Source organism: Brachypodium distachyon, chromosome 4, assembly GCF_000005505.3.
Source record: "Brachypodium distachyon strain Bd21 chromosome 4, Brachypodium_distachyon_v3.0, whole genome shotgun sequence".
NCBI lineage: Eukaryota > Viridiplantae > Streptophyta > Magnoliopsida > Poales > Poaceae > Brachypodium > Brachypodium distachyon.
The window spans coordinates 33,344,765-33,482,298 of NC_016134.3; the positions used below are offsets into that span (position 1 = coordinate 33,344,765).

At 46.6% G+C, this 137,534-nt stretch overlaps 18 protein-coding genes and 1 long non-coding RNA gene across 26 annotated transcripts; 7 read left to right on the top strand and 12 right to left on the bottom strand.

The window, feature by feature from the left end:
• Positions 1-5,970: 5,970 nt before the first annotated feature.
• Positions 5,971-9,264, bottom strand: LOC100835757 (receptor-like protein kinase HSL1). The gene is made up of 2 exons (XM_003576371.4): positions 6,742-9,264; positions 5,971-6,496 (listed from the first exon to the last, which is right to left on the bottom strand). The coding sequence occupies exons 1-2, from the start codon at positions 9,239-9,241 to the stop codon at positions 6,144-6,146; spliced, it is 2,853 nt and encodes a 950-aa protein (XP_003576419.1). The 5' UTR covers positions 9,242-9,264; the 3' UTR covers positions 5,971-6,143.
• A 7,570-nt stretch (positions 9,265-16,834) lies between these two features.
• Positions 16,835-18,133, top strand: LOC100836062. Its single transcript, XM_003576372.3, has one exon. The coding sequence runs from the start codon at positions 16,883-16,885 to the stop codon at positions 17,615-17,617; it is 735 nt and encodes a 244-aa protein (XP_003576420.1). The 5' UTR covers positions 16,835-16,882; the 3' UTR covers positions 17,618-18,133.
• A 1,692-nt stretch (positions 18,134-19,825) lies between these two features.
• On the bottom strand, positions 19,826-22,144 carry LOC100823622 (ras-related protein RABA1f). The gene is made up of 2 exons (XM_003577944.4): positions 21,722-22,144; positions 19,826-20,763 (listed from the first exon to the last, which is right to left on the bottom strand). The coding sequence occupies exons 1-2, from the start codon at positions 21,937-21,939 to the stop codon at positions 20,331-20,333; spliced, it is 651 nt and encodes a 216-aa protein (XP_003577992.1). The 5' UTR covers positions 21,940-22,144; the 3' UTR covers positions 19,826-20,330.
• Positions 22,145-23,654: 1,510 nt separating this feature from the next.
• Positions 23,655-27,688, bottom strand: LOC104585084 (pentatricopeptide repeat-containing protein At4g02750). 2 transcript variants are annotated; one of them, XR_001407797.2, is made up of 3 exons: positions 26,212-27,688; positions 24,784-25,923; positions 23,655-24,699 (listed from the first exon to the last, which is right to left on the bottom strand). XR_001407797.2 is itself a non-coding variant. In XM_010241035.3 (2 exons), the coding sequence occupies exons 1-2, from the start codon at positions 27,655-27,657 to the stop codon at positions 25,117-25,119; spliced, it is 2,253 nt and encodes a 750-aa protein (XP_010239337.1). In that variant the 5' UTR covers positions 27,658-27,688; the 3' UTR covers positions 23,655-25,116. The 2 variants fall into 2 exon arrangements, 1 of the variants encoding a protein (XP_010239337.1); XM_010241035.3 differs by having other exon boundaries at positions 23,655-25,923.
• A 2,597-nt stretch (positions 27,689-30,285) lies between these two features.
• LOC100823925 (bifunctional protein FolD 1, mitochondrial) lies at positions 30,286-35,158 on the top strand. The gene is made up of 5 exons (XM_003577945.4): positions 30,286-30,612; positions 31,269-31,588; positions 31,883-32,119; positions 32,208-32,375; positions 34,627-35,158. Exons 1-5 carry the CDS (start codon positions 30,369-30,371, stop codon positions 34,798-34,800), a joined length of 1,143 nt encoding a protein of 380 aa, XP_003577993.1. The 5' UTR covers positions 30,286-30,368; the 3' UTR covers positions 34,801-35,158.
• A 772-nt stretch (positions 35,159-35,930) lies between these two features.
• LOC100824234 (putative glucose-6-phosphate 1-epimerase) lies at positions 35,931-39,274 on the bottom strand. Its single transcript, XM_003577946.4, has 10 exons — positions 39,113-39,274; positions 38,882-38,998; positions 38,329-38,442; positions 38,194-38,245; positions 37,532-37,669; positions 37,305-37,403; positions 37,109-37,206; positions 36,632-36,739; positions 36,462-36,543; positions 35,931-36,192 (listed from the first exon to the last, which is right to left on the bottom strand). Exons 1-10 carry the CDS (start codon positions 39,190-39,192, stop codon positions 36,127-36,129), a joined length of 954 nt encoding a protein of 317 aa, XP_003577994.1. The 5' UTR covers positions 39,193-39,274; the 3' UTR covers positions 35,931-36,126.
• Positions 39,275-45,858: 6,584 nt separating this feature from the next.
• Positions 45,859-47,391, bottom strand: LOC100836373 (CASP-like protein 4U1). The gene has a single exon (XM_014902963.2). It carries the CDS (start codon positions 47,080-47,082, stop codon positions 46,033-46,035), a length of 1,050 nt encoding a protein of 349 aa, XP_014758449.1. The 5' UTR covers positions 47,083-47,391; the 3' UTR covers positions 45,859-46,032.
• A 196-nt stretch (positions 47,392-47,587) lies between these two features.
• LOC100824540 lies at positions 47,588-50,412 on the bottom strand. Of its 3 annotated transcripts, none has more exons than XM_024463196.1 (5): positions 50,045-50,412; positions 49,766-49,918; positions 49,417-49,539; positions 48,304-48,543; positions 47,588-48,205 (listed from the first exon to the last, which is right to left on the bottom strand). In XM_024463196.1, exons 1-5 carry the CDS (start codon positions 50,153-50,155, stop codon positions 47,753-47,755), a joined length of 1,080 nt encoding a protein of 359 aa, XP_024318964.1. In that variant the 5' UTR covers positions 50,156-50,412; the 3' UTR covers positions 47,588-47,752. The 3 variants fall into 3 exon arrangements, with proteins under 3 accessions (XP_024318964.1, XP_024318963.1, XP_003577995.1); XM_024463195.1 differs by having other exon boundaries at positions 49,766-49,942; positions 50,045-50,409; XM_003577947.3 differs by having other exon boundaries at positions 47,590-48,205; positions 48,304-48,447; positions 49,766-49,942; positions 50,045-50,402.
• A 3,928-nt stretch (positions 50,413-54,340) lies between these two features.
• Positions 54,341-62,525, bottom strand: LOC100836679 (putative disease resistance protein RGA1). 3 transcript variants are annotated; one of them, XM_024463192.1, is made up of 5 exons: positions 62,130-62,525; positions 60,209-61,354; positions 58,166-59,380; positions 57,583-57,748; positions 54,341-55,009 (listed from the first exon to the last, which is right to left on the bottom strand). In XM_024463192.1, the coding sequence occupies exons 1-5, from the start codon at positions 62,445-62,447 to the stop codon at positions 54,828-54,830; spliced, it is 3,027 nt and encodes a 1,008-aa protein (XP_024318960.1). In that variant the 5' UTR covers positions 62,448-62,525; the 3' UTR covers positions 54,341-54,827. The 3 variants fall into 3 exon arrangements, with proteins under 3 accessions (XP_024318960.1, XP_024318962.1, XP_024318961.1); XM_024463194.1 differs by having other exon boundaries at positions 54,341-54,936; positions 62,130-62,524; XM_024463193.1 differs by lacking the exon at positions 54,341-55,009 and adding an exon at positions 55,975-56,289 and having other exon boundaries at positions 62,130-62,524.
• Positions 62,526-63,448: 923 nt separating this feature from the next.
• On the top strand, positions 63,449-76,920 carry LOC100836991 (probable LRR receptor-like serine/threonine-protein kinase At1g34110). The gene is made up of 9 exons (XM_003576375.4): positions 63,449-63,826; positions 64,341-65,498; positions 67,115-69,436; positions 69,522-69,606; positions 71,476-71,774; positions 75,507-75,642; positions 75,774-75,910; positions 75,988-76,111; positions 76,210-76,920. Exons 1-9 carry the CDS (start codon positions 63,539-63,541, stop codon positions 76,614-76,616), a joined length of 4,956 nt encoding a protein of 1,651 aa, XP_003576423.1. The 5' UTR covers positions 63,449-63,538; the 3' UTR covers positions 76,617-76,920.
• Positions 76,921-77,412: 492 nt separating this feature from the next.
• Positions 77,413-79,994, top strand: LOC100837296 (BURP domain-containing protein 14). Its single transcript, XM_024454630.1, has one exon. The coding sequence runs from the start codon at positions 77,413-77,415 to the stop codon at positions 79,915-79,917; it is 2,505 nt and encodes an 834-aa protein (XP_024310398.1). The 3' UTR covers positions 79,918-79,994.
• Positions 79,995-81,357: 1,363 nt separating this feature from the next.
• LOC100824849 (UDP-glycosyltransferase 90A1) lies at positions 81,358-83,056 on the bottom strand. The gene has a single exon (XM_014902384.2). It carries the CDS (start codon positions 83,008-83,010, stop codon positions 81,529-81,531), a length of 1,482 nt encoding a protein of 493 aa, XP_014757870.2. The 5' UTR covers positions 83,011-83,056; the 3' UTR covers positions 81,358-81,528.
• A 6,031-nt stretch (positions 83,057-89,087) lies between these two features.
• On the top strand, positions 89,088-91,046 carry LOC100837597 (12S seed storage globulin 1). Its single transcript, XM_010239769.3, has 4 exons — positions 89,088-89,432; positions 89,556-89,809; positions 89,911-90,351; positions 90,445-91,046. Exons 1-4 carry the CDS (start codon positions 89,105-89,107, stop codon positions 90,871-90,873), a joined length of 1,452 nt encoding a protein of 483 aa, XP_010238071.1. The 5' UTR covers positions 89,088-89,104; the 3' UTR covers positions 90,874-91,046.
• Positions 91,047-93,994: 2,948 nt separating this feature from the next.
• On the bottom strand, positions 93,995-99,651 carry LOC106866890. Its single transcript, XR_001408057.1, has 2 exons — positions 99,575-99,651; positions 93,995-94,299 (listed from the first exon to the last, which is right to left on the bottom strand). It is a non-coding gene; the product is annotated as an uncharacterized LOC106866890 (long non-coding RNA).
• Positions 99,652-99,675: 24 nt separating this feature from the next.
• Positions 99,676-102,423, bottom strand: LOC106866891 (proline-rich receptor-like protein kinase PERK10). The gene is made up of 4 exons (XM_024454631.1): positions 102,410-102,423; positions 101,281-101,899; positions 100,545-100,597; positions 99,676-99,914 (listed from the first exon to the last, which is right to left on the bottom strand). The coding sequence occupies exons 1-4, from the start codon at positions 102,421-102,423 to the stop codon at positions 99,902-99,904; spliced, it is 699 nt and encodes a 232-aa protein (XP_024310399.1). The 3' UTR covers positions 99,676-99,901.
• A 3,379-nt stretch (positions 102,424-105,802) lies between these two features.
• On the top strand, positions 105,803-107,475 carry LOC100837909 (GDSL esterase/lipase At5g03610). Its single transcript, XM_024455123.1, has 5 exons — positions 105,803-105,890; positions 105,992-106,249; positions 106,363-106,649; positions 106,742-106,916; positions 107,058-107,475. Exons 1-5 carry the CDS (start codon positions 105,839-105,841, stop codon positions 107,300-107,302), a joined length of 1,017 nt encoding a protein of 338 aa, XP_024310891.1. The 5' UTR covers positions 105,803-105,838; the 3' UTR covers positions 107,303-107,475.
• A 2,245-nt stretch (positions 107,476-109,720) lies between these two features.
• On the bottom strand, positions 109,721-112,064 carry LOC100838210 (ankyrin repeat-containing protein NPR4). Its single transcript, XM_024454632.1, has 4 exons — positions 111,266-112,064; positions 110,925-110,990; positions 110,446-110,789; positions 109,721-110,359 (listed from the first exon to the last, which is right to left on the bottom strand). The coding sequence occupies exons 1-4, from the start codon at positions 112,062-112,064 to the stop codon at positions 109,721-109,723; spliced, it is 1,848 nt and encodes a 615-aa protein (XP_024310400.1).
• Positions 112,065-127,147: 15,083 nt separating this feature from the next.
• On the bottom strand, positions 127,148-128,870 carry LOC100838820 (clavaminate synthase-like protein At3g21360). Its single transcript, XM_003576379.2, has 3 exons — positions 128,241-128,870; positions 127,916-128,169; positions 127,148-127,727 (listed from the first exon to the last, which is right to left on the bottom strand). Exons 1-3 carry the CDS (start codon positions 128,781-128,783, stop codon positions 127,382-127,384), a joined length of 1,143 nt encoding a protein of 380 aa, XP_003576427.1. The 5' UTR covers positions 128,784-128,870; the 3' UTR covers positions 127,148-127,381.
• A 2,105-nt stretch (positions 128,871-130,975) lies between these two features.
• Positions 130,976-133,184, top strand: LOC100839127 (heat shock 70 kDa protein BIP4). 3 transcript variants are annotated; one of them, XM_024454876.1, is made up of 3 exons: positions 130,976-131,366; positions 131,465-132,677; positions 132,846-133,184. In XM_024454876.1, the coding sequence occupies exons 1-3, from the start codon at positions 131,023-131,025 to the stop codon at positions 133,119-133,121; spliced, it is 1,833 nt and encodes a 610-aa protein (XP_024310644.1). In that variant the 5' UTR covers positions 130,976-131,022; the 3' UTR covers positions 133,122-133,184. The 3 variants fall into 3 exon arrangements, with proteins under 3 accessions (XP_024310644.1, XP_024310645.1, XP_014757988.1); XM_024454877.1 differs by having other exon boundaries at positions 131,465-132,398; positions 132,783-133,184; XM_014902502.2 differs by having other exon boundaries at positions 131,465-133,184.
• Positions 133,185-137,534: the final 4,350 nt, after the last annotated feature.

Below are 137,534 nucleotides of genomic sequence, written 5' to 3' on the forward strand. Positions count from 1 at the left end.
TGCAATCTAGAATATTCTTTGTTTTACGAAAAACTTTTTGCAGACTATTCCTGGGCGAAGGAACTAGCTCAATCAACGAGAGCCTGACAGTAGCAATGATCACATGACTTTGTAAATATGCATGCACCATTTGGAGTTGGACATGTGCATATCCAAGTATGCGCAAAAGAGGAAAAGCTAGAAAGGAGAATTGCTTCCCTGATGAGCAAGTCGTCATACAAGCATGAAGTATCCCCACTGAACGAGTCCTCAAATCATTTGCTGATTTGCTTTTCTTTTGTTTACTTTCTCTTGTTGTTACGTGCTGTGTCATGGGTTAGCGATGGCAGTGCTGGCGCCGGCATTGGCATCTCATTGGCTGCCGAGGAGACCAAAATGGCAGCCTAAAGTGGTGTAGTAGAAGCGCCTTTTGTTGAGAGGAGATTCATGGAGTCCATGGGCATGAAGCTCTACCTATCTCAGATCATGAGTGTCATCTTGATGGGTCATGGGTCAATAGATGGTGATGCATGAACAGTCCTAGTGTTCACTAAAGTTTAAGATTCACATCTCTTGCCACGGCTGCTCGAAAACGTTCCAGGCAATACAATTTACATGCCAACGGCAAGAGATATTACAGGGGCGAGGGGAGAATATGCAAAGTGTAAAAGAAGAAAGGGAGAGAAACAGAAAACAAGCTAGTCAAGCCAATCTTCTAACCATTTTTGAGCAACCAACTTTTCTTTAGATTTCAAACTATGGCACCAAAGCTTCAAGGTTTCGGAACATTGTCTCACAACCATCGGCACTGAGATCATTTGACCATCAGAGACTTTGCGGTTTCTTGCGAGCCAAATATTCCAAAGAATAGCAACAACAACCACTTCCCGAGTGGCTACCTTGTTCTGAGCAACAAGAGTTTTTCCGTGAATTCTGAGCCAAATATTGTCATTTATTTTTTCACTGTCAATTGATGCATTGAGTTGAGCTGTAAATTTTTTGGGTTAATCTGATGTATGCCATTGCAATTTTGGAGAATTAAAAAATTTCATTGCAGTTCTCACCTTTCAAAAAATGTCATTGCAGATTATTCGAAAAGTACCACTACAATGGGTCAAAAGATGCTAGTGCAGTGACATTTTTTGAATTCGCCAAACTTGCAGTGGCATACTGGCATATATAAAATTAACCCACAATTATTTGTATAGTGTGAAGAAAAATATCAGTTCCAACTGCATACTTCATTTGCATGAATCATATTCTATTTGATCAGGAAGTATATTATTGGTTGAGAGCATAGATACACTCTCCGAATTTGGAAAAATGCAAATTTTAGCACTCATTCATGATAGTTTAGAATTGAAGTGATGTGCGCTGTATATGTATATGCTTTGCTTGCATGCATGTATAATCAATCATATAACATTAGACAAACTGAAGTTGCTTCATGTGAAGATCAAAAGTATTCAGCATAGGAGCTATTCTGTCATGTAGCATATCTTGAAAATAAAGTAGAGAATTTACCTGGGAGCTTAGAGCTGTTGTGTTTGTTTTGCCATGTATATGAAAGACTGCAATTTTTTTGCGAGGAAAAATAAAGTGACTGTACACATGACCATAAGTATACACATGTCTGAGAGCTAAACTAAAATTGTTGTCTTTCTGAGAACAGTAATAAACGTCTAGTTGGTCATCAGTTGCCAAGTAGAAGCTGAGCTTTTGTCTTTCAGTTTAGCAATGGCCATTTGCCCAACCCTTTGTTTGTATGCCAGCCTCTTACCCCCTTCCCCTCGACCCTCCATCGTTCTGGTTTGGTCATATGCTTCGTATTTCCGTTATGGTTTGTAATGTAAATGAGCGAGGCCCAGTTTGAAAAAAATAATGTTTGTATGCCTACAGGTTCCAGAAATCAATTAGCATCTTTAGTTTATAATAAGCACAATTCTTCACTTACCTCCCAGCCTTTTAGTTAAACTTTGTGGACCATGTAAACTAAACACTTAAGATTTAATCTAAATTGTGACAAAGTATCACAACCATTTATATTAGTATACTCTCTTTTTTTCGAAAAGGGGAAGACCCTGGCAGATTAGATTAGCATACTCATAAATCATAGTCAGATTATAGTTCTTGACCTCACAAATCAGGACCCTAACAATTTTTACTACCCCTGCCATGGAATAAATAGTTTTAGGATCCAAGGTAGCACCCTGTTTTCAGTGGGCAATGTATAAGATGGACATTTTTTGATCAATAGGTTAGCTATGTCTGGGCGTGTAGCAAGTGACGTTTAAACCAATATGAGATCTAGCCATCCAGATTAAGGCAGTACAGGAGGTAAAAGGAGCTGGTTTAGCTGAAACTCAGTTTATGAAAAAAAAAACACTGAATCAAATCAGCTAGATCTGTTCTGAATCTGAGAAGAACCTATAAAAAAGAAGATCATCAGTATGTTTTTTTTAAGGAGGGGAAACCCCCCGGCCTCTGCATCAATCGACGCACGCAGCCGTCGTCTTATTTATATTCAGCATAGTATCAATATTCAGACAGTATGTAAATTGGTTAAACCCATCTAAATGCTTGAGAGTCAATTGTGCTTTGTTAATTGATCATGTCTGGTCACAAATCATGCAAAATGCATTTCTTCTTACACACGCAATGCTATGGGCATGCCACATGCCATGGTCATTCTCAGCATCATTTGCATACATATTGGGTTTTACTCTGGAGTTTGTTATTATCAGACTCATCGAAATTTTCACCGAAGTTCGTCGGGATCCTCTATCTCCTTTCAATTATTTGAACTGCACTTCTTATCCATGTCCTTTGATTATTTATATCAAATGTAAACTAAACACTTAAGATTTAACTCATTTGGAGAGCGTGACATTCCTTGCCTGGGGACATAAATCCCTAAAATGGTAGAGGTATGACAAATAGGAAGTGCGAAAATGACTTGAAACCTTAGATCTGGCCACTTATCCACATTGTGAAATGTGAAGGGTTTATCACTTGTGGGTAAAGTAGCGCAGCTCTATTGAGTGTAAATAAGTGTGTCATTGTCACTCCCTGTTTTGGGTAAGAACCATGAGTGCAGAGGGAAAGGAACGCCAGAGGTTCTAACGTCCTGTGAGGCCTGGTAATGTTAGAAGTTCATGAGATTAAACAAATCCTTTTTCAAGAAATGATTTTGAAAATCATGGATCCTTGAGTATTATGAGTCCTACTAGATGATAGCACATACAAACACCCTTTGCTACCCTGAGCTTGTTGAGTACCTTTTGTACTCATTCCCTATGTAAAACCTCCTTTGTTAGATTGTGAGTCATTAGAACCTGAAGTGGAGTATATTGAAGTGCAAGAGGGGTATGAAGAACTGACTTCCATCGAAGGAGACGAAGGCAATGACTAGTACATGGACTTCAACAAGCAGAACCACTTCGAGTAGTTGGTGGGTTAGAGTAGTAGCAACAAAAATCAGAGAACAATAGTAATCTTTTGTTGTAGTTTGTACTCGCTTTAAATTTCCTGGGCTTTTGTTGTAACATATCTTACATTTGGATGTGTTGTTGTTAGTTTGCAATGCTTTGGTTGTACTACTCTGATCGGCATATTTCCTGGGCTTTTGTTGTAACATATCTTTCATTTCGCTTACAATGTGTCAAAGGCCTGCAAAACTATCAGCTTGGTGGTATGTTGGGTCGTTTTGGAGAGGCTTGTAGGAAGAGCTGGTTAGAAGTTTTGCCCTTTTGAGCTTCAGCTGCATGGGACCTAGAATCCTAAAAGAAGGGGGCCTCAATCACCGGAGGCTTACACCGAGTTTGCCTTATTAAATTCAGTTTTCCAAAGTTCCCAAGAATTTTGCAATTGAAAATTTCGGTTAATTCAGCTTCAGTCCCAGTTTTTCGATTGGTGATTCGGTTTTTGGTTTATAACTTTATATGTCCAGCACTAGCGTGGCAAGAAAGCACCACCCCGAATAACTCCATGGCCGCTGCCCCGCCACTGTTTGGAAACGATGCCCACCGGCACCATGGTCAAGGCCAATAAAGATAAATATTATTCTATTAAGTATTAGCGGACACAATAATAAATCAAATAAAGGCCCTTATGAAAAAAGAACTAATTTCCATATTTCGTAAAAATGTCCTACCATCCTAAGAAGCCCTAAAGATGATAAGCTGAACTTATTTTCCTAGGTGATAGTAACAAATATTTTAAAAGTTGATGACTATAAACATTCTCGCGCAATCCCATGCTAGTTTGATAAGGAGAACAACATATTGCCAATATGCAAAGAGGCAAAAAGAGGGAAGAGGTGTAATCAATAACGATTATAGGACATTTAGTAAAACTTACACCTAGGGAGGCCAAAGAATACAGAAACAAACAAGAAATGTTGTGTGCTTGTCAAAGATCTTTTTCTCCAGTTCGGGGAGTTTCAGGTGGAGAATGGTGAATCAATTTGCTTTTGGAAAGAACGTGGTATGGGGACTTGCTGCTTTGTGATAAGTACCCTTGACTGTTTCACATTGTCCGGAATAAACATGTCACTGGAGTTTCTGTTTTTGGAGTCTCTCAACCAAATGTTGAGTTCCGCCGAACATTTCTAGGCCACCACCTTGAGGCTGGAACCAAATTATTGATTTGGTTGCTTCGGTTCATTTATCGACCGAGCAAGACTCCTTCCGATGGAGCTTCTTCCCTCAGGAATCTTTTCCGTTAAATCGATGTATTCAAGACTTATGGACACTCGGGTCCGCTTTAGATCGAAATTGCTGTGGCGTCTAAAGCTTCCGCTAAAAATTAAGGTGTTTCTTTGGTTTCTTTATTGAGGGGTTATACTAACAAATGACAACTTGATTAAGCGTAGATGGCAAGGGGACACCCCTTGTGTTTTCTGCCATGAACATGAGACTATCCAACACCTCTTTTTTGATTGCGCGATGGCAAAGGTTGCTTGGAGAGCAGTCCATTTGGCTTTTAATATTGTACCTCCGAACAATATGGCTCAGATTTTTGGTCCCTGGGTGAGGGGGGTGGACAAGAACTTGCGTCCCCTAATTTTAGTTGGGGCCGCAGCTGTTTTTTAGTCTATTTGGTTATGCCGTAATGACATTATTTTTGATAGAAAGAAGTTGCATTCTTTTATGCAGGTGTTACTCTTATGTACTGCGATTATGGGCGTTGTTACAGAAGATGCAACACAAAGAACCGACGGAATTTGACGTCAAGCGACTAAAGTGGATCACCAGGGAGTTTATATACTGGTTTGGGTTGCGTGCTAGCTTTAGGTTACTTACTATATAGGACGGTTTCATGTGTGGCCTGTCACACAGTGTCATGTGTTTCAAATTGTCATGAATAATGTAACACATTAGGCTGTATGAGATGCATAGGCAGAGGCCGGGGTAATAAAGCTTCATTTTCTAGAAAAAAAATGCTGTGTGCGGCCTCTGTTTCTACTACAGCAGGTCAGCAGCCATCGAAATTGGAGACTGAATGTCTGCTTACCAGGACAAAAGGGGGCAAGCAAAAGACAGCAGCCTAAAGAAGAAATTTGGACAATAGGACCACTGAAGTCCAAATGATATCAGTGTCCATGTTGTCCTTTTCTTAACTAGGTCTGCATTCTGTAAAACATTTCACATTTGTACTACGCACTGATGCTGATGAAAATCAAATCATTATTTGGTAACTGAGCTATCATGTCACAATTGAACTCCACAATTTATGATAGGACTTCTAGTCCTATTTAGGTTCATGAGTGCTTCAGCTACACTAAGCATAGTAGCATTTCCATAAGATGTTCCAAAGCATCTTGACGTGGAAAGGTTGGGAAAAAAACATAACGAAAGCACTTTTAGGATCAGAAATGGACACAAAAGGATGCAACTAGTCCCCACAAAAGCACTAACCAGTCAAGAATGTCAGATCTTTGTCAAAGACAGGTTGATAGCAACTGCACATTTCATTGAGTCAGAGAAAAAATATTAGCTTCCAGGTTTTTGATTTCACCAAAGTATTACAGGTTGAAAGCTAGCTAGCTGCTATCATGAATGCACTTCTTAGGATCGATATGATTCCCCAATGGAATTTAAGTACAAGATCCAAGAAGAGCACAAATTAGCATTATTATTAACAGGTTATGGACTGTTCTTAGATCAGATGGAAGGGAGTGATGCCTCGATCCTGGCCTTGCGCTTGTTCTCTTCCTCGACATCGAGCAGCATCTTCACCACAGACCTCATTGGTGGGCGGTTATTTGGGACGATGTTGACACACATCAAGCCGATGTGCAGAACCTTATGCATCTCATCCTTGAACAGGCTGTCGAGCTTCTGATCGAGAACAGATTCTACACCATTCTGCTCAACGGTGTCACGCACCCACGCCACCAGGTCCTTTTCACCGATCTCTGATGCCATGGGCCACTTGCCAGTGACAAGCTCCAGAATGACCACACCAAAACTGTAGACATCACTCTTTTCGGTTACATGGATTGTGTAGGCATACTCTGCAATACACAAATGATACATCATACACATGAAACAACACATATAAATGATATGAACATTTCAGCTGCAGCTGCAGTGCACAAGTACAAAGCTACAAGATTCTGCAGAAATGTATCTCTCGACAAGTACAAGGGGAAAAACTGAAGCTACAAACTGTTCAGCATAGCAGTTATAAAGCATGTACAATTTTGCAGGAAATTTTCGAAACTTGCTAGAAACATATCAGGCATCAGTAGGAACTCACCAGGAGCAATGTAACCACAAGAGCCAGCAACGACTGACATGGTGGCCGTCCCATCTACAATAGCCTTTGCAACACCGAAATCTGCAACCTTGGCGCCAAAATCCGCATCAAGCAAGATGTTGTTTGACTTGACATCTCGATGGAGAATGGAGGGCACACAGTCATGGTGCAGGTAGGAGAGGCCCTCGGCAGCATGGACTGCAATCTTGAACCTGGTTGGCCAATCCAAGATGCCAGCTTTGGCGCTATGGAGAAAATCCCCCAGGCTGCCATTGGGCATGTACTCATAGATGAGTAACCGGCAGGTGCTGTTGGCCATGGAGCAGAAGAGCTTGACGATGTTCCTGTGCCTGACTTTGCTCAACGTTGCCACCTCGGCCTCGAAAGTGTCCATCTTGGTGCTCACCGTGTTGCTTGGCCAGAGCTTTTTGACAGCCAAAGCTAATTCACTCCTACGCCCGACAACAGCCTTGTATACCTTCCCTGCTGCACCCTCGCCAATCACATTCTTCTCATCGAGGCTGTTCACTATGTCCTTCTCATCGAATTCCACCTTGTGGAAGGACGTGAACACCCATCTTGAGTTCTCTCTGTCGATCTCGGCGGCACGCCTCTTGTAGCTGCTATACTTGTAACCGAACCATGTGAAACCGATGAGTAGGATGACTGCAGATACAGCAAGGATGGAGGCAACCGACTGGATACGGGCACGCCGGGCAGCATCGGAACTGCCATTGCTTGGACATGTCCGATTGCACAGGCCAGGGTTACCCAAGAAGCTGTTGTTGTACCATGCCCCATTGGTGAAGAGATCAGGCAGAGGTCCAGTGAGCTTGTTATACGACAGGTTGAGATTACCGATCCTGAGCTTCTGCAGTTGCCCGGGCACCCCACCGGAAAGCTCATTGTGCGACAGATCCAGCACACTGATCCCATCGATTTCCCCAAGCTCCGGAGGGATAACCCCAGTGAGGTGGTTATGCGAGAGCCGCACCTGTACCAGCTTCTTGAGCCGTCCAATGTCCCGTGGGATCTCTCCAGAAAGGGAGTTGTTGCTCAAATCAATCGTATAAAGTTCAGAGAGCTCAACAAGCGACGCAGGGAGCGGACCTGACAAGTTGTTACCTGAAACAAAAAGCTCTTTCAGTATGGCCAAATTCCCCAGCTCTGCAGGCAGAGCACCAGTGAATCGGTTGTCCTGTAGCAGCAGCTTGGACAGGTTCCGGGCACCACCAATGGCAGGATCAATCGTGCCGGACAGTGCGTTCAAGCGGAGCTCGAGCATGCGCACATTAGGCAATGCCCAGAATTCCGGCGGCACGGTTCCAGACAGGCTGTTGTTCAAAAGCCGGATCCTGGTGAGGGACCAGCATTGCCCCAATTCCACCGGAATGGACCCCTCTAACTTGTTGTTAAGCAGCATGATCTCCGCCAGCCTCCCGGAAGCGCACAGCGTCGGTGGGATCGGGCCCGACAGCCGGTTGTCCGACATGTCCAAGAATTGCAGCGGGGTATTCTTCCCAAACTCCGGCGGGAACGGGCCTTCAATCTGGTTCCCGAACAACCTTAGGTCGTTCAGACGCGGCGCCGACGCAAGCGATGCCGGCAAGCGTCCGCTCAGGTTGTTCTGGTAGATGTGCACGCTCTCCAGGCGTGGCCCGGCGAACGCGTCCTCCGGCATGGCCCCGGAGAGCAAGTTCATGGACAAGTCCAAAAACTGAAGCTTCTTGAGACGCCCCAGCCCCTCCGGTATACGTCCGGAGAGCTGGTTGGAGTAGAACTCAATCTGGACCGCGGAACCCAAATTCCCAATGCTTCCCGGAATCTCGCCGGAGAGACCGTTCACCGACATGTCCAGATTGACGAGATTTCTCAGGTTCCCAAGGGAAGAAGGGATCCTGCCCTTCAGGTAGCACCTGGAGAGATACAGCAATCGGAGGCCCGCGAGGTCGCCCAAGTTCTCCGGCAACGGAGACGGCGTGAAGTCGTTGTAACCGAGCATGAGCTCCTGGAGAGATGTTAGGTTGGCCAGGAACGCCGGGAACGCGCCGGAGAGGGCGTTCTCGACCAGGTTGAGCGTGGCGAGCGAGCGGAAGCCGGCGCCGTAGGCGGCCGGGACATGGCCGGAGAAGTTGTTGCCCGAGAGGTCGAGGTACGCGAGCGCCGGGAGCGCGGCGAGGCAGACGGGCAGAGGGCCACCAATGTCGTTCTGGGAGAGATCGAGGTGCCGCAGGGAGCGCAGAGAGCAGAGCGAGGCCGGGAAGACGCCCGAGAGGGAGACGTTTTTGAGGTAGAGCCCGGCGACGTCGGTGGTGGAATTCACGGCGCAGGCCACGTGCGGCCACGCACAGGGGGAGTGGCCGCCGGAACGGGCTTTCCAGCCGGAGAGCGCGCCCGCGGGGTCGGAGAGCTTGCGCTTGGCGGCGAGGAGGGAGCCGGCGTCGTAGGGAGCGGCGGTGCGGAGCGAGAGCAGGAGGAGAGCGAGGAAGAGAGCAGCCATGGCGGCGGTGGTGTGTTGTGCTGTGTGGTCTGGTGGGTGGAGAGAGTGGGGAGTGTGGGCAAAGGGGTTTTAAGCAGGGGAGTTGGATTGTGTACGGTGCCAGAATTGGAAGGCTCCCTGGTTTTGTCTCCTGGAAATGAGATCGCCCAGGGGATCCTTGGCTAGGGGAACCAAACAATGTCTACGCGGCCATGCGCTGCCGACTGTTGGTGAGGAAGACGGAGTTTACACACGGAGTACCGATTATGTGAGATGTTCGTCTCCGATCATGTGACATATCGTGAGTACAATGAATGTGGCAATGGTATTCATTAGCTTCCTTCCAGGTCAGCGCATCAAGTTTGTCGATGGTGGTACGGAGAATTTATTGTCAACCTAATGTCTTTGAATATTTTAGCACAAAGAAAGGAGACTAAACGACAAAATGGTGTCGTGGAAAGTTCGATTTACATACTTGTCAAAATGGCAACAGTTGACAACTTTTTGTCTGTCCATTTCTTCAACGGAGACTCGATGCAATTTTATTGTTCAAAAGATTATTACGAATATATCCATTGATTTGCTTGTACATTACCACTCCACATCTTCAAAGAAGGCCATGTAAATAGTTAGTTTTTCTCTCTCTACTCAATGCCTTTAATTAGCTATCCAAGGAAAGGGATTTTATTTTTAGATATCATTAAGTACAAGATAATGTCATCAACTAAGTGGTTAATTTTCTCAAAAAAAATCAACTAAGTGGTTAATGGTATAGTAATATTTATTGGCAATGGTGATTTGGCTCTTTTTCTTCCAATAACCAAACAGGTTATGACCAAAACTTGTCGAAGGAACGAAAATGCCGGCAATGCACAATTATATAAACAATGCAACCCTACGATATAAAACAGAGTATTGCAAAACACCATCAAAGAAAAAGTGTATGCCATCTTGGTTTCCAGGAAATTGAGACTTCTTTTCTAATATATTGTTTTTTTGTAAAAGACTTGTTTTCAAATAAAAAGAGAGCTTTAGTTTTATCATTAGGAATTTGTTGTACGGGAGGCCTTAGTTTGGGGTTCACAATTTTGGGTGGCCGTAGCAACTGGCGTCGCCGAAATCAGTTTGGAGCTAGAATTGAGAAATGCGGGAAGCGTTGGCCCGCCAGTTGCCAGTGCCTCGTTTTTTCAACTGTTGCAGACCTGCAGTAGTACGTACTAGAGTACCACTTTCAACTCTGCGGTTACTTCTTCCTCATCATCCGTATCCGTTCCAGCCGCGCACGGAAACCGAAGGATCATCACGAGGCTCCTTCCGGCACCCGGCCGGCACAGGTGTAAACAGTAAAAACGTCCCCCGAAAAAACAGAACAAAACGAGTTTTACGTAGCAGCACGCGCTTTTTCACGTTCCGAATTTGTCTTGGCCCCGGCCGGTGACGGAAACGCTCCCCTTCTGCGGCTCGAAAAGTGTTGTAGTGAAGCGACGATGGATGCCAGAGCAGCAGCAGCAAGGTGTAAAGTGAAGCGTTTTCTTAGCTTCAAGAAAGAAAGAAAAAGTGAAGCGTTTTCTTGTTCTCTTCTGGCCGGATTTTGGACGTACGTTGTGGGCAGCTCACTCCGGCCGAGCGGACGGGTTTGCGTTAGCAGCACGTGGCCATCCGTTTCCGTCGGTTTCCGTAATTTACGAAGCCGTTGCCCGTTGCTACTGCCTGGCCTGGCCTGGGTACCCCGCTCCGGTCCGGCGCAGGGGGCGCGCGCCGCGCGTGGACATCGTGCCGCCCATTGGAGATTTTGCATCTGGTTTTCGGTTCGACGCGTACTTGAACAAACACAGGAGAAGAAAAGCGCGGTGATTGCTAAATAGGAGAGGTTACGGTGGACTGTGTGTTGGATCCCGGCCCAAAATCCAAGCCATGATTGGGCTCCAGGTTTCCGCTTATAAAACCAAAGTGCTCAAAATATATTGTTTATTTAAGAATAGTTTAGTTTTTTCTGAAAAAGAAATGGCTTCGGCCTCTGCGTCAGTCGATGTACACAGTCAGCTTTATTGCAAAGTCATAACCAGAAGTTACGAATCATACAGCAACGAAAAAAGATACAGTGTTTCTCAGGAAATTTAAAATATAAGAACAATAAAATGGGCCTCCAATAAAGAAGATTGAGTTTGGGTCTACTTTTTGTTTTAGAAAAGGAGGAACCACCCTCGGTCTCGGTTAGGATCTAGCTACTCCACAATTACCCTGAAACAAAAAATTCCCCCGCAGCGATACATGAGATGAAGAAAGAAACACCGCCCACTTGAGCAAAGGAAACTACCATCTAATGTATTATACGCGACAGCCAAGGACACAAAGGTGGGTAAAGGAGAAAAGGAACTTCTCGCAAATAAAAGAGGAGAAAAGGAACTAGGAGAAGGACACTAGATCAAAGAAAGAGAGATTCATGTACTCATTTCCCATCCATCACCATGATATATAGTAAGAAAACAAAGAAGGAAGACTTTCCAAACCTTCAAGATATGGAAGCCCATAGGCTTATTGTAGATCGGAGCTTCCACCTTTTGTCCAACTGCGAACACCGACCTCCTTTGCTACAACAATCGAGGAAGCCATCACGGAGGATGGAGCCATCAGAAAGTTGTGGAATGCAGCCTAATATCATCAATGTTGAGATCCAGGGTATCAGAAAAGACGACATATGCCCGGTCTGTCTATAATAAATACCTACCATAATATATAGATAGGGGCCGAGCTCCCTCTCCCCTTTCCACTTCGACCGATAACGCTTGTGGAAGAGAAGGGGGTCGAGATGGGGTATAGGAGATGGAAGCGCTTCAAGAGTTGGGAAGGGGAAGAGGAAAGGGAGAAAGAAAGAAACGGACCGCGCGTTCTCATCTTGATTTGATAAAATAGACACTACTTTCCAAAAAAAATCCTAAGAGATTTGTCTCTCCTCCAGTCTGAAAGATTACGTGCATCTGGCGACACATGAGAAATCCACTATATTATAATAATGATTATTACTCCCTCTGATCCTAAATTTTTGACTTAAACTTGTCCAAATATAGATATATCTATTCTTAAAAAGCGTCTAGATACATGTAATATTTTGACAACAATTTACGATCGGAGGGAGTATTTTTCGTATCTCACTCCTGATACTTTGAGATTAGTTTTAAAAGCTAATATGTCCACGTGTATATGATGCACATGGTCTCTTAGGATTATTTTTCTCACTTTCCTTGGAACTAAAATTGTCTTCTCTCTTTCTCTCTCACCCTTACCCGCCACCCCGCTCAAAAAGAAATGGAGGTGTTAACTCAAAACAAAACTACTTCTAGAGATTAAAAACATTTGTGTGGCACTCTCTTCATCCAAAATACAGAGCGTACACACTTTCAAGATTTAACTCTGGCCAGTGAAAGTCCAATTACATTTGGATTACTCGGTACAAAGTTTGTGCTGTTGAAAGATGGGTTTTTTATAATATATATCCAATGATATTAATATTATATCACAGAAACCACATAGCATTGAGTAAATTCTCGGTCAAAGATAAAACTTGGGAAGCCCCGCAACTTGCATTTCTTGGCGGATAATTGCTTAAGTAAAAATTGCGGTGCTAATTAAATTCAATTTTACTGCGAGGATTATAGGAAACCTAAAATGTACTCCCTCTGATCTTAAATTCTTGACTCAAATTTGCCCAAATATGAATGTGTCTATTTTTAAAAAGCGTCTAGATACATGTAATATTTCGACAACAATTTAGGATCGGAGGGAGTAGTCTTAACATGCCTATGGAACAATCGCCGCATAGAGTTTCAATGTAAATGATTATCTTTAATGCCTCAACTATTGTTGATAGTTCAATTTGGTCTCCAAATTAGAGAATATGCAAGTTTGAAATCTATCTTTCAAAAACCGAAATAGTTTAGTCCCCGATACTAGTCGAAGTGTTGTGATTGATCACTCAAGAGTACCACACATAAGCCTAAAATTTAAAATCAGGGAAAACATAAGCAAGAAGAAAAATATCAAGAATTTTAGGGGAAAATGAATTCATATATTTTTTTATAAAAAATCAATGGAATATTGGAATTTTGAAATGCAAAAAAAAAGTTGTTCCAACAAAACAAACATGCCCACTCGCCCTAGTGACAAGTCTTTCAACTTAGTGCTCCAACGCCTACTTGGGCACACCTCGTGGGCCAAGTCAAGATTTGGGATGACTCGGCACGAGGTTCAGAAAAACATCATTTCTAACATCATCTGTTTTTGTTATAAAATGATTTTTACACAAAGTTTCTCTAAATATTCCCTTTTTGCCATTTTGTTTTCACCGGCTTTGGACGGATAACTAGAGTTCGACCCCGGCCTGGGGTGTCTTTTTCGGATCAGGCCCCTCTTCTTTTTTTTCTATCAAAGGGAATTTCCCCGGCTTCATTAAGGAAACCGGTCTCCGGCGGTACGTAGCCTCAGTACTCCAGTTAGGAGTAGACTCCGGAGACGCCGGCAAACATATATGCGGAGACGTACGCAACATATACATACGTACGCATATGTTTGTATGCTAGCAACATATACATACGTATGCGGAGACATACGCCGGAGAAGTACCGGGGCCTGATACAAACATACATATGTCTCTTGGACGCCGGAGACGTATACAAACATATGTTTGTATGCTGCAGGTCTAGAGCATCTCTCCTAGCTAGGAGTAGACTCCTACAGTGAATGCCATGCAGGTGCAGTACTCGCCGGGTCTCACGGTCTCACGCTAGCTCACTGCAGGTACTTTACCTGGACGCAGGTACTCATATGGTGCTACGTCGCCTCAGGTCAGCTCAACCACGTGAACCGTATATATACGCCCGTACTTGTTTGCTTGTGTTCGTGGTGCTCGCAGGCTTTGCAGCTGCACTCCACGTCCACCGTACCCTATCTTTTACATGAAAAACGAGATGCACATATAGATTTGCAGGGGCCATCGGCCATGCACAAGAAAGAAGATCTAGTAACTACCGGGTTTGACTAAGCAGCTAAATTTACAAATTAGTGACCAGACAGAGTACCAGTCCTTCTGCATTTTAACCTGTTTTTTTTCTCTCGCAAAAAAGACGAGCGGAAGATATTGGAAGAGGACAACAAGAGGCACTGAGGCAGCCAGGCAGGCATGGAAAGAAGGTAATTAAAACAAAAGGTCATCTGTCGCTCTGCTTCTCTCCGGTTTAATACTCACGTCTCTTCAAGCTTCTGCTGCTTTCTGGACTGCATTTTGCAGATCGATGTGAGAGATGGATGGACCTGGGTTTGGCTTTTTAGCCGCGCATGACTGTGCCTGACCTTCACGTGGGTCGTGGGCTGGGTCATCACTTCCACGGAACTTGTTTTTACCGTAGAACTGCGTGACACGGGCACGATGTTAAGATGAGCTAGCTTTCCATTCGGTTCGTACAATTTATATTTATATTTACATGCACCAAATTAACAGCTGTCCAGAATTGTCGAATGCACGATGTTGACAGGTATGAGAGCACGAGATAATGTGCTTGGGATCGAGCATTTGTATATGCTGATCTCAAACTCCAATAAGCTAATTTTTTTTTCTCAAACTCCAATCCGATCTCCACCAAAAATCCATTTTTCGTTGTTTTTTAAAAACAATTTTCATTTTGTGTGGGGTACTGTACAACACAAAAGGACAGGAGGAGGAAGTGCCAGCTACTCCTGCTCATGTAGCTTCTATACAACAGTGAAGTAGGATGTGACTGTACAATCAGACGTGCATAACGAGATGGATTGGGAGGTTCCCTCCCTTGGATTTTTCTCGCGTAGGCAAGAGCAGCACACACCCAACGAACTGGTTATTGGCATGCACGTGATGTGCCTGCCTACTGACTCGCTATTGTGCCCGGGGGTCCAAAAAGCCAGGAGAAGGGAGAAGGCCTTGCAAAAAGGAGAGCATGTCTTCGAGCTGTGATTCCCTCTAACCCATTCTGAGATTCTCGACCAATGCGGAAAATATATCCAGCCATCCAGGACAGGAAGCACCGAAAAGAGATTCCGGGGTTCTGTCCATTGGTTGGATCTTGCATGCACGAGACAATCGAGAAACCGAAAAATGTACTGTAAAAAGAGCGGTGATATGCGTAGGACACTCCCTCTCGACTCTTGTACGATGCATCGAGCCATCCAACGCGTTGGATTACATCAGTTTTTTCATCCGCGTGGCTTAAAATATACTTCATCCCATCCATCCAACCGTACAACAAGGACTCGTGTGCGCGGTTGTTTCGATACAAATCCACGTCATTCAATTCGGGACGGTCGGACTGAGAGAGTATAAGTTTGATCAATACAAGGCTACAAAAATCAATCTCGCATATATAATTCGTGCTAAACTTTTTTTTTCTCAGCTAGCATTAGTAACATTCCGAACATTCAAGGTTGCTCTCTCCGTCTATAGCCCGTTCAATGCTAGTGGCGGTGCCGGCGCAGACACAAGTCCACAGGCCCGCTTAAGCCAGGCCGCGTAAATCTTCTCTGCAGAAGCAGGCTGGGGCACAGCCTGCATAGTCTAGTAGGCCCACAAAGCCCGTTACTAACTTGCACTCGGAGGTTGTGCTCGTGACCTGTTTTGTGAACTTATGGAGTCATGGAGCAGAGGAGGTAGGTTGCAGACGTCCCCTAAAAACAAGCAGGTTGCAGACACGATCGATCTTTTTCTACTGACGAAGCTGGTTGTTGAAAACCTGAGCACTCGTATATTTCCAACGTTATTTCTGCAGTATTGATTGGTTTATTGCTTCTTTTGGATGCTGCTGATGTAGACACGCCGCATCCCGTATACGAGGATTACAAGGCCACTTGCGTATACAAAATTTCTGTAATTGAGCGATCCATTCCGTCGGATTTCTGCAATCCGAAGTGATTCTACGGAGTATAAAAAAAACGGTAGTAGTACATACTTTTTCCGTTCCTAAATAACTTGCACTCAAAAAGGAACAAGTATTTAGTAACGGAACGGAGAGAGTACGTAACTGTAAATTGTATAAAGTTCATGTGAAAACCTTGCAGTCCTAATAAAATACTAGTACAGCATGCACTAAGCAGCCTGAACTGATACATACGGGAAAAATACCCACGCAACGATGACGTTCGTCGTGAATTAGAATAAAGCACGTAAGCAGCATAAACCCACATCTGCACATGACATCTTCATTGTGAACTTATTGCTTCGTCTAATTAATCTTTTCGTTCTTGAGTGCAAGCAAACGCCTCACGTACTTGAGTACAAGCCGTGCTGATTGTTCAACGGATTCAGCTTTAGGAATAACCAAGGAGATGAATAACCCGGTAACGAATTAATTTCCAGGTAGTACGTGTTTTCTTCGAAGCAACCTAGTGCTACATTTCTTCTGAAGAAAACAAATAAAGATGGAGATCCGCAAGCAACTGGAGTGTTGAAAATGAGTGCCCATTATTATTACATTACTACTTGGGCAAGTCACATCACACGCACACACACAAATCTAAGCAAATGGAAATCCGGTACGAACAATTGTACAAATTTCCCTGTCGTACAAAGATCATGTATAAGAGAAACTACTTGGATACGTAGGAGAGAATAAACTGAAGACCAAGAAGAATAGTTACTTGATGAGGATGGTGCTGGAGAAGGGCTCCATGGACCTGTTGCTGGTCCCTTGTGGGCTGGCGGTCATTGCCGGCTACCACCTCTTCCTCCTCTACCGGATCCTTCGCCACCCGCACACCACCGCCATCGGTTACGAGAACCACAACAAGCTCGCCTGGGTCCAGCGTATGGTGCTGCAGAAGCCAGCGCCGGAGGAGACGGCCCTGGCGCTGAGCGTGATCTCCGACAGCATCTCGGCGTCCACGACGCTGGCGTCGCTGTGCATCGCGCTGGGCTCGCTGATCGGCGCCTGGGTGAGCAGCGGCGGCAGCAGCACGCACGAGGCGCCGGCGCTCACGGCCAGCCAGCCGACGACGCTCAAGCTGACGTCGCTCCTGGCGTGCTTCCTCGCCTCCTTCGCCTGCTTCATCCAGTCCGCGGGGCACTACGTGCACGCCAGCTTCCTGGTGAGCGCTCTGGGCCTCGGGTCGGGCGCGCCGGCGGGCCACGCGCAGCGCGCCGTGATCCGGGGCGGCAACTTCTGGGCGCTGGGGCTCCGGGCGCTCTACTTCGCCACGGCCTTGCTCATGTGGCTCTTCGGCCCGGTGCCCATGCTCGCCTGCTCCGTGCTCACCGTCGTCGTGCTCCACCTGCTAGACTCCAGCTCCATGCCGATACATCACCACCGGTTCCACGCCCGGGTCGAGACCGACCGGCGCTCAGTAACGCCGGCTGTCGCAGGTGACGCAGAACATTAATTTCTCCTGCATGATCTGCTCTCTGAGTTGATGGAGATCAACAAGAGTCCACGTCAAGATTGCCTGGACTTCAGAAAAATGCTGACAGTATTAGCTTCTCCGGTTCAAATGTTACTTAAGTCAGACAAAAACCCAAAGAATGTAACTAAGCTAGTGACAACCTCAGTAAGATCATGGTGCAAAGCATTCCCTGCACCAGCCTGTTCTGTTAGATTGGGGCATGCTGTCTCCTCGTCAACCGTATTCCACTGTCAGCAACCCTGGCGATATGGACCAGGAGGAAGCAGAGGCCCAGGAGGCAAGCAGGCTGAGGCCCAGGAGTAAGAGGAACAAGAAGATTCCAGCTTGGCTCGCCAGCGATGAGTGGGCCCATTGAGGCCTTGTAACCATTTTCTATTTAGCTAGGAAACTTCGGCTCTGTAACTTGGCTTTGGAATTGTAGAACAGATGGAACCGCTGTGTGGGTGGTTGGGAGGAACGGCTGACCCAAGCCAAAACAATTCGCTTGATTTCCTAGTTCTTCGTCTAGATCTGTGAGTTGCTAGGGATTCTTAGTTAGGGTTCTTGCATCCACCCAACCCAATTACAGACTTAAACAACGCTGCTAGCCTCTTGATTATATTAGCAGTATGCAACACAGGTAAACATTGAACAGCAGCAACCACTATTAGTCCAAGGAAAATTTGCTGCAACCAAACTACTCATGACCATCAAATTCCAGCATCCAATACCAAGTGTGACTAGAATATCCTTATACTTATGTAACAATGCTGAAACTATCAGATTAAGGTAATTGACCCAAAAGGAAACAAGTCTCAATTTATAGCAACTTCAGAAAATTGAGACTTGTAGTTCCAAAGTTGCCAACAAGATCAAATTCTAGCTAGGTTTGAGAACCTTCTGTCTATAGGTAGTTTGCATAGAAACCATTAGGAGTTTTCAAAACGGTTTTCAAATGAAACTGTGCTTTTTATTCCAGTACAAAATTTGTCAAGGTGATTGGAGCTTATAAAGGAAGATGAACTAAGCCACCCCTGAGCGGTTTCCACGGTTTCAACTGAAACCGAATTTGAACACCCCTAGAAACCATCGCATATGATGCTAGGTTAGAAACATTTACAAAATGCCTGGGGTGAAAGCAAAATAATACTCCCTCCGATACATAATAAGTGCCCGGAATTTAGTACAACTTATTATGGATCGGAGGGAGTAAATGAAAGGTGAACACATATAGGCTTAAAATGGTAGCATGTGAGATGGGTGGGCGCCGTACGTCCGTCGTCCCAACTCCCACGCGACCCTTGCACGCCCGCCCTCTCCTCCCCACACAGCCCGATCCGCCTCCTCCTCACAAATCCCGTTCCAAATCCTCCTCACAAATCCGAGACGATCTGCCTCCTCCTCCGAGACGATCCAAGCAGCGGCAGGATCCCAAGTTCCTCCACGATCCTCGCAAGATCCGTCTCCTCATGGATTCGAAACGAACTCGAGCAATGATACAAGCAGCGGCAGGACCCGTCTCCTCCACAATCCGTCTCCTCCTCCCACGAATTCCAAATCCGAGACGAACTCGAGCAATGGGATGCCATGGAATCCTCCTCAACGATGACAACGAATATGCCTGGCGGTCGGCGACCCCCGGCCTGCACGGCAGCAGCCAGGGCGGCACGAGGCGAGGCTCGAGGAGGACGTGGCCGCCAGATCCGTTCGGGGGTGGCCGGTGGCGGCCCAGATCCGATCGAAGGGGAGGCGGGCGGCGACGCGAGCGGAGCGCGCAACGGCGGCCGCGCGGGCACGAGGGGAGCAGGTGGATGGCGGCACGCAGGGCAGAGGGGAGGAGGCAGCAGCTCGAGGGGAGCAGGTGGGTGGCGGCGCGCCGGTCAGAGGGGAGGAGGCCCGAGGCGAGAGGCGGCGTGCGGGCGACACAGAGAGGGAGGGGATCGAGCGGGGTGGGTCGGGGAAGGAGATAGTACGGGTTGAGATTTTGGACTGGATCACCTATGTAACGGGTAATTCGATAATCAACGCACCGAATTAATTCCCGCGGGAGTACTCAGAAGTATTGAGAAGTACTCAGCCATCACCATAAAAGAGCTCTAAAAGAATTTGAAAGAAATAAATGTGTTTATATGGCATTTTATGGTTCCATAGCAACGCACGGGTACATCTGCTAGTAGGCTTAAAATGGTAGCATGTGAAAACATAGGGTGATAAGAAACATGGTTCTTCAATTCAAGTTCTGTACATCTGGGGGAAGTACATAATATAACAGAATAACCGTGTAAAACTCATATTGGCTACCAGTTACGTATGACATTTGCCGAGTAGAACATAACCTATCACACAATATAGATACATTACCATCTTTGAGGGCTATAGTACTGATCCATCCAACAACAGAAGTAATGAATGATAACTCCCATTACAAAACTACGCTGTGCATTAAAATGTGGAGAGGATCCTCATGTCAATTGAGGTGGGACAATACAGCAGTTAAGAAACCATAAAAGGCAACCATGAAATTCACCAACATTCCAAGGCTAGCGCTTTTTTCTTTCCCAACCTGAGGTTAAATCTTGATATCTAATGAATTTCTTGGTGTACCGATATAATATCGCAAATAACCAGGTTAGGTGGCAAAACGAAGTCATATTTGCAGTTACCCATCACATAATCAGGTGAGCATATGGTTCCTCTTCACAGCAAAATGAATTTAGGAAGAACAGCACCCAGCCTTCTTCACAGCAGAAACATCATCCTTGCCACCAACGTTGATGGTTTGTCCTCTCGGTGGAGCAGCAGGATCATCCCCTATGTCAAGGGCCTTCTTGCTGACCACACGATATATCTGAGTTAGAACCTCAGTGAAGGCACTCTCAACGTTCATGGCCTCCAGTGCAGATGTTTCCATAAAGAAGGTGCTTTCCCTCTCAGCGAATGCCTTAGCATCCTCCACTGATACAGCTCTAAGGTGGCGTAGATCAGCCTTGTTGCCGACAAGCATGATGACAATGTTTGCATCTGTGTGGTCCCGGAGCTCCTTCAACCACCTCTCCACATTCTCGAAGGTCACATGGCGTGTCACATCATACACGACAAGCGCACCAACAGCCCCTCGGTAGTAAGCACTTGTAATTGCCCGATACCTATAAAGGAAGAAAATAACTAAGTCCATGCCACAGCAATGAAATATCGAGAATTGATGTAGGAACTTTGCTGGTAAAACTAGCGATAAGTGAGAGCTGATCAAATAAGCCATGTTAGGTCAGGTTATACAGAGCATTCTCAGAAAAATGCCAACATCAGAAGGCAAATACTTCTCAAAACATGTGGCCCTCCGTAATATACCATGTGCAACTATTTGTCTCAGAATGATACAAGAATAATGCTATAAACGTCAACTGATTAATCTATGCATGAACAAAAAAAATTCTTAGCATTACTGTTTGGACAGCCATTAGGGGAACTTAATTTAATACTTGAACAATAGCTGGTCAACATTGCAAACACAAGGTGCCTGCATGTCTCTTACAGGTTGCAGCTTCCAATAGACCAGTTTTTTAATACAGTGCCAGGAGGACGATATGATTTAAGTATCATCAGCTCACATATCCATACATCGTTATCAAATATGACAAAACAAACATCCCTTACTCCAACAATGCTTTCACATAGAATTTGCTGACAGCGATGGTTGGAATTAAATTAGAATATTGATCAGGTCATATACAAGATTTCATTCTTCAAAAGAAACAAAGTAATCCACCTGATTAACATGAGATCAATGATATTTGTACAGAACAACATGCATAATAACGAAGGTCACCGTTTCCCTGTTTTTTACCCAATGTGATGAAAACAAGGACAATGCTGCATGACGGCAAAAGATGAAATACTAATCATGATTATGGCTGAAACCAGCCAGCCTAGATTTCTCCCGTCGTATTTTCTATCAAACAGAATCCACCGCCACAGTCCTACCGAAACCGATCGAGTTTCCTGAATAAACGGCACATGATGGAATCTAGGTTTTCTTGACGGGGCACGAACACGATCGCGGTAAAAAAAAAAGCAGAAACGCGCGGGAGGGTGAACTGAACAGACCTCTCCTGGCCGGCGGTGTCCCAGATCTGGGCCTTGACGACCTTGTCGTCGACCCTGATGCTCCTGGTGGCGAACTCGACCCCGATGGTGGACTTGGACTCGAGGCTGAACTCGTTGCGGGTGAAGCGCGAGAGCAGGTTGGATTTGCCGACCCCGGAGTCGCCGATGAGCACGACCTTGAAGAGGTAGTCGTAGTCGTCCTCCGCCCTGTACGCCATGGGTCCACCGACGACCCCCTTCCTTCCTTCCTGGCGGAGGCGGGACGGGGAGGGAGGGCCGCAGCGCTTCGCGGGGCTGGCTGCGGCGGTGGGGGGAAGGGAAGAGGAGAAGGGGACGGGCAGGCGCGCGGCGCGGTGGTGTATATGAGAAGGGAGAGGAGGAAGAGAGGTGGGGAGAACGTCGAGGGGGAGGAGGGCACGGGAAATAGAAAAGAGAAAAAACGGGCGCCGTGCGGTGACAGGTTGGTTCGCTGTTGCTGCCTCGCTGGCTTCACCGGCGTTTTGCTCCTGTTTTTTTTTGCCTGCTTCTTCTAACAAACACATGCGCACATGAATGAAACGTCGAGGCGGGGAGATGCCACAGCTTTTGTCAGATCACGAGGAATGGTGGTGGTCTTCAGGGTTCTGGTACCAGCCGGGATTTTCCGGTGGCCGGCTGGTACACGTACCAGCAATTATCGCTACCCTGAGAAAGGTACGCACCAGACGAAGACTTCTATTTTGGACAATTTTTGTGCAAATTTGAGTAAATTTTACCTTGGGACCGTCGGTATCGTTCCGGTATTCTTAAGCTAGGCTTTGTCTTTCACATACCGGTTGAATTTAAATAAAGGTAATGTATTTTTAATCTATAAACTAGTGCCTTTCAACACTCAGACAAAAAAAAAATGATACTGAAATCTTGGAACCGCTCCTTAGATTACTGCAAGGTGATCCTGGATGGCGTCGTAGTGGTTTCCTCATATGTGACAATACAGTAAGCAGTAAGTGTATCCAACAAAACTCTACAAAAAGTTGACAAAACGAAGAAAATGCAATAACTAGAGTCTAGAGGTGCACCTGCTTCCAGGTGATTTTTGTTTTCCTGATGTTGAAAAATTGAAAACACAAAGCATGTCAATATTCTAATCTTCTATGTGCATGTAAAATATCATGCAAAATAGAACAGCTGTGATCAAACCAAATTTCCTAACAAACCAGCAGAAACATGGAGCGCACCCCTTTGCGGTGACGCCTGTCTGTGGAGTCGTTGACAGCGTTCCAGGCTGAGGTGAGGCCATAACCTTTTGTCCTGAGTGAACAAACTGATCGATCTGGTTCCAGGAGCACGGGCTGAGGTTTTGATTGTTGAAATCTTCACAAAGACGTCGAGTGTACAAAGTGCACCCAAATCCGCAATCAGGTGAAATATCGTTTGGCTTGGCACTATTATCAGAAGAGAGGGTTTTCTGTAAAACACTGCAATCCTTTTAAATTCTGATAGAGGATACCCATGGCACATTGGTGCCATCATTTCTGAGGGAATTGACTTCTTGTTTCTTCATTTTTCTGTACTGCCCTGGAGCTTGTAACGAACTTGCACCTGAACTTTCCAACTGCAATGCTACTCTCATACTCTGATTGATGGGTTCCACATGAAAACAAAGCGAGGATTTCGCCATGTTTATCTGTAATCTGGTGGTCAGCAACTTGGCTGTTTAATCCCAGAGAAGAAATTGCACTTTTGGAAAACAAGGAAAAAAGGACAGGAGATGGCATACCTTTTATCAGATAATTCGATGCCTGGCTCATGGTTGTATTTGCATCATTGCATGTGACTTGTTTCCTCATGTGAGCATGAGTACATTGTTACTGTTATATATTAGGGTGAGTGGTACCCACAGAAACAGAAAACAGTCAAAAGACAAATACAAACATAAAAGAGATGTGTTCCAAACTCTCAAGCCTTTATGTATTATCAATATCAGAAGTAAACCAAATAGCTCGCTCTTGTCCTCTATTAAACTGGATAAGTTGCATCTACATGGGACTTTTAGCAATAGTATAGTACAGCCGGTACAAGAATAAACTCTAGTAAATGTACCAGTTTAGGCAAGTGCCTACAGAACATAGTAGTATTATTCCAGGCCCTATTATTCTAATGGCATCCACAAGCCTTCTTCCCTGCTTGTATTTTGCCAAGTTTTGATGTTCACAACGCATACATTTGGCGTGATAACACTTGTACATAGGGCAGAATATGAAGGAAAAAAACTATTCCCTCCGTTCCATAATTCTTGTCTCAAATTTGCTCAAAATTGGATGTATCTATTCTTAAAAAGCGTCTAGATACATGTAATATTTTGACAAGAATTATGGAACAGAGAAAGTAACCTTTTCTTTTCTGTGTGGACCAAGAAACATTAGTCGATTTAATCAACCGTTTCTTGCAGCTCATCTATCAAAATACAACATTAACTGTTGTAACATCTAATACATCGGTAACTCTTTCCATCCTTTGGTAGTTTGTTTTTCCATGTGAACCTTTTGATTTGACAGAATATATTGGAAAACTTGAAATTATGTTAGCATAAATTTGCACATAGGTTCCACAGATCCATCCAAGCACACACTGAACCGAACAAAATCTCCGGCTTGAGAACACAAACAGAGCCGACCTGCTCCTCGCTACTTGCATCGCTGATAGCAGCTCGGTCAGTTACCATGATACATTTCAGATAATATCTTCTTGTAACTCGATAGCACTGAATAATTGATCATGCACCATGCAGATCAATCAGAAATTCATCCTCAATCAGCAATGCAACAACTCTTCATGTAATGTAGGCCCATGAAATGTACCATTCTTTTGGCAGGGTTATTCTGACTGCCATGGCAAAATGTCTCCACAATTGCTTTTCACATCAGGTATACTGGAGCTCAACAGAGAAAATCTAACCTTGAATCATCCTCTTGAGTCTTGAGTATTCGAAAGCCATACTAGGTAACAGTAAAACAAAGTGGTTAGACACTTGTATCCTAAACTGACATGTTCTGCTGTTGACAAATTATCGGGAGTTATACCTTGCTGTACAAATTTCTTGCAACTGGCATGCGCCTCACAAACTTGTCCACAGATACTTGCTCAATCTCAAGGTTTCCATAATATGAGATAGGAAATGTACTATATGTAGATTCTCCCACCCTCCCATCACATCACTCACGCGTGAAATGCGAGCTCAAATGCAGGAAGTCGCTAACAAGCATATTTTTAGCAGTGCTTGGCCTAGAAGCTGGGCTGGATGGCCAGATCCAATCGTCACAATGCTTACTTTGTTTGCATCCTGCATTCCATGATTGTTTTGTTGCCACTGCAGTTTCTTTCAGGAATATTTCCCACTACACTCTACTCCACAATCACCAGTAATCACCACATGAACAAGAACCATCTCTAAAGTGATGAAAGCGGTTAGAATCCCGGAGTATAATTAACCTGCCCTCAATTGCAGAGATATACTTGAAAGCATTGTGACAATCTCCACATACTCTGAGGTTTTTTATTACTCGAATAGGTCTCCCGAGAGGAATATTTAGAATACCATAAGCAACAGCAAGTTTCTCGCTATGATACTTTAGCATGTGCTCCTTCTCTTCCTCCTCCACATCATGCAAAACCATTCCTGTAGCTGATACGTACCCAGCTTTCTTCATCCTCATGTCAAGGTCCTCCAGGAAAGCATATATCTTTTCCTTCTCAGGGTGCACACAGTCACCAACTGAGAAAGTGTGGACTTTGTTTTGTACTTCAATCCAACTGAATCCAGGCACTTTTTTCACACCGCGTTCCTCCATCATAATTCTCATCTCCCCCACGTCACGCCATTTACCAGAAGATGCATATATATTTGAAAGCAAGACATACATGCCAGCATTTTCAGGCTCCAACTCAAATATTTTCTCAGCTGCCCTCCTGCCTAGTTCAGAATTGCGGTGGATCCTACTTGCACCAAGCAATGCACCCCACATGGTAGCGTCTGGCTCAAATGGCATGTCCTTCATAAGATTCTGTGCTTCATCCAATCGTCCAGCTCGCCCAAGCAGGTCTATCATACAAGTGTAATGTTCAGGCTTTGCTGTCACACCAAAATCTCGGTGCATCGAATGAAAGTATGAAATGCCTTTCTCGACCAAACCAGAATGACTACATGCTGCAAGTACGCCAACCTACAAGTCGAAATCAAACAGAAGAGTATAAGCTGGCATGGAATAAGTGTCTGTTCATTGCTCTTACTAAACTAGGCCAACTCACTGATGAGTACTCCTGTAAATGATTTATCAAAAGCAAGTGAATTTGATATTGATCTAACAAAGATTAACTAGTAAGAAGAATCTACAGGGTATAAGCTGAAGTGTCATTATCGAAGCATTGATTTATTAGCAGCACTATTTGCACATAAAGCAACTTTGACAACAAAGTCTTCAAATACAAAGTTCAAGGAAGGATATCCTTACAAGAGTAATATTATCCGGTTTGGTGGATGTTGTCCTCATTGTATCAAACACCTCAAGTGCATCTTTGCCAAAACCGTGACGTGCATAACCTGCAATCACAGTGTTCCATGAAACTGCATCCCTCTCTTCCATCTCCTCAAATGCATTGCGAGCATCCTCCGTGTTCCCGCATTTGAAGTACATAGCTAATAGCGCATTACCAACAAACCAGCCCAACCCATACCCAGCTTTAATCAGTTTCCCGTGTAGCTGCATTCCACACTCAAGTGCAGCAATGTCAGCACATGTGCTCAGCACACACGCGAATGCTGACCTATTCACCCACTCACCACACCGCCCCATTTTGATGAACAGTTGTAGGGTTTCCTCACTCAAACCACCCTGTGAGTATGCAGCCAACATTGCAGCCCATGAGACTGCATCTTTCTGTGGCATCCCATCAAAAACTGCCCTTGCCTCATCCAACATCCCTGCCTGGGCATACCCTGTCAACATTGTGTTCCATGATGCCACATTCCTGCAGGGCATCATGTCAAACAGCTCCTTTGCTTTCTCCATCATCCTTCTCTGGACATATGCTGCCACCATTGCGTTCCACGACACTGGGTTCCTCTCAGGCATGGCATCAAACACCATCCGGGCATCCTCCAGCATTCCATTTTGTGCATACCCTGACACGACTGCAGTCCATGTGAATACATCTCGCACAGGTGCCACATCGAACAGACGTCTAGCCTCCACCATATATCCTCCCCTCGCATAACCTGACACCATAGTATTCCAAGAAACGACATCCCTTTGTGGCATCCTATCAAAAAGCTCTCGTGCTTCTACCATCCTACCTAACTGCACATACCCAGCCATCAAGGCGTTCCAAGAGATGGCATCCCACTCTGTCCTTGAATTAAACAACTCCCTGGCTTCTTGAATCCGTCCATTCCGGACATATGCAGCAAGCATGCCGTTCCATGAAACAGCATCCTTGTCAGGGGCAAGATCAAAGTATTTCCGTGCAAGAGATACAAGTCCACGGTTGGCATGAGACGAGATCATGACGTTGTACGACACTGAGTCCTTCACGGGCATTTCGTCGAACAGGCTACGCGCGTCAGTGAGGGACGACGAGATCGCCAAGGCATGGAGGAGAGTGTTGTATGAGAAGGTGTCCGGGCGTGGTATGGAGCGGAATAGGGATAGAGCGACCGGGAGGCGTCCGTTGGAGGCGTAGCCGGCGAGCATGGCGTTGTAGGTGGATGTGGAGCGGCGGGACATGGCGTCAAATAGGTGCTCGGCCTCGCCGACGCGGCCGGCGCGCATGTGGGCCGTGATGGCCTTGTTGCGCCGGATCACATCCGCGTCGAGCTTTCCGGAGCAGCCCTCTACGGCGGCTGGGAGCCGGTGGCTTTTCTGCCGCGCGGCGGCTAGGAGAGGGCGGGAAGGGAGCATCTGTTTGTTTTCTAAAGTGCAATTGTGCGTCTCGCGGAGCAATGTATATAGATCGCGTCACAGATGCATTCCATATTTCCATGTCCCTCTTTTTCGAGCTTTCGAAATGGCATGCTTCCTTGTAAATTTTCGGCAGATTAAATTTAGAAAGAGCATTATTTTAGAAAAATACAAAAGAGTTTATATTAGGGATGCTACTTTCAAACTAGCCGAATAATAAAGGAGCCATTCTCTTTTATCGACATAAATGTTTGTTTTTTTACCCATACCATGCTAACATGCGTCAACTTAAAATCGGTTTGGCATTACTCTAACTCCCAACTTGAAAATTGAAGTGTGAGGAACGGTGTCGAACACTTCAAATCTTGATATGTGAAAAAGTAGAGAGGAGCGGGCTGTCGGCCTTTTTTTTCTTTCTGCGGAGCAGCATTTTATGAACTTCAAACGCGCAGCCTCCTCGCTCCAACTTCACAAACTACCCCGATGCCACCCAACCATCTCAGATATGTTTGCACTTTCCTTTCTCTCCTCTGCCGTCTTCCTCCATCGTCTCTTTGTCGAAATCACATCGAAGGCGCAACTCTCCGTCCGAATGCCCCTCTCCATCGCCGGAATTGCCCATCGCCATAGCTCATCGTCATTGGAATCGCCTTCTTTTAGCAGCTCACCCCAGTGAACTTAGAACTGAAGTGGGCTAACGAACCGTTCAAGAAATCCTGATTTTATAGCTCGGAGCTAGATTTGGTTACCACCTGAATGATTTTATCAAAGTATCTGAGGTGTAAATTTTGGGCACAATTCTAGCAAGATTTTAGGAAAACATGCTAAAATATTAAATAAAGTTTCAACAATATTAAACAAATTTCGTACATGAAAAATATATTAAAATGGGGGAAATATCCAGTGAAAACGCACGTCTGATGAAAACCTGAAAACTATGGACGTTAGCCATCGGATTGACAATGTACGCCCCAGATCGATCGTGGGAATCGAACCAAGAATTTAAACGTAATTTTACGGAACACCCCTTGCAGTTTCTGCCCCTTATAGCGACTAGGATGTGGAAAAAATAATTCATCCATACTCTTCTAAAAAAAGTTATCTTCTTATTGTCCATGTTCCTATATGTCTTTCTTCATGTGAGATACGAAGGCTAAACATCATTGGTGTTTGCCCATTATCAGTGGAAGCTTCTTTGCCTTCCTTTCAGTTTGTCTTTCAACCATAATATTTTGTTCTTTAAATGCCGAAAATGCTCCCACTTTCAACCACGTTCAATCAATCAAAGCAAAAAAAAAAAGATCCATGTGCCTACTATAGATTATTTAAGATCCGAAGGATAGTTTCTGGGAGGAGGGGCTAGCATAGAGGACGGTGGCGATAGATCTCAGGTGGACAAGCTCATGTGCGACATATGAGGAGGACGACATGTGATGGATCTTGGGGCCAGTTACAACTCGGACTAGTAGACGATGAAGACGAAGGGGCAATGCTAGCGACAGGGCTGCCAGTGGAGGAGGGCGGTAGATCTTGGGGCAGTGTCAGCTCGCGCTAACGAAGATAAACGATGATGTGGCGTGGTAAGCAGCAGCTCAAAATGGCTGCCGGAGGAAGCTTGAGATGGAGAAACTTGGACGGCGGTTGCTGGAGCTCTGGGAAGAGCAAAACCGACGATAATTGGGTGGGTGATGACAACTCTACACGTACACAGCAGCGGATCGGGGGGATTTTTTTTGACAAGAAAAGAGAAGATATGCACTTGTGAGAAAAAAGTGGAGGCACCAGAGAATCGGTGAGGTAACCCTAATGCAGTTGGCTTACACGTAGGGATGCACGAAGGGAGGAGGGTGATGTGGAGAAAGTATCCTCAGCAAGTCTTTTCTACGGCTGTTACTCGTCTTCCGTGTCACCACTTCTCTCCTTCTATCATTTTTTTCTAACTTTTTTGATAAGTGCCGTACCCATTCTATTCCTGAATATAAAAAGTTCTAACTTTGTCTTATGTTAAACTTCTTACAATTTGACCAAGTTTATAAGAAGGTTTACAAACATCTAAAACTCGATCTAGATTAGTTACATCAAATACGTCATGATATACTATATCTTTATACTCCATCCATCCCGAATTAACTAACGTGGATTTGTATAAGTTCCACGTCAGTTAATTCGGGACAGAGAGAGTAGTATATTTATTCAATTTTGTATAAGTTACCCCCTCTAGCCGGAATTAGTTGTCGCTGATTTAGTATCTGAGACAAGTAATATGGATCAGAGGAAGTAGTATATTTTTCCACCAACTTAGCCAATATTTAACAAGTTTGATTTAGCATAAAGTTAAAACATCTCATATTTACTAATGGAGGTCATATCTGTTTATTCTGCAAGAAATTGATACTTTTCTTCTTCTATTTTCTCATTTTCATTTTAGTAAACATATGGCATGTGGAATCAAGTAACGGTTGATTTATAAATAAATTTTTAGATATTGATTTATAACTTTTTTTAGAAGAAGATATTGATTTATAACTATTGGAGACGTTAGCAACTTCGATCTCCTTTCGCGCGGCTCGGAAGTGGACTTTTGAGACTCCTGGGCTGTAGACTTTTACTTGGAAACGACGCCCGCATGGCCCAGAAAGCCCAAAGCCCAGCAATATCTCTTCCGTCGGCCAAGAGCGGCGAGCGCGTCTGCTCGGAGTGCTGAGACGGCGATGGGCGGCGCCGCCGTTGCCGTGCTCTCCGCCACTCGACGACGCTCTACCTTGATTTCCTCCTTGATCTCTCGTCCCGCGCGCGGCCTCCACGAGGCCACAGCTGCGGCGGGGGAGGAGAAGGCGAGGACGCGTCGGCGGAGGAGGAGCAGTAGCAGCCGCCTTCTTGGATCGGACTTCGCTGACACCTGGGACCAAGCATCGCGCGAGGCGGCAAGGCCGCCTCCCCCGCCTGCTGCTGGAGGTGAGCGGGGCTTACGGGCTTGGTAATTTCTGGTCAAATGCGTGGTCTTTCTTAGCGTGCGCTTCTTGTATTTGGATTAGTGATTTGGGACTCGGGAGTAGTACATGCTGTACAAAGGCACAAAGCATTGATCTTACCAGTATTAGTTGTATGAACTGTAACAACGCATTTCAGGTTCTTTGATACAGTGAAATCGTTTGCGGTCAGTTCCTGTGATTGGTCAGAATCCATGTCCAAATCCTGTAGTACTGTTTCTAATAATCGAGAGCAAGTTTTGAGCTCTGCATCCTGAAAGTGGAAGCAGTGTCAGATCAAAATGGGCATTAAATAGAATGCGCTTTTGAGGTCCTTCAATACTTCACCTCTCCTATACTAGTATTAGAAGCTTCAATTTGGTTATTGCAACTTGCAAGAAGCCATGCTGTGTAAAGTAGTGTGTTGTTTGCTGCTTCTGTATTGCTCTGTCTGGTTGGTGAAATAGTGCAGGCAGATTTCAACGTTTAGCACCTTTCATGATAGGGGTTCGCTTTCACATCCATGAAAAAAGGTGACGACTTCATGGCTGTTTAGCGAAAAAGCTACCTCATCTCATTATTGTTTAGCATCTTGGGATAATGATTTATTGTTGTGAGTTTTTACTTTTGTTGTTCTCGTAGTTGGTTATGAGCCCATGGCAACCATTATCGATGGCAAGTCCATTGCGGAGGACATAAGGTTACAGATTGCTGAAGAAGTCTGTCAAATGAAAAATGCAGTTGGACATGTTCCTGGCCTTGCTGTCGTATTGGTAGGAAATAGAAGGGACTCTGAGTCCTATGTGAGATTCAAAGTTAAGGGTTGTGAGGAAGTCGGAATAAAATCTCTGTTGGCGGAGTTGCCTGGGAACTGCACAGAAGACGAGGTGGTGGATTCAGTGTCAAGATTCAATGAAGATCCATCCGTTCATGGCATCCTTGTTCAGCTACCACTACCACAAGTAATGTATTATACTTTTCTGGCTGCCTCTCTAAAAGAGCACATATTTTAGTTCGTAGATTGATATCATGAAAACCATTTCATCTACCAAGACTAGAGAATTTTTTTGAGAACTGAATAATACAGTACATTCTTTTTTCATGATAGTAGACATGCTACTTCAGTTGTATATTTATTTTTTAGTTTCCATTTTCAATGTATGTCTCATCAAGATTCAGCTTACTTTATTTCCAAGATTGCTGTTATAATGCGTCACCAATTTTTCTATCTTATGTGATGATTTTGTATTAATCAGCATATGGATGAGGAAAAGATTCTGAGCGCCATTAGCCTAGAGAAGGATGTTGATGGTTTTCATCCCTTAAATGTTGGAAATCTCGCCCTCAGAAGCCGGAAACCTTTGTTTATTTCCTGTGCTGCAAAGGCTTGCCTTGAGTTATTGCTCCAATCTGGGATTGATCTCATGGGAAAGCATATCACTGTTATTGGGAGAAGCAAAGTTGTTGGATTACCCACTTCCTTACTTTTACAGGTAAAGTTGTACTGATCAGTGATTATCTTGCAGCTTTAACTGCATTATTATATGATGACTGTATTTTTACATCATTTTCTTTCCACAGAGACATCATGCCACAGTAAGTGTTATCCATGCCTTCACAGAAAATCCAGAGGAGATTACTTGTGAATCGGACATTGTGATCTCAGCTGCCGGAGTAGCGAACCTTGTAAGGGGAAGCTGGTTAAAAAAAGGTGCAGTTGTGATTGATGTTGGCACAAATCCAGTCGAGGTAAATCCAGATGGTTATTCTGCTTTTTTCTCAAGAAGAAGCTTGATTTATAATGTTGCAGTATCACTGCTGTTTTATGTTCATCATATCTACTTAATGTAGTACTATCTAATTTAATCAAGTGAAGGCTGCTTTAGTTGGGTAGTGAATATGGTTGCAAATTTGTCTTACTGATTTTGGTTTCTTGTTAGTCTAGGTTGAAGTTACTCATTGGTGCAAAACATCATAAATTCTAAATTCTACATCTTAATTCACTAATGGTTGTAGGCACTTTAAATAAAGTATTAATAATCATCACCTTTCCTAGTGCATCATACATGTTTTGTTGCAAACTAGTGAGGTGTCTCGCGCAATTGTGCATGAACTGCCTATTATGCTATTTGTAAAAAATAAAAGATTACAATTGGATTTACTTATTATATATATATATATTTATATATATATAGTTCAAAATTTAGAAAAGCAATGGACGGTCTATTGATGTTATATCACACTGTACTTCAATTCTGTGTACTTATTTAACTATATATAACTGATCGGGTCGAGAACAGACGACCAAACGGGCAGTCGTAGTCCAAATCTTAATTCCAGTGACGGAATATCACAAATAATTGATCAATCGCTTCAAGTATTGTGTATTGTCCTCACTTCAATTTTGCATGCACACTGAACTGGCAGTCAGATTAAAGAAAAGCCACAGGTCGGTCGAATTTTAACTCCGCGTATAGATGTTTATGTTTTGTTTTCACGGGATTTCGCAGCCCGTCTCTTTTTCTGTTTAGCTAACATCATGATGATTATGATGAAAGAGAAGTGCTGACCTGAGGATAATTTATCAGTGTGTTCCAAATGATCCGGCAACAAAAGTTGAACACTGAAGCATCGGCAGTGGGTGCTAACAATGCACGCTATTTGTCACGACAATTTCCTCTGAGTATAGTCACCGTCGATCTCTAGTACCTCTGCTATCTTCAGCCCAACATGACAACCATAAATTTGCGAGAACATTGATTTGGTTGATATAGGACAGAGACACATACTAATGTAGTACTCCCTCCGTCCCTAAATCTAAGAAGTCCTAGCTTTGTCCTAAGTCAAACTTTTTAAAGTTTGACCAAGTTTATAGAAAAATATATCAACCTCTAGAATATCATATAAATATACTATGAAAAATATATATCATGATGGATTTCGTACAACAAATTTAGAGCCGTAAATGTTGGTACACTTTTCTATAAACTTGGTCAAAGTTTACTAAGTTTGGCATAGGACAAACTTAGGACTTCTTACATTTAGAAATGGAGGGAGTGATATATATAATTCAAGAAGAGCAGCTTCTCTGTTGTACACAAACCAAGCGACTTCCTGGTAGGTCATTTCGTGAACATACCCAAATTGCAGAAATCCTGGTAGGACATCTTGTGTGCAGTTAGGCAAAACGAACTAAATTAGCCTCTTGATGAAGCTTGATCTCATGTGCTGGCCGTTTTCACGCTTTGCTTTCTATGTGTGCCTTTGCTCACTGGCGACAACTCATGCCTCCTGAAGCTGGGTTTTCCCCATGACCATCCGCCTGGACCTGCGAGATTGAATGGAGAAAGATAGAGAGCGCTAGACAGCGAGAAGGGAGGACTGATCTCCTCCAGTGATGGAAGGTAGTGGCGGAGCTAGGATTTCCTCCGGTGATGGAAGGTAGTGGCGGAGCCAGGATTTCAAAGGTGGGTATGCAAAGTTTTTTTCTCGACAAAGAACTAGTTTACGAGAGAGGCAGGTGTACCAATGGAGGTGAGGCGGCGGCATGCGTATACATGATGGACTGACAATATTGGTCGTATTGGATTCCGGCTCAATGCATCAGCTGCATTCATATTTAGCTGAAGTTGTAGCACTAGCGTAAGCACATGATCGAGTGGCTACACATAAATTTGAAAAATCATGATCAAATTCTCACCGATAGTGAAAATTAATCATATGCAAGGCGGTGTCCTAAAAGTAAGCCACATTGCCACGTGAAGGATGGTAAGACATTGATGAGCCACGTGCACAAATATAATTAAGCCCGGATGTTTGTTTTTTGTGGGATTTCTAGCATGTCTATCTTTTTTCTGGTTAACATGTCAGTGCTTTTAATAATATATAATAGATGGGTATGACGTGAGCAGCTGTGGGCACCAAGGTGTCTCCCTTTTCTGTAATCATGCATATTTCTTCCTGCCTAGCCCTAATTAACCAGTTCTGGGATCTTTTTCAGGATCCAGCAAGTGATTACGGCTACCGATTAACTGGAGATGTTTGCTTCGAAGAAGCAGTGAGAGTAGCCTCTGCTATAACTCCAGTCCCGGGTGGAGTGGGACCGATGACCATTGCAATGCTTCTTGCCAATACACTTGACTCAGCAAAACGAGTTTATGGCTTGAGTGACTGAACGCACTGAACCTCGTCGCACTCGAAGAAGCAGTGAGAGTAGCTTCTGCTACCTTGTCGCGCTTCTGCTTTGTAAATTGGTTTGTCTTCGGCAGTTCTCCTTTTCTTCTGCCCCATCGCTCTCAGGTTAAGCTAGATGAGAGCTCGGATGTAATATTTCCTTTTCCTCGACAAAAAAAAAAAGGATGCTTAGTGATGCCTATACTTTTGAATAAATGTATCTTGTTTGGGGATCATATGATAGCTCAGTTTCTAGCATACTACCGAGATCCAACACATAGAAATCATGTAGAAACAGACATGGTTATTTGGTTTCTTAATGTAGTGACATTTGGCCTTAGCACAGTCCTGATATGCAATTTTGATTGGTTTGGTGCCAAGAGATACCATTCCAATTTTTTTGCTCATTGACCAAAATTTGGATTTGTTTCGTTTGGATGATTGCCAAGTATTTCTATCTCAGTATGTTTAGTACAATTTGTTGGTCAAAGTTGGCCAACTCATGGGCTAGCAAAGACATAACCAATTATTTGGCTAGTCAAATTTTTGGTATGGCAAATTTCGGCTTAAACCAAACATATGAAATCTATGAAATCGTGATATCATTCAATATTCCTGCAGATAATGGTAGCCAAGTATAGAAGATTTTGATTGCATTTAGCCAGGGACCCAGGGTCCATTTTATGCCAAGTCGTTAATTGATCAATGATAAATAAGCAGGTGTCGAGAAATGATTTTACAGGTGAACTAGAGACCTAATGATCATAATTAAGTAATGGAAGCACACTGTTGTTTGCACTGTGCTTTGAACAAATAACTCTCTTCAAACAGGCCCATAAAGACCAAGTGTAATTGGTAGACGACCGAATTTGTGAGGCGTACTGCATGCATTAAGGTTTCATGGTTCAATACTTTCGTACACTGAAGGTGGGCATCCAGAAAAACGAACGAGCAGAAAAGAATAAGATGACAACAGCACTTCATAGCCTGTTTCTCCACGACAAAAGCTAGATATATGATATTTTTTTTCTTATCTTTGTTATTTTCGTTTCATTCGATGTTGTCCTTCGTAACTCTATTTGCACATCTTGCAGGACTGAGCAGATCTTACAAGTAGCAGACCAACCGGGAGAATGAAAATGAGAGCTGAATTTTCATTTACGTATAAAAATAAAATAGTACTCCGTACATCTAATGCCATAGTGTAAGCTGAATGAAGTACATTGGGGAATGGCACATGTTTACATTGCCAGAACGGTAAAAAAGAGAGGCCCTTCTACAACATATCTGCCGCAGTGTGTCACATTGCAGATTGCACCGATGAACTTCAGATTAGTTCAATTTTCTGCTCTGCCACCCAAGATTGTGTCGGACCCAGTTGCACTGTTTCAATCTACATGATGGAGTTGGCCATATCATTAATCAAATTGTGCAATTATGGACTGTACGTATGCATGATTCATTTAGGACCATGGACAGTAGAAAAATGCTACTCCCTCCATCCAACAAAGGATGTCTCAAGTTTGTCAAAATTTGGATGTATCTAGACATGACTTAGTGTATAGATGCATTCAAATTTTGTCAAAGTTGAGACATCCTTTGTTGGACGGAGGGAGTAATAAAAATGTATGTGCATTTATCGACTTATGTTAGTTGTCCTACCTTGGCATTTTCGACACAGACAAAATCTTTGTAACATGCCTCCATCTGCAAGTGAGGATTCCACAACACTGCATCTGACCAACTGCATTAAAAAGGAGAACTACAATTTAATCATGCAATCTTACAATGTTGAAAAGGGATGCACTCTTTTACAGACCAATTAAGCCTACTTTTCATTTGAGATGGCAATTTTGTCACCCAATCCATTGTCCAGGATAAGCTCGCTGGGCGCGCCGAGGTAAACACAGTCGACAAATCCTGGAAAAGTCACTTCATCCCTGCATCGTATTAAGCGGCTCAGAAGCATGTCTACATATTTACTCCATGCTCAGCAGCTTACACTAGGATGTGTTGCTTTAATGTGTGCATATATGTTCTAAGATCAACAACTAAATCAATTCAATATATTAGGAAAAGAAAAATAAGAGTTGCAATAGCACAGAGTGCATACACCATACAAAGAAAATATGACACTGAATGCATGTAGTGTTTTGCTACCATTCTTTTGGTCCACAAATGAGGTGAACTTTTTTGGAAGTTCTTGGAAAAATGTGGGACCTTAGGAATGTGTTGTGAACTTGTAGTGTGGAGATTTCTATAAAAGCCTAAGCAACTAAGAATGGATTAGCTGACTAGCTCAAACTGACCTTTCTTCTTTGCCCTCCAGAGGATTTTTAGGGTCAGGATCCTTATTGAGGGTCTTGCTACCTTTGAGACCTTTCACTGAAACACCAGCAATGGAAGCCTGTACAACAAAGTTGATGTGATTCATGTGAAAGTAAACATACAGAGAATTGAGCAAGCAAAAATTAATTTTGTATCATCGACAAAGGTGTGACTTACACTGAAGTACGTGTGGAGAGCTGAGTTGAATGAGAAAGGTTTATCATCTGTATTTGTTATTTTCAGGGTTGTTGACAGGCTTGTAGAGTGCAATGCAACCTACAAAATAATTAAAGAATTGCAGATTCATTTGCTGCAAAGGGCAAGAGTGAAATTTCTACTGTGATATCTGGCAGGATTGTGCAGATAGAGTGCATTAAGCACATAGTACTATAAAAGGGCTTAACCTTGTATGATGCTTGGAAACTAAAATCCCACATTGAACGGCTGTAAGAGTCATCTTTGAGTTCCAAAGTTACAGCTGGATCTCCTTCATTAACTTCTGAATCAGTGACAGACCAATTCACGTTCCTTGCAAACCCATGCTGTAAAAAAGTGCAATTTGTCTTGATTAGTACAAACTAATATGTTGCATGAATGTTTCATTGCAGTTGATGGTGATGTGCATGAACATCATGGAAATGAATTGCTCGCTACATAGCTATACAACAATGGCTTGATTTGAGAGCCACTCAGTCGGCTAGAGGCGCATGTGCTCGCTGCCCACCTGCTTTGAGGCTTGAACTCTGCAGGGTGCTCATGTTGTTCTTTGGGGATTTTTTTTCGCCAGTAGGCCCTATTGCCTACAGGTCGTGTTGTACAATGGCTAGAGATGTCTAATCCTACATAGAAGTCAGGGATGTATGATACCTGCAGGAGTGCAGGTAATTGATTTCGACTAACTGAGATCCATTACTTGATTTATTACTAGACATGTTTCATATCTGAATGTGACAGGTAACAATAAATTTGCTAATATCCACTCAGTGGAAGGAAACTCTTGAAGTCTTATGCTATTATCAGTTTTTGATGTTTGCATGGCGTGCAACAGAAAATTGGCTTCACAAACCTGCTGCATGGGGCCAGGGCCAAACTGGGGGAAGCAATGTGGGATTCCACCACTGCTTTCAGAAAAAGGAAATGGTTAGATATTAATTAAACTCCTAATGCTCTATACAATTGGTCTTGATGCCAAATTGCCGACCTGATGGGTTTCTGACCGTTAAACACAGCATCTGGTCTGACAAAGAGCAGGTCCTTTCCATTGGGGACCTTCCAAGACGTGACACATGCTCCAAATAGATAAATTTCAGCCTCACTTCATGCATGAAATGAGCACACAATTAGCTGTTGCAAAAGATGGAAAACCAATTATGTACTTTAGTTGCAGTAGTGGAACAACTCTACGAACAATCCAACTTTAACACTGTACCTCAGCAGGCGCTTTACTTATGAAAATGATTGTGCCATATTTTAACACAATATCATGCTGGCCCTGCTATTATGTAATGTAATCCACCGCCGTTTATTGATACAATATCTTGATTTTAGTCTTCACCGTGGATATCGACACACCAGAAACAATTATACAGTGAATATTTTTTTCCCGAATTGAGTATTATGTTACCTGTGCTGCATTATTGCCTTGCTTACCAACATAAACTACAAGTTCCCCAAGAATCACACAAAATCCATATAAACTCGTTGTCAAAGACACCTGAAATTGAAACCCCCAAATCAAGCAAAATCAGAATTACCTCCCATGCGGGGATTTGAGGATGATCTTCGGTAGCCCGCCGTTGCCCTCGGAGACCGCCACGCCCGGGGCGTACACCTTCTGCCCCACGCTGGCCATGGCCACCACCCCAAATCGCCTGCATCCACCCGGCCAAAACCAAAAAACCCCACCGAGGGTCAGTCCTTGCACGCTCGTAGGAATCGAATGCAGACAAGCTGGTGCGGGTAGGAACTGCTCTGGTGCCTGGTACCTGGAGCGGCGAGATGAACTGGAGGGGGAGCATGAGGCGGCGAAGGCAGGAGAGACCGCGAGCGTGCAGGAAGCCGCCATTTCTGTTTGGCCCCTCGGAGAGGCTGAGGCTTCTTCGGTGGTGTTCTGTCTGGTTTTAGCGCGGCGATTGTCTCGGATCTTCTCTTGCGTCGAACGCTCTGCTAGAATGTGTGTTCGGACGACACTGCAGAGTCCTTGTCTCGGCATAAAAATTGACCTACAGTCTGGTGCACAGAGGATCCTTGCTTCTTAGCCCTGGGGGTGCTTTGTGGCCTTCGAGGCAGCACAAAATGCACCTGTCCCTTGCCAACAACTTTATTCCTGGATATGCCTTTTGAGCGACTGAAAGGCAAGAGGAGGATATCTCAATGATTCAATTTTGTGGCAAGTAAGCATTACGGCTCATTATGTTTATGGGTATGTTTTGTTGGTGATTAACTTTGCACATTTGATTTAGTCTTGCCACAATATTGCATACATGTATTCGGTTCATTTTTCATTGTCACACTTGTGACAGCCACGCTCTACATGACTCATATGTCAAATCTTTGATTTATTTTTTTTGACCGGGGAAAACAGCTGGACTGTGATTTGTATTAATCACGCAAAAAGGGTTGCATAGTTACATATGTACAACAAGGAAGGGATTCGCTCCTCAAAAGGAAAATTACAAAGTGAACACAAAACAAGCTAGCTGTGTATTTTGCGAGTCCTTAGCAAATCTAAAATTAAGAAGCTCTAGGTCAGCCTTAAGCCGGCGCTTCCAATAACGCTTAGAGGGGGCGATGTTCTCAAAAATCTTGGCGTTTCTCTCCTTCCAGACCCCCCAACTACCAAGCATAAAAATCTCCCAAAAGAGCCCATGATTCCACCGCCTTTTAGCCGAGTCGATGTTGTGGATGATGCTGGAATTTTGGTCCCAGGTAATGCCAATCTCAGCCCAGCAATCTTGTGCAAAGCGGCATCCAAAGAACAAGTGTTCCAATGTTTCGGGGGGGGGGGGGGGGGCTGGGTGGCAAAGTGCACATAGCCAGGTGTCTCCCGCATTGTATTTGCGCATTCGCAGCATATTTCTTGTGTTGAGACGATCCATCAACATGAGCCAGATAAAAAATTTGTGCTTCATAATGCATTTTGACTTCCATAACTTTTGGAGTATGGGGTGATTGGGTAAGGGATCAAAATAATGTCTGCAGAAGTTGCCAGCCGAAAAGGGGTTCTTCCAGCTGTAGGACCAAACATCATTCACCCCCCTTTGCATTTGAGTGTTGGCGATCATCTCTTTCATTTCATTGAATTCCTGGAAAGCTGAGTTAGATAGAGGGGCTTGCAGGGAGGTTGGGTTTCAATTTCATTGCAGAAACCCTCCACTGAAATATCCTCTTGAAGAGTGAAGGAGAAGACCCGAGGGAATTTATTTTGAAGGATTTGGTCATTCCAAAGATCTTTCCAAAATGGGCAGGAGTCACCACATCCAGGTGAGCAGCTTGAAAATCCTCTGAAAATGGGAACAAGTTTGAATATATCTTTCCACCAAAAGGAGCCACAAGGAGTGATGGCATGTGGTACAACTTGGGTGTAATAAGTATTCCATAGCAAGTGTACCCAAGGGAGATCAGCCTTATTATAAAATTTATCCAAATGTTTGAGGATTAGGGCCTTGTTTTGAATTTTGAGATTTAACACCCCCAACCCTCCTTTTTCTTTTGGCTTGCATACCATGTCCCAAGCAGCTAGGGACTGCCATTTTTCTCCCATTTCAGACTTTTTGCTCCATAACAGATGATGACGGGCTTTGTCAATGTGTTCTAGAATTTTGGGAGGGATCTCCAAGGAGCACATGGTGTAGGTGGCAAGAGAGGAGGTAACTGAATTAAGAATCACAACTTTTCCTCCGTAGGAGAGCATGGCAGTGGTATTAGACATTCTACGCTCGATGCGATCTACCAATGGCATGAAATCAGTGACTGAGGGTCTAGTCATGCCAAGAGGGAGGCCAAGATACGTGAATGGCAGGCTGCCAATAACGCAACCAAGGATGGAGGCCACATCAGTGGCTTTTTGCTCCGGCATATTCAGTGGCACCATCTGTGATTTATGGTAGTTTGTTTTCAGACCAATCGAGTCTGAGAAAAGTTGCAGAAGCTCTTTCATGAATTTGATTTGAACTGGACATGCCTGCATGATCAGAATTGTATCGTCCACATACTGGATAACCGGAAAGTGATTGTTGCCAACAATAGGAATTGGGAGACTCAAGCTCCCCTGTTCAAGAGCATTGTTGATAACAGATTGTAAGAGGTCAAGAACAAATAAAAGGGGAGAGAGAGGGTCTCCCTGTCTCACTCCTCTGCGACAAGTGAATTGCCTACCAGGTACTCCATTTAGAAGAACCGCTGACGTGTCAGAAGAGAGCAGGCCTTTAATCCAGTGACACCATTGTTTATTAAAACCATTGTGGTGAAGAATGTCCAGGATAACTGAATGCTCAATTGTATCGAAGGCTTTTTCAAAGTCTAATTTAAGAATGATAAGCTCCCTTCCTGAAGCCTGACATTGATGAATATACTCGAAGGCCCAAGCAAGGCAATCCTGGATGGATCGGCCTTTCAAGAAACCATATTGATTCTCATGTATTAATTTAAGGATCCATTTCTGCAGCCTGTTCGCCAAGATCTTCGTTAACAGTTTGAGACAGCTGTTGAGAAGTGAAATGGGTCTAAAATCGTTCACACTTTCCGGGTTAAGTTTTTTGGGCACAAGAGTGATATAAGAATCATTAAGAGCTTGTAAGCTTATTCTTGCATTGAAAAAATCATTGCACAACATGTATATATCTTTGCGAATTATGTGCCAGCACGTTTTGAAAAACAACCCATTGAACCCATCCAGCCTTGGGGCTTTATCCACTGGCAAAGACCTGACCACAGCATCAATTTCATCTTGCGAGACAGGTTCCGAGAGGACCTGTAATCCAGGAATTTTTTGAATGAGTAATGCTAGGTCAAAACTCATAATCGGCTGGCATGATTGGCTCAGTCTCTACTTGAAAGCTTTATAGAATGCAGCTTCTTTTGATTGATGATCCTCCAGAATGGAACCATCATCTTCAATGAGTTGAGCAATATTGTTTCTCCTGTAGCGTTCAGTGGCAACAACGTGGAAATATTTGGTATTAGCATCACCTAGCTGTGTCCATCGAACGGTGCACCTTTTCTCCCAGAATTTCTGTCGGTATGAATTAAGTCGAATCAGATGTGTCTTGATAATTTTTCTGAAGTTGTTCTCTGGGATGGTGAGAGCTCTTTTGTCTTCTATGTCATCAATGCCCAAAATAACACGATTACAATTTGTAATCAAAAGAGAAAGTTTGGAAAGGTGCTTGCTCCATTGCTTAAGACCTCGGCGAGCATTTTTAATCTTGCTACCACTGTTGTGGCCGAAGACGAAGCATGAACTGGGGTCGACCAACAGGAGCTGACAACTTGAAAAAATCCAGGATGAGCCGGCCAAAAGTTTTCAAATCTGAAAATGGTACTTTTGGGGATGTGAGACTGTATCTGTACATGTATGGGAATATGGTCTGAGACAGGTTTTGCAAGGGGACATGCCGAGGTGTTTGGAAATTATTTGGAAATCCAATCCATTGAAGTGAAAACCCAATCCAGATGCTCCAAGAGAGGAGAAGATTGCATATTGCTCCAGGTAAAAGTTCTACCTTTGATAGGAATTTCTGAGAGCAAGAGAGCTCGAATAATGTCATTGAAAAGTAGCTTGTCATTTGTGTCACCCCCGGCCTATTTCTATCTTCATTTGATCTAATAAAATTGAAATCCCCTAACAGCATCCAAAGGCTATTAGTTTGAATGTCCAGGCTGTAAAGCCAAGCAACAAAATTCTCCCTTTCAATTCCAAGGCATGGCCCGTAAATATTAGCCAAGTAGAAATCAGTGCCACACTGAGAAGATGTAAAGTGAATTACTAAGGCAAAAATCTCTTCAAAAATGTCATCCCCTGTGAAGATGGAGCCATTCCAAAGAGTGATGATTCCTCCTGAGGCACCAGTAGAAGGAACAACAGCAAACTTGTCCAGATGTTTGGGAGAAAAACTTCTAATAAAAGAGTGATCAAAGGATTGTCGTTTTGTCTCTTGTAAGCATACAATAGCAGAACCAGAGGCATCAATATGAGTTCGTAAAGCTTGTTGCTTGGTAGAGTCATTAATACCACGAATATTCCAACTAAGCACACTCCAAGTCTTAGACATAATTCAAACTTATTACAGCAGCATAGAAGTCCAGCATACTGGACAAAAAATATAGCAAAAGCAAGGGGAATAAACTATTCTTGCGCAGCAGCATCTTCAGAATCAGCCGACGCTAGGAGCTTTTCTTCAGAGACTTCAGTGGCAGGAATCCCACACAAGTTGACAGCAATGTTCTGCGGTAGAGGAATCGGGGTGGCTGGAGGAGTTGCCTGAAACTGCTGCCTAGGCTTCACCTTGGAGTTTTTGCTTGTACTAGCTCCTAGAGTATTGATCTTGAAGCCATCAAATTTATTTGTACGAGGGCTGCGCCTGAGGAGCGAGGGGTCAAGAGGAAGAGCTGGCTTAGCACGTCTGCCCCTTTTCTTGCCCACCGGGGAAGCATCATCCTCTAGCAGCTCGGTGATCACAACCGAGGATTTGGGTGGCTACATGACCTTAACGGTGCCGGACATGCTGGACATGGGATGATCAGCAATACAGAGTTTTCGAGCCACCCTTCTAACAGGAACAATATCAGCAGTTATATTTAGATTGAGGATCACACAGGAAGGTGGGGCTCCTGTGCCCACTGACAGAGATTTAGCACCCCAAAAAAGGTATGGCTTCATCATATTCATCCAAGCATCAAATGCAAGCTGGAAACGGCCACCATCTTTAGAGTTGTCAGGGTTGATAAGAGCTGGCTGAAGTGGCAGGTTTAAGGTGACCTCCAGAGACAGTTCATCACCAGTGGCTTGCATAAAAATGTTGTCAGAGGAATTTTCAGAGTCACTGTCACTTAACATGTCAGTCCACGCCGTCAGAGGGCAATCTGTGATGTTGTTGGGAGGAACAATGCCATGCTCCACTATCAGCCCGAGATCACGCAACCAACTCTGGTAGTTCACTTGTCCTCTAGCAGGCAGAATCAGATAAGAGCTACAATTTGATTGAGGTTAAGAGCTACAATTTGATTGAGGTTATATGTGACGAGTAGCGATCAACCAAACATGTCATGTTTCAATGTAAGTTTAGATAGAGCTGTAGGTGCCATGAGCATCGTTATGCAGATTTTCATCCTAAGATGAGGCGGTATGGGCTCCTTCGCTCAATTAGAGGGACATGAGTAATTTGCTATCCACGCTCTTGTTGGCCGATTTGAGTAAATTTCACAAAATCACATCTTTTGTGTTTAGGTTTTCACACAATCACAATTGTAACTAATGTTCTCAAAGAACCATCACTCTTTGGATGACGTTCTCAAATAACCAAAATCTACTAACCTATGACGTTTGGCAAAGTTTCTAACAGATGGGCCGCATGTCATATGACAAGTGGCCGGTCTGGCGGGTTTTCTGCCGAAGCTAACGCGTCGGGTTGGGCTCGGAGCTCACGGGCTGGTCGGATTGGGGCGGGGCAAAGAAAATAGGCTACCCTGACCATCAGTCATATGACATGCAGGCCCATCTGTCGAAAACTTAGTCAAACGCCTTCATCTGGTCCGAAGAATGGTGGTTCTGTGAGAACATTAGCAACAAATGTGGTTTTATAAAACCCTAGCCACATAATGTGAAATTTGTGAAATTTACTCACCAAGTTTACACATTTCCTTCAAATCATGCTTTTTCTTTGATTAGTGTGAATAAGGAAGTGTGCCGTCTGAACTCTCAAAGGAAGAGAGTACATTCATTGAGCTAAATTCAGACGATTCAAACGATTTTATAGAATCCTGAAGAAATCCTTAGGGTTTTTTTCTATGCTGGCTGTTTGATTTGTAGGGAGTACGTCTCTAGGAAATTTTTCAGCCACTCAAATCTCTTGGAAAAATTCCTTTGTTTCTCGTATGGTTGAGTCAAACAGATTTGAAATATCAACACAATCCTATATGATTAAAATGTGCATGACATGGTAATCCCGTGTTTTTCCTATTCCGATGATTTTGCATCATCCGAATCAAAGAGGCCCTAAATGGCTAGATGCCATGAGATACGGAAGTCTTGCCCTTCTCACAACCTTACTAATTATTTTTTAACCAACACTGTACAAATGCAATCACTCCCAAACACACACGAACACTAATCCTATGAGCACCTTCGAGCCTACAAATTTTAAAGTAAGTCACCATATGTGTCTTGTTGTTGATTGGTACGTCTTCTTCCACACAGTTTCATAAGCGTGTGGAATAAGACGTAACAATCAACAGCAAATTACATAGTTTCACTATTACACAGGGATTGCATAGATACGGTTTGGCTCAGGACTAAATGCGATCCGTCTTCTTCCACACGTCTATTAAGTCACCATATGTGTCTTCCACACGCCTCAAATTGCCCCTGGACTTAGCAAGACACGGATCACATTTAGTTTAACCATATGTGTCTTGCCTTTTGATCGATAAATGTTATCCGTGTAGCCATGCCGAGTACTTCACATGACAACTGTGTAATCCTAGTTTAACCACGAAGAACCAAACTACCATGGTTCACATGTGACAGTGATTTCAGTGTTAGAGAGAAGAGGGCCTTCGCGTATATCATTTGGGTGTCAGATAGGAGAGAGCCTTCTCGTATACAGTGTATATCATTTGGATTTCGTATTTTTGCACAAAAACGATTAGACACGATGCACTTCCGATTCCCACACGCTCTTCAACTTCACCTCGTGCTCTCTCCCGCGCCTTCCTCCGCGCGCTTACCCCCGCCGTCGCTCGCCGCCGCCGGCGACGCGTGTTCCGCCACGCACTGGAACCGGCAGGCGGTCGGCGGCCTGGGCTTCCGCGTCTCCATCAGCAGCGCGCGTAGGCACCGCCTCGTCCTCGTCGGCGGCCTGGCCGCCTCCGCGCCTCCTCCACCACTCCCCGCCCTGCTCTTCTCTTGCGGCGGCATCATCGTTCTCGCCGGCTCCTCCTGATCCGGCCTCTCCTTACCCTCCACCTTGCCCGGCGGCGCCGTCACTCCAGTCTCGTCGTCGCGCGCCTTCTTGACGACGTCGACGCGCACGCCGGGGTCGCCGGAGCTGCACGAGCTCCCCTCCATCGTCGAGTTGTTCACGCCCTGCACGTTGCTGTTCACGTTCGTGGCGACCGCCGACGCGGGCCCCTCGGGCAGTGGCGCGCTGCCGGAGCCGGAGCCGAGGACCATGCTCGCGCCGACGTTGTGGCCGGCCAGCGTGATGACGCGGTACCCCTGGTTATCCGGCGGCGCGGGGGTATCGCGGCCTGCAGCGAGGCTCTTGAGCCCGTCCTCGATCTCCCGCCGGTACGGCGCGCGGGCGCCATCGAAGAGGCGCGCCCTCGGGAAGCCGGAGATGGCGATCTTGGCGCCGTCGTCGTTCGCACGCTCCCTGCTCGTGCCCTGCTCTTGCCCATTGGGCGGCGGCCGTGACCTCGAGAGCGTGAGCTCCAGGTCAGCCACGGCCTGCCTGGCTCCTCGCAGCCGCAGCGCGTCCAAGGCTTCCACGGCGATCGTGTCCGATTCGTCCGACGAGTCGGCTTGGATGGGGATATCTTCCTCCTCCACGGCGCGTGGCGGCGCAGGCTCCGCCGGTGTTGGTGGGGGTGAACCGGGTGGTGGCTGCGGTCGACGCGAGGCTGGCATTAATGGCGGCCGCGGTGACGACGTGGCATGGCTTCTGTAAGGAAGCCAGAAGCGGAATGGCTGCGGCTGCGGCGGCGGGATCGACGGCGAGCGTGGTTGGCCGGACATGGCTGCCGATGGGTCGATCGGTCGGCAAAAGGTCGGGCTAGCATTTAGTCAGCCGAGCCTAGGGTGGTAGTTTCATAGGTGGTGGTGTTGCCTTGAGCTTGGGGAGAAAAGCAAGGAATTAGAGGCTTTTCTTGGCTTGCAGCTTTGGAGAAAGGCTGGATTTTGATGAACGGGTTGCTTACCACCTCTTCCGGAAGTTTGGGTCAGCTGCAGAGATTGGCATCTGGTTCAACTTGGTCAGCTTCAGTTTTCATGAAACTTCAGTTCACGTCATTGATTTCACATTATCACACAACAACGTTATAAATTTGTTTGCCTAAAAAAGATTGTCAAGTTGTAGAGGGCAGTTTCAGGGAGTATTTTTTTTCCCGAAAAGGGGGGAATTCCCCCGGCCTCTGGTTTCAGGGAGGATAGCTTCTCCCAGAAGTAGAATTTTGTTCTTATCATTAGTACAGTTATACACCCTTCAGCAGCTATTTTATACATGTTCATCCATAACCCCGTGTCAAACAATGACAAAATGGTAAACATTATGGCGTTGGTCATCTCAGACAAATCATCGTCAATTCTTTCAAGGAATTCTACACCATCACAACACAACTGCAACATACACTAGGCTGTACAACTGGGTCCAGCCTAAGCCGATCAAACTTAATAGTCTATCTTGCATTTATTGTCTCGTCGGTCTAAGGGAACTTCCATGTCGTCCAATTTTTCTTCTCTGTCGCCATCTTTCCTTAACATCGCCACAGCCTCCCGTAAGGAGGCATTTATTAACATTGCTGTTTTCTTCAATATGCTGCTTCTCATCTGCATTTTTTGCCAGGCCTCGCAGCCGACCAGTTTCAGCTATCAGGTCATTGACCAGCATCTCAGTCGTCCGTGCGGTGATCCCTCTCACATACCATGCAATGGGTTGTGGGGGTAAGAGAGCAGGCTCAATAAGCTGATCCAAGGTAATGACAGATCCAACTCGTCCTCTGCCCACAGTACAAGAATCATACTCTTCTAGAGTAGGTGGATCAAGAGGAAGGCATGCTTCCTTGTCAACAAATAGGGGTTCTATTTTCCAGGAACCCTCAAACTTCTTCATAAAACCACTTCGGCCTTGTTTGAACTTCACCTGCAAAATGTTTTAAGCACGAAATCACGTATCTTGATATCAGGCCATGCATATCGCATTTTGCTCCAAAGCCTTTTGGAGAAGTTTCAAGTTTTTACAGTGTGATCTTTTCTGTTTTGGTCAACAAAAACATGGACTGACAAGATGCCGGACCACCAGAGGAATTTCCATATCGCTGCCTGCTCCACTTCAACTACCTGCCTTAGTCCTTCATCCAACAAAACTTTCCGCGATACCACTTCCTGAAAAGCAGAATAATATCTTGTGCATGAGTTTCTTGCTCTTGGGTAGGGCAACAGACTTATTTTCTTCTTCAGAGCAATTCCTTGGATTGTTAGCTGGTAAAATTAACCAAATTTGGAAACCTTTAAGAATCAATAACATATATACTGCAGAAAAACCTCATGTTTTCTGTCCTACTCTACTCAAGGATACAGACATAGGTATTCCGAATAATCTGTAAACAAACACACAACATTACTTTCTCTTTACTCCTATAAAAGACTCATTTCTGGTCCATCAACTTCAGACTGCGGCACTTGTTGACTTGGCATAAATCATTCTTTTTTGCGATGAAATATGGATTATATGATCTAAAACATAATAGATGATAGTACACCAGTTCCTGTAGTAAACCATTCTCTATAAGCAAGTATACATAGGAATGCACGGGTATTGTGCTAGTTCTGCAAGAAACATTGACTATCAAATTCTGTCATTCAACATACAATAGACCTAGGGGTACGTTTACACTACATTTTTACAACTATTAGGGCCAACCGCTTAAATCAGCTCTTGGGTAGTTAATGGACCTCTAAAACGTATAATAAAAACTAAGTTACAAAAGTGTTTATATCAGAAAACTATTTTTCTCTGCTCAATGTCATACAAGAAACATTGGCCGAGTGACTTCTTATAACTAGAAAAACAATTGAAATTCTTGAAGTGAAACACAACTTAATTGGCCTACTCGTAGGCTTGTGAATGACTTTTCTACCAATGAGTCGAGCCGCAAAGCTTTTGCGTTTTCTCAGGAAAAAAAGGCAAGTTTATATTACTCATGGAAACTTTACTCCAATTGGTAGGAAATTTTCATGGTATCCACAGTGGAGAACAATTGAACAGAGTTAAAGTATGAAATAGTTCTCATAATATTCACAACTATTCCAGCTGGGTCATTCTGAATGAGTCAGAGAACTGCGAGTACACACCTTGATATTTTTAAACACTCTTCTGTTCTCCGGATCAATTATGATGTTGTAAACTGCGTCCGGTGGTAGTCCTGCCTTAAATCTCAGATTAAGATTGCAAAGAGAACCTTGTGGCACAGTCACCTGTAATTTTAAAGATTTAGCAATGCAAGGTTAGGATACCAGAATAATTCAACATCTAGACTTGACATTATTATGACGTACTGGAGCATCAAACTGAGAATAAGAAGGTTCTGTCTTCGAATATTCGAACACGATTTACTTTTAGATAATAATATAGGGCAGACCATCTCCAATTAAGGCATGCAGTCTTTCTATCACAAGTTCATAACTCCTTACAAAATAGTACCTTGATTTCTGGAGGCTGATCAGTCCAGCTAGAATCATCCCTCCAAGCCTGGAGTTGCCTCTCCAAGCAAATCCCCGCAGTAGCAGCAGTACTGCATGATCCCCTCACCTTCTCTGATGGCATTTGAGCCTTGATACCACCAACACCGCCCATCTTCAAGAAACGCCCAAAATGCAGCTATTACAAGATCCAAAAAGGCCAATTTATATACGCGCAACCAATTTCGACCTCAGGGAGAACAAAAGAAACTATTTAACTGGTCAAGAAAAGCAACCAAACCTTGAGAGAGCTCTGAATCTTATCCGGGATCTGCATGAGGCTATCGACAGGCTTCGGCAGCCAGCCATCCGTCCGGAGGCTCACCCCCGGTTCCTGATTACTGCTTCCCATGAAGAAAAAACAAAACAGGGCGGACACCTATTACCGGGGAACAAGATCTAACCGCGGAGGAAATGGAACGGCTGGAGCTTGGGTGGGGTGGCGATTGGCTCCGGAATCTGGAGCTGGAGGGAGGGAAACCAGCCGCTTCGGTAATCTTCAATAGTGATTTGGGATTGGGATGGGAGGAAACCGGGGGTAGACCAACTGACCAAGACACCAAGCGGAGCACGAGGTAGACCACGCGAATACAGGGCTGTTTGATTCCAAGGAAAGACGCGGAAATAGAAAAATCACGTGATTGTAATGTCACGCTCGTAAAGAGATTGGAGCAGATGTAAACATATAAACCTATACCCGAATTTGATAGAATTTGAATATGAATATGACTGAGAACTGAAAAATAAATAAAAACAATCGATAATTAAATAAATAAGATTTATGAATAATATTAAATCTTAATTATATAAGACCCATCATTAGCATTTCTTAATTATGTAAGACCAATCATCAGCATGCAAGATCACAAATGCATGAGATCCTATGATTTGTGGGGTGGGATGCAGAAGAATAACTAAGTAAGCAGAAAAGAAGGTTGCAGTGTGTCGTACACGTCATCATTGAAGTACAATAACACTCACATGATGAAGAATGCCACGTTCGAATGCGACCAAAGATGGAAGTGGCAACCAAAAGACCCCTATCTTCTTCATGCATGCATGCACTCAAGAGGCTATACATAATAGCTAGGACCTATAAAGGAGGTGCATCATGACCAAGAAGAAAAGAAATGTAAATAATTCATGTGAGCACTATTAGAGCCAGTCCTCTTGCCTATATAAGGAGCCATCTCACTACGATGGAGGACACACAACTTTCCAGAGCAACACAAGCCACCGATAGCAAAGAGTTAGAGCAGCTAGCGAGCAAACTATAGTAGTGGTAGTCGTCGTAGTAGTGTTAGTGGTAGTGGCAGTAGTGGTGGTGGTGGTGGTGATGTGGTAGTCCCCACTGTAATAAAACCATAAACAAGTCAGTGTAACATAAGGACGGGAAGGTAGTAAGGTAATTACTTTATCTTTGTATAAACCTTTCGGGGGTTTCCGAAAGGAAAACCGTATGTATACTATATTTTTGAATGAAGTAGTTTAGCATTTTCCTCTGTCTTGTTAGCGTGTTTATACGGGTGGGTGCTTATGCTAGGGATTCCATAGGAGAAACCTCGGCGGGTAGTTCTCTGTAAGGCGTGCATAAGACGTTTGAATGAGAACCTTGTGACCGTAGAGAAATGTTCCCTTCGGGTGGAACTGCCTGGGAAGACGATGAGAAATCACCCATATAAACCTGACTAAGAATCCCTAGGGAAATAAACCAAGCTACTCGTGAAACAATATAGTGAAAAATACGGTAAGTACTGAATAGGAACAAACCGTCGGTAGCTTTGTTGGCCTCACCAGCCTTAAAACATCCTGCAAAAGAAGATCATAATACTGAAATATTTAAATAATCTAATATCGTATATTAATCGAAATAATCTGAATATTAACGTACCTAATATTTATCAATATTACGTATTTGTGGTAGTGCAATAAAATTCTTAGAACCTTTTTCTAAACAATTGTAATCCTACGAATCAAACTGTTGAAATAACTTGTCCAGTCTCTTTTCATCAGCTCCGACTTTTAGTTGAATGTCTAATGCATATAGTTGAATATGACATCAAAGCTCTCGGGGTTCAAATCAGTTCAGACTTTAGTTGATGGCTAGTGCATACAATTCAATATGGTATACGAGCTCTGGAGTAATGCATCATTAAAAAATAATATTTGTGGCTTCCCAAACAAGCGTCATAATAAGCCAAATGGAAAAGACGTAGGATGAGTGTTGAAATAAATTGTTTAGTTTCTTTCCATTAGTTTGGACTTTTGGTTGAGATGACTAGCTCATGCAGCTCAATGCCGCCTAAGAATTGAAATCGTCCAAAAATTTATAAAAATATTTTGAATCAAATAGCCCCTAATCTGGTGACACTACCTTTCAAGACTTTGAAACATTTGCACTTCTGTACACTCTAACATGATTACTGTTATTAGTGGTAAACCAATGTTGTTTGTATGTTACCAACATAACATGATCTAGTGGACGATTAGGACCTCTTTGATTCAAAGGAATTTCATATGAAATTTGGAGAGCTATTCCTAAGATTTTTTTCTTTATAGTTCGTATTATTTGCAGGATTTGAAACCATATGAATATTTCCTATGGACTACGTTTGCATGCAATTCCAAAGAAAAATTTCCATGAAATCCAACCTCATGGACAATTTCCTTTGCCTCTATGACAACTATGAGCAGCATATAATCCTTTAAGCAAGTGCTGCATTTGTGGTGCAATCAAACAACTTCTATTACACATTCTTGTATTTTGAGTTTTCATAAGATTCAACATGCCATGACATTCAAATTCTACGTTTTTCCTATTCCTATATTTTGAAATCCTGCAAATCAAAGAGGCCCTTAATATGTTACGATATAGTATCAACTTGTTCGGTGCTTCTTTTCACAAACCATGAAGAGTTCCTAAATGTGGACCGGAAGTGGGCTGCAATTTAAATGCAACCAGCAGGGTCTCGAATATGAAGAGTTCGGGAGTGACTAGAGCTCAGTCGACTGAGAAATATGTCGACCCAGCCGTTCTATCAATTTATTGTGTTCGTTGCAGCTGGCTGGTCTTGTTTCAGCTAATCGCTATGCTAGCGTCTCACACACTAGTAAATATCTAGTATCTCTTATGTTGTTTAGACCTATCCAGCCTATAGATTTTGGAGTGCCATGAAAGGCTCGTTTTTAAAGAGTTTATGGTTTGCAGTAATGTACAACAAAGAAAATTCCTATAGCCCACGGCCCACTAGTAAATCTTCATGTGTAAAAAATGTTGGTTTATTTGAATTTCATTATCCCCTCAAAAGACAAAATAACCAGAAAATAAATAACTGAATATTACAAAAAGTTGGAGATTTCCAAACCAAAAAATTGCACACAAAAATTTTATGTGCAATTTTAGCTAACAGAATGTGCAATTTCTCAACAGCAACCAAAATATGTGCAAAAACTCACAAAATATACTACTTAAACTACCTAATCAAAGTTACAAATAGTTAAGGCGCGCAACAAAAAAAAGTTTACAAATTATATATGGGTCCATCTACAGCTCAGTCGACAAGCATGTGTGCCAAAGTCCCCCGATCGATCCCTTAAAGTCCCTAATCGATCTCCTTGATGCAGGTTCTTATCGTATGACTAGGATTAGGGCCTTTGGACTGGCCTGACTATAGGCTTTTGTTCGTATGATTAGAGACGCCCGCTAATAAAAAGACACCACGATTGCTTCTCGCGACACTTGCACCTGTTTTTGACGAAATCACCGCAGACACCTCGTTATTGACTACATCACCTACTACTGAAAGAATAATGCAGGTTAAATTCCGGAATAAATCCAAAAAATGTGAGCATCCATGTCAAGTCTAGGACTTGAACCTGAATTATTGAGCTAGGCTCAGTTCACTTTCTAGTTGCACCTGTAATTTTCTTATTGCATGGTATTGCCATTGTAATTTTTCAGTTGCGTCAGTTGCATCCGTAATTTTTCTCATTACATGATGTTGCAAAAAAAAAGAACGACAGAAAAAACTAGTAGCACTCGCTAGTGATGTTAAATACAAAACCAAAACTGGTATCGACCAACTAAAAAGAAAAAAAATGTAGACAAAAATATGTACTTGCCAATTATATAACCAATCCCAATGACTAAAAAGAAAAAAAAATCCACCAGCCCTAAAGACCAATGGACACCGAGGATGAAAAACAGAACAAAGACCATCCAAGTACCGTATGTGGTCCAAGAATAATTCTCACTTGTTGCCACTGTTGGCTTGGCCTGTATGTGAAGAAGAAATAGCAGAATAAATAATCCAATGGTCAGCACGCCGACTGAGAAATTCTGAGACCTAGCAATTCCGGAAGAGTTTAACGCCGAACCAGTTCACCCAAAACGTCAAACCTATATAAAGAAAGGGAGGACAATCCACTTATATTTTAACACGTGAGTAATTATGAAATAGAGACAGCTAGATAGTAAAAAAAAGCTACTGATCTAAGAATACCTAGTAAAACCGACTAGCCCAATTGAAACATTGACTAGCTTTAGAAAATTTTATAATTTACTAAATGTTTCGTTAAATCACAAGCCTTAAAAAGATTCTTCCGAGACACTTTTAGAATTTCTCCCGTCACTTTACAGTGCCTTTAAATATGTCCCGTGATGTAGTGTGAGCCAGTTCGAGATCATTAGAAAGTTGGCCTTCTGGTTCTTGACATCAAGAGAGGCTGCGACTGAATTCATCGACTGTTCCTTTATCCATGCTAGTCATTTGTCTAATGTAGCGGGACATACTTTAGCTCGTTCTTTTGAGCTTTCTATCAGCACTGCACTGTATCATTCTGTCACTCCAGATTGTAGCCGGGGGAGATGCTCTGTTCCATCGACTGATATGCTTTAATCAATAAAATGCCGTCATTGTCTCAATAAAATAGATGAACAAATCCAATGACAGCGAGGAGAATTGGCCACGAACCGCCTGCTGTTCCATGAGTTGGGTGGGCAGAGCTCAAGCAACAGTGCCAGATCAAGTCGTTACGGATACCCAGCGAGTGAGCGAGCAGCGCGGCCAAGCAACCGCTTGATGTCCAATCCTGCTTACAAACCTTGCAAGTGCCCGGAAGAATCCGAGGAGCCTGAAACAACACCTCACCAAGCAGGTACACAATATAAGCAGAGCAAGAGCAGCAGCCCTCCCAAGTGCTTGATCTGTGGCAAATCACATCGTTCACAACCATAGAAAAAACAAACCAATCTGAGAAGCCAAAACCACGGCACTAAGGGGCGACCATAAATAATTCCACATCATGCATGGATACCTTAAGGAGAGGTTTCCCTCCCACACTGCAGCCAAGTTTTTTTTTTTTACGAACAGCAGCGCTACTTTTCATTAATTAAGACGAAAGAACAAATTAAACAGAGTTAATTACAAAAAAGGGGGGGGGGGGGGGCAGCTATAAAGTAGGAAGAACAGGGGGGGGGGGGGGGGCGAACCCTATGAAATCAACAATTCTCAATCATCTGAGACAGCCAACTTGCATCCTGAAAACTTCCAGGCCATAAGCTCATCGAGCGCTAGCTCACAAAGCTTGCGGACAGAGAGGGATTTGGAATGGAAAACCCTCTGATTGCGCCTCGAGCCAGATGTGCCACCATCCAAGCATGACAATGGTACCAAGTCGCTCACGAAGTAAGCTGGAAGAGCAGCGCCGGGCTTCATCAAACCACCATTCAGAGAGAGAATTATCAGAGAGGTGAGGCAAACAGTGAATGTTGAGCCTGTTAAAATCAACAACTCCTTTCACTTATATGGCGGTGTATGCGCTTCAACTTCATGAACCTCCACTCAGTTGGATTGCTCTATGACTACAACCCCCCTGGTATGTGCCATCACATTGTAAGTCGCACTAACATGCTCCATTGCATGCAGTTACGTGGCTGCCATTGCTGCCTTTTACTGCTTCACGCAGATGAACCATAGTGTCCAACGAGGGTATGCTATCTTCGGTGCTATCATTTATGAAGCCCTGAGGTTCTTGCCATTTCTCATTTGATTGGGTACCTATCAATGCTCACGCATAGGCAAAAATGTTTAGTTAATTAGTATTATGTACTCAATTTAATTGACATCAATCTGTTATAACTATATTGGTTCTAGCTTCTTCATTTTCTATGGTAGTAATTTTTGGCTCTAAGCCCTAATATGATACTCCCTTTGGTCCACCATACCTTTTTTTTTTACAAAGATAACATAATAAACATCTTCAGCCTGATTGTACCTTCAAAATAGTGCAAAGTAAACATGTATTTTTTGTTTTATATAGTCTTTGAAATTAAGAAAAATGCCTTTTGAACCCTAAACTTTGGCAGGATTACACTTTTCAACCTTTGACAATTGAAACAGTCCGCTTTTGGGTGGATTTACAAGTTTTTTTGGCCTTTTGGGTGAAGTGGATGCACCACCGTATCCTCCACGTACTGGCTTGTCGCTGCGATGTACAAGAACAAACAAACCTAAACAAACCCCACCATTCAGATGAAAAACTCTCATGCTGCTTGAAATGAAATAAACAGTAGAAACGGATCAAAGAAGCAGAATTTCATGACATGTCAGTGACGTGGTGGACACGTCACCCAAAAGCACTTGTCAACCCCCCTGCGGCTAGAAAGTGGACTGTTTCGTCTCAAAAGGAAAGTAAGTGGACTGTTTCGATAGTTCAATATCTTTAGAGCAAGTGCAATGTTGGTCAAACTTGGTGCTATACTGGTGCTAAGAAGTTTTATACCCGGATCTAAACCTTGGAGCAGTGAGGTGCTAAGGATTTTTTCTTAGACTCGGCGCAAGAACTTGCCCCGACTCTAGCGAATGGTTGACCTCGCGGGGTCCCACCCGAGCGCAGTACCTCACCTCCTCGCCCCGCTGCTGCGCGTCGTCTGCTCGCTGTCCGGCCGCCCCATCGCATCTCCTCGCCGCCGGAGGAGCCGCCGCCGCTGCCATGCTCTGGGATTCGAGGAGGAGACCAGGGATTAGAGGAGAAGCAGCAGCGGGAGATCAGGGATTCGAGCAAAAGCAGCAGCGGAAGATCAGGGATTCGCGATGGAGCGTGAGGGTGAGGTGGAGCGTGGAGGTGGCTGTTGGGAGGAGGAAGAGGCCTGCGGTGGTTGGAGGAGGAGATTGGAGAAGAGAAGACGAGGAAGAAAGGAGGGCAGCGAGCGGCCAGGAGAATTGGGGAAAGTGAACTAAGACTAAAAAATTGTAACCTGTGGGTCCCACAAGAGTAGCGAAGAAATCTTGAACACTGCAGCAGTTTTCGTTTTTATAGACCCGGTTCTAACATTTTGCCTAGCCTGGCCTTACATTGCTCTTGCTCTTAGTCTTTAGTGTTATAAAAGAGACAATTGGTCCGTCACCTCACTGTCTGCTTCTATTGTAAAAAACATCTTACCTCCTTCTGACAAAACAATTGAATCTATTAAATAACTAAGATAGTATGATGTTTTTCATCAAAATTGATATAAAATTACTAGCAAGTGTCACTAATATATAACAGTGTATTTTAATCTATTTTATTTTCAGCTAGGAGTCTAATTTGTTTTATCCGTAGCAACGCGCGGGTATTTAGCTAATTGAATTAAGAATGAACTTGTCACCGAGTACAGGTTGAAAAATGAACTTTCCATGGAGTACAGAGTTCAAAAGTGGATTTATTTTTTTAAAATTAAAACTTTGAAACTCTCATTCAGATGTTTTAAATTGCAAACAAAATTATTTAGTATCATACCTGTTGTCTCTCCACGAGATATTGGATGCTCCATCTTTGAGACATCTGAAGAGGAGACAGATGCCAATGGTGCACTTGAGCTCGATGCCAAGGAATAAGAACGAGATGAAGACAACAGGAACTGATGTCCTGGAACCAGTGGTACCATATCTCCAGTTTCATTTGGCTACAGCAAGAAATACAGACACTGAAATAATTAGAATGCAATTATCACATTCTTACGGAAAATAAACCTAGTTGATAAGGTGTGTCCCATTTGGATATGTAACATGCAGACCTCTGAATATTTTCTCCAAGCTATTTAGTGAACTATTGAAAAAGGATTGTAATGCATGCTGATTAGATTAGTTCAGTAAACAAAGCAAGTTTTAATCTAAGTACAACTGCAGAGTTATCAGTTTTTTAGCACTTAGGAGCTAGTGACACTAGTGGTGCCACTAGTGGTCAAAATTTGCAAAATAATTTTCTATATCAGCAGGAACCCGATCCAGCAAAACTAAAGCAAGCGTTGACAAAAAACTGGAAGGGAAGAGTAGATGCTTGTTAGTTTTACTCTAGGAAACATACATAACAATGAGTGCACCTTAGTAATAACTTCAGGCTCTTCATCCAAGAGGGAAGCAAATGCCAATTTCGTCTTTCCTTTCAGATCTCCAATCGCAGTATCCTCATGAATGATCTCGAAGATATCATTACTTAATCTGACTTGCTCAGCTTGCTCTGAAAGTTGCTGAGATGGGGAACTTCTGGAGCTTCGAGAACAGGATTGTACTATACAATCCTGGCACCCCGAAATGTCAAGATTTTTGATGCTTTGTAGACACAGTGGCAAGTATTGAAGACTATGGCAGTTTGAGAGATTCAATATTTGAAGAGAAGTAAGGCATTCGAAGGAACCAAGAATTTTAAGATCAGGACAAGATGAAAGATTTAGGGCTTTCAAATATGCAAGCTGGCCAAATGATTGGGGGAGTTCCTCAAGTTTAGAACATTTTGACAGATTCAAGTACTGAAGTGAACAAATGTTGCCAAAAAACTCTGGCAGCATTTGGAACTCGAAGCCACTCAAGTTCAGATCCACAAGAGAACAAAGGCTAGCAAATGATTGCAATAATCTGTTAGGTAATGTTGGAAACTTAGAACACTGCGACAGGTTCAAGAAACGAAGTTTGGTGAGGTTTTCAACAGATTCAGGGAAGCTTCTAACTTCAGGGCAGCATGACAAGTTTAGGTAATGTAATTCATGCAGCAGATCAAGGCTATTCAATTCCTGAAGTTTCCGGCAACCTTGGAGATTCAAATAATTCAGCCCCTTTAAGTTACTAAGGAAGGATGGCAACTCCATAAGTTCAGTTTCTGAAAGATCCAATGTTTGTAGCTTATTAAAGCTACCAACTTGAGGAGGGAGTGTTGCAATAGACAAAGTCGAAGCATCAAGATACCGCAGTTGTTTCAGCTGAAAAATAGCAGCAGGTATCTCATTGACAGAACATTCACTGAGATCCAGAACACGCAAATACTTGTTCACTGAAAGAACTTCGCTGACATGCTCCAATTCTGTGTCACTAGTCTTGAAAATCAGTGACCTTGCCTTGGAAGGCCAAGCCTTGCTATCTATTGACTGTAAGCTAGAGGTAGACACATGTGCATAGCGGCAGTCACAATATCTGTTATTGCGTTCATTATCTGCATCCAAAATCACAAGGATATCTTCACCAGCAACTGACCTAGCAAGATCATGTGCGAAATTATTCAAGAAGAGCATTTCCTCCGAAGCATTGGATATTTCTGCAGTAATCTGTAGAGGAGGTGATTAGTCTACTACTTAAATCCCCTAAAGTTCGCCAATAAAAATAGTTAACTTACTGGAACCAAAATATACAAATTCCCACCTTATCATGAAATATTATTTCTGGGCATAGTTTAGTAATGCGCTAGTTTGGTCACATTTTAGTTGATGTTAGCAAAAAATGAATATGGAAAATCAACTTCTTGAACAAACAGAAGTTTACACATGCTTGTAAGAGTTTACTCAAATATATTGATACCATGAAAGTTTGCTGCAGATATTATATCACAAGTTGGCAGTTATGAGATTGATGCCAAATTATTGTTTCATCTATATCGTCATGAGGTTCGTTGTAACAAGTATTTGATACTTCTTCCGGCCGGAATTACTTGTCGCAGATTTAGTTCTTTTTTGTCCTATTTGCTCACTGATATTTACGATGTAGCTTAAACATTATATTGCGTCCTTAATATTGCTTGTTTTAGATGTTCATCACAGTAATTAACCTTATTAATACCATAATCTCCAAATTAATTATCATATCGTAACATGACAACCACTTCCCCGGACCCTGCTCACCGGGCTGCCCTTTTATCGTAACGTGACGCTCCTATGCTAGCTTTCCGTCACAGTAAATCAGCTTACCCAAAACTTATTGATCAGCTTGAAAAAGAAAAGGAATAAAGATACACACTGCATGACTACAATGGTCCTTGTGAGATATTTGATTAGTGCCGGAGAATATCTATTATGCACATAGTCAGTTTCACCATTTAATACATGCACAACATTATAAAACAAAACAAGTGATAACATAGATTGAACCAAAGAACTTACTTGATGCTTTTCAAAAACTTGAAGGAAATATATTGCTTTAAGTTCATCAATATACTTCTCAGCAGTTACATCAAGCGGTAAGGTTCCATGTCTGGACTCGATCATGTCAAGAGCAATCCACTGCTGAATAAGTTTTTTCTTGTCTATGACAGATCCTTTAGGGAAGATTGAACAATAGGCAAAGCATAATCTTAGGTCATGAGGCATATTATAGTATATTATCTTGAATGATGGAAACAGTGGTGAAATTTTGTCTTCAGGATAATCTTCCTCGATCTTCCACATTTCTTTATCCTTGGCAGCTTGCCAAATCTCACGTCTCTGTCGTTGAGTATTCACCACAGATCCAAGAAAATTAGCAACCAAGGGTGTGCCATCACACCTTTTAACAATTTCTTCACCATATTCCCTGAAGAGTGGGTCACCTTGACCTGTCATTGCCCTTTGAGAGAATATATTTAAACAATCATCTTTAGATAATGCAGAAAGCTTGTAAGGTGGACGTGTAGACACCAGATCAGCAACCTTATCGCTTTGGGTGGTCACTATGATCTTGCTTTGCGTCTGTCTACCTGTGAGCAACATCTGCTTCAGCTCATTCACTTCTTCATCTTTACCCCACAAGCTATCTAATACTATTAAGCACTTATACTTAATAAGTATGGTTTGAACAACATTCTTAATTGACTGTAATTGCATGTTTCCCTCAATCCTTACGGAAGTTTGTGCAACTATATCCTTCCCAATTTTTTCAAGGACAACATTACCCATGGAAACATGAACCCATATCCTGAATCTGAATGCCTTTGTTCTGGTATCATTGAAAACTAGTTGTGCAAGGCTTGTCTTCCCAAGACCCACGCGCCCAACTATGGAAATAATAGAAAGCTCATCGACGCTTTTCTGCATTATCATGTCCATGAGATTTTCCAAGTCTCTACCTCTCCCAAAAATTGTGATGTCACTATTTCTGTATGATGTTGTTTGCTTCTCATCAAAATCCACCACGGAGTTAATAAGTGAAATGAAATGATATTGAGTAGGTAAGTGTTGTCGTGTCTGTAACAATTCTCTCTTGGATTTCATCTTATAAACCATGCTAGCTTTCGAAAGCACTGGATTAGAAAACGAGCAGAATAATGATCCCTGAAAATTTACCAGCAAATTTAGCAAAAAATCAAAATCTTTGGTGTCATAACAAAATCTGCAAGCTTGAGAAGTGTGATCACAGTGTGAGTAGCAAAAGGTAGCTGAAGAAATACTTGTGTATACATGCCCCAACAAAATAAAAATCCAAAATGGTGGGTTAAAATAGTAATTGCGTAACAAATTAGCAACCCTTGATAAGCAATTGGGCTGTATTTTACCATGTGAAACAAAGAACTTGTTTCCCAGTGCTTCAAAAGTGAAAGATGGTTAACTCTCAGATTAATTTACACAAATCCTAAAAAACTTTTATTAGCGTTCGAACTGTGGGTGGCAACAAATCAGGTCTTCAACATGCTCTAAATTTTGTGTTTTCACTTCTTGACGGAGCAGAGAAGCACTACTACTCGCTTTGAAAAGAAAGGGAAGTATTTCAAGTATATATCAACCAATTTTGCTGGCGCATGCATCTAGATTCATTGGCCTACAAACACATCTTTTTTTTGAGGGAACCTAAGACATCTTATGAATTTTGATAGAAAAATCAAGTATATTTATCAAACACGATTAACAAAATTTTACTCCGTTTCTCTTAAGCACCACTCAGTTGAAATTATTGCAGAAATTCTTAGGCGAAATTACAACTCATGGTAAAAATAATTGAAATAAGACAGATTTATAGCTATTCTGTACTCCGCCATACTAATTCTTAAAATCTGGTTGAGATCACACAACAAGTTATTTAACCAGAACAAAATTGATACAGGCCGTTTACCTTCTGAGCATAGCTGCTGCTTCCTTCAAACTGCTCCTTGGAAGAGTAGTAATCATCGACGATGTCTTCGATGTCGAAAGCCAGGGACTTAATCTGAGCCAGCCAGTGCCGCAGGTTCGCCCTGTCGCTTCCGAAGGAGTTCTTCTCCGCGTTTTTCAGCAGATCTTCTAGGTAAACCAGTGTGTCCTTTATTTTCTCCAGATCGTCGCTGAAATTGCAGCACAGCTTTACCTCACCCTGCGCGACGCTGACGATTTCGCTGATCTTGCGGGCAACTTGGCTCACGGCCGCGGCCACAAGCATCTCGGTACCAACCATGGCTCGAGAGAGATGGGAGAGGAGCAGGAGCACATCAGGATGGCAACGGGTCAGATCTGGACGGATCTACCAAATCCATGTACATGTTCATATCCATCGTCGTCACACCAACTATCCATTCACGAAAATATCCGTGGATGCAAAACAATATTCACGTCCATATCACCTGATATCCGGATATTTATAAGTTATCCATATCCATATAATATACTTCCTCCGTTTAATATTAAGTGGCTCAAATTTGTGGCGGATCCAAGATAAATTTTAAGGTGTGGTGGAGTTTACATGGCAAAATATCATATACATAACTATGCGAAAGCTCATTGGTTTACTATATATATATATATATATATATATATATATTACCTTGTGTTCAACAAAATAATAATAATCAAAAAAATAAGATATTGCTGCTCAAAATATCTCAATAGATGAAACTTACGTGGATAACCGATCATCGATTTATAATATATATTAACCGAAAGACCATATAAACTTACGAAGTATTCAATCCGTCCCGAAGTACAAATCCACGTTACTTATCTCGGGACGGAGGGAGTACTTTAATGCAGTAATGAAGATACATTTATCAAGTAGTGGATCAACATGTTAGTAATTTATTTATTTTAATAAATAACGGGTATCCATGGATATCCATGAATCAAATATGATATCCCGTCCGCTTCATGATTTGGCGGGTATCCATGTGTAGATATCCATGAATCGAAAACCCGATCCATATCCGCCATCCACGAAGATGTCCACATTTTAACTTATCTATTGCCATCTCGAGGAGCACAAACGAATACAGGAAACCAAGGACGAGCCAAAGGAAACTCTTGGCAGCGGACTCGGTGGTCTTCGCTCGACGTTTCAAGGTTTTTTTCTCAGACCAGAGGAACTTTGGGAAACTTCGGAGGAAAAAATTCTACAGTAACAAGCTCACGTGGCCGGATGCGCTCCACGAAAATCTGATCGGCCTTTTAAACCGCACACTCAAGAGTCCAGACTCCACTATCTCATTCCAGGTCTTCTCTTCGTCTCGTTTGTCTATTCAGGTCCCCAACAATTCCAAAATTGACATCCACCATATGGCCACCGCCGGCGCCGTCGTTGACAGGCTCCTACGCCGGCTGGCCTCCGATGCGCGCCGATTGGATCTGCCCTCCAACATAGACCAGCACGTGGCTCATGTGTGGCGAACTCTGGCCAGGTTGCAAGATGTGCTCGCAAGCGTGGAGAGATATTTTCGGGTGCGCACTGAGGTGCAGGATTGGATGACGAAGATCAATCAGATTGTCTATCAAATGGAGGATCTCTTGGATGAATTTGAAGACCAAAATTGCATCGAGTCTCAGAGGAGCAGCTGTGTCGCAAAGGTTCGTTTCTCACAACACAACCCCCAAAAGGCTTGCCATTGCCAAGGGCCATCTTCCTTTTGTTCAACCGCCAGTGCAAATTACTAAACTTCCATACGAATTATGGACAGACGGTCCTTACAACACTTCCATGTCAATTTTGAGCCGAAAGTACAACATTTGGTCATTAGTGTCGTGTGCTAACACCTGCTCCTGCAATATATTTCTGCTACCAATGTTGTAATTAATTTTTAGCCGGGTTGTGTTGGACAAGGGTCTTTATTAGAGCATATACTCCCTCCGTCCCAAAATAAGCGACATGGATTTGTATAAGAATCTATACAAATCCACACCACTTATTTTGGGACGGAGGGAGTACATAAGATGGTGATGATTTAGCTGTGTAACACATAGGTTATATCTGCATCATCTTATTTAGTTAAGCTCTCCTTCAACATTGCAGCTTGCAGTTGTGTTGAATTATGATTTCTGGAAATGGATGCTTTTATTGATCATTTGAAAAGATTTTTTGCAGGCCACATCATTTTGTTCCACACGTCCATTTCTCTTGAATAGTACTAGTGCAAATAAAATGAAGGGACTCAGAAGAAGGTTGGATATTTTAGCAAAAGATTCTGTCACTTTCAGATTGATGCAACACTCAAGGCATGATATTGAACAATCTGATAACCAAGAAGAGTTTTACAGATCTGCAATCATTGGAAGAGACAATGACAAAGCAAAATTGAAGGAAGTAATCTTGCAAAATGATGCAGAAACATTGTCCATTGTTCCCATAGTTGGGATTGTGGGTTTGGGGAAAACAGCTCTTGCCAGATTGATATTCCATGACCAGGGAGAAGGGTGGAATTTTGATCTTCGCATTTGGGTTGACTTAAATATGAAATTTGATCTTAAAAATATTTCTGCTGATATAATCTCCCAAGCTATTGAAACAAAAAGAGAAAGAGCCTCAGTGGTTAATACCAGTGTTGAGATTCATGACAATCTCCAATTGCTAAAGAATCATCTGCAGGAGATCCTTCATGACCAAAGTTGTCTGATTGTCTTGGATGGCCTATGTAGCACAGATAAAAACCAGTTAGATGAATTGAAGGACATGCTAAGGGGCACAAAGAAATGCATCAAGGTCTTAGTGACCACCCCCAATGAAATAACTGCAGAATTAATGCACACTGTTCCACCATACATGTTGCTTCCATTGTCTGATGATGACTGTTGGGCAATATTTTCTCAGAAGGCATTTGGGGATGGAGTTGCTGTTAATGCATCCCTAGAAGAAATTGGGAAGCACATTGTGAAAAGATGTGAAGGAATACCTGCTGTAGCTCATTCTCTTGGTTCAGTACTGCACAATCAAGACATGGCTGTCTGGTTAGCTGCAAGGGATGAAGAAATATGGAAATTCGAGAAAAGATATTCCACCAAAATTGAATTGTTTTCATCATTCAATCATATATATGACATGCCCTCAGCACTTAAACTGTGCTTTATATATTTGTCAATATTTCCTAAAGGATCCATTATAGACAAGGAAAAACTTATCTGGCAGTGGATTGCACTTGATATGATCGGATCGAAACATGAAGCTTTGCCTTCTTATGTTCATGGGGAGATGTATATTCAGCACCTTCAATCAATATATTTTCTCCAAGTTCAAAAGACACCTCTGGTAAGCCACTAAATACTTGTTAGGTTGGGAATCTTTATTTCTAGTTTCAAGTATACTGTTAGCAATTTTTATTAGTGTGAAACTTAGTTTCTTTATTTTTAGATAATGGAAGCTTTATTACCCCTGGTCTCTGCATTCAGGATGCATACAGCCTGAAGTCTTACATCTATTGTATTATGGACTAAAAGCACAATGAGGGGTACCGAGGGGAAGCGCCACGGTGATCCACATCATCTAAAATTATTTAGACCATTAAATTTTATATTTAACGGTGAACATTTGGTGAGGGGGTATATTTGATGTGCTAGCAATGAAATATCAAAGTGATTTAAGGGCCATGTAGCCCCACAGTTAGTGGTAAACTAATATTTAAAAAATGATTTAAGGCCTATGTAGACCCACGGTTAGTGGTAAATTTTAACTCCACTACAAATTAACATCGTGTATGAGTGATTGATTGGTTAGCAAACCAATCACTTAATAATCAAACATCGTTAGAGTGTAAAAAATCCACTAGCTAGCTCTCGATGTAAACATTAATTTGAATATCAATAGAATAATCACACAACACTTTGAGCTCATATTATGATTTATTAACACGAAAATTCTACCTAGAAATAAAACTTGGCGCATACACGTGCAAACAACCAATTGAACAGGTTAACATCTGAACTTTAATTTTGTGTACAAATGTGATATAGGTTTGCTATTCTGCAATCCGTTGTTTCCACCTTCAAATGAGCCGTTTCCCTCCTCCCCACGTGGGAAATTTCCTCCGCCCTGTCCCGCCCTGTGGGCAGTGCACTTGTACTGCTAGTGCACTGCACGGCCTGGGAGGTAGTGCACCGCACGTTGCAAGAGTAGTTGTTGGAGCACCGCGCAGCCGCCGGCGTAGTCGCCAGAGCGCCGTCGGTGCACCGCCACCGGTGCACGCAATGCACTTGCGAAATCGATGGCAGATGCCGCGCCGCTCCTCGCCGACGGCGGAATCACGCAGTGCGCCACCGCTCCTCACGTGAGCCGTCAGTGCAGCACGGTCCGACCCCGCACGCGGGCGGCGGCATGATGCTTTGGTGGCAACTACTCCGGCAACATGTGGTGCACTGCCTCCTAGATTTCATTGACAACTGAGATCACTTGATAATCGTTGCTCCTTGAGGATGTTGGTGTTTATGTCCATGCTCTGTTCCCCTCTTGCGATATAACATAGATTCCATCAACATGAGTCTACTGTCTAGATCCTGTGAAGCATGAGCACACCAAGCACATTGGAGTTACCTCTGCTTCTCTTGTCAGACAACATAGGCGTGATCAACATAGGTCGAGAGATCCTGTGAAGCATGAGTACACCAAGCACATTGGAGTTGGTGGATTAGATTGCACCTCCTCATCACATTTCTCTGGAAATTTAGCTAGCCAACTTCTTCGTGAAGGCACAGACTAAAGCACACCACAGCTGCCTCCTCTCTACACTTAGTGTTGCTGAGACACCACCATAGTTGTTCATGCAGATACAGGGTGGTGGTGGTTACCTATGTTGGTATATATTGTAGCTGGTCATATTGGATAAAGCATATTGGATAAAGCGATGTGATTTATGTTCTATTTGTTTTCAGGTTAATGGAACAGAAAACAGAACAGCTCCTACAATACTCTATATGCATAACTTTGCCCATGATTTTGCAATGCATGTTGCCAGCAATGATACTATAATATCAGATGATAGAGACATGATCAGCTATAAAAAGAGGCTCGCTTTCCATTATGCACTGCTGACCAACTACAGAGGACAATCGACATTTTTCAGTCCACTGCTCACTAGGGCAAGGGCATTACATTTCAGGAACACTGAGTCTATAAAGCTTCATACAGAGGCATTTAAATTACTGAAACATTTGCGTGTTTTAAATCTCAGTGGAAGCTGCATTGGAGAAATACCTGCTTCTGTCGGTCATTTGAAGCATCTACGATACCTTGATATTTCTGACTTAAAAATTCAAACATTACCTTCCTCAATGAGTATGCTGACAAAACTTGAGGCATTGGATTTATCAAATACTTCTCTCAGGGAATTACCCTCTTTCATTGGTACTTTACAGAATCTTAAATATTTGAATCTGCAAGGCTGCCACATACTTCAAAACTTGCCTCCAATCCTTGGTCATCTCCGAACACTTGAGCATCTTCGGTTGTCGTGTTGTTATGATGTCAATGAACTAGCTGATTCTCTGTGCAATCTTCAGGGCCTGCGATTTTTAGATTTATCAAGCTGCACTGAGCTCCCACAGTTGCCTCCTTTATTTGGTGATTTAACAAACTTGGAGGATCTAAATTTGTCTGGATGCTTCAGCATCAAGCAGCTACCAGAATCTTTTGGTAACCTTTGTTTTCTTAGGTACCTGAACATATCAAGCTGCTATGAGCTTCTGCAATTGCCTGAATCTCTCGGTAACCTCATGAAGTTGGAAGTTCTTATACTTCGGAGATGTCGCAGACTTCAAAGTCTTCCTCCTTCCTTCTGGAACATTCAGGACCTTCGAATTTTGGATCTAGCTGGTTGTGAGGCACTTCATGTAAGCACTGAGATGTTAACAACCAATTTGCAGTACCTGAATCTGCAGCAGTGCCGAAAGCTGCACACTCAGCCTAACTGCTTCAAGAACTTCACTAAATTGACGTTTTTGAATCTCTCAGAGTGCCACCCAAACACTGATTATCTAAGTCTCCCAGACTGCCTCCCTAACATTGATCATTTTCAATCTCTTGGTTACTTAATCAACTTAGAATATCTGAATCTGTCGCAAACCATCCTCGAGATCCCTGTGTCATTTGAGAGGCTTCAGAAACTGCACACATTGGACCTCACTGGTTGTGTTCTAATGCATCCAACATCTGGTATCCCTCAGATATTGCCAGATATGATAGGTAAAATGACTGGACTTAAATTTGTGTTGACAAAAGATCCGACAATGCTGGCCTTTCTACCTCAACACATCCGGTGCTCTGTTAGCATTGATGAACAGTGCTACATGACAACTGACGAACTTGTTATTCCAGACCTCACAGGAGGGTCCAAGGGCTTAGGTATTGCGGAGAGAGTGAATCTGCAGAAGCATCAGGAGCTTCGTTTCCTTAAACTAGAGTGGATGCCAACATCTCAGTCAGCTGAAGGTAATTTAGTTGACGATGTAGGTGAAGAAGAAGTACTGGAAAAGCTCCAGCCAAACCAGAGTTTAGAGCATTTTGAGCTAGTTGGATATGCAGGTCTTGTGTTCCCTATATGGATGATGGACAACATAATGACCTCACTTCCAAACCTTGTCAGTCTTCATCTATTCCACCTAGAGAACTGCAAAGATTTCCTTCCACTTGGTGAGCTTCGAAATCTACGCTACTTGCATATAAAAGATGTGCCTAACCTCACAGATCTCCAGATGGGTCTTTCTGGTGGGCCGCAGCCTTTCGAGAAATTAACACATCTCACTCTGGAATCATTATTTAACTTAGAAGAGTTATCTGTACTGCTGGTAACCAGCGGCGAGCATCACTTCATGTTTCCAAGTCTCGAAGTGTTGTCCGTGGTATCTTGCAGTAAGCTCATGTTCAAACCATCTCTCCCAAAATGCTTGAAATATGAGATAAGAGAGAGTAACCGTGTTCTGTTATGTGGAGAACCTATTGGACCATCTTCGTCACTACCGGTTCAAATAGAGATAACTGGGTGCAGGATACCGTCCAGTCTATTGCAGTGGATTAGATCCTTGATAACTCTTGAAAAAGCAGTGATTGATGCATGTGTGGGGGAAGATGGTCAAGCAATAACTTCTCTTGGGATCCTAGATATAATGTGCACTGAAGAACAGCTCAGTAGCTACGCCGCTAATGAAATTACGACTGTCAATCCACTGGAAACAATAATCCCAGATGAGTTGACTAAGGTACCTAACCAACACGTGTTATGTTTATTGGTATTTCTCCAGTGTTTCCAGTGAGATACCACTTTAACTTGTTAAATATGTACAGATTGATGCCCCTACTGATACTGGTCACAGCAGATCAACGTTTCAAAGTCGTTTCCCATCGTTCAAGGTCTCTCCTACACATAAAGGTTGTTATTATTTAGAGCAAATGTTATAATTAGTAGTTTAGTACACAACTACACATTACCGAATACAACCCCATTCTCACCCTACCAAGTTTCAATCGGAAACCTCCGTGATGTTATTATGTACAGCGCCCCTCCTTTTTAAAAGTATATTAATATGTTTGTTTTGTTCTGTATTTTCCACCTTTTAAGCTATTATGTCTAGTAATGAAATTGCCATGTGGTACAAATTATTTGGAAGATGTGTAGTGAAAACATTCAGTTACGATTCTTCTATAGTTTGTTGGTGTTACGAACATATTGAACAAGCATAAGTGGCAGCATATTGGAAAGTTTGCGATTGGAGTGGTGGATCCAAGTTGGGCAGTTGGCCACACAATAATAGGAAGAGAACTAGGAAGGCTCAGAAATAGCGCAAAGAATATACCAGGGGTCCAATTTTATTAGAAGAGGTATAATGGATCTCTTGTTTGGAAAGGTAAGGGACACCTAACGCTGATGAGTTAGACGAGTAGTCATGGATTAGTCTAAGTCATATCTGGAACCCTTTTTCTGATAAGAAATAACTGGCACCCTCATTAGAGCAACAACTCAACTAGCAGGCTATTTGTGCGACTTGCCAACTGACCACCTATTAACTGCTGCTAATAGATGTTCTATAGGGTTTGGGGTAATGCAAAAAAATGTATTATCCAGTTGCTACCTCATGCACGTTATGTTTGCAGCAACCCATGTTTTTTTACACCAACTATTTCAATTTGTTACAGTTTTTTTTCTCGAAAATGGAATCTTTTATTGATCTCAATGCTATGTCAAGCGATACAACCACAGAGTATCAAAAATTGTTACAGTTGACACATGTTGCTATAGAAATTTTGGTACAACCTTAGCGTTTAACCTAGTGATAGACTCATAGTCTAGGGCTCTCAGCAGCCTGTCTTTTATTTTCCATGTTCCCTGAAGGGGCAGGAGAACTTCTAGGCTTCTAGGTCTACAAGACGTCAGTGCTACCATTCTAAGAAAGCATGAGAAACCTATACTGTAAATCAGGAAAAAGTTCCAGATTTTTTCGACTTTATTGACACAAGATAAATATATCACGACACGAGTTCAGATTAAAAAATGACCTACATATTGATAAAAACAATAACTTCTTCTCCAAATATTAACTTCTTTCATGACTTCTCGGCTAATATTTTCACTTTAGAGTATGTCTTTTTGTTTGGTGATGTAGGTTGAACTATGATGTAAAATTGTTTCATGATATATTGATGTTGTGTTAGTGTTGTCTACCTGTCTAGATTCTTTGGGCTTTTTTCATGACATTTTTTTAATTAATTTTCACTAATTAGTAGAATGGTAACAACCCAATGCCTTGTAACATTAGAACTGCTCCCCTTATGGTTATGGATGCGGTTACTAAATCGTGCACGTGTCCCAATGCAGGCAGTTGTTGAACTGTAAATTAAACTACCGAAGTATTTCTGAAGTCAATGCCTGGCCTCAATATACTGGCTGTTCCAGCATTAGGAACTCAAATAAACCCTTGTTTCCAGTTCTAATTATCATTTCCATTGTTTACACCACTTAAATGAATCCCTGTACACGGCAAAATTCATATTCCAACATCCATTATGATGAACCGAACCCAACATCATACTTACCAGCATGAAACACAAAGTATATGTGAACAAAAACTGCTACTCCCTCCGTCCAACAAAAGATGTCTCAAGTTTGTTAAAATTTGGATGTATCTAGACATGACTTAGTGTATAGATGCATTCAAATTTTGTCAAAGTTGAGACATCCTTTGTTGGACGGAGGAAGTAACATATATCTTCCCTTTTGATTAATTTTCCTATTACTGTGCAGAACTATTGGCTTCCATTAGCTTCAGCGGCTCTGGGTCTACAACCTCGGAAGATCTGTCCACAATTAGTAGCAGCTCCTTCTTTCTTGAGTCACGAAATCATACTATCTTCACCTTTGAGGAATTGAAGATTGCCACAAGAAACTTCAGTCCTTCCAATTGTGTCTGGGAGGATTCTTCTGCAATGGTTTACAAGGGGACTCTTAATGAAAAAATGAAGCCATCAAGGAGCAGCAGTTTTCTGGTGGTTGCTGTCAAGAAGTTCAAGCCTGAGAGCATATGCTGGCCTGAAACTTCAAAGGTAATTGTCCTCTAGTTTTGGACTTTTGGCTAATCTTCTAGTATGTACAATATTTCTCTTTTCATTTGAAGATTGGGTTTTCTAACATCACAATTCTAACTGGCTGTCGACTCATGAGAATTACTTAGTGCCAAAGGAGATTTTGGGGATGGTATCTATGTGAAGGACAATTCTGTGTAAGTTGCCGAAGTGAACTGGCACTTCACCCTGCGCTGTCTTTCTCGCCCTCCCCCTCTGTCCCTCCCTGTTGTGCAGTCTAGCAGCAGGATGTCCGAACAGAGGAAGATCGGTAGTCCTTTAGGCAGTACTATTGCATTAGGAAATCTATAATTGAAGAGTTCATTAGGAGTATGTATTGTGTTAGGAAGGTCAAGGTTCTAAGTGTCCAGTGTCCACCATATAAGGATGTCATGTATCTAGGTTTGGGACAAGCAATAAGACTCTCAGATAAGAATCAATCTATTATCTCCAAGTTATTCTATAGTCTCAACCTCCCTGGAGCCACTCTGTCTGCCTATCACTTCAGCATGGTCCATCCCCACCCCCCCCCCCCCCCCTCCCCTTCCCTCTCAGCGCAGCTCACTGGCAGTGCCCGAGCTTCCCGGCATGTGCTGTTGCCAACCCCTATCCGGCTATCCTAATCCGTGAATCGTTTCTAGCCAGCATATGCAATGGCTATTCTGCCAGTGGCGATACTAACACTGGCTGTTAAGCTGCGATGCAAGTGCAATGGAGGTGAGGAAAATGCTTTCGTTTGCTTACCGATGCTTCAAAACAAAGGATCTGAAACATGAGACAGGGTGTTCTTGTTACACAAGAGGCAGCACCATCCAGTCGAGCCTGTGGTGGCACAGATCAAGGCCGGCAACCAAGAAGATCAAGGGGAGCTGTTGCAAATGTTGCCGTGCTCTCTAATGGATTTGGTGGAGGTGTTGCATGGAGCAAAGGCAGTGTGGATGGAGTGACGGTTGCCGGAGAGTGGATTTTTTGCCGCGCGGGTAGGTACCTCGACTATCTGGCTGTTAAAATCGCAGTGGAAACATGCTGATACGCGTGACTCGCGGACAGACTGCATTATGCGCCCTGGAACAGTGATGCATCCCTGCGACCATAGGCTGGACAGCAGTCGACGTAGGCTTCTTTGCATCCTGTACGGGACTTGTACTCAGTGGACTAGTATTAAAAACTGGACCGGACCGGCAGTTGGATCGGAAAAAACAGGAACCGACACCTCTGCGCGGTCTGTTAAGCGGAGAAGACCGGCCAAGGAACTGAACCGGAAAAATGACCATCGGCCAAAGGATGGCTCTGTACTAAAACAAGGAGCTCACCTTACTTATTCCTTTATTTTGGTGCTAAAATAATTCCAATTTCTTAATTTCCGGTTCAGCTATTGAACCGAGTGAACCAGCGGTTGGACCGGTGAACTAGTGAACCGACAGCCTCACCGGTCCAGTTTTTAAAACTAGGCTCAGTGGAGCAGTATTAGAGTACTATTCTTGACCGTGACTGAGTCCTGTCAGCACACTCTTCCTTTTCTTCTTCTTTCTTTTCAATGTGATAATCTTCTTGATTATTCATTGTACATTGGATATTGTCTTTGGACTTTTTTAATATATTTGCACTAGATCATTTACCGGACAGAAATTCGAGAGACAACTTCTGGAGAGTATTGTGTGCTTGTTTACTGATAGTTCCAATAGTCAATCGACACCATGCTCAAAACACTCCAATCTCTAGTGATGAACTGTTCATCAGTACAGTAATGAAATATTCCCTCCGATTCATTACAAAAGTGTCGCCCATTTTGTACTAAGTTAGTACAAATTTTGTACTAAATGGATGACACTTTTTATGGACCGGAGGGAGTAATTCAGCGAGAAACACTGACAAAACAATGGAAAATAACAATAAAATGATTTAATAAAAGAATACGATGAAAACGGATAAATACAATGAAATTATCCAATGAAAAACATAGTGGGAAAGGACTGAAAATTATATTTAGATATCATAGTAGGAAACATTGAAGAAACATAGTTGAAAACATTGAAGAAGCATAGTCAAGAAATCATTGAAGAATGCCATGAAATATCAGTGCATAAACCATTGTGAAAAACAACGAGTTATTAGTCATTATATGGAAAAATAAACATTGAACTCGGAGTAAAAGGATGGAGAGAATTCCATATTTGCCACTCAAATTTTGCTCATATGCCCAAATGCCACTCAGAATTTTCTTGTTTCAAATTTGCCACTCAAAATTTGCATAGGGTACAAATATGCCACTACCGTTATTTGACCATTAAGTAAAAGATGAAAAGACAATTTTACCCCTAGATATTGCGTTGATTTTCCTTTCACAATAAAATACTCCATCCGTCTCATTTTATTTGTCGTTTTAGTTAGTCTAAATACCAAAGCACATGATTATTGCAACGGCTGAAATGGGAGATTGATTTTGTTGTAATTAACCTCACGCCCTGGCCTGCACTTCACGCCGTCTCAAAAAAAGTAATTAGGCACTGCTGTAAAAAAAAGGTAATTAGACAGTAGGTAAAGGGATTCCTGCTCCTGGAAACCGATATCAGTATTGCCCAATACGACACTTATTATGGGGAAAAATAAAATGAGATGGATGGAGTATTTCGTTGTAAAGGAAAAATCAACATACTATTTAGGGTCAAGATTGTCTTTTAATTTCTTATTTAACGGTCAACTAGAAGTCAACTAACGGTAGTTGCATATTTGTACCCCACATAAAATTTGAGTGGCAAATTTGGAACAAGGAAATTCTGAGTGGCATTTGGGCATATGAGCAAATTTTGAGTGGCAAATATGGAATTCTCTCAAAAGGATATTGTCTATAGTAGGGCGATGGGACACCCAAAGTCTGGAAGCTCGTTGGCTCTTGAGTGAACAATGCCCTATAGAGGGCTAGTATGCTTACTGTTGCAGCGGCCTCACCTCTCTTCTGAATGCTGCTTTCATTGCGGGTGTTAAGATACCCCATCTAGCCATCTCACCTAAAAAACCGATCTGACAGGAAGAGGAGATATGATGATACACTTAACACACCTCCCCCCCCCCCCCCGCCTCACATCCGAAGTGGACATGGAAAAAAGAAGCTCCCCTCACGCCCGACGTGGGCGTGGATAATTAATTGGGAGATTGCGGGGGGATTGAGACTCAAACTTGAGACCTTTGGCTCTGACACCATGTTAAGATATCCCATCTAGCCATCTCACCTAAAAAAAGACCGATCTAATAGGAAGAGGAGATATGATACACTTAACAGCGGGAACCATTGGGTGTCCCAAGGAACACACACGGCCCGGATAGCTGGGTATCTCAACACACCGTAGCAACACAGACTTTCCCACGGTTGCAGTAACGAGCGTATGACTGGTTTGGGTCAGTTTCTGGTTGGTGTTGGCAAGTGTTGTGGCACAAAATTCGTAAACAACACATACATGGCTAGAATAGATGATTAGCAATATTAGATTTTGATTTGGTAACCCCTGTCAATGACATCATTTTGACACACACATACCATCCAATAGATTAAGGGCTTTCCTGTTTATTACATGGTGTTCTCAGCAGACTTGATATTTTTACTACAAAATATGCATTTCTCATTTTGTACAATTTGTGGCACATTTGATTTGACTCAGATTAACAGTTACTGCTATACACTATTGACTTACAGTTAACTGTTTGCTTTGAATGTAGAATGAGATGGATATTTTTGGAAGAATTTCACACCCAAACCTTGTCAAACTCTTAGGCTACTGCTTGGAGGACAACAACACAGCCCTTGTATACGAGTTCATGGCAAGGGGGAGCTTGCAGAATCACCTCTTTCGGAGTGAGTCTTTCATCAGATGAACTTCCAAGGATAACAATATCTTGAATTGTTCTTTCTGTCAAGCTGCTTTATTTCTTGGCACTTATATATAACCACATGTTTTTGACTTGTGTTGATATGTGATTCTTTAGGAGAAACGAAGCATCTATCTTGGAGTCTCAGGGTCAATATTCTTATTGGGGCAGCTCGTGGCCTTGCCTTCCTTCACTCACTAGAAAGACCAATCATCCACGGAGACTTTAAGGCCTCAAAAATCCTATTAGATTCGGTAGAACCCCAACCCCATATGTGCGATGAACGTTAAACTATATTGTAGATTTCTGACAGCGACCCTTTCTTGTTTAGAACTATAATGCAAAGCTCTCGGGTCTTGGAGCCGCGAAGGATGGCCTGTATGGTGGGCCATCACATTTAACAGCACGAGTCGTGGGCACATATGCGTATGCACCTCCAGAATATGTAGCAACAGGTATATTTATTGATGAATCTCTTATGCTTGTAAGTACAATCAGCAATAATATAGTATTTGATTCTCAGTACTAACAAAGCATCGCAATCATGAACTAGGGCGCCTGTATGTGAAGAGTGATGTCTATAACTTTGGAGTTGTGCTCCTGGAGATGCTCTCTGGTCTGAGAGCGATCGACCCAAGCCGCCCCACCGGGATGCTCAGCTTGGTGGATTGGGCGAAACCGTACCTGTCTGACAGGAGAAGGCTACATAGGGTAATAGATCCTCGTCTTGCGGGGGAGTACTCATCCAGAGGAGCCCTGCAGGCTTCACAGCTCGCACTCAGCTGCCTTCGTAATGAACATAGTTTACGTCCATCAATGAATGAAGTCGTGGATGTTCTCGAGAGTATAGGCTTCATGGATACCAAAAGAACGGGGCTGAAGCACATCTTCTTGCTACCGAAAGCCCCCGGGGCACTCTTTGCTGGGGTGCGCTCTAGGGGATCGAGTTCCATGAATTGATTCTGGTTTGAAGATTGTACAGTTAGGCAACAGTTTCTGTTGTAATGACGAAACCTGGCCTCGAATGTGGTCTCCATGATACTATATGTTTTGATTGATCAGTATGTTTTGCACCCATCTGTGATTGTAACCTGAACCTTTTTTTTTCCGCACAATTGTAACCTGAATCTGATTGCTGTAGGAAGAAAGTGCAGCTTGCCAAGCAACGGCTAGAACTTTCCTAGCTTGAGTTCCAAACGTACTGTTTTGGAATTATGCCTTAGAATTGCTTTTATTGGGTTATGAATACGAATCGGTTTACCCACTTGTAACTTGGTTCCAAAATATGATTATGCATCCGTTTTGCACAATTTTGTGCACGTAGTATATTAAGTCTAGCACAACCATTTTTATCGGGAATCTTTTGGGGCTCACAAGACACAACTACTCAAAGTCGTGGAAACTTGCTTTTCCAGGTTTTTAGTGCGTTCGGGGAGTCCGTCCTGCTGTTTGGGTTCTCATTCAAACTCCCAGATGAACTCCAGGTTGCTCCGCGCTGTAGCATATCCGACAATTGGGTAAGAATGTAATTCCTGCCTGAAAATTTTGCCCGGAATACCAGTTTTATTCAAGCTTGCAGTTCAGGAGCAAGGGACAGTTCGGAATTAAGTTCGCTCTGACCAAACTAACAACATCTCTTCTAATTCTCCAACGCTTTATGGCTACCGCATTCCAGTCAAGGCTCACACAGTTTACACTCAGCTCCTAGTTTCTATAAATCTCCCGCTGCACGCACGCCCAACTTCCCACCCAAACAATGGCGTCCTCTCGTCACTCTCACCCATCACGCTCTCACCTCTTCTTCTTGGTCACCATCCTCCTCTCCCGCCTGCCACGCTCAACTCCATGGCCACATCCATGGCTCTCCAACGTCGACGTATCCCCCTCCCCTGCCCCTGCCCCTGACCCTGCCCCGGCGCCGCGTTTCCGTCCTACACGAGCCTCGCCGCGCCCTTCGCCGGCCTACACTGCCTACTCTCCTCCCCCTTCTCCGGCACCACGGTTCCTGATGCAGCCACAGGGAATCCCACGTTCTCTGCCGTCCTCCTATGCCGCGGGCTCTCCCTCCCCTTCTCCGGCGCCGCGTTTCCTGACGCCGCGAGGCTCGCCGCGCCCTTCATCAGTACCCAACCTGTCAGTACCGACCTCTGATCCTTATTCCCGCAACTCTGTTCCAAGGCCACGTTTCCCAATGCCTCGAGGTCTCTCACGGCCTTGGCCGTCCACCGATGCCGACTCCCCGTCCCCCGCGCCGCCGCCGCCGCCGCCGCGCTTCCTGATGCCACGGCCTTCATTACCTTCTTCCCCCAATGCGGCGGCCTCACCTTCCCCTTTTCCGTCACCGCGTTTGCCCATGCCAGGACGCTTGACGCCGTCGTCCTCGCTGCCTGCCGTGAACCCGTTCACGGCGAAGGCGGCCTTCATCCGGTACTGGAACCGCAAGGTGCACAGCAGCCGCCTCCTCCACCCGGCCTTCTTCTTCGCCAAGCTGTCCCCGCTCTCCGCGCCCGACGCCGCGACTTTCTCCTCTCTCGCCGCCGCCGGCCAGCTCGCCTCCCGCCTCCCCGCCTTCTGCGCCGCCGCCTCCATCCTCTGCCCCGCGACCTCCGACGCCGTCTGGTCCGGATCCTCCGTGGCCGCCGGGGACGCGTCCGGTAACACTTCGCCAGCTTCCTCCGGCTCCGGTACCGCGCCGTTCAAGAACTACGACAACGGCAACTTCAGCAGCTACGGCAACAACGGCGGCGGCGGCGCCGACGCGTTCGCGGTCTACTCCAGAGGCCAGATCAACCCGGTCGACTCGTTCCGCCGCTACGGCAAGGGCTCGCTGGGCCGGAACGACTCCTTCGCGACGTACGAGGCGCTGGGCAACGTCGGCACGGCCAGCTTCAACTCCTACACCACGGGGGCCACGGGCGGCGCCGGGGACTTCGCCGCGTACGACGGCGAGACCAACACGGCCGCCGTGACCTTCGCCAACTACGACGTCACCGGGAACGGCCGTTCCCGCGAGTTCACGGACTACACGCGGGACGCCAACTCGGGCGTCGAGAGCTTCACCGGGTACGGCAAGACCGCGAACAGCGCCGGCGAGAGCTTCAAGGACTACGGCAACCACTCCAACTCCATCATGTCCGGCTTCATCAACTACGGCGAGAAGGCCAACAGCGCCAACGACACGTTCGCGTCCTACGGCCTCAACGGGAACGCGCCCGAGAACACGTTCCGGAGCTACGCGTCCGGAAGCAACGCCGGCGCCGACGATTTCAAGGGCTACAGGGACAACGCCAACGTCGGTGACGACAGCTTCATGTCCTACGCGACCGACGCCAACGGCGCCACCGCCGACTTCGAGAGCTACGGGAAATCCGTGAACCCGGGGAGCGTGGCGTTCAAGGGGTACGGCCAGGGGTCCAACCCCAACCACCACATCGGCTTCACGCACTACACCGGCGACAACACCACGTTCAAGGGCTACTCCAACGACGGCGTCGCGTTCAAGGAGTACCAGAACATGTCCAAGATGGAGGTGTCAAAAGTGGTGGCTGATTTGTCTTTGTCCTCCGGGCAGCATCATCGGCCGCAGCCCAAGTGGTCGCCGGAGCCAGGGAAGTTCTTCCGGGAGTGGGATCTCATGACCGGGAACCGAATGCCGATGCCGGACATCAGCGACAAGATGCCTCCGCGGGCGTTCTTGCCGAGGGACATCGCCGCGAAGATACCTTTCGAGGCCGGCGCCGTGTCGGCGTTGTTCGGGGCGCCGCCGGGCACGGCGATGAGGCAGGTCGTGGCGTCCACGGTGGCAGAGTGCGAGCGCGCGCCAAGCCGGGGCGAGACCAAGCGGTGCGCCACGTCGGCCGAGGACGTCCTGGACTTCGCCGTGGAGATGCTGGGCGACAACATCGCCGTGCGCAGCACCGAGTCCCCCGCGGGCGGCGGCGGCGACGTGAGGCTCGGCAGGGTCGGCGGCGTCGCCGGCGGAGGGGTGACGCGGTCCGTGTCGTGCCACCAGAGCCTGTTCCCGTACCTGGTGTACTACTGCCACTCCGTGCCGAGCGTCCGGGTGTACGAGGCCGAGATCATGGCCGTCGATTCCGGGCAGAGGATCAACCGTGGCGTGGCCATCTGCCATCTTGACACGTCGGATTGGAGCCCCGACCACGGTGCCTTCGTCGCTCTTGGTGGGAAACCGGGTGAGATGGAGGTGTGCCATTGGATCTTTCAAGGAGACATGACTTGGACGGTGGCTGATGTGATCTGATAATGGCCATCGCGTATGGGTGGATTCATGTAGAGTTGTTTACACTACTAAGTAAACTTTTTTGGACTTATATTTAACCCATTTTTCTAAATATGAATAATCTCAAACCGTCACAAGTCTCAGTCACCTAAAATTGCAAATCACTAATGAGCTTAAAATTGCAGTTTCTAAATTGTTCAATTTAACAAGAACGCGAGTGCAAAATTTGGTCGAAGTCAAATTTTAATGGGAACCTAAAACTGCAAATCACTAATGTTCGAATTGTCACAGTTCTCAGTCATCTCCGCTGAAGCAATGTTGGAGACCACCAACAATGGCGGCTATGGGCCAGGCACAAATGTGGCGAGGAGGGAGTTGTTGAGCCCCCCACATGTCAGGTTCACTGTCAAAACACGCTGGGACGAGGATCAGTGAGATTGGGGGGGTGGTGGGGTGGTGGTGGTGGTGGTTTGCAAAAAAACTAAAAAAATGGTGGTTATGTTGCTATTATGCCCCAAATGTGGCAGTAATTTACTCAATAGGCTGTTCTGAAGTATACATGTGTGCTTTTTCCCATTTTTCCATATTTTACAAAAGTTGCATTTGTTTTCATTTTCAGGCGGGATTAGGATGGCATAACAAATCCCACTCAGCAAATGTACGTATAACCTAATTAAGTTTGGTAAAAGTGGTGGTTTGGACGCGCTTTGTGCATGCTTGGGTGAACCTTCAAACAGTAACGGAAGTATGAAATTTGCTGGGATGCAAAGAGAACGATTATGGTTGTGTATCTAGTATCCTCCAAAGCCAAAGCTCATCATACAAAAAAGAAGAAGATAAATTCTGTTGCTGGTCTGGTTCAGTTTTGCTCACTATTTATCATGCATCCATAGTTATGAAGTACTCCCTTCATAAGAAGATGTTCTAGTCTTGTCATAAATTGAATTTCTTAAAATTTAATCAGGTTTATGAAATATAATAATATGTACAATATCGAATAAGTATACTACGAACATATAGAACTCAGGTGAATTCAATAAAACTAATTTACAGTCATTGATTTTTGTAATATTTTCTATAATTTTGCTCAAACTTTTTATTGACTTACGGCAAAGCTAATGTCTTACAGAAATGGTTGGACTTATGAAAAATCTAAAATCTTATAAAAAAAATTGACTTATGATAAAGCTAACATCTTATAAAAAGGAAACGGAGGAAGTAGGAAAATATCTTCTTCTGTAGTAGTGGCATACCAGCAAGATTGGTGGCTATTTGCTACCAAAAGATTGAAACGAGATTGCTTAAATCGGTTTTACAAAAACACTCCCTGTTCTACATTGAATTTGCAAATATGGCGAGCAAGAACTCAATTCAATAAAATAATTGCTCTAGTAAACATGCAAGGAAAGAGTAATAAAAACGAGCAATCATAAGAACAATGAAAACAAACCGCTAACAAGATTGTGACAAATCCTCCAATAGATGTAATGTCTCACAGTTGAGAATTATTCTTGATGCCATTGTCTTCCTTTCAAGAAAGAAGATGCATAACATACAAAATACTGAAATTATTCGACGCCGAGCTGCGGAGCTCTATAACAAATGATTTCCCACAAAGATAAACAGTTGTAACTAAACATCCGTAGGATCTTCCTGACTTTCCTTGAAGACCGTCTCTGTTTTGCTTGCACACAGGCCACCAATCATCTCTTCGACTATTTTCCACGACGATCCTCCCTCCGCCACAGCCTCTTTTGCCAACACGCACAACCTCGCAGCGTTTTTCCCCGCTTCAGCTCCCATTCCACCTAGTATGAGCTCTGTTACAACTTCTGAAATCTCCTGACTCGTGACCAAACCACGCATCGTCCTATCACTCGTGTTGATTCTAACCGCGATCTTCAGCTCGTCGACGACAAACCTCGCGTTGAAAGCTTGATCCGCTTGCATGGGCCAAACCGCTAATGGCACGCCAGCCGTGACGCTCTCCAGCACCGAGTTCCACCCGCAGTGGCTCAAGAAGCCTTTCACGCTCCGGTGCCGCAGAATCTCCGGCTGGTCCACCCACTCTCTTACCACTAAGCCTCGGCCCATGGTACGCTCCTCGAAGCCGAGGCCGAGCTCGATGTTCGCCGGCCTGACGGCCCATATGAAGTCCACCTCGGCTCGCTCCAGCCCGTTTGCGACTTCCCTGAGCTGCGCCTCAGGAATCAATGCCAGCGTCCCAAGGGCGACGTACAGCACGGCCCGCCCGCTGGCAGCCTTCTCGTCCAGCCACTCCATCCATGATGGCCGCGGGGCGTCGGCCGCGGGCTGCGAGAGGCAGAGCGGGCCGACGGCCCAGCCCGTGGGTCCGAATTGCTGGTTCCAGAACTCCATGTACGGGCCCTCCAGGCCGTGGAAAGTGTTGACGATCAGGCCTTGGCTTCCGTAGATAGCCTTCCCCAGCTTGCCGTCCAGCTCCGTCATCCTGGCGGCCGAGGACGGGTCGTCGCCGTAGGGCGCCATGAGATCCTCGAACGTGAGCTTGATGTGCGGGAACTCCGGAACCGTGAACGTCGTCGGGTTGCCGTCGCCGTCGACGTCGCCGCGCCGCAGCACGGCCGCGGCGCCGCACGGGTCGTGGCGGTAGTACAGCTCCCTCATGACCTGCGCGAACGCCGAGATGCCGAAGAAGGACACCTTGGGGACGCCGAGCGCGGCCGCGGACGCGTTCGCCCAGTAGAGGAAGGCGTCCGCGATGAAGAGGCTCGCGGGGGGCCGCATGGCGGCGAGGGACGCCTCGAGCTGCGGCCGGAGCAGGGAGACGGCGTCGACGAAGGACACGAAGGAGGCCATGGACGTGACCCCCTCGGCGCTCTCGACGCCCCGCGGGATGTCCGGGGCGTCCGTTGGGAATACGAGCTCGACGACGGCTGCTGCCGTGTCGTCGTCGGCGCCGGACACGGACAGACCCTCGCGGACGAAGGCGGCGTTGCCGGGGGTTGTGAAGAAAGTGACCGTGGCGAGGCGGCGGAGGTGGTGGACGAGCTGGATGAGCGGTATGGTGTGGCCCTTGGCCATGAAGGGGAAGATTGCTATGTGAGGGAGGACATTGGAGTCTGAAGACGCCATCGCACGTACTCGATCGGCTGCAGCGCGGGCTAGCCTGAGAGAGTTTTTCCGTGTACGGTTGAGGCTTAGCACTTGACAGCAAGCAGGATTTGTAGCAAAGACAAACTTTCGTCAACGGTTGCTCAATTAATGATGGAGCCGTGTATTTCCGAAGAACTTAATCTCAGTAGAGGCTAGAGAGATCAATGATTGAAGTCATCAATTGTTACATAAACTTTGGTCCAAGGTTGCTCAATTAATGATGGAAGTCTTTCGCATCAATTGTTTGTTTCATTTTTAAACGGCTGCTTCTGCATATGAATGGTGGCCAGTCGCCGGTTCATCAATAAAAATGCGTCTAGGTCCTTTAATTTATTGTTGACATATATTCGGAGGTTGAGAACACAGAATAATCGCACCAGCTTCATGTTTTTTTCGAAAAGGAGGATAATCTGCATCGACTGATGCACACAGCCATATATTATTAAATTTAGCCAAGCTAGATTGCAAAACCGAACAAAATTGATCCCACCAACCTACCACTAATCCTAAGCCTTCAACAAGGAACGTTGCACGTGTGCTGATGATGATGATTCCAACTTAAGATTGACTTGGGTTTTCATCCTCGAAGGCAAACTTCGAGCCACCACCTTCAACAAGGTCACGACGCAGGCACGTGATGGCATTGCTTGATCTGAGATCAAGTGTTTCCACCGGAGAGCGTAGATTTGTCGTCGACTGACTGTACCATCATCCCATCACCGCCTCCGTGTCAGAAGCAACAAGCATGACTTGACGCCTCACCATGAGTTGCCGTGTGTAGCACCTGTTCGGTCCCTGCCCCCAACAAAAACAAACAAACATGCTACCATCACCAAAGATCGAGACCCCAGATTAGCCGTCGCAGCTCGACAAGCCAGAGAAAACAATCCGCAAACCTGCCGGAGAACGACACCTTCATATGAATCACCGCATCCTCACCTCCTTCTCGCTTCTCTCAGCTTGGCCCTGGACGAGCACCAATGCCACACAAGCGCCGTCGCCGGTCCGTGCCTTGCCACCGATGTAGGGCGCTGAGCACGCGGCCCAACAGCCCGCGATGCCCCCCTCATCTTCTCCGCCAATCTCCACGCCGCGGTGACTGTCATAGGCAATTTGCCCCGTCGCCGCCACCGTCGCGGCCAAGGCAGCACCATGCTGCCGCCATGGTCACCACCAGTGGCGGATCCATAGGGTGGCTGAAATTTTTTTATACCTTAGGTATACCATGGCAAAAGGATAAAACAATAAAAATAAATAAATTTATATCAACAATGTCACTTATGGACCACCCTGAGCTTTTTGGGCTGGATCCGCCATTGGTCGCCACCATGCAGCCACCGCCATCACCAACTTCCCCCATGGACTCCATCCCCAACCACCTCCATGGCCACCAACGCAGCCAGTCTTTCCCCAATTGCCGCCCTGACCTCCATATCCAACTGCCACCATGGCCTCCAACCAACGGACAGATCCCCGCCGTCTCCTTCACCGGAGGCCCCGAGGCTTCGCCTGCCGGCCGCCTTGGGGGACGACGAGGGAGGGATGTGGGTGGCGGCGCCTAGGGCTCGGGGGGGAGAGAGAGAGGTTCCTCACCAGCTTCATGTGACGTGTATTTGCAAACTTGTGGAGCATTCCCAAGAACTACAACTTTCAGGACAAAAATCAGCAAGCTTCAGCATTTCAAGGAAGTTTCCTTTGTTTGTTCACTGCGGTCTCTCATCATGGCCTCTTAAACCGCAAGACTGGAATGTGAGCACCTAACAGCTGCAATTGTTGTTTTTAAGCCTTAAACGACCCTTTTCTTTCTCCTCCTTCCTTTCGACCTCTAATGGTTTGGTTGATTCAATAGAGCTTGGCAATCTCTCACTGCATTATTGTGTTCTAAGCAAGGATTTGATCCCATTTGAGTTAAGAATGCACACTTCTTTCCATCATGAACCTTTTTCCATCTATCAAAACCTTGTGTTGTGAAGACATCATAACCACCTCTCTTTTATTTTATTTTTGCTGAAGAGGAAGCAAGACGGTATGCACAACCACTGCTCTCTGAATACTCCCATGATGGGATATGACATGACTGAAATAGTTGAACTGAAAACGTTTTTTGTGTCCTTGTATTCTAGTGCTCCCTCCGATCCTAAGTTCTTGTCGTTGTTTTAGTGCAAATTTGAACTAAAACAACGACAAGAATTTAGGATCGGAGGGAGTAGCTTTATATTTCGTTAGTTTAGGCTGCATAGAACCTTCATCTCTCCGGTTCATGGGGTACCGCCAAACTTGTGGACGTAGTGCAGGATCTCGCTCCAAGAACTCGATGCCTTGAAATATGACCGGTTCATTTGGTGTTGTTCTTGTTCTTCTCTACTTTGATTTTCCTGCTCTTCATCTTCCCTCTGGTTCTTCTGTCCATCTTCATCTTGCCTTTGATTTACATACACCACCAATGCTAGAGCATCAAGGGCTGATTCGTGGTCAACAATTTCTTCATCTCCTTTTCTTTGAAAAAAAATGAATGCATCTTATGTTGTTTCCCCATTTTTATCTAAATCAGAAATTCATAATGCATTGTATCAACTAATTGATTGAGTTGACATTTCAATTATGAGAACATATACAAAATTCAAAACACACAAACAAAGATTCAAGGCAGCAGGGCACACCAGGAACAGCATCCTCCGTCAGTCCGGTCTTCCGTGGGCTGCAGGCTGCAGCTGTGCTCGTAGAGGTGCAACATGTTGACCCTCATTGTACCTTTTGACCCTTCTTAGTTTAAAGGAATGAACTAATTTTTCAAAAAATTGTGTCATTTTAAAACTTTAGTTCATTTGGTTAAACTAAGAAGGATCAAAGGGTACCTGAGGGTCAAGTTGCGGCTCTACGTGCTCGTGCGTCAGCCCCCGGGCACTGAGCCGTGTGCGTTCTTCACACTGCAGCGTGGGTGTCCGGAAGCCGCACTCCGCGAACGGCAGGCACGGCGGCACGGAGTGCGTGCTGCAACGTGGATGCAGGCAGTAGTACAAGAGTAAAGGGCGCAAGCATCGCCGCTGCGCTGATGAACGGAGTAAGGTGAGAAGCCGAGAAGGAGGAAAATCGCACGTAGTGAATTGCCGAATAGGGAATTGAGGAAGAACTTGATCAAGGCGGCAGGAGCAAGAACTCCATCGGATTTGGGAATTAGGAATTGGAAATTAGGAAAGAGGACGAAGTTTTAGCAGTACTAACCAAAATACACTACTGACCCCTCCCCCGACCCCCGCGTCATCTAAGGGTGGCTCGGGGGAACCCTAGGCCCGCCGCCGCCGCTACCCTCCCTCCCGCCCTACCCCTTGCTCGCCGCCGCCAGATGAATCTGCCGGGCTAAGTCCGTGCGGACGACGGTGGCGGCAGGGGCTCTTCTTGCTCGCAGCGCTGAGGGGGAGGCTCGGCCCCGGTGCCTGCGGCCAGTGTGGCGGCGTTGGCGTCCTGTCCTCCACGTCCTTCCGGCGGTCCTCTGCAGCGGCACGGTGCCGGGCGAAGCTCCTGCTTCCTCCTTGGTGCGGCGGCGTCGGCTCTGTCCGACGTGTTGGGGTGGGGTGGTGGCCCCCTCGTCCTGCTCCCTGGTCGTCATGGTGCGTGGCGGCGGCCGGCCGGCGGCCTGCTGCGTTGGCCGGGGTCCCGGGGCGCCAGATCTGGTCGCTGCGTTAGCCGATCTAGCCCGTCGGCTCACTGGCGGTGAGGTTGGTGGCTCCTGCGTGGTGGTGGCGTCGTTGCCATGTTGGAGGTGCTTGGGGCGGCGGCGCTGCGGGTCTTCCCCGCCTCTGTCCGGCAGCGCGGGGGTGCACGTAGGAGAAGGTTTGCTCTGGGCGAAAGCCGATGGCGCGGCGTCCGTGGATGTCGCTCTCCTCTTGGGGGCTGTCATGGAGCACTTCGTCCTTCTCAGCTCTCGGGTCTCATCTTTGGGTCAAGGCCTAGGCCTTGCGGTGCAGGGTCGGACGATCGCGTCGTTTTTGCGTCGCTTCCCCTCCTGAGGGCGTCGTCTTGAAGATTGTGTTTCCCTTTGTGCTTTCCCGGGGCTGGCCATGCACGGCTTCACGGTTGGCAGGTGCCCAGCCGGCGTTGCGAGTGTTCCGTTGGCGAATTTTTTGGCACCGACGATGGTGTTGAGCAAAAGTTAGGCTACGGCAATGGCTCTGGTAGTCGGTCCTTCTGACATGTCCGTTGGCCTTCCAGGTTGGGTTTGCTTCGTTGTTGGGGAGTCGGAGTCGCCAGTTCAGAGGAGTGATGCGTGATGATGATGACTTGGTGTGAGGTGGTCCGATCTCTGAGGTTCTTGTTCGGCGCTGGCCTTACATATTGCCTCTCCGAAGCTCACCATCAGAATCGGCGGCTTTGTTCGCTTGCGAGGATGGTTGCCTGTTTGGCATGGGCCGACACAAGCTTGCGTGCCTACAGTGGAGGAGTCATTTCTTGGACGTTGGTGGGGGAAGTTGGAGTCGCCAGCTCAGGAGGAGTGTTTGTGTGATGATGATGACTTTTGCTTGCAACCTCGACGGCTCTCTTCGTCTCCGTGCATTGAGTGAGTCAGGGTGGTCTTTAGTGCGGTCATGTTCCATGACGGTGCTATGGAGATTGTAACGGTTTTTGTCCGGTTTTCCGTTAATTAACGGGGCAATTCTATTCCTCTTAATTAATAGACGAAGTCCTTTGGACTCCGGTTAAAAAAAAAATCAGGAAAGAGCACGAGCAGACGAAGAATACAGCGTGCGTGAAGAAGAAGCGTCTGTGTGCGTGGTGATGGGCTGGGCCTTAACATACTATTTTTTTCATTTTTCAAAGGGGGGTTGTGGCCCAGTTTGACCCTTGTGTAGCTCCGCTACTGGATACCTGAAAAATTTCGGTTTACTTCAGAATTGATAGATGCTTGCCAAATTTTGGAGTGAGGTCAGGAAGGAAATATCATTACACATGTCTATGCTAATAGGTATGCTAATATTTTCTTTGTTCTGTCATCCAACATGAGATAGTTTACTGTTTGGTTAACATGTATGGGAGAGTAAGCCGATAATGTGGCAGGTATGCTATCTGAAACAGCTTCTTGCCATGCATGATAAAACTGCATGCAAGCTTCTTGGGAGAGAAGGGAGATCGGCCGATCGATAGGGCCGGAGGGGTCGGGTGCGAGTAGATTGTGAATAACTGTACAGAAATGGAGGTCCATCAGACTCCGAAAGCGGCCGCGGGTTCGCGTCCCGTCGGCCCGGTTGACGATGAGGCGTCAGGTCGACGCAACAACACATTTATGCTTGACTCTCCGTGAGAAGATCCAGCCCATTTATGAGGCTCATTTTTTGTCACTAGTGAGATGCATAATTGTGCCATCATCCTAACAAACTTTTCTTCGTCCATACATGTATTTAGTTCCCGTGCCTACATGGTCATCACACATCCTCTACTTTACAATTTCATGATGTGTATAGATAGGTATGAGAATGAACTCCTGATCAAGCAAGCTAAATATCCAAATACATGATTGTGCAACAACTGAAAAAGGTCCTTTTAATCAGTGGCGTCGTATAATCAACAACAATAGAAAGCGTCACGACTAACAAGTGTCATCAACCACAGATTACAAAAGCTACGACATTATAAGATTTAAACTAAATTAACAAAATCTATCAACGTTGTATAGAAGGAAACCGCTCTAGATAAAAAGTTGTATAAACTTCATTGAGAAGTTCGTAGGTACATGTGAAAAGGAATAATTAATCAAATGCCATATAATCCATACAACCATTTTGAGAATAGAGACACAGAGGATCATGAAAGATAGCACAAACATGTAGTGCCATTTTCCATGTAAGCGTGCAAGCATGCACATATATAGCCTTACCTTGTGGGCATTGATTATATCTATTGGTCTTTTAGATTACGTCCAAATGACACCTTATTTATCTTCTCATCCATCTTGATAAACCTTATCTCCACATAACGTATAAGCCACATAAGGCAAGAACCCCTTTTCTTGCCTATAAAAATCACATAGATCCCACGGTACTGCCATCAACCAAAGCTTCTCTCTTCTCTTCAAACAATTATGGCAAACACTAGTTTCTCATCTCTTTCTTTTTTCTTTTGCGTTTTCCTCCTGTGCCATGGCTCCATGGCGCAACTGTTTAGCCAGAGCTTAAACCTGTGGCAAAGTCCTCGCCAAGGAGCTTTCAGGGAGTGCAGATTTGATAGGCTACAAGCACATGAACCACTCCGTCAAGTGAGGTCACAAGGGGGTCTGACCGAGTATTTTGATGAGCAGAATGAGCAATTTCTCTGCAGTGGTGTATCCGTCATCCGTCGTGTTATCAATCCTCGAGGCCTTCTCTTACCTCGATACCATAATACTCCAGGATTAGTCTACATCATCAGAGGTTTGTGTAGCAAATTTACCATGGTGTTGCAATGTTAGATTATATTACTAATTTGTATAAGACAAATTTTATAGTATTAGTTATATGTTTGTAAAAATAACATACACATTTGTTGTCTCCCAGGTAGTGGGTTTGCCGGGTTTGCTTTTCCTGGATGCCCAGAGACCTTCCAACAATTTGAGCAAGCACAAGGTCCAAGCCAAAGCCAACAATTTAGTGATGAGCACCAAAAAGTCCACCGTTTTCAACAAGGAGATGTCATTGCGCTGCCGGTTGGTGTTGCACATTGGTTGTACAACGATGGTGATGCACCAATTGTAGCTATCTATGTTTTTGACACAAACAGCAACGCCAATCAGCTTGAACCTAGGCGAAAGGTAACTAATGGTGTTTGAAACTAATCTATGAGATTTATGGTATTTTATGAAGTGAAATATTGTTGTGACGAAAATTTTACTTGATCAATTCGAATTTGTAGGAATTTATGTTGGCTGGTGCAAATAGGTTGGCGCAACAGTACTTCGGCGACAACATATTTAGTGGATTCAATGTGCAGTTGCTTAGTGAGGCCCTTGATATAAATGAACTGACAGCACAGAGGCTTCAGAGTCAATATGAGCAAAGAGGTGAAATCATCCTTGTGGATCATGGTCTTCAATTTGTGAAGCCTGCTGTTATTCAACAAAAGGAGCAACTGTCGTATCCGCAAGGGCGGTCTCAGATTGGGCGATCAATTGGTGGAAGTTTGAATGGTTTGGAGGAGAACTTTTGTGATCATAAGCCAATCATAAACATCGAAGATCCCAATCAAGCTGACGAATACAATCCACGTGCTGGGAGGATAACACATCTTAACAGCCAGAAGTTCTCCATCCTTAACACCGTGCAAATGAGTGCTACAAGAGTAGACCTCTACCAGGTATTTACTATGTTACCTTTTGATGCACACTTATTACGTATTCTAAGCTTCACAATACAAGTCTAATATTATTACATGCGCTTATGACTGCAGAATGCTATTCTTTCACCATCCTGGAATATTAATGCTCATAGCGTGGTGTACATGATCCAAGGGCATGCTTGGGTTCAGGTCGCCAACAACCAGGGTCAAAATGTGTTCAATGGCCTTCTTCGTTCGGGGCAACTATTAATCATCCCACAAAACTATGTTGTTCTAAAAAAGGCGGAGCGTGAAGGATCCCAACACATTGCATTTAAGACCAATGCAAACTCCATGGTTAGTCACATCGCAGGAAAGAACTCAATATTTCAAGCGTTGCCTACTGACGTCATCGCCAATGCGTACCGCATCTCAAAAGAGGAAGCCCAAAACCTCAAAACCAACAGGGGAGAAGAGTTTGGCGCCTTCACTACTAAATTCCCTCCATTGAGCTACCAGAGTTTTGAGGAATCAGCTTCAAGTCGCAAGGCATCAGAGTGAATGAACTAATATATATGAGAACTGTAGAGTAAAATAAATAAATCTCAAGTGTGCAGCACTTGATGTTTGTGTTCTCAATAAAATATAAATAAAAGTTTGTGTGTTTCATATGTGTGTCTGTTTTGTATTCCCGCTCTCTATACTTCCAGTGGCAGAGCCAGATGATTGATGCAGCCTGGACAAAGTGTATCGCCTTATTCCGACTAGGGTTTGCCCATAAAAAATGTTAATTTAATCAGCATGCTTATTTCATTTTAAAGGGAAATTAACCGGGGAGCCCGGGCAGCTGTCTGGGATAGCCGGGCCGTGGCTCCGCCCCTGTCTATCTCTATACTTATATGTACTAGTAAGGTCCCCGTGCAACTCACGTGTGATTCTTCGATATGTTGTTGATGATTTCCTTCCCCCTTGCTGTAAGATCATGGAAGTTTGTGCTCGCACTCACGTGGATTTTTGGTGGCAGCTGCAGTTGCGGAGTGGTAATGAGATGAGGTAGCTCAAACTGTTGGTCGGGCTGCCAAGTAATGGATTGCACGTACGCTTTGACATGTATTGGTTTTTTGTTATTTTATCTAGAAACTAGCAGAGCGGCCCACGCAGATGCACGAGCGACCACTTAACTAATCAATAAAGAACATGTAATTAATTCCCTTAAATTTTAAAGAAGTTTGAGGAACCTGATGAATTCCTGAATGGTTTTTCGTTGTTGGAGCACTATAATTTATATCCATGTGATTTATTACTCATAATTAAGATAACAGTAGTGATATTTATGCACCTAGTTTTTTGAAAATTTGTAAAATTCAGAACTTATTAAACAAAACATATGTTATTGTATGTGTCATGAAAAAGATGATTAAACAAACAATTTTCCTCTCATTTGTCTTATTCGTGATCTTTAATTGCCTTCTTACCAACCCCTACTCAATGGACCATTCTCGCAGATTTTCTTTTATTCAGAGACACCCATCATCACAGTTGTTGAATTAGTGCACTATTCAAAAAAATCTCTGTTTAGGTTGCCAAAAAGAACCTCTTTCTTAGTGGCGCACACGAGACCTCACTAAACTGCGACATATAAGTATTTGCGACCAGTTCAATTCAAAAAAAATAGAAGAAGATCAGAAGCAGTGCAAGAAAGCCAGATCTTTGATATATTTTGCAAATGTAAAGTAAGCACGGAGGGGCCGAATAAAATGTTTATACTCAATGTATGCAGCAAAGGCTTGTACTTTCAGATAAAAGCACCAAAAATCTATGAAAGAGCTAAAAAAATTTATAGGTTACTATGGCAAGCATATGCTGCTCTTTAGGTACATAGACTATAGATTTGTGTACTGAATTACCATTAAACATTATTCAGTACAAGATCTTGGTTTGTCCTAGTATCCAAGTTATTTTACCTCTCTCTAAACTGTATTCCAGTTTGAAAAGTGTTCCATGTTATCATAAGAGAGCAGCTTTTTACTGTGTATCTGCACTTGTACAAAGGCCAGAGCCTATTCTAATAAAAGAGACAATTAGAAAACTGAGTCATATATTCACATAAGAGCAAGCGATATTCATTGGTTACTTTTTTCATTTGAAGTCACGGCAGCGATGCAGATGCTTCCTCTTCTCCAACTCCCTTGCTGACAAAATAATTTCCATGCTTAAGTGATTTTGTGAGCAGATGTATTCATATAGCTAGGCACTCCTTCTATAAGCGAACACAGTATGTTGGCCATTCAGTTTGTAAGAGCATACAGTGTTTTCTAACTATCTATGAACCAACTGCCCACTTTTGATAATTGTAAGCTGTAAGAACATCAATTACTTATTCTCGAAATATATACCATGATGCCATGACATATCTAATGCTAACCAAACCTAGATTGCATAACGATGGTCTTGTAGAGCTAACAGCAACATAACACATCAACATAGTTTCAGCTATTAGCAGTGATCCCTGACCGATATTACTCAATCGTGTAGTAGTGTATTGTATGGGAAGGTACCTTATGTCCTGGCGCACGGTCAGGTGACATGTCATCCGCTTCTTATTGCTCTGCGTGCTGCCTCATGGTGGTGGGGTCTAGGGCCAAGGTGCTCGCTGGTTCAGACGGCACCGGCCAGTGTCCCACACTGCCCTCAAGTTGTCTGTGTCGAGGCACCGCCAAACCATCCGCTCGCCACGATACTGCGCCTCCATCTCCATGCTGAACCTGGCGCAGGCCGCATGCCAGGCGCTGGAGAGCGGCGTCGTCCCTGCACAGGTATGCCGAGATCCGGTGGAGTTCTCAGGAGATGATCTCTGTAGCGCCTAAATATGGCAAGGACGAAGGGAAGATGAGTTGGGATCCTAGCGATCGATCTAAGATGTTGATTAGCACGAAGATGGGTTGGGATCGGTCTTTTTCTTCCTTGTCGATCCTAGTGATCTAAGATGTTGAGGCACCGGCCGCCGGCAGATGCGCGCACCCAGGGGCAGATGGCATACGGGGGTAATTAAATTGGGTATAACGGAGGTTAAAAAGAAAATGTTTATTTCACAGATGGATGGCATATGTGGGTAATTATTTTGCAACTCTAAATCAACGGTTGTGGTTTTCTGATCTACCGAATAAATGGTCAGATGTTTTGCTTTTTTCTAGGATTTTCTACCCTCTCTATCTTTTGTGTGGTTGCTCCGTCATGTACTTTTAGTATATAATAGATGGTGAAATACTAAATAATAAAAAAGACTTCAAACCCAGTATCTTTCTTTGGTTCTTGCTCAAAATATAATGGTATCTATTTCTGTCCCAAATGAGCTCAAGCATTAATCTTTGCACAATATGCATATTAGAGATCCTACCATAATGCTCAAACAATCAAGGTACAAGCATAAAAAGTTTAGCGCAAAAGACACAGTTTGATTGTCAAAGATGGGAGAGATTGGTGAACAAACATAATATTTCTAATTCGGAGAGATTGGTTAACAAACATAATATTTCTAATGTTTTAACCCACTTCACCCGTGAATTATGTATTTTAGCACCAACCCCATAAACCTGAAACAAAACCCTCAGAAGCCAAAGTCATAGCTTCTTTGGCAATGGAATATCACCCATAGCTAATCTACGAATCCTGAGACAGCCAATTAATATCACCCATGGAATATCAACTCCATCGAGTTAAATTGAATATAAAGCATAGTGTTGTGGAAGTATTTCCAGTGTGCTGCTACTTAGCTCTGATGAAAGTTCGTAGGTTGGTGTTAATCTGCTCAAGCAATAAAAGGACAAACAATAATAAACAAAGAGTAGCAGGGAATTGACATGGAGTGGAGTACATGCTAATGTGAATGATCTGCACACCAATGCACACATAGATTCGAAACCGACATCACAAGCTGGCTCCTCGAGTCTTTTCCTCTCAGGTAGCTGGTTGAAAATCAAGCATGACCTATCAAGGAACCAAAGATATTGAATGGGCATATTTCAGTAATTTACTTCAAATCACATGAAGCAAAGCACAGCAAACAGGTAAGGCTTAAGTAACCTCGAAGGGCAACTGCATGAATACTTGAATAACTGCGAAAGCACTAAGATATAGCTGAATAATACATGAATTTCAAATTACATTGGTGCTATTTTCTGCACTTGCTCGGTCAATATTCCGAAAAACTCTATAGCCGTAGGTGTATATCGTTTTCCATCCTCTGTACTCTTTGGTTGTTGAGGTAGCGGAGCTCTTGTTCCACCCGCTCCTAGGTGACCCCGGCCGGCGCCGGCCCTGATCGATCATATATCAAGACCCTCCTTCAGCCGACGGCGTGGACGCCAGCCCCAGCCCCAGCCCGACACCTATCCCGGTCCCACCGCCGACATAACCACGTGATTCCCTTCCATCCTACCCGCCGGCGAACGAGCATCTCATCTACGATAACTTCTCATACTCCTCCGTGGTGCCTGCCTAAAGAGGGTGCAGAGAGATCAACGGAGGGAGGGAACGATGATGATAACATCAACAAGCTAGTAATGGGAGGTTCGGGGAGGGGGGCAAGGGAGACCGGGAGAGGCTCGATCGAGTGGGGATCTTTGTTAAGGGAGACAGATACGGGGGAGGAGGTCAGGCGACGGCGACGATGAGGGAGGAGGATAGGCACCGGGGTAGGGAGGTTTTCTTTTCAGGGTGCGGTGAGGGAGAAGATGCGGGGCGTCTAGGGATAGCCTGGTTTTTGGGGTGAGGGAAGAAACCGTGCGAGTATAGGTGGCCATTGGGCCCTCCTGCTCCTCTAGATCTAGGCCGCTCGGCCCCTCCCCTCTCCTCTCTGGCGGCGTCCGGCGTTGAGCATGGTGAGGGTCCCCTCCCTGTATAGCTATTAGCTTTAGTTTTTGTGTCTTCGTCTGGTGTATGCCGTTAGCCTGGAAGATATCGCCGGTGCTCGCGGGCCGCACCCGGCGTTCAGTGGCTCTCCTCCTCATCGTGGTGCTCCTATGGTTGGAGCTACAGGCAGAGAAGAGGAGCGCTGTTGTTTCTTCTTCAATAAGCCCGCGGCGTACGACGGCCTCGCTGGTGGTGTGCTCGGCAGACAATCGTTTGTCTCCGTCGTCGGTGGATGAGCTTCTTCTATATGTTTTGCCCCGACGAAGTTTTCTTCCTCCTGCTCCGATGTGGGCATATAAGGAGGCAGCTATATTTAAGGTTGGCGCCGGCCTTCTCCTCGATCTCCGGCAGTCGCATGTGCAGCCCAGATGTTGGTGGTCGCCGGCAAGTAGGCTTCACGGCGGAGTTTGCTTACACGGAGAGGACTATTGGGGAGCCTGCCGTTCGGATGGCAATGGCTACCTCCGAGGATCCCAGAGGGGCGATCCAGGCGCCCTAGGGGCGTTTCTGGGTTCTCTTCAGTGAGCTCTCTGACGAGGAGGAGGATGTGGCTTCTCCACCGGCTGGTGGGGGCTGCGTGAAGTTGCTGGCTGGGGCTGGCTCGCCGGAGGAGATGGCTTTCGATGCCATGGACGCGGGGTACTCGCCTTGAACTGCCATGGATGTTGCATTTCAGATGCGGAAGGGGGTTTTCCGTCGCCGTAGACAGGTCGCGCCGGAGGGTCGTCGGCCATGGAGAGGGCCTCTTCCGTGACCTCGGATCTCGCCGCCGGTCACCCTCGCTGACGTGGGGTGGACGGTGGTTTCCAGGAGGCGCTTGAAGGGGCCTCGGAAGGCGGCGGTGGAGGCTCTGAATGGGAGGAAAGGCGGATCGGCTGCCGTCGGCGACTGTGTCTCGCCGTCGTCTGCGCGATCAACGTTGGTGCTGGTTCAATTTGATGGACCACCGAAGCCCATGTTGCCGCGTGGGCGTCGGGCCCAGCTTGCGTCTCGTGCCCAACATGGTGTGCGTGTTTATCCGGCGGCGTGAAGGCTAGGGCTTCTCGATTCGTTTGTTTCTGGTCGGGTGTCGATGGATCTTGCGTCTGGCGACGCGGCGAGCGATGGTGGCCACGCGGCGAGCGGTGGCAGTCTGGCAGCGGGCGACGCTCCTTCTGGCGTCGCTCCCGCTGCAGCTACTGTTCCGGCTGCTTCGGCCGGCATGATAGGGCAGGCAGCCCATGGTGCTCCGCTTGGAGGTGCTGGTACTGCAGCGGGTACGTGGTCTGGTGGGGCTGCTGCCACGGGCACCTGTGCACCGAGGGGTTCGGCGGCTTTTGGAGGAGGCACTGCAGGCTATCACAGGGGCAATGGTGGTGGCTTCCGTGGTGGCTATGGAGGCGGTTACGGCAATAACTACGGTGGTTATGGTCCTAGTTATGGAGGTGGCTACGGTAATGGCTATGGCGGCGGGTATGGTGGTTGTGGCTACGGTAATGGCTATGGTGGAGGTCGGAACTATCGATTTGCTTCGTCTCATGGTCGGTTCCCTTACCAAGGACGTGGAGGTGGTCAACGTTGGGGCCGTGGTTTTCGAGGTACCAACGAACAGCAGGGTGGTGTTGGGCAGCAAGGAGGTGGCGAGATGGTGCAGGGGGCGGAGATGAGCTCCTCTGCGGCGACTCAGAGTGTTACTGTGCAGGCTTCGGAGGTTGCTACGGTGCAGGTTGATGGTCCTGTGTTGGCTGGACAGGGGGTTGCAGCGGCAGGTGTGGCTGCCACGGCAGGGAAAGGGGCTGTCGTGGGTGCTGCCGCGGCAGGGCAGGCTGTCGTGGGTGTTGCTGCTGCTCAGGAGTCTGCCGTGGGTGCTGCAGCGGCAGGCCAGCCTTCTGCTGCAGCAGGGCAGGGGAGGGTTGCCGCTGGTTCTAGTGCGGCTGCTGCGAGTAATGAGGTGATTTCGGTGACTAATCCTTTGGCTAAAGTGCGTTGTTTTCGTTGCGAGCAGAAGGGGCACTATTCTTCGATGTGCACAGCTGTTCTTTGTGATTTTCGTGAGAAGGCAGATCATGTCTCAGCTGAGTGCGAGCTTCCTCGTCTGCCTAAACTCTCCGTGCGCTCGTGTGGTACTGTGGCGGATGACTTGTTTTACTTTGAACTTCCAGAGGAGGCGGTGGTGGTTCCTAAGGTTGAAAGTAATAGAAAGGGGCTGATTCAAGTTGAAGGTGGTTCTCTGTCGCAGGAACGGGTTGTTGCGGAGATGCAAAGGCTCATTCCGGTGCCTAATTTTCAGTGGGAGGTCACCGCGCAGGGGATGTCCGACTTTGTGGTGTTGTTCCCTACACGTGGTGAGTTGCAACAGCTTGTCAGGGTTGGGGTGATCCAGGTTCCCAATTCAGAGTTGAGGTTCAGGGTTGATGAATGGACTTCGTCTTCAACTGCGGCTTTTGAGTTTCAGGATACATGGGTAAATATTGGTAATATTCCACGTGATCTTTTTAATTACAGGGCGATATGGGGGCTGGGTACTTTGTTGGGTACTACCCTTAATGATATGCCGTTCTCCCGTCGACATGGAGTGGCGCGTGTGCGTGTCAGTGTCACCAATATATCAGCCATTCCACCGGGTACTGATCTTCGTCATGAGGGTCGTGGTTATCGACTTACTTTTCTGGTGGAACCTTCAGAGGATGAGGTTATGAATGATGATGATGATGATGATGATGATGATGGTAATGATGATAACAAGGATAAGAGCAATCCGGATAATAACGATGATATGGATGATGAGATTTTGGATGATATGAAAGACCTTGATAATAAAAAGCGGGAGGAGGAGAGACAGACTGGTAAGCGCTCCAAGCCTTCTAGGGAGTTGCCGGATGGGAGCATGGGTGGTTCGTCGTCCGCTCCACCGGTGATGCGTGGTTCTTCATCACCAACGACGGGTCTGATTTTTCGGACGGGTAGCGCAACTGGAGTGGGCTTCCTTTCACCTTTCAAGATGTTCCCGGAGCCTGCTGTTGAGCTGCCTTCTCCGGAAGAGCGGCGGGCTGTGTCGGCTGGCATGGGGGCACGTCGTCCAAGGTGATGCAGGCGGCATCACCGCCAGCGGCTGCTGTGGATCAGGTGGAGGGCGGGACGATGCAGGTGGCATCCGTTTCCACGCCGTCCGTCGTGCAAGTGGTGGCTGAGGTGGTGCAGGAGGCACCACCGTCGGCTGCTGCCCCTCCTTGTCCGCTGGCAGCAATGGTGGTACAGGAGGCACCACCGTCGGCTGCTGCCCTTCCTTGTTCGCCGGCTACGATGGTGGTGCAGGAGGCACCAGTGTCGGCTGCGGCCTGTCCGCCGGCAGCGACGGTGGTGCAGGCGGCACCATCGGCTGCTGTGCGGTCAAGGGACGCGGCCTCGATGGTGCAGGTGCTAGCTCCAGGGGCTGCTTCTCCTGTTCTTGTAGGGGCTGGCTCGGAGCTGGCCCCTGTAGCTGCTGCTCACGCGCTGACTGGGAGGACATAGGAGGTGTCCTCTTTAGTTGGTTCAGTTGCTTTTGGTGTTTCTGTTGTACAGGTTCAGTCGGTCGAGAGAGAGGTGGTGTCTCCGCGGTCCGTGTCACCTGCTCGTCGCTCGCCTTCTCCGTTGTCTGTGTTGCTGCCTTCTTCGCCTTCGGCGTCTTCGAGCTTGAAGCTCAGCTCGCCAGTGGAGTTTCCCCCATTTCTGGCCTCAGTGGTTGGTCTTCGTGGTGGGGGTGGCGACGACGAGACGTCGGGTGCGGCTCAGAGGGGCGCTGTGCCTGCTGTTGGAGCGCGTGGGAGGCGTCGTGAGTACCCGCCGCCTTCGCGCTTCAGTGCGGTCTTGCTGCCCAAGCTGACTCTGATGACCGATGATCAACAAAGCAATGCGACTTGCTAAAATCAGGAATATCGAAACTGAAACAGGTTGTTCTTCGGGCGTCCCATTGGCTCCGTACATGGTCCCTACTGCTTCGGACAGAGGCACAGGGGTTTATGAAATCTGGGTGCAACCGTTTGGAGACGTAGCACGAGAGTTATTCAGCCGGTTTGGATGGCGCGCAGGTCTTAGGGTGGAAGGATATTGATGTTTTCCTTTCATCCTTTTTTTCATTATCTTTTGCAACTCTGAGACATGTACTTTGAATACTTTTAATAATTAATGGATGTGTGCATCGATCGATGCAAAGGCCGAGGGATGTCCTCCTTTTCAGAAAAAAAAAGGTGGCCATTGGGCTAGGGCCGGCCCAGTTATCTTTTTTTAAGATTTCCTTCGTACCAACTTCCATGAACATAGCGGAGAATAGATATGATGATGAAAGCCACAACTTAAAGATGCGAACTGTAACATTGCAAGGATAACTTACTGAAAAACACTGCGTACAATCCGATAAGTAGATGGAGCATTATCTATGTGCTGCAAAATATTAATTATCTGCATTCAAGTAAGTATCTTAATAAGCTAATGTAATCAATCAAGGGCCTACTTCTCCATGATTATGAAACTTGTTATTTGCACGAACTGATGTAAAGCTTACATATATATCTAAATGTTAAATTAGCATTGAACGAAGCCATACTTTGTCAGTTCACCTCACAACTTCAATCAGATCATATGAAGAGATTCAGGGTAGATAGTCTTATGCCAAAGTTTTCAACTCTGATGTTGTTTGCCTATGACTGCAACTGAACATTCATGTATTGTTCCTGCCAAAAAATATCATTATCAGAAATAGTTCCATCAATCTTTTCCATGGTAGTGGATAGATCTGTAACATATTAGGCTATTAAAAATGTTATTTATATGCATTCTTCAAGCAAGCATCTTAATAAGGACAAAAAATTACATAATGGCACTAAAATAGCTTAGAATTCAGAGGCTGAAACATTCAGATGAAATTTTTATATACGTAACTAATATGATTACCTACCGATTGAATTTGTGCTTACCAGCAAGCTGTGTCATATATTAAAAATGCACTATTGTGCTTTCCTGCAAGCTCTGTCATGCTCCCTCCATTTCACAAAGGTTGTCGCATTTTGTTTCGTTAAGACAAGACTTTGACCAATGAAAATTCTATTGATATGAGTTTTTTTTATACATGAAATTTATAGCAATGGATTCGTCTTTTAAAATTCTTGCCAATGATCTTGGTTTCGTATCATATAACTTACATATTAATAGAGTAATTCTTGATCAAAGGCTTGTTTTAACGAAACGAAACGCCAACCTTTGTGAAATGGAGGGAGTATATATCAGCTGAAATAAAAGTATACATGTTCCTCTGCCTGCTGCCATACTCTCTTAGCATGTATTGCAAAAAGAGAAAATCTTACTTTGATGGCCTGAAAGTCCCCCGAACTTGTCGCACTAGCTTAAAAACCGTTGCCTGAATAATCAAAACACACAACTGGACTAACCACCAATGTTTACCAAAAGATACAAATTTTGCAATAGAAAGTTGAGCAGCTGATCCTAAATCAAAGCGCGCAGACACAACTGCAAGACGTGTAAAGACAACAACAAAACAACATGAGGAATAAATACAATTTATAGAGAGGAGAGAATGTAGAGGAAACTAAATGGTTGTGGATGCTGCTGACATGCATAAAAAAATATGGAGCCTCTTTCCTGGATCCAATTCTACATTGGACGACACATATAAACAGAGCTAATATGTATCTAAAATCATTTCCAGGCCGCTGCTGTGTTCTGCAGCTGGTCGCCGACCGCTGGATCGGAGGTCGCGCCGCTGCTGTGTGCTAGTCGCTGGTCGCCAGCGCCAGGTTGGGGGGAGGCCGGATCGGAACAACATTTCACTCAATAAAAATACAGCATACAAGCAAATGAGTGTAACATACTCCCTCCGTTCCATAAAGATTGGCACGTCTTTGGACTAGAGCTAGTTCAAAACCGTGACAATCTTTGTGGAACGGAAGAATTATAAAACAAAGCATCAATTCATTAACATATCACCATATGTCCACACAAACAAGAAATAGCTACTCAAAATTCGAACTTCGAAGGATTCATTTCACAATGTTACAGAGGACGGGATTTCTTGATACTCACCTCGTCAGATTCGCAGCAGACTGAAGCTGAATGGAGCTTCGGTGCTAGAGGCGTCGTCTTGGAGGTGCGAGCTTCGGCCCGGCAGGTGAGGTCGCCGGCGTCCAGTCGTTCCAGGCTTCCAGCAAGCTGCCGGATAGAAGTCGCTGGCGTCCAGTCGTTCCAGCGCGGGGAGTCTGGGGCTGAGAAGAATGGCGCGGGAAGGGGGAAAGAGTCAGAGAGCAGCGGCTGTGAGTGGCGGTGGGGCAGGGGAAGTAGCGGCAGTGGGATGGAAAGAACGCCGGTGGAGGGGAAGAGCGCCGGCAGGATCCCGATGGCGCGCGGCCGTGAGTGGCGACGGGAAGCCCACGGCGGCTGTCTGTGAGTGGCAGACTGGCGACGGGATGAAGGGGGGAGCGGACGCGGGGGAGGGGAAGAGTGGTCGCTGGGAGGGGAAGAACGGCGACTGGGAGTGCTAGGCTTGCCGCTGGCGGCGGCGGGCTGCGGGGCAGGAGGGGAAGAGAAGAGTTTTTTTGGTTTTTGAGAAGCCTGTGACTGATTTTTAGTTATGTAGTAACGTTGACAGGAAGTGAGAAAACGAGGACGACGTCGAGATCTTGTTTCAACAGTTCTAACATGTGGTCTGAGATTTAAGGCATTTTTTTAAAAAACCAATCGACCGAGAAATAAGCACATCTTTTTTTTATCACCCTATGTTGGTCAACTTGAAAAGAAGGCGTTGCCTAAGTTAGAAAAAGGACGCGTAGGAATTTCTCATTTTTCACCAATTTGAACCCAAAATAATATTCTGACGTGGTTTTCAATTTTCCGCCACGAAAAGTAAATACTTTGTGAAGGTGCGACACGAAAATTTACCACCACCACGATAATAATTTGGAACCATTTCAATTAAAGTTTGAAAAATAGTATATGTGTAAAAATGATCATACTATGAACAACTGTATAAATGTAGTTTCATACAAGTACAAATGTTTTGGGATCAAATAAGACAAATTAAACTCATTTGCATTACTAACTTACACTTTCATCTCACAAGATCATATCACATCTTCTGAGATGCACCATTACAATGCAATGTACAGTCATAGTTCTCTCAAATGACTTCAAAACATTTTGACAACCTTATTAGTACCTAAATGGATCCATGGTTGATTTTCATATTTTCAGAACACATTGGGATGTTGTTTGGAATATGTTTGGTTAGTTAATTCTAAATAATAGCCAACATGTATAAAAAATTACCATACTCAAGTAGAATCTACAAAATATAGTTCTATGCATGTCCAAATATTTTGAGAGTGATTAGAGCAAGATTAGAGTATATTTGCTTCACAAAAGTGATAAAAACAATATTTGTGGCGCTGTTATTTTTGTGACGGGTATATAATTACTGCCACAAATGTGTGTTTTCGGTGACGGTGCACCGACACATAAATAGTTTAGACCGACACGAAAATGGCACTTTTCCGTGTCGGATTCCAGCCGCCACAAAATACTTAATTTTCTGTCGGTAGTGGCAAGTACCCATGGCGGTAGTACTATGCCCGTCAAAAATATGATTTTTGTGACGGTACTTCTCGTCTCCGACACGAAAATAAATTACCGTCACTAAACTCTATGATCCTAGTAGTGAACGGGTCTGGGCCGGCCCGTCCGGACTCGATGCCGTGCCTGGGCCTCGAGGAGGAGTTTTGGGGCCAGGCCAACTGGGCTTGAGGGGGCCGGGCTAGGCCTATTTAGTAGGGTCCAGGCCGGGCCAGCCCGTTGGCCACCAATACTGCGATCGGATCGGATCAACGGAGGTCGTTGGTTTGTTTACGGCATGAGAACCATCGCCTCCAATTGTAATTTAATATACGGTAAATATTCTTTTTAAGAAGTTGATACTTTGATACCGTACACATTGAATTTCTTTTGTCATCTTGAAGATGTCAAGAGAGACATTGCATAAAGTAGAGAATATCACTGAACTATTTCTACTAGATTACACATGTTTGCCGAGTGCCCCCGACATGGGCAACGTGCACTCGACAAAGATAGATTATCCCTATTGTTTCTTGCGACACTCGGTAAATATATAAAGTCGGCAAAAACAAATTGACGGACAGAAGAAAACCGCGTGGCACCACTTTGGGGAGTGTTCTATGAAACACTCGGCAAGATGAATTGCACGTTAATAGCATCGCATCCTCTCCCATGACTGTGCGTCCCTGCTGACGATGTCCTCCTCCGACAACAAGTTTAACAGAAGGCGACATGAGCCTTGTTTCCCACTTGGAGGACATAAACGACCTCCCCCGATACCCCTAAGATCCAAAAACCCGTCAAGAGGACCAGGATGACGACCACCGAGCATGGGCAAATGCTGCTTTTGAGCCAGGGAGAAGCAGGGCTACTACTATATAATTGGACTAACATGTGGGCAGCCGACGAGGCATGATGATGTGCCTAGTTGTTGAAGGGGGACAACCGAGTGTGAAAGGGGGTGTGGAAAGGATGTGTGAGAGGAAGCGATGGCCGGGTTGGATGATATTTGAAATTGATCTAAGAACGGGACATATATAGGGGACACCGCTTGCATCCATATGTAACGAGAACATGAACAAAGTCATGGACGAGGTGGAGGCGAAGTTGGCGAACCAATTAAGGTGTCACAAGTTTATAGATCTGGCTTTACCGGCCATGAAAGGGAAACCTTGTCCCTGTAGGAGTTTTGATGAATGATGATAACTTGGTTGAGCAAATAATGAACTACATTAGGTGTTTCAGGTTTTAGTTCCTCAGAAGAATTGGTTTAACCAGCGTTGGTGACCCCTCAAAATTGAAGAATAGATGCGGACTTAAAGCATGGAGAATTGATGAAGATTAAGGATACTTCCTAGACTTTACTGAAGTTTTGTCTTTGAGTATTGGACAAGCCGAACTATTAAAGGGGGTTTGAAGTGTGAAGCTGGTAAGGATGAAACCATGTTCTTCAGATTCAACTTAGGCGAAAACCATTTTTGAGCGTGTTTTCATCGATGTGAAGAATGAAGCATCTCAAGCTTTGTAAGGTCTTCAAAAACCATGTCTTCAACCTATACCTAGGCAAACCCGGGCCGGGCTTCATAAAAGCCCGAAGGTCAAACCTGAAGCCCGAGCCCGGCCCAAAACCCAAAAATAGGCCATTTAAGCATTAAAATAATTATTTTCGGAATAAAAAATGATTTTTATACCTATTTTCCTAAAAAATACCCGTTTTTAGTTATTTCGGGATTTCGGGCCGGGCTTGGGACTGGAAAGTGAGGCCCGAGCCCGGCCCGGGACGTCGGGCTTCGGGCCAGGCCGGGCCACCCATGCCTAGGTATGCTTCAACCAGAGTTCAAATGTGTTTGAAAATTTGTTTGTCGCGTTGTGACTTGACCACGTGGACTATCCGTTGCGACTCAGTTGAAAAACCTTAGACCAAGGAGACTCAGAGATTGCTTTTTCAATGGCTAGCCTCACGAGGTCTATACTATATAAGTCGACCCAGCCCCGATGTGAATCGGTGATGATTTCCTGAAAAAACATTTTGAAAAAAACCTTAGAGTTGAATTGATCGTGAAGAATCATGAAATCTCCATCTTAGTCGAGCAGCTGAAGCTTATTGCTATTGGTGATTGGAATTGCATAGAAAGTTAGAAGTCAGTGTTGAAGAACAATCAAAACTTGTGATTTGCCATCAACCAATTTGTGAAGGTACGGAGATCACCTCAATATCTACCACGAGTAACTAGACAAGATTTTGATATTAAATCAACGGAATTGGGTGGACTTGTGTCCGTGATTCTTGTGTGACTCAACCGCCTCAACGGAGACATATATGATCGTGCCAAAGATCTGAACTTGAGGAGACAAATCGTTGTGTCTGATCGACTCTCCAGTGAACTCGTTCGTCAGCACTCGTCCGGAAACTCTCTGCTAAATTGCTGCGTTGTGTTTTGTGTTCTTTATTCCGCTGCTATATCATGTTTGATATAATTGATTGTATGTTGCACCTACCGGGGGGTGCTCACGCATCCAACATGTTATATATTCTTCCACCTGAAAATTCTTATCGCTGTCCTCACATTTTAGCATTAGTTTCCACGAGAAAAAATAGGAGTAGTATATTAATTGTACACGTACGCCATCACTTCCGTCCGGTGTTATGTTTGTGATGTAATCAAATACGGCACACGTACGTACGTGAGGAATTTAATTGGGGAGAGTTAGAATCCACGCTTGCATGCATGCACATGGAGAGTTGGAACCTGAAGAGAGGCTGCGTACGTATAGTCGTTGGAGTTGGAACCTGAAGAGGATCAAACACGGCTCGAGATTTTCAGTGGTGTCCGTCCAAGCAAGCCGTTGTGTAGTCATGCACGTACGGTGGCTGTGACAAAACAGTCCCTGGCGGCAATTCCTTTCGTAACGTGATCGGGTACAGGCCGGAGCCATGTTGCTGCTCCTATAAAACATAGCCATATATAGGGCCGACTCGTTACGTACGTATACACACCACCGCGACCATCGATCCGCCTCGGCAATACAGGCAACCATGAAGCTCTTTCCGGCCGTCGGCTGCCTCCTACTCCTCATCATTCTCAATGGTATATGTACCTCGATCTGCAAAGCACTAGGAAGTACTGCACGTAGTAATACATCTCTTCTATTGATCAATATTACTAAGCATAATTCGTTTTTTTAACAGTTGCTGGAGTTGATTCCCGGGGCACCCCTGCGGCCTCTGAAAACAAGTGGACCAGCTTGTTCGTGTTCGGCGACGACTTCGCCGACAACGGCAACCTTGCGAAGCTGCGGCGTGGTCAGACTCAACCTGATTCTATTCTTCAAGACACCTTTCGTCAGTGGAACTACCCCTATGGGTCTTATGTCAACTCTCGTGGATCCGCCACGCCTTTTCCAACCGGCCGCTTCTCCAACTACAGGATTCAAGCAGATTTCGTCGGTACGTATTATGTACACGGATCGTATATACTGGCTATTCGTGCTATTTACTCCTGTATTTAATGTCATCCGAAAATAAACCTCTATACCTATGGCTTAATTTGTCCTTTGCAGCAAGGATCTTGGGTCTCACCCAATCTCCTCCGGCCTACATGCTCACACCGGATCAAACATGTGACCCATCTGGCATGAACTTGGCTTTTGGCGGTGCTGGCGTGTCTCAAGTGTCCAAGAAGGCGCCCACCCTTGCTGCACAGATCAGAACATTCAAGAGGCTAGTCAACGACGGGATAATTTCAAAGGATCAGCTTCGCCACTCCATCGCGCTTGTCGCCGTCTCTGGCAACGACTACATGAGTGATGCTGCCGTCAAGGACACCTTTTTGAATAGCTTCGATGATGTGAGTATACTCGTAGAGAAAACAACATTAATTTAATTAGTCGGGTATAAATATGTCTCCCATCCGGATTACTAAAAACTTCTTTCTTGCAGGTCCGTACTTACATTGCCAACGTGACAACTGAGATCACCAAGAACGTGGAGCAGCTGCAAAACCTAGGTGTGAGAAAGGTGCTAATAAACAACTTGCATCCCATTGGCTGCACGCCTCTACACACTGAGTCAAATAACAACACCGCATGCGACCTTCTGGCCAACTATGGCGCCGGTAATTAATGACTTGCATTCATGCACGTTATAATTAAACTCTGAATAGTAGTAATAATAATACTTCGCCACATATTGGTTCCTGAGTGTGTGCCTGAACTGTGTGTCTGTACACATGCAATTAATTTCCATGTGCATGCAGGTCAAGGGTCGGATCAGTCTAAAGATTTCAAGCGCAAGCTGACCCCATGCTGCAATAGAATTCATCCGACAGGCTACTGTGGACAGCGTAGCGCTTCAGGAGAGGCCCTCTACAACCTATGCCAAAATCCAGACAACTTCTTCTACTGGGATGAGATTCACCCGACAAATGCTGGTTGGAAGGCCGTGATGACGGCACTAGAACAGCCTTTGAAGGAGTTGCTAGATCGAGACTATGTTCATTGATACGGTCTTCAACAGCCTAGACTGCATGTTGCGTATCATATATTTTTTTATTTTGGGAGGCAGCTTGATTAATTTCTACTAGTAGCTGGTTGGTGCAGTATATTTTAGGTTAGTTCATTGGTAGCGTATTTATTTAGAAATTAAGAAGCTTAGGAGTTATTTTTTCCTTGTGTTTTGACGAACTTTTGACTTCATTAGTACTCTTTAGTACTATTTATTCATACACTGGTTTTCTCAATGTTTTGTCCACTGTGTGAGATTAGAAAGTTAATGCCTAACGTGCATGTATTTGAGATCACGAGAGTGGATGCAAGTGTTTTGACGACGAGTCGACAATTTCTCCGCTTGTAATTGTTGAAACGCACGCATGGTGTATGGCTATTCATGTTTACATATCTGTTATGATCTGTATAACTACAATCAGAGGTAGCACTATTTGCTGCAGATTTTGATCAGAACCCACCTGTAAGCATGAAAGAGGAGCAATATCAAGTAAGCTAACTGTTCCAACCCTAATACCGTAGTTTGCTTTACAACAATTATCCGAGAGGAAACATTTGAACCTAGCATTTTCTGTGTTGGCTATTCTTCAATACTCTGTATTTCATTTTAAGTAATACAACTTTAAGACTGGTTGACGATTTTAGAAACCGTCCAATCTAGCTGATCCAATGGTGAAAAAATAGAAAGTACTGAAAATTACTAAAAACACAAAATTATTGAAAAGTACTAAAAATAATGAATAAATCTCTGACCCGTGGGCCCCTTTCACGAGCGGCCTGTTTGACTGTTGACCATTTGACCGAACCTTGACCCAGCCTAGGTATTTTGCCATCCGACGTGTGGGCCTGTGATACTGAGCGCCATTTCGCTTTCCCTCTCTGGCAAGCCGGCCCCACCGTTGTCTTCCTCAGCGCCTCTGTCCCTTCCCCTCATCCCCTCCTCGCCCCTGGACTGCTGTAGCCGTCCGGTCTCCTGCTCCGCCAACCCGTCCTGTGCCCGTCCCCTCGCTGCCCCCTCACGTTCTTATCCCCTACCCTGCGCCCCTCCTCCTTATCTCCTCTCCCCCGCGAGCTCCCTCTCCCTGCTCTCTTCTCTCCCCGAAGCTCCCTTTCCCCTCCAACAATTACCCACGCCATGGATTCCAGTGACCTCGCCCGAACTCGTCCGCGGCCGCATCATCCCCGTGGACCTGTAGCCCCACCGCCTATGCTCATCCTCGCACCCGAGCGGTCTTCTTCCCCGTCTCCGGCAGGAGCGCCGCCCGCCGTCGATTCCCTCGCCCACGGCATCCCGCTCTTTTCGACCGGCGGCAGACGGGATTCGTGTGGACGGACGGGAGGCGGCCGAGCTCTCTGCAGCGGCGGCGGCCGGGATTCGCGTGCACGGACGGGAGGCAGCCGAGCTCTCTGCGGCGGCGGCGGCCGGGATTCGCGTGGCCAGCTCGTCTCCGACGTCGCCTCCCCTCGCGTGCAGGGAGCTGCCGCTCCAGCCGGCGATCCTCCGTTGAGCTCCTCCGCACCCTGCTCGATCTCTGCAGCGGCGGCGGCCGGGTCCGTGCGAAACAGGGATCGTGCCGGCGGACATGCTCACGCGCAACCCCGCCGTGCAGCGCGTCGTTCTCTCCGAGGTCGCCCTCAGCGGCGACCGCTACCTGAACTCCCTCACCACCATCATCGGCGTGGAGCTCTCTGACGACCTCCAGGCAATCCCCATTTGCTCGAATGCTGCTGCTAGCTTAAAAGATTGATTGCGGTAGCAGCAGTGGCGAAGCTGCAAGATGACTTGGAAGGACAAATCAAACAACAACAACAACAAGCTAGAGTTTGTAGTATGTTTGGAGGCCAGCGGCGGATTCGAGCGGGCGGGCGGGCTGCGGACTCTGGTGGTGACGAGCTGGAGCTGGGCTGCGTCCGGCGAGCGGCGGCGGCGGATGCAGGGGTCAGACGCGAGGGTTCAGAACTGAGATCGTGCTCGAGCGGCCGGTTGTGCGATGCTATGAACTGACCATAATACGCCTGGTTACGTTAATTTGAAATAAATAATTTACTGTGACAGATGGACGGACAGAATTATTTCCATCAGAGTACTAGAAAGTGCTAAGAAGTACTCGCCAACCACCGTATTAACATGCAGTCTTTCAAGTGTGGTTTGAATTTGCAGTTATTTTTCCCTTCGCTATATTACTATTTTTGTGATAACCGGCTATTTACTAGTCTCTGCCAATAATCTACCCACTGAAACACAACTAGACACATATGTATCTAGACAAAGATACGTATGTTTGCTTCAATGGCTTCGGAAGAAATTAAGTAGCACGCCAAGCAACGGAAGCACCAAAGATATGTTGCACCAACACGATTCCATTGCATGTCAATGCACTCTGCTAGCGCCGGCGATCACGATGTACGGCCAGAACTATTGCAGCAATGTGAGTAGAATCGCCCATGCCAGCCTCCACCATGCCCGTATCCCGAGCCTCTTCAGCAGCATCAGCTCACCGGTGCCCACCACCCAGATGAACCACGCAACGTCGACCAAGGCAAGAGCCGTGATCGCGCAAGACGCGACCGCTGTCGTGCGCGCGACCGGAGCCAGCACCACGCACAACCCGAAGGCGAAGGCGGCGCCGAGTCTCGTCGCGGAGCTTGCCATGAATGTCGCTGATAAGACGAAGGAGATCATGCGGGTGCGTATATCGACGGCAGCCACCCCTGCGTACATGAGGCTGGTGATGGAGAGATCCGAGCAGATGAACGCCAGCGTGTTGGCGATGATGAACACGTCGAAGGCGTAGTACTCAGCGAGCGTCGGCGTGCCACCGTTGCGATGGTCATCCGCTCGATAGCCGCCGGGCAGGGCAAAGGCTGCAGCAAACGCCACCGTCGCGATCAGAACGGAGCCGATGCCGATTGTCTGCGTTGAGTCGGTGATCTTTTGCGCTTCTTCCTTTTGTTCTAGCTTGGGAATGTGTTCTTCGTGGAAGAGATCCCATCTGTACGTACCATTTTGAGCGCCGGCATCTTGTAGCAGTTTATATACCCTAATTCTTGGGTTCTGCAAGAATATATCCATTGGTTACTGCTGCATGAGAGTGGAACTATATGCATCAGTAGTACATGTTAAAAGAATGGATTGCTTACCAGTCCGTAATGAACACCCACGGGTGTCATGATCCATGAAAGATCGAGCAGTGTTTGACCCTTGCTGTTTGTCAGATTCAGCTTGACCAGGCAGTTCTTCATCAGAGGATTGAAGATCCACAGATTCCCGAATCGAACAGCGAGGTGTAGCGCGGTGTTGCCATCCTTGTCCTGCATGTTCAAGAACCGACGGCGCGAACTTGTGGCTCTGCAATTTGCAGGCGTAGGTGACAACCGACTGGCTATCCTCAACGACAGCGACATGCAGGAAGGTCCTGCCCTTGGCGTCGCACAGCTCGGCGCAGTCATGGCGGCCGTGGAGCAAGACGGAGACCGCCTTGACTCTGTTCGCGAACGCGGCCACATGTATGGGAAACGATTCATTCCTGTCTGGCTGATACGCCGCTGATGTCTCGGCTTCGAGCAGCAAGTTGATCGCTTCGCGCTTCCCCCAGGACGCGGCAAAGTGAGAGCCGTACTTCCAGTGGATCGCTCTCCTTGTTTGATGAGATCATTGTTCCATTCCAATAACATTTTGGTTGTCTCTGCAGCCGATAGCTCGGAATGTTAAACAAGATTCTTTAAAAAAAATGGCGAGCAAAGGGGCTTTTGCATCACTGATTTCACTTTCGATGAAATTTCAGTGATGTCATCCTGTGCCAAAAACATTTCGTTGACACATGAATTCAAACCAATTTCAAGTTCAAATCTGGTAATGTGGACAAGTTGAAAAAACAAAAAAAGTTGGAAATTTCCGTGACTTCAGTTGTTCTTGAAATATTCCGAGGAGAACTTAATTTTGAAACCAGAAACTACTCACCTTTGCCCTTGAGAACAGCCACATGTAGAGCCGTTCGCCCGCCTGGTCCAGAGTAGGAGAGCGCTTTGTCTTTGTCGTAGAGCTGCCGTGCAATGGCGTCGTGACCCAGCGACACGGCCAGATACAACGGCGAGGCGCCGTCGGCCGGGGGAACACGAGCCAACTGTGGGTCCTCTGTTATCAGCCGGCCAACCATGTCCCTGTCACCCAAACGGACCGCTTCATGTAGCACCGTCTCTCCCTGCTCGTTTCGCATTCTGAGGATCGCCTTCACCTTAATCTTCTCAAGGCCGTCGCCATTCCCGGCGCTTGCAAGAGCCACGAGATGGGTGACCATTCCACCCCATCCAGCCCGGGCGGCGCAGTGCAGGGGAGTATCGCCATTCTTGTTCCGGGTGCCGAGGAGGTGGCTGGACTTGCCGTAGACCACCGTCGCGCTCTCGAGGAACTCCTCGCCGTCTCCCCTCGACGCTACCACGTGGAGGACGGAGTCCCCGGCAACGGTGACCGCCTCGGCGGGGGCCGTTACTGATGATATTGATACCTCGGCAGTATCGACGGCGTCGTCAGTGGCAGGTTCCTCGACGTGCACGACGACGTCATCGTGCTGCGCCAGTGTAGGCACCGGCTGAGGCGCTGCTGCTGCCGCTGCGTCTCCTTTTTTGCAGAGGAGACGCTCTAGCTGCTGCCAATCGCCGCGCCGGGCGGCCATGAGCAGTTCGGGATTTGGCTCGAAGCCCTCATCTTGTTTGCATTGTATCTGCGGGGTGTTAGTTTGCTGTGTGTTTTCTGGAGCCATTCTTGGTGTGGTGGCATGGCATGTGTTAGAGTTGTATATTTGTATATACGTCTGTGTACGTACGTGTACGGTATTTTATACCGGTGTAATCTTGTTGTACAAGTTGATCCTATTATATAAAGTATATGCCAGCCGGTGGGGCAACCACGGCAAGTAAATCTTTTTGACTTGGTATCAGAGCTAGCCGACCCACCTAGGGTTTTCGCCGGCTCCCGCGATTCCGCCGCCGCCATCTCCAAGCGCCGCCGCCCTCGTCTCTCTCGAGTGCCGCCGCGCTCTCTCGCGATGACGTCCTCCGCGATACAACTCTCCACCGCCGGCGCGTTGGCCTCGTCCTCCGCGATACAACTCTCCCCACCGGCGCTATCATCTCCGCCCCCACCGGCCACAATACCAACACCATCACGGTTCGCCTCGACCGCACCAACTTCCTCCTTTGGAACATGCAAGTCGTCCCCAACATCGCCGGCCAGGGGTGGTACGGCTTCTTGGACGGCTCCTGCAAACCACCACCGGCCACAGTCACCCAAGGAGCGGGGGCTGACGCCGTTTCCAAGCCCAACCCGGATTATGCCTTGTGGTTCTACACGGTTCAGCGTGTTCTTAGCATCCTCGTCGGCTCCATGACGGAGGAGATCCTCGGCCACCTCGTCGGCTGCACCACTGCGTCGTCTGTGTGGGCGTCCATCCTGTCCATGTTCTCAGCGCAGAACATGGCAGGGGTGCGCCAGATGCGTCGTCAACTTTCGACGCTGAAGAAGCACGACCTCGCCGCCGCCGCCTACTTCCACAAGATGAAGGGGTACGCGGATGCCATGGCCATGGTCGGTGCTCCCATCATTGATGATGAACTGATCGACTACATCATCATCGGTCTCAGGCCTCAGTACGAGTCCCTCCAGAACTCTCTTACAGTGCTTGGCGCTGCCGGTGCCGATAGTCTCAGTCTGTCGTCCTTCTACTCGATGCTCCTCTCATGCGAATCGTTAAAGGAGCAGAACGCTCAAGCCCCCGAGTTCTTCACTTCCGCCAATGCCGTGGCACGGCAGGGGCGATGCTCGTGGCGGGGGGCGCCCCTTCGCTGACACCAACAGCGGCCGCTCTGGCGGTCGCCCTTCTGGCTAGCCAGGCGGCGGCCAGAACTCCGGAGCCGGAGGCCAACATCAGCATCAGGGCTCCTGCGGCAATCGCCCAACCAAGGGGCGGCGGCGGCGGCGGTCGTAACGGCCGCCAGCGGCCGCGCTGCCAAATCTGCAAGTACTGGGGACATGAGGCCCTCCAGTGCAAGAACTGCTTCAACCAATCCTTCCAGTCTGAGGACAGTCGCTCCGGCCAGTTCGCCGCCTACCAGGAAGGGCAGCCCTGGTTTTTCGACTCCAGCGCCACCGACCATCTCACCAACGACATTGGACGGACGAACGTCCAGGAGCGCTACCCTGGCAAGGACCAAGTGCAAGTCGCCAACGGTGCAGGTTTGTCTATTACGCATGTTGGTCACTCTCGTTTACCTGGTTCATTGTCTCATATTGAACTTAAAAATATCCTAGTTGTTCCTGGTCTTAGCAAAAATTTGCTTTCAGTATATCGCCTTGTTTCTGACAATCATATCTTCATCGAGTTTCATAAATATTTTTTCCTCGTCAAGGACAAAGTCACGAAGAGAATTCTTCTTTGCGGTAGGAGTCGTCATCTTGTCAAGGGCACTGCGGCAATGCACCCCTGCTCCTTGCGGAGGTGTCCTATGGAGGGGGGCGGCAAGGGCACTGCGGCAATGCACCCCGTCAGCGCCGGACGCTGATGGGATGCACCACCATAGTGCCTCCGCAGCGACCCTCGCCCAGGAGCCGCCCACTTGAGGAAGCGCGGCAGGGGCACAATGGCAGTGCACCCGTCGGCGCAGGACGCCGATGGCATGCACTACCATCGTGCCTCTGTGGCGTCCCTCGGGGCGGGCTCGATGGGGTGATGCAGCAGAGGCGCGATGGTAGCGCACCCGCCGGCACTAAGCGCTGACGGGAAGCACCACCTCCGCGCCTCCGTGGCACCACCCACCTTAACGGCCCCGGACCCGGCTTCGTTCTGAGCCGTTCCATGGTTGGAGCGCGTCTTTTATAGGCACGGGAGGGGGGTTTGCCACCGCGCGCGACGGACCCGCGCAGCACCCGTGGTGCCCTTCCCTCAAACGCGGCGCAGTTTCCGCCGCCATGTTTACCAGGCAACCATGGCACACGTGGCGGCAACCTGCCGACTCAGAAGCCTCGGAGTGCGGTGAGCCCCTTGTGTTGCGGTCCTCCCGCACCACAAGGCACCGGTATATGGTGCGACCCGTGGGCAGCCCACGGGCACCACAATGTACAAGATTCCACCCTTTCCTGCAGGTTAGACTCTTACCAGGCCCGAGGTGCTGCAAAAAATTTCGGGACTTACGAAAATAAGCAACACAGACAAACCCCTCCTGCCTCCCAGCCCCCGGGCACAAAGGGGTCGATGCCAAACTTGGATGCGAGCACTTCCTTTCCCAGGCGCAGCGATTGCGCGGTGCAAGCTGCGGGGGGCCCGGCAACTGCGCGTCCAGTGATGCACGCTGCGGGAAGCCCGCCAACGGCATGTCCAGTGATGCACGTTGCGGGAAGCCCGCCAATGGCATGTCCCGTGCCGGAACGATCCGGCAACGGGTTTATGTTTTGAGGCCACAACAGCCCCCTGCTCACAACCAAGTATGGAAAGACACCTTTGTGCACTTAAAGCAGGAGACAGAAGAGAGAGAAACACGCGAATAAACAAGGCAAATCCAAAGCCCAGGGGCGAAACACTTATCTTTATTCACGATTAACTAGTGGTTTACACGCGGGGGCTGCCCGGTTACACTAGTTTGAGAGGTATGCATCGGAGGCATCACCTGAGGGTCGGGCTCCGCCGCTTCACGGGTAGAACTTGCGCAAGTGCTCAATATTCCAACTATTGGGCACTAGCAAGCCGTCTTCGGTTTCCAGGCGGACAGCCCCCGGCCTGGTCACCTGCACTACCCGGAAGGGGCCCTCCCATTTCGGAGTCAACTTGTTCCCGGCCTTCGTTCCTTCTATCCTTCTCAAGCCCCCGGGGACGGACTCGCCTGTCGTGATAACGATGGAGTCCCTGTTGGTAGCGCGCGGCTCGCACAGCAGCCCGGCACCGAAGCTCTTCGATGAAGTTTAGATCGTCGACCCTTCGCTCGTGTTGGCTGGTGTCGCCGTACGCGCGTACTCGGGGAGATCCGTACTTGAGCTCGAGGGGCGGCACCGCTTCTGCCCCGTAGACAAGGGCGAAAGGAGTTTCGCCCGTTGCTCGACTAGGTGTGGTCCGGATGGACCACAGCATGGGCTGGAGTTCTTCGATCCAGTGCTTCCCGTGGCCTTTGAGCTTGTCAAAGGTTCTCGTCTTGAGCCCCCACAGCTCCTCTGCCTTGGCTCGCTCCGCCTGTCCGTTACTCCTCGGGTGAGCAACGGACGCGAAGCGCGGCTTATCACCCATGTGCTCGCAATAGGCTTGAAATGCCGCGCTCGTAAATTGCGTGCCGTTGTCGGTGATGATGCTGTTAGGCACACCAAACCGGCACACAATACTTCTGAAGAACTTGATGGCCGCCTGGGAGGTCACCTTCCGCACTGGTTCCACCTCCACCCATTTGGAGAACTTGTCGATGGCCACGAACAAATATTCGTAACCGCCGACCGCCCTCGGTAGCCTGCCGACGATGTCGAGCCCCCAGACCGCGAACGGCCATGAGGACGGAATGACATGCAGGGCCTGCGCCAGTTGGTTGCTCTTCTTTGAGTGGAACTGGCACGCTTCGCATGTCCTCACCAGCTGCTCTGCGTCAGCCAGGCTGTGGGCCAGTAGAAGCCATGCCAAAATGCCTTGCCGGCTAAAGCCCGGGAGGCCACATGGTGTGAACATGTGTCTCGATGTATGTCTTCCAACAGTGCGCACCCTTCTTCCTGCGGCACGCAGATGAGTTTGACACCGTTCGTACGCCTACAGTAGAGGTTGCCATCTACCACAGTGTACATCTTGGCTTGCCGTGCCACACGTTCCGCGGCGACGCCATCTTCCGGGAGAGCCTTCCCTTTCAGGTAGCAGGCGATTTCTTCCGCCCAGGGGGGAATCTCCCTGCCAACGCATGCCGCCATATCAGCGGCATGGACCCCTCCTGCCGCAGGGGTTCTTTCGGTTGTCGGAGGGGCATCCCCGGCAGCCGGCTGGGGGGCGACTGAAGGAGCCACTTGCTTCTGACAGAACACCCCCGCCAGAGGCTTCCGGCGCTCTGTGCCATCTTGGCCAGCTCGTCAGCAGCGAAGTTATCCTTCCACTTGACGTGTTCGAAGCGCAAACCTTTCAACTTTCATTCTAGCTTGCAGACCTCCCCCACGTACGATGCCATTTGAGGGCAGTCGTAGTCCTTGTTGACATGGTTGATCACGAGCTGGGAATCGCCACGAACAACCAGGTGCTTAATGTCGAGGGCGACCGCTGCCCGCAACCCGGCAAGCAGGCCCTTGTACTCCGCCGTGTTGTTGGTGGAGTTAGCGAAGTCGAGTTGAACAACGAACCTCAACTGGTCCCCTGTTGGTGACTCGATAACGACCCCAGCGCCTGCTCCCTGAAGACTGAACGCACCGTCGAAGTAGAGGACCCAGTGGTCCTCGTCTAGCTTGCCGGGCAGGCTGTTCTCCGGCTCACTTTCTTCTACGCCCGTGGACGTCCATTCCGCGACGAAGTCCGCCAGGGCCGTGCTTTTAATGCTTTTGGAGTTGGCGAAGTGGAGGTCGAACTCCGACAACTCCATCCTCCATTCGGCCACCCTCCTGGTGGCTTCACGGTTGGTGAGGGCCCGCTCAAGGCAGAACCTAGACACCACCGTGACGCGGTGCGCCTGGAAGTAGTGGCGCAGCTTGCGGGACGCAAGGAGAATCCCCAGAAGGAGCTTCTGTACTTGCGGGTACCTTGTCCGCGCGTCGCGCAGCACCGTACTAACGAAGTACACCGGGTGTTGAATCATCCGCTTCCGCGGTGCTGAGGCTGCCGACTCGGGGGCGGTCCCCGGGTCTGAGGCGGTTGCCGGGGGCCGCTCAGCCCCCTGCCCTGCAGCCCCAGTCCCCGGGACGTCTTCCTCCCTCTCGGCAACCAGCACCGAGTTGACCACCTGGTCAGTTGCCGCTAGGTAGAGTAGTAGCGGCTCGTGCAGCTTGGGGGCTACGAGGATGGGCCGCGACCTCAAGTACTGCTTGAGTTCCTGGAACGCCGCCTCGGCCTCGGGAGTCCAGTCGACTGGACCCTTCTTCTTCATTACCCTGAAGAAAGGTAGGGCACGCTCGCCTAGCCTGGAGATGAAACGCCCCAGCGCGGCAACACAGCCGTTGAGGCGCTGGACATCTTTCACCTTGCAGGGGCCCTCCATCTTCTCGATGGCTTCTATCTTGGTTGGGTTGGCCTGTATCCCCCTGTGTGAAACCAAGAAACCTAGAAGCCGCCCGGAGTTGACACCGAAGGTGCACTTATCGGGGTTCATCTTGAGCTTGATCCTGCGGAGGTTGTCGAACGTCTCCCGCAGGTCATCAATCAGCGAGTCCCCACGCTTCGATTTGATGATGATGTCGTCCATGTAGGCCTCCGCATTGCGGCCTAGCTGGGGCCCCAAACATTCACGCAGGGCGCGCTGGAATATGGAGCCCGCGTTTTTCAACCCGAAAGGCATGCATGTATAGCAATAACAGCCAACCGGGGTGATAAACGCTGTCTTTTCCTCATCCTCGACCGCCATCTTGACTTGATGGTAGCCGGAGAAAGCATCCAGAAAACTCGGCAAGTCACAACCAGCGGTACAATCAACTATCTGGTCGATACGGGGTATAGGGAAGGGATCCTTGGGGCATGCGCGATTAAGATCGGTGAAATCTACACACATGCGAAGCTTATTCCCTGCTTTAGGCACCACTACAGGGTTAGCCAGCCAAGTGGGGTACAGGACTTCCCTGATTGCCCCGGCAGCCTTGAGCTTGCCCACCTCTTTCTTGATGAAATCCTTTCGCTCTTGTGCTTGCCGCCGGATCTTCTGCTTGACGGGGTGCGCGTCCTGGCGCACCGCGAGCCGATGCTCAACCGCCTCCCTGGGGACTCCGGGAAGGTCCGACGGTTGCCAGGCGAACACGTCGGCGTTATCCCGGAGGAAGGTGATGAGGGCGCTTTCCTATTCGGCGGCAAGGTTCGCACCGACGGTAACGGTGCGCTCCTTGTCGCCGGCTTGGAGGGGCAGCTTCTTCACTTTGGCAGCCTCCTCCCGGAGCCCCTGCCCCTTGCCGGGGCGCGAGCTCGAGCCTACGCCTCCCCCGGTAAGCTCTTGCGGGGTAGCGCGGGCCTTCTTCGTTGCCGGGGCATCACCCGACAAGCCGTCGTCCTCGACAGCATCCCCGTCGCCGGCATCGGCTGCAGCAGCGGCCCGGACGACTTCGCCAACGCACCAGGCCGCGTCCTTGAGGTCGCACCTGATGGAGAGGACTCCATAGACGGACGGCATCTTCATCACGCCATAGGTGCAATTCGTGGCCGTCATGAACTTGATCAGCGCCGGTCGACCAAGGATCCCATTGTAAGGCAACGGGGTGTGCGCCACGTCGAACACTATGTGTTCGGTCCTGAACGCTTCCCGGGACCCGAAGGTGACTGGCAGCGTGATGTGTCCCAGCGGGCGCACGATCCCGGGGTTCACCCCTCGGAACGGTTCGGTGGGCTTCAGCTGCTCCATCGGCAACTGGAGCTTTTCCACCAGCCTGGCAGACAGGAGGTTAAGCCCCGCTCCGTTGTCCACCAGCACCTTGGTCACCGTCATATTGCTAATGATCGGCGAGACGACGAAGGATATTACCCCTGAACCCAACTGTCGTGCTGGGTGATCGTCGGCGCTGAAGGTGATCGGCACGTGCGACCACCTCAGCGGCTGTTGCGGCTCCGCGTCCGTCAACAGCGCGCACCCGTCGCGGGTGAGACGTTTCACCGCGGCGTGGGATGAGAGAGCGTAGGCTCCCCCATGGATGCAGGCGACGCCACGAGGCTCCTGGAAGCCCGGTTCATCGCCGCCGGTATAGTCGGACTCGCGCTGCTCCTCAGCGCGCGCCCTGTCGCGTCCCCGAGGAGGGCGTTCCCGACCAGCGCGGGGCTAGCCGTGTCCCCCTTGGGGTTCATCCCTACCGGCTCCGCCGCCGGCAGGCCTTGGCCCCGCTCGGGGGTCGTTCGGGCAGTCTCGCGAGAGATGCCCGATGTCACTGCAGTTGAAGTAGGCGCCGGCGGCACGGCGCTCCTCATGGCGCTGCTCCCGCCGCTGCTTGATCCCCTGCAGAACGCGGCAGTTCTGCGCGTCGTGGGTGGAGTTGCTGTGGATGGGGCAGCGGGGCGCGTCGCCCTGCTTCCTGCCAGGCCCGCCACCCGGCGAGGCCTTCTTCGCCGGCCTCGCGGCAGGAGCTCCCGAGTCCGCAGCGAGGACTTGTTTCCCGCTGCGCTTGCGGGAATCCTTCTTCTGCGAGCCCTCGCCAGGGCTCGCGGCAGCCTTGGCTGCCAGCTCGGGCGCTAAGCGCCCTTCCTCGGCCATGGCGCACTTGTGCGCCAGCGGGTACAGGTCCTGCGTCGTTCGGATCCGATGCGTCCTCAGCTTCTCGCGCATCTTGGGGTCATGGACGTTGATGGCGAAGGTGTTGATGATGGCGGCAGCCTCCGCCTCGGGGATGGAATAGGAGAGATTGGAGAAGCGGTTGACGAAGGCCCGCAACGTCTCTCCTGATTTTTGCACGATAGTGTGCAGCTCCGCCATGGTTCCTGGGCGCTTGTAGCCGCCCTGGAACGCGCTTACGAACTGCTCGTGCAGGTCCACCCAAGTGGCGATGGACCCGGCGGGTAGGTTGAGCAACTAGGTTCGTGCTGATCCTTTCAGAACCATCGGGAACCAGTTTGCCCTGACCTTGTCGTCGGTGCCGATGGCATGCATGCCCAACGTGTAGGTCAGGAGGAAATCCTTGTGGTTAGCGGTCCCGTCGTACGTACCGAGCGCGGGCGCTCGGAACTTACGGGGCCACGTCACCCGCCGCAGCTCGCGCGTGAACACGGTGTAGCCATCCTCGGGGCCCATGGGAGCGTCTTCCTGCTCCTGTGGGCGCCGGCGCTCCACCTCGCGCCTGCGCCGGCGCTCCAAGCGCGGGCACAGATCCTTCTGCTGGCGGGCATTCATGATGCCACGCGCATCGCCCCCTGGAACAGTGGGCGATGAGTTCGAGGACCCCTTCGGGCCCCCGTCTACTTGGCCTCGCTGAAGAGGGGGAGGGTTCTCCCCCTGTCGTGAGGCGGGTAGCACGTCTCCGCGCTCTGGGTTCTGCCCGTGGCCGGAGCCTACCGGGGCGCCCTCGCCTTGCGGCTACTGGGCGGCCAGGGCGAGAAGCGCTTCCAACTACTCGCCCCACGTCTCGTGCACCGGCATGCCCTGCTGCAGCTCGTACCGCACCATGACGCGCGCGGCGATGATGGCTTCAGCCGGGGTTCGCACGGGGGGTAGCTGGTTTCCTGAACGGCTGCTTCCCGCCCTGGCCCTGGACGCCTCCGGGTGTGCAGGGTGTGAACCCCCAGGGGTTGTCCGTGACGCGGTGTGCTCCTGGTGCCGCTGCCGCGGGGCGTCCTCGGGCCGCGACTCAACCCGTTGGTTGGCCCGGGCGACGCCGTGCATGCTCGCTCGACTGACCCCGGCACTGGGGGCAGCCGGTCCTCTCGGCCGATTGTCGGTCAACGGCCGAGGAGGCGGTGGAGGCAGTTGCGTTTGCTGCACTCTCAAGGGCTCGGGGTTCTCCTGAGCCCCCGACTCGAGCCGCACGTCGTGCGACCGCGTGTGTGCCGCTGGGGCCTCACGCGGGTCTACACGTGAGTCACCAGCCCGCTTGGGGGGCATGGTGACTAGACTCGTCGGCGAAGAAGAGCGAAGTCTCTGCTGCCGGCGATCTTCAACGTTGTCCACCCCGCGCCCCCTACCTGGCACGCCATATGTCGTCGCTCGGTGCTCCGACATCGGGGGCGTGCGGCCACGTCCCCCTCTTAGGTTCGGTAGGGGCGTCTGGGGCGGAGACTCGGTGATCGCCGGCACGGACGATGAGACCCTATGGGACCGGCGAGACGAAGTGCTGGGGGTACGCGCTAATCCAAGAACAGATGCACACACGTTTTTACCCAGGTTCGGGCCACCCGGAGGTGTAAAACCCTACGTCCTGCTTGTCTGAGCTGATATTGATTGCGGATCAAATGTTTACAAGTTGCCGGGCAAGCTCCCGGGCTTTCTCTCAGTGGCTAGGTGCTCCTCACTGCTCTCTGCTGGCTGTCTACTGGAGCCAACTAAGCTTCTGCCGAGCGAACTGAGCGAACTTGCTGAACTGAGCCAGAAAACAAATGCGAAACCCCCTGACCGTTGGCATGGGTCCTCCTTTTATATACAAGGGGATGCCACAAGCGCCATGGTGCATGGGCTACAAGTGTCCATCGGGGAGGCACACAACTCACCTCGGTGAGCTGGTGGCGTGCATGGATGCCACCTCCGCCACTAGGGGTCTAAAACCCTAGAGTAGGATTGGACATCCACTGTTCCTTTGATCGGACGGGTAACTACCCATCGGTCGGCTCGTTTACTGAGCCGTGCGCTTCACTCCTTGCACTGGTGGGACCGCGCATCCCACGCCCGCCACGCGCCCGCGTGGCGCTGTTGATCTGACCACAGGGCCCCGCGCCCGAGGCGGGGGCATGCGCTCGGGAACCCCCAGTCCCAGCAAGTCGACCCCGGGAAGCACCCGGGCCCAGCGCACCCGGGAACCTCCCCCGGGAAGCAGCTTCCCGAGAGGCGCCCAGGCGGAATGTTCCCCGAAGCCCCGCCAGCCCCTTCCGGGCTGGTAGCTTGCCGGGCCGCCCGTAGCCGCGGCCCGGGATGAAAGCTTCCCGGGAACTCGGAAATGGGGCCCACGCGTCGCGCAGCGGTGGTACCCCGGGTGCCACTGGCGTGACACCCGTCATCTCCACGGTGAGCAATGGAGCCGAAGCTTTCCTTTTTCTTCACCTTCGTTGCCTTGCGCACATTTTGACGCGTTTCTCTTGTTGTTTGGTGCACCATAGCGCCCGGACGCCATCCGCTGAGCTCGCCGGAGTCCCGAACCGCACCGCCGCAGCCGCTCGTCGTCCTAGGCGTCGTCCCTGACCACGTCTCGCCGCGCCGACCACGCCACCAGATCCGCCTCGTCGCGCCGCCCCCGCCGGAGCCTTCCCCGAAGCCCGAAGGACGCCTGCGACGCCCCGTCCGCCGCCCGCCCGTGACGCGCTGCCGCCGGAACTCCCGCCGGCACCCTAGGTCCCGCCGGAGGTGAGCCCGACGCGTCCCAGCCATTAGATCTCGACCAACGGCCGAGATTATACCACTTAAAACGAACCGGTACCGGAAAATCAGAGGACGACACGTGTCATGTAAAAAGAAAATGTAAAATTTGTTTCCGAATGAATTAAATGGTAAAATTGCAGAAAACCCCCCGCAACTTCAAATGTTCATAACTTTTAAACCGTTTGGCCAAATTTGACGAACTACACCTTTTTGGCATCTTCAAGGAATGTATAATCTTTTGGCACAGTTTATTTTCAGTTTTGGACAACTGAAACAGGACCAAGCGACAGAATGCTTGACTATGAACGTATACACCTAAAAATTTGCTTAAAATTATTTTTGACAATTTATCCACTCTGAAAATTTCTTAGAGGCACCCTCTACCTAGTGGAGCCAGAAGAAAAATTTATTTTGAATAAAAATGAACGTATTACCAAAGTTGGAATAATCTAGCCTAAAAGGGATTAAACTGACTTTGTTTTAGTGTTTTCTTTATTTTTCACTCAATGAACATGATCCTAGCAACTCACCACATATATTTAAATCACGAAACGCGTTATTTGTGACAAAAACAAAGTTTAGGTTTGCATCATGTGCATGGCATCATGGCATATTTCATTTGATTGCTTGTATGTATTTGATGGTTGTTTATTGTTGCTATACGTTTCGATTGTTAGCTTTTACGGAGTGCGAAACCTGTCTTTGCGATGAGTGTGAAAACAGAACAACTTTGGACAAGGCAAGTTCATCTGGATCATGAATCACCTATCATCGCACTTATTTTTTATCCTATATGCATTAGCGTTGCATGTAGAATTGCATTAGGATTAAATTATTATATTTATGCTAGCTATATTGTCCTAGTAGAATAGATTTTTCTCGCCATCAAATCCCCACCAATATCCATCGTTAGTAGTTACGCTTAGCCGTGCTATGTAAATATGCATGGGAGGGAACCACTTTCACTGTTGTTGATGAAAAATGTTATTTTTTATGTATGGCTAAAAACAACTACTAATGAACCATCCTGGGTGGGTGGCTTTGAGTATTATGGTTGTACGCGACGTCAGGTCCATTTCTATGGGGCCCGCTGAGTCGTCTCTCCGTGGATTCGGGAGCGTCCATGGTCGTCTCTCCCGTGGATTCGGGGAGCGCCTGCGTCGCAAATGTGGAATGCCACCCGGGGTAACCAGAGGCTGAATTGGGTTCCTGTTTAATTGCTTCCAGTATAACCACATGCTATATGGGCTCTGGCAAGAATAGATTATGTTGTATGAACCTAGGCCCGAAAAATTGTAATGATGTAGCAGTGTAGGTGGAGCGTGATTCTCTCGTGATCTAGGGAATTACTTCTGAAAATCTCGTAATCGACGCTGTTGCTACGCTACCCTGAGGACAGTAAGGGATTAACCCGTCGGTTTCTTGTGGGGAATGTGTACAACCTCTCGAGAGTGTCAAAACTAAGTACTTAGCCGTGTACCTGGTTATGGACGAATTATGAGCAGTTGGATATGGAAACTAACTAAGGCCTCACTCATTCAAATTTCTGAATAAAACGAATGGTTTAAACTTGGGTTAGGAGCATTGATGTGTCTACTCAATGTACTTAGTTTTAATAGGAGCATCGGTGTGTCTACCCGATGTCCAATAGATTTATCATACTATGATAATTCAATTGTAGTAGGATAAAATGTTATGTTAATTGCTTACACGCCAAAAAGCCTGAACTCCACATAGCCAATAATTGCATATATTTGATAGGATCTGTTATAATCCCCGGTAAACTTGCCAATACATTCAATGTATTGACCCTAGTGGCTGCAACCTTTAAATTGTTGCAGGGAATTCCAACGATGGGTAAGGTTACGTTGTTGGGTCACGAGCCTGCATTCCAACATGCGCTCTCTAGGACATTGAAATGGCTCTACTTTTGCTTCACTTTCCACTGTTTAACAATATATGTTATTTTTAAATGCTAACCCGAGTGGTCATGCAAAGTTGTAAGTACTATAAAGTTCTGGATGATGACGTTGTAATAAAATTACTTGACCTTTGTTTCTCGATATTACATCTTGAAGTGTGTGTGCTAGTGAGTCGATCCAGGGACTAGCACTATAAGCACAGAGATCGAACCCTGTACAGGGACGGTCGCTTCATGTACATACTTGCTATCTATTGTTACTTCGGCTATTGCACTTCATGCTAGGGTTGCATTCACTTTAGAGAATCTAGTGAGCCTTATGTTTAAGTGCTTTGTATCTTTCAAGAAAAAAAAAAGAAAAAGTTAAAATTTGTTAGTCGCCTATTCATCGCCCTGTTAGGTTCGTTGCATAGGAAACAAAAATTTTCCTACGAGAAGTGTGGAAGAAACCCAAGAATATATATACTAGATGTATGTAATGAGAGGGATCATGAACACCATACCCTCGTAGACCGCTAAGCGTTACGATCACGAGATCGTTGTTGGTGTAGTGGAATTTTCAATGAGATCAATCTCAGTGCCGAACGGACAGCACCTCCTTGGTATCCACACGTTCAGCTTCACGTTGTCTCCTCCTTCCTCGATCCAGCAAGCGAGAGGGAGACGTAGACGAGATCCCGGCAGCATGACGGCGTGATGACTATGGTGAATATTCTCACGGGCAGGGCTACGCCGTGCGCGTGAGAAGAGGAGGAGAGGAGGGCTCAGGGGAGAGAGATCCAACTGAAAGCTTGGGGTGTCTCTCTCCCTTGCCCCCCCTTCTATTTATATAGGGGTAGAGGAGGCGTGGCCGGCCAGGACTATCCCGTGGCCAGGACTCTCCGGCGGCCAGGACTCTCCCGCGGCCAGGACTCTCCTCCTGGCCGCATGGGCCTTGTGGGCTAGCCCCTCGCCCATTAAGGCCAGGGTGCTCCCTCACAGGCCCATTTAGCCCAGGGATAGGTGGGCCTCAAGGTGGAACCCTCCGGATCCCTCCGGAACCTTCTAGAAGCTTCCCGGTCAAAACTGGGAAATATTCCAAACTTTCCAGAACCCTGAAAACAACTTTCCATATATAAATCTTTATCTCCGGAACATTCCGGAGCTCCTCGTTGCGTCTAGGATCCCATCCAAGACTCCGAATCATAATTCGATATCATCATCATTTATCTCATCTAACCCAAGCAACATGAAACGTTAAGTGTGTGACCCTACGGGTTCGAGAACATGTGGACATGATCAAATATCAATAACCAATAGTGGGACCTGGATGTCCATAATAGTTCCCACATATTCCACGAAGATCTCATCGGTTGAACCACTATGTCGAGGATTCAATTAATCCAGTATCCAATTCTCTTTGTCTCGCGATATATTACTTGCCCGAGATTTGATCGTCGGTATCGCCATACCTAGTTTAATCTCGTTACCGGCAAGTTCTCTTTACTCGTTTCGTAATATAATACCCCCGCAACTAAACACATTAGTCGCCTGCTTGCAAGCTCATTAGGATGTTATATTACCGAGAGGGCCCAGAGATATCTCTTCGTCACAAGGAGTGACAAATCCCAGTCTTGATCCATACAACCCAACAAGCACCTTCTGGGATACCTGAAAAACACCTTTATGATCACCCAGTTACAAGATGACGGTTGATGCCCACAAAGTATTTTTCCGGTACTAGGGAGTGGCATGATCTCATGGTCTAAAGAAATAATACTTGACATAATAAAACATAAGCAACTTAAACTTAAGTGACACGATCAAAAGCTATGTTTAGTTTTGGGTCTGTCCATCACATCATTCTCCTAATGATATGACCTCGTTATTAAATGACAACACATGTCTATGGTTAGGAAACCTTAACCATCTTTAATCAACGAGCTAATCTAGTAGAGGCGTATTAGGGACACGGTATTTGTTTATTTATCCACACATGTATTTGAGTTTCCAATCAATACAATTATAGCATGGGCAATAAACATTTATCAAGAACAATGAAATATGATAATAACAAATTTATTATTGCCTCTAGGGCATATTTCCAACACGCCCCCCCCCCCTCTAGCCGACCATACCGATCTTTCAATCATGAAAACGGATCATAATTTCGACGCTTGGTTTGAAAGTTACGGCCTTTTGAAAAATAAACAATTTAAATGCGTGTGCTACCAACCGACGTGCGGGATACGAATTCGTTACCAAAAGGTGCGGACGCGCGTGGGATTGATGGCTTTCCTTATAAAGATCAACGAAATTAAGCTAACTGAGGTTACCAAATTGGGTCGTTGGCTGGCTAGCCTTAACCAGCCAACGGCCACTCTCTAGTCACGTCCACAGCGACCGACAACTCTCACTACCTCTCTCATAAGCAACACAAACCTGAAATAAAGCAAATTGATTGGCAATGTACTCGTTTCGGGTATCAAACGTATAACAACAAGGGTTAATTGGATTTACGTCACTATCTATTTCACCTGTTGGAGATATATCTTTAAAAATACTTGACTTGGACAAATGCCACTCTAATTTTCTTATACCTCTATCAATGTCTTGGTGGAGGGCACTGGGCAGTATTGACGGGACAGTGAGCCTTCAGAACTGCAGGACACTTACGGGTCCAATTACAGGTCCAATTAAATTCAAAAAATATCTTTGGTTCTTCCTTATTTATGCGACTGAGCTTCACTTAGGCCATCGCATGGGTTATTAGTCTGTCCCCAACAAAGATCGATTTGGGATATCTATTTTTTTTCGACATACAAGTATGCCCCATTGGCCCACCATGCAAATACCACTAGCTGCAACGACCGACAACTCTCACGACCTCTCTCATAAGCAACGAAAAAACCCTGAAATAAAGCAAATTTATCGGCAATGCACTCGTTCCGGGTAGTATCAACGTATAACAACAACCACTAGATGCATCCATCACTTGCAGGTCGCAACGAGGACCCGCCTGGGCGGCAGCGACGGGCGCCGGCCATGGAGCGTGGCGAGGTTGTCGAGGATGAGGATGTCGCCCTTGCGCCATCGGAACTGGATGCTCTCTTCCTCGATGGTCTCCTCGCACCTCCGCACGAAGCTCGCCGGGATCTCGGCCCCGTCAGCCACGATGGCGGAGCTCAGCTCCTTGCCGTGCATCCCCACCAACGTGTTGAACCACATCCTCCGGCCCTTGCGGCCCGGGAAGACGCGGGTCAGCGTGCGGGGACCCAGGATCGTCTTCGCGCCGCCGTCCGGGAGCCACTCCACGTCCATTCCTAGTGCCTTTGCCCTGCAAACATATATGCAGCTTCTACTTTCATCTTTGATTTGTGTCATGTTTGCAACGGTTGTTTCAATAGTTCAATCAATATATTCCCCCGTATACAGAATCATCTTGGAATTTAACCAGGAACCTGTACGGCGGTGTCTCGTTATCGTTAGCAGCAACTGCAAGTCAGAAATAGCTGACGTGTGTACCTCTTCTCTGCTTCAGCCTTGTCTGACGTGGCGAACGCGTCCTCCCATCCTCTCCCTCTCATGGACTTGGTGTCGTTGTTGCTCGGTGCCACAAACGTGTAGCGGAGCCCCTTGGCGTCCAGCTCCTCCACCATCTCCGGAAACTCCTCCAGGATCCGCTCCGTCACCCGGAAGCTCGGCACGAACGGAGTCTCCCCGCCCTCCGGGGGCGGCACCTCGCAGAACAGGATCACCTTCCCCGGAAAGTCCTTGATCTGTAAATCAAATACATGAACTTATTGGCTAATTGCAGATCATGCTATGCAAAATTACTGGACTCACTCACCAGCACCATCTCGTGGTGGAAGTAGACGCTCTGCTCGAGGGGTCCCTCGTTGGCGGTCCAGACGCGGCCGTGCACGTGGGTGCGCGGCGCGGGGCCGACGTACCGGATGTCCGCCCACCCCAGCGCCTCCACGACGGCGTCGAACTCCACGGCGTCACGGACGTCGAAGCCACGCAGCAGCACGGCGCTGTTGGCAACCACCTTGGCCTCCAGCCACTCCCTCTCGGCCTCCAGAGCGGCCACCAGCGCCTCGTAGGAGGATCCGCCGCCCGTGCCGCCGGGGGTCAGGACCAGTGGCATCTGCTCGCCGTCTACGGTCTTCTGGCCCTCGCACACGCCGACGACGAAGGTGGCTTGATTATTGGCGAGCGTTATTGCGTTGTTGGTGGCGACCTTGGCTTCCAGCAAGCCCCTGTTTGCCATCAGGGCGGCCATGAGAGCGTCGTAGTCGTCGCCGGTGGTGCTGCCGCCTTGCAACGGCGTGCTCTCGCCGTCGGTTCCTTCGACTGTCCCGAGGACATCATCCTTTGAGGTGGCTTCCATGGTGATCTCTTCCCACGTTTTCTAGCTTGTGTCGTGTAAGTGTAGCCCCTCGTTAAAAAATGCTACAGTACGTACTAGGCAACCACAGTGATGTGTAACTGCGACCTGAAAACAGGAACGGGAAATGCTTGCATATATATATAGGCTATAGCCGTGTACAAGGAATTGTACGGTAGTTTCTGGAGTTTCAACGACGACGTACTAACTAGCGTGATTCCTGTCAAAGAAAGATTGCCAGATGGAGGACAGAACAATGTTGGTCTGTTGTAATAAACCAGGCTATTCTTTTGGCTTCTTTTGTGCAGTGTGGAGGAAGTTTTGTACGGAGTAATAAACATTCTTACCTGTATATCAGGAATCTGAAATTTTAATTTGCCACAGTTTAGTACGATTGTCGTAGCGCGCTCTTTGAATTAGAAGACAGTCTGCTGCACGGTTAACTGAAATTTCTATGTTTTAGTTGATTTCCAGCAGCCTCAGATCCCTGTAGTATAAGGCTCTCTTCTCTGTACAAAGTAAATTTGAAGTCTATGATGAGTACTTGAAGATTTTAAAATATTTCAAGTGATTCTGCTGTTGGAAATTCTGTTGATTTAAAACGGTCTATAAAACTGAAATTTGACCTTTGTCTCTTACTCCCTTTTCTCTTCGTCAGCGAAGGAGGCGTAGGCCCTGTCCTTTGACTGGCATGCACACGGTCTATTCTGCAGGCATAAAAATATATTAAAGTATGTCTGACAGTTTCCACTTCGCACTTGCAAGAAAGACAATTTGATACAGTCCAAACCAAAGGTTCCGATGAGAGCAAGAAAATGCTTCCCCGAGATTCCATTATGTTCAAAAATAATACTACGACGTCTGGAGTAGCTAAAGTTCGATCTTACAGGAGCCAGAAAATTAAGATTTAATTTGCTCATGCTGCGTCAATCCTTAATTAATTGGGAGTACCTTGAGATGCCGTCCAGATGGCAGTACGTGTAACTTTCCAGATAAGCAACCATACAAGATGTAAATAATGCCCATCGGCAGGATCGAGCAGGTGATGACCAGTGGTGCCTGGCCGGCGCTTGACCACGCACTATTCACTTTTGTCTTCTGTTTATTTTATTTTTAGCCTTATTGTCTTCCTTTTACGTACTAATTAGAAGTTTTCAGCTTCTCTTTTTCTTCTTCTTTTGCAGGAAAGACTTTGAGCTCTAGAGTTTTTTATGGGATCCAGCTTCGGTGTGTTTATCTTCAGAACATTACATAAGTAGAAGTTAATGTACTGTAAGCACATACATACAATGGCACGGTAAGAACATCTCTAGCAGATTCCATAAAACAAGCTGGCCGTAAAATAACTGCTTTGTGGTTTTCAGTCGGAAAAACTGACCCGATGATGACTCGGTGAAGTCAATGAAAACATTGGTGGCCAAACAATTGTAAGCAAAAATGGTCGTGACTGAGAAGTAACTCTAGCACAACATGTTCTTAAAACTCGATACAGTTTTTGAATTGTGAATTTCGTTTGAGACAAATCTATAAATATGATTTTCAAGCATTTCATATAAACAATTCATGAATATAGTCAAATTTTAAAACGTATCTAGTCCTAATCCAAAACGTGGTGTTTTTTTTTGAAGGTGAACTAGAAGGAGTAGGCCCAATCCAAAACGTGGTGTGTTTTTTTTGTTTGAAGGTGAACTAGAAGTAGTAGGCCCAATCCAAAACGTGGTATTTTGGTGAACTGGAAGGAGTAGGCCCAATCCAAAACGAAGCCATCCTTCTCCCAAGCAGAATCCCGTGCATTTTCGCGCCTTACTTGTGGATTGTCACGTAGATTTTGAGCCTGTGCAAAGCGCGGCCAAGAACGGACTCTTTTTCGTCTAAAAAAGAGAAGGGACCGATCAATGAATCGACGCCCGTTACTGCGTCCTAGTCGGCAGTGTGGTTCCCCACCAACACGTACACGTCACGGGCCATGGGCAGCCGCCCGATCAGCAAAACCGACAGCCCAGATTGCCTCGCCCGCGTGTCGCACGCTCCTGTAGGCCGGGACACGTACGGCATCGGAGAGCAGATCGACCCCGATTCGTCCACCAGACGTCATCGGCCTTCTTGTCGCCAGCCCCCGCGCGCGCCATATATAGAGCGGCCACACGAGCTAGACGCCTCCAACTCAACGTACTTCGATAAACTACAGCTTTAATTCGACGACAGAAGAAAGGGAGGATCGATCAAACCGATCGGCGGCACCATGGCTCGTGCGACGTGGCTGCTGGGGCTGGTGCTCGCGGCATTGCTCGTCGTGGCGTCGCCGGCGACGGGGGAGAAGGAACAAGCCGCGTCGACGGCGAAGAAGACGTCGTCGTCGTCCGGGCCGGTGATAGGCATCGACCTGGGCACGACCTACTCGTGCGTGGGCGTGTACCGCAACGGGCACGTGGAGATCATCGCCAACGACCAGGGTAACCGCATCACGCCGTCCTGGGTGGCCTTCCCCGACTCCGGCGAGCGCCTCATCGGCGAGGCCGCCAAGAACCAGGCCGCCTCCAACCCCAGCCGCACCGTCTACGACGCCAAGCGTCTCATCGGCAGGCAGTACGTGCCCCTCAAACATTACTAATTTTCTCTTAACTCATCGATCAATGCCGGTCTTGTACGTACTGATGCAATTAATGAATTATAATGCTATGCAGGTTTAGCGACGTGGAGGTGCAGAAGGACATGAAGCATCTGCCGTACAAGATCGTGGAGAAGCAGGGGAAGCCGCACGTAGAGCTGGAGGTGAAGGATGGCGACGTGCGGGTGCTGAGCCCGGAGGAGGTGAGCGCCATGGTGCTGACGCGGATGAAGGAGACCGCGGAGGCGTACCTGGGCCACAAGGTCCGGGACGCGGTGATCACCATCCCGGCCTACTTCAACGACGCGCAGCGCCAGGCCACCAAGGACGCCGGCGCCATCGCCGGCCTCAACGTCGTCCGCCTCATCAACGAGCCCACCGCCGCCGCCATCGCCTACGGCCTCGACAAGATCAACGGCGCCAACAACGACAAGGAGAAGAACATCCTCGTGTTCGACCTCGGCGGCGGCACCTTCGACGTGAGCGTGCTCGCCATCGACAACGGCGTCTTCGAGGTGCTCGCCACCAACGGCGACACGCACCTCGGCGGCGAGGACTTCGACCAGCGCCTCATGGACTACCTCATCAAGCTCGTCAAGCGCAAGCACGGCAAGGACATTGCTGGGGACGCCCGCGCGCTCAGCAAGCTCCGGCGCGAGAGCGAGCGTGCCAAGCGGGCGCTCAGCAACCAGCACCAGGTCCGCGTCGAGGTCGAGTCGCTCTTCGACGGCGTGGACCTGTCGGAGCCACTCACCAGGGCCAGGTTCGAGGAGCTCAACTCGGACCTCTTCCGCAAGACCATGGCGCCCGTCAAGAAGGCCATGGCGGACGCCGGGCTCGGCAAGGGCGACATCGACGAGATCGTGCTCGTGGGCGGCAGCACCAGGATCCCCAGAATTCAGCAGCTCCTCAAGGACTACTTCAACGGCAAGGAGCCCAGCAAAGGCGTCAACCCTGACGAGGCCGTGGCGTACGGCGCCGCCGTGCAGGGGAGCATCGTGCGCGGCGACGTGGAGCAGCAGGTGGTGGTTCTGGACGTGACGCCGCTGACGCTCGGCATCGAGACGGCCGGGGGCGTGATGACGAGCCTGATCCCCCGGAACACGGTGGTGCCGACGAGGAAGACGCAGGTGTTCAGCACGTACCAGGACAGGCAGACCACGGTGAGCATCAAGGTGTTCGAGGGCGAGAGGGGCATGACCAAGGACAACAAGCTGCTCGGCAAGTTCGACCTGACCGGCATCGCGCCGGCGCCCAGGGGCGTGCCGCAGATCGAGGTGACGTTCGAGGTGGACGTCAACGGCATCCTCCACGTCAAGGCGGCCGACAAGGGCACGGGCAAGTCGGAGAAGATCGAGATCACCAGCGCCGCCGACCGCCGCATCACGCAGGAGGAGATCGACCGCATGGTCCGCGAGGCGGAGGAGTTCGCCGAGGAGGATAAGAAGGTGAGGGAGAAGGTCGATGCGCGGAACAAGCTGGAGGCGTACGTGTACAACGTCCGGACCACGGTGGATGGCGAGGCCGGCAAGGGGATGGACGGCGGCGACAAGGAGAGGGTCCAGGAGGCGGCGAGGGAGGCCAACGAGTGGCTCGACGCCAATCCGGACGCTGACAAGGACGACTATGTGGAGAAGCTCAAGGAGCTGGAGGATGTCTGCAACTCCGTCTTCGCCGCCACTCGAGGTGGCCACGAGGACGGTGCCGAGGACGACGACCACGATGAACTTTAATAAACTTTAGTTTTTATATATTACTAGTGATACTATTAACCAAGTAAGCATGTTTTCTGTTTTAGTCGCACTACTGATTCTGTTTTGTAAAGCAGTCAAATTGTAGGAACTTGTCCGTGACTTTTATTAGCCTACTCTATAAATTTGTATTGGAAACTGAGAAACACGCATTCTTTTCTCTATACCCTTTGCTAGAGCAAATAATCGGCTTAATAACCCTTTTACGGTTTTGCATTGATGAGCAATTTTCAAAGAAAGGATAGTTGCTGAGGTCCTGATCACTAAATCATAACCAAGGTAAATGTGTGTACTATTTTGTGGTTTTGGCAATGTCCATGAAAAGGAAATGAACAGAAGCATATGGAATTTCGAAACTGGGAACGCCATTGAAGGTAGAAGATAATTCGATCCCTGTGGGAGGCAAGCCTTTAGAACTGCAGGACACTACAGCTGGTCCAATTAAATTCAAAAAACATGTTTATTTCTTCTTTTTGTATGCTACTGAGCTTCAGTTAGGCCACCTCATGTGTCATCAGTGTGTCCACAACAAAGATCGATTTGGGACATCTGGTTGCATATTCAGTATGTTACTTCAGTGATAGTAACTTTAGAGCTTTAGCACTAGCTGCCTGTGACAATGCTTCAGTGTTAAAAAGATCTTTAACTTAGCAGCCCGGGATTTGAATTTTCTGTTGTGAATCCAGGCGATCCATCATGTAACTTTTTTCTCCGGCCGACTTCAGGAAAATGAAAGGCACAAACACAAGCGCTTTCTTTCGCTGCATGCAACTGGCGACATGCATGGTCCTGGTTACCCTCCGTTCCTAAATTAAATTTAGTTCAAATTTGTACTAAAATAACGACAAGAATTTAGGAACCGAGCGAATAGTCATTATTTCCAATTCAGAAACTTTCATAAACATACAAGTCTTTACCAATCAATGGCCTTATTGTGCTGCCTTTACTTATTGTGATGCCAATGTTACTTCGTTTCTGCCTGCCTGCCTTCTGTCCCCTCGCTTCCCTCGGATCCTCCTTTAGCTCGTTCTACAGGCTGCAGCCCTCTACCGGCTCGCTATTGCAACCTTGCTGATTGGTGACCACTCCGATGGCTCGTCGAGTCGCTGGAGGAAGCAATCCTGCGAGGCTGCGACATAGCCAGTACCTCGTTTCTTTTATTCTCTTGACCATCAAATCTTCTAAGCATTCATCACTTGTATTCATTTATTTCTGATTAATATATCAGTTTAAACCTTTTTATATAGGTTAACAAGTCAATTTAATAAATAGATTTGTCTTTGTTTAATTTTGCTATGCTTCAAGCATCAGATATGAAGAGAGACACCACCATTTTTTTGCAAGCCGATTGCTTCGAGCTCTATTATATCTCGTGCTGAAAATGCAAATCCTAGATCTCGTAGAAATTTAGTTTTCTCTTGTACTCACAAACGTTTGTTGCTATGCCTTTTAGCAATATATATACTACATTGAGCCTACAAAAAAGAATACTACATTGAGATTTTATATGTTGTGATGTTTTACCTCTTATACAATTAATGTCTTTTTCGTCCCCATCATATTCAAATCTTGGCTCCACCCCTGTCACTAGGCCCACCATGCACATTGTCATGCAAACCATGCCACCTCATCAAGTCACACATATCTTTTTTTTCAAGTCATGTATGTAATCATTTAAAAAAAATCATGCAACCTCATCGAGTCATCAATCCATGTATTATTTACATTTTTGCATTAACCTATCAACTCAAACTATGTCAACTCATCAATTCAATCATATATAATTTTCGGAAAGTTTTTCTCATTTTATACATCATTTTGTCATATACTTCTTAGAGTTTATTGTTTCTAAATGTAAAACGAGAACATATTTTTTTTCTTTTTTTCCCATTAGTTTTACCTAAGTTTTTGTTTAATTTTAAACATCTATTTATAAATTTGTCTTAACACGGTTCAGCGGCGATGCGCGGTGCATCATCTTTTTTTCTCAAGAAGGCCAAGGCCATATATTAAATCAACCAACTCTTACAAAATCATCTTTAAATTAAGTAAAAAAATTACACGCAAGTTTTTGTACGTAAACGTCGTTGTATTCCTCCTGCACTCGCCGCTGGCACACCGTGAGTGAAGCTCAATGCTGTTTCTGAACCTCCGAAACACGTTGAAGCCAAGAAAAAGTTGTTAACGTAGCAGCGGGGAAGTCATCGGTTGGAGCCAGAAAACGCCGGTGACAGTGATCTGAGAAACAAATCACTTCCCGAAGAAGAAAGCGACGAAAATGGTGCAGATCAGGACAGATGCATCGGAGAAGATCTACCCTCACTAACTCCACGATGAGGTCGAAGGTGGCCGAGCCTCACCGACCGAAAAAGGACAGTTCATCATCTAGTACAGTAACAGAGCATAATGACATCTCCGTACATGTAGTTTGCATGGAGTTGCAAATTTTTGACCCTCAGGGTATCCTGTGACCCTCCTTAGTTCAAACAAATGAACTAGTTTTTCAAAAAATTGTGTTATTTTAAAATTTTAGTTCATTTGGTTGAACTAAGAAGGGTCAGAGGATACGGGTCAAAAATTTGCAGCTCTAAGTTCGCATAGGTTTGTGTCGGTATCATGGCTTGCTAGTATACTTCAGTTCAGGAATCGACCAGATTAATTGGATCGTATTACAATGTAATTTTTTTCTCTCTATGTGTTAAATTTACACGTGATGGTCCTGACTGATCTCTGTAATAAACAATACTGTAATGTACCACAAGATTCAACCGAGAGTGCTTCGATGTCGACCGTCCTCGTTATTATTCTGGGGTCTAGTCAGATTAATTGGACTGCATGGTATGTTGATTAGCGATCATATCGGTCGTTAAATCGTTAATCTGGGTTTCCTTGTCCCACTGAGACCGTCGTTAAATCGTTAATACTGTTGCTATGTATAGATATTTTGCCTCTTCATTTTCGTCCCACTTTTCATGATGTTTTTGACTGTATGCCAAGAAAAAAGAACTGTTTGTCAAGAAAACACTAAAAAGAAAAGAAAGCGACCAAATCTATCCGCTCTCGTAAACACACCCAAAATACTTTCTACAATTGGATTGAAATCATGTCCTCTTGTGCTATTATCTGAACGGGGTGCAGCAAGTAGAGTAACAAAAATTTAGGAATTTTGAGTACTTCCAGATTTCCTGAAACGAAGTGCGGTGGTGAGATTATGCCCATCCAGATACAGAAGCAAGCAGCAAGTGCTGAAACAGCCTTTCCTCAACAAAGAAAAATAAAGAAAGAAAATGTCACATCATGAACACATCGATCGGCCGTTCCACAACAAAAAAGAAAGAAAATGTCAGATCAAGAACATGAGCTCTAATCAGCAACAGGCAGCCATTGCCAGGTTGCAGTCTCCAACCTGACAAAACAGGCCCGTAATTCGATCTACTGAATCTTTCAGTACACTGGATATCGTTGTAACTATAACACAGGAGTACTCCATAAACAGTACAATCATCTGGAATCCAATACGGGGAAGAACTTTACATCATACTTGTCGCAGTGGTGTCACGGCAGATGCCATAAGATGGTTTAACTTGGAGCCGATGGACGATGGTGTATCCAGAGGAGGGAGGACGTGAAGAGAAACATGCGCAAATCACACAAGCACACACAGATCTACCCAGGTTCGGAACCCTTTTGTCGAGTTAATACTCCTACTTCTGCTTTCTTGTATTAGCTAGTATAGACAAGCTCTACAATGGCGCTCCTTGAGCTGTATTCTTGAGTAAGAAGAAAAAGAAGGGAAAATCCTAGATGTCTAAGTGCTATGTCTCTCTCTCCAGAGGGGTAAGGTTCTATTTATAGGCCGTCCATGTCATACTGACATGTGGGCCGAGTCCAACGTCATCTTCTTTGGGCCCCGCCGGGCACGCGGCTTGGTTCCCTCCAGGTAACACCGTACGGACAAGACAACTTTACTTTTCCCTGGCATCCTGCAACGAGTACAGCTATCCTCTGCCGGCTTCCGTCAGAAATTCTCTTTCGGTGCTTCTTTTGTGCAGTCACCTGGCACCGGTACGTAAGCGTTGACTGCTTTTCTGAGATAATGATGGCGCTGCTTTACTCTGCACCGCGTGGTCAGGATAAGACCGTTGAGAGATCTCGGCCATCGCCGAGATCAAGGTACTCGTACTTATCCTGCAAACTCATAAGACAAGATAGTCATGCCGGCATACGCCCGAGATGCCGGTTTATTGTTAGTTTGACGTTACGATGCCGGCATGCATAACCATGCCATCATGACCCTACCCGGGATCATTCCCTCGAGACTAGTCCCCGAAGCTGTTGTGGTTCAGCAGGAAAAGATGTCGGGCCACGACAGTTTCCCATAGACAAACCACCAAA

Coding starts and splice junctions, on each gene's coding strand:
- LOC100824234 (XM_003577946.4), bottom strand. CDS start 39,192: ATGGCGGCTTCCTGCACGCTCGCGGTCTCTCCTGCCTTCGCCGCCTCA. Junction 38,246..38,328: donor AACGGTCAGAAACCCATCAG/GTCGGCAATTTG, acceptor TTCTGAAAGCAG/TGGTGGAATCCCACATTGCT. Junction 37,207..37,304: donor CTCTCCACACGTACTTCAGT/GTAAGTCACACC, acceptor TTTGTTGTACAG/GCTTCCATTGCTGGTGTTTC.
- LOC100838820 (XM_003576379.2), bottom strand. CDS start 128,783: ATGGAAGCCACCTCAAAGGATGATGTCCTCGGGACAGTCGAAGGAACC. Junction 128,170..128,240: donor TCCACCACGAGATGGTGCTG/GTGAGTGAGTCC, acceptor TTTGATTTACAG/ATCAAGGACTTTCCGGGGAA. Junction 127,728..127,915: donor AAGGCTGAAGCAGAGAAGAG/GTACACACGTCA, acceptor ATATGTTTGCAG/GGCAAAGGCACTAGGAATGG.
- LOC100823622 (XM_003577944.4), bottom strand. CDS start 21,939: ATGGCGTACAGGGCGGAGGACGACTACGACTACCTCTTCAAGGTCGTG. Junction 20,764..21,721: donor GACACCGCCGGCCAGGAGAG/GTCTGTTCAGTT, acceptor CTTCCTTTATAG/GTATCGGGCAATTACAAGTG.
- LOC100836373 (XM_014902963.2), bottom strand. CDS start 47,082: ATGTCCGGCCAACCACGCTCGCCGTCGATCCCGCCGCCGCAGCCGCAG.
- LOC100837597 (XM_010239769.3), top strand. CDS start 89,105: ATGGCAAACACTAGTTTCTCATCTCTTTCTTTTTTCTTTTGCGTTTTC. Junction 89,810..89,910: donor AGCTTGAACCTAGGCGAAAG/GTAACTAATGGT, acceptor TCGAATTTGTAG/GAATTTATGTTGGCTGGTGC. Junction 90,352..90,444: donor CAAGAGTAGACCTCTACCAG/GTATTTACTATG, acceptor TTATGACTGCAG/AATGCTATTCTTTCACCATC.
- LOC100836991 (XM_003576375.4), top strand. CDS start 63,539: ATGGCCACCGCCGGCGCCGTCGTTGACAGGCTCCTACGCCGGCTGGCC. Junction 65,499..67,114: donor AAGTTCAAAAGACACCTCTG/GTAAGCCACTAA, acceptor ATTTGTTTTCAG/GTTAATGGAACAGAAAACAG. Junction 69,437..69,521: donor TCCCAGATGAGTTGACTAAG/GTACCTAACCAA, acceptor AAATATGTACAG/ATTGATGCCCCTACTGATAC.
- LOC100837909 (XM_024455123.1), top strand. CDS start 105,839: ATGAAGCTCTTTCCGGCCGTCGGCTGCCTCCTACTCCTCATCATTCTC. Junction 106,250..106,362: donor GATTCAAGCAGATTTCGTCG/GTACGTATTATG, acceptor TGTCCTTTGCAG/CAAGGATCTTGGGTCTCACC. Junction 106,650..106,741: donor TTTTGAATAGCTTCGATGAT/GTGAGTATACTC, acceptor TCTTTCTTGCAG/GTCCGTACTTACATTGCCAA.
- LOC106866891 (XM_024454631.1), bottom strand. Junction 100,598..101,280: donor TCTGCTGCGAATCTGACGAG/GTGAGTATCAAG, acceptor TTGATTATTCAG/GCAACGGTTTTTAAGCTAGT.
- LOC100835757 (XM_003576371.4), bottom strand. CDS start 9,241: ATGGCTGCTCTCTTCCTCGCTCTCCTCCTGCTCTCGCTCCGCACCGCC. Junction 6,497..6,741: donor TTGTGGTTACATTGCTCCTG/GTGAGTTCCTAC, acceptor TGTGTATTGCAG/AGTATGCCTACACAATCCAT.
- LOC100838210 (XM_024454632.1), bottom strand. CDS start 112,064: ATGGCTCCAGAAAACACACAGCAAACTAACACCCCGCAGATACAATGC. Junction 110,991..111,265: donor GGCTGTTCTCAAGGGCAAAG/GTGAGTAGTTTC, acceptor TATCGGCTGCAG/AGACAACCAAAATGTTATTG. Junction 110,360..110,445: donor TGGGTGTTCATTACGGACTG/GTAAGCAATCCA, acceptor ATATTCTTGCAG/AACCCAAGAATTAGGGTATA.
- LOC100824540 (XM_024463195.1), bottom strand. CDS start 50,155: ATGGGAAGCAGTAATCAGGAACCGGGGGTGAGCCTCCGGACGGATGGC. Junction 49,540..49,765: donor ATCAGCCTCCAGAAATCAAG/GTACTATTTTGT, acceptor TTAAAATTACAG/GTGACTGTGCCACAAGGTTC. Junction 48,206..48,303: donor AAAACAGAAAAGATCACACT/GTAAAAACTTGA, acceptor AACATTTTGCAG/GTGAAGTTCAAACAAGGCCG.
- LOC100823925 (XM_003577945.4), top strand. CDS start 30,369: ATGGGCGGCGCCGCCGTTGCCGTGCTCTCCGCCACTCGACGACGCTCT. Junction 30,613..31,268: donor TCCCCCGCCTGCTGCTGGAG/GTGAGCGGGGCT, acceptor TTGTTCTCGTAG/TTGGTTATGAGCCCATGGCA. Junction 31,589..31,882: donor TTCAGCTACCACTACCACAA/GTAATGTATTAT, acceptor TGTATTAATCAG/CATATGGATGAGGAAAAGAT.
- LOC100839127 (XM_014902502.2), top strand. CDS start 131,023: ATGGCTCGTGCGACGTGGCTGCTGGGGCTGGTGCTCGCGGCATTGCTC. Junction 131,367..131,464: donor AAGCGTCTCATCGGCAGGCA/GTACGTGCCCCT, acceptor AATGCTATGCAG/GTTTAGCGACGTGGAGGTGC.
- LOC100836062 (XM_003576372.3), top strand. CDS start 16,883: ATGAGGATGGTGCTGGAGAAGGGCTCCATGGACCTGTTGCTGGTCCCT.
- LOC100837296 (XM_024454630.1), top strand. CDS start 77,413: ATGGCGTCCTCTCGTCACTCTCACCCATCACGCTCTCACCTCTTCTTC.
- LOC104585084 (XM_010241035.3), bottom strand. CDS start 27,657: ATGCTCCCTTCCCGCCCTCTCCTAGCCGCCGCGCGGCAGAAAAGCCAC. Junction 25,924..26,211: donor AACCGGATAATATTACTCTT/GTAAGGATATCC, acceptor TTCGACTTGTAG/GTTGGCGTACTTGCAGCATG.
- LOC100836679 (XM_024463192.1), bottom strand. CDS start 62,447: ATGGTTGGTACCGAGATGCTTGTGGCCGCGGCCGTGAGCCAAGTTGCC. Junction 61,355..62,129: donor GCAGCAGCTATGCTCAGAAG/GTAAACGGCCTG, acceptor GTAAATTTTCAG/GGATCATTATTCTGCTCGTT. Junction 55,010..57,582: donor ATCTCGTGGAGAGACAACAG/GTATGATACTAA, acceptor GATTTGCCACAG/ATCAAGCACTTGGGAGGGCT.
- LOC100824849 (XM_014902384.2), bottom strand. CDS start 83,010: ATGGCGTCTTCAGACTCCAATGTCCTCCCTCACATAGCAATCTTCCCC.